Source organism: Tachyglossus aculeatus, chromosome 17 (genome assembly GCF_015852505.1).
Source record: "Tachyglossus aculeatus isolate mTacAcu1 chromosome 17, mTacAcu1.pri, whole genome shotgun sequence".
Classification (NCBI taxonomy): domain Eukaryota; kingdom Metazoa; phylum Chordata; class Mammalia; order Monotremata; family Tachyglossidae; genus Tachyglossus; species Tachyglossus aculeatus.
Genome location: NC_052082.1, coordinates 24070685 through 24214863, shown reverse-complemented (window position 1 = coordinate 24214863; position 144179 = coordinate 24070685).

The following is a 144179-nucleotide window of genomic DNA, read 5'->3' as shown; positions in this document are numbered from 1 at the left end:
CCTTTTTGCTAGCTTGCATCACCACCACCACCATCATCATCATTAGTATTTCTTGAGGTTGCAGAGAAAAGATTTTTGAGACGCTCTGTAGACCGCTTAATTCAAAAAGAGGGTCTTTTGCAGTCTGAGGCGTCTCTTTGCCTACGCTTTGTGACAAACCCCAGGAACCTTTTCTATTAAAAATTCCAAGAAAGTGGAAACAATTCCATTTGGCCCAAGTGTGAACTAGAAAATCCTCCCATCAGATTTTTTTCTATAATTTACACATACTCACACATAAAATTGTTTCTTAATGCCCCAAGTCTATCTGTGAATATATCTGTGGGCCCCATTTGGCCCAGTCAGGCAAAACAGTTTAATTTCCCTGGCAAGACTTGTTTACCTGAAACTTTCCTCCTAATCATGGAAACTTATAGAAGGATTGCTTCAGTAATCACACCTAAAGCTGTTCCTCCATTCCATATAGCAGCCTGCCATCCACTAAAGCAATTTATAGTCTCCCAGCAATAGCATTCAGCCACACTAGCCATTTGATCAAATGAACGAATAACATAGTTTGCCACTAGAATGAAAATTTTGGGGTGAGAGCTGGTCTTCTGTTAGTTATCACTTTTATACCATTCGGTCCCAGTGCACATTTCTATTATTGATGTTCCAGCCATTACTCTGCCTATTTTCAATCATTTTTACATTACCCCACCAGAAAAGCTTGTTAGAATTAATTAATGTTTGTAAATAGCTTTCAAATCCATACATGAAAGGTGCTATGTAAGTGCAAAGTATTATTAATAATGATTACTATTTGTATTGTTATGACCTTGGGTTATTACTGGAATTTTCATTGGAACGCCTCTGCAGGAGTTGTGGTTCGATGTTCTCAGAATTTCATGAGAACAAAATCCATAGTTCTATTATCAGTCTTAGTTGATCTATAGCTTCACCTTACATGCTTCACAACTAGTAGAGTTGTGGAGATTAACTAATTCTAGCACGGTTGGAGGGTTTATAATATCAGCTTTTAAATAAGATGTGAGATCATCCTCAAACTTGTACTTCCCATGCGCTTGGTACAGTGCTCTGCACACCGTAAGCGCTCAATAAATATGATTGAATGAATGAATAAATGAATCCTCAAAGAGGATTAAGTGCTCCTCGTTTCTACCTTTGCAGGCATTCTAGATTGTAAGCCAATTAAATCCAGCTAGCCTAGAAGGAAAATAATCTGCACTTTCCCTCCTTCTAATTCTCTGTCTTCACCACATTTTTCCTAGTTTAGGGCCCTCCATCCACCCTCTTTAGGAGAGATTTTCTTTGAAGAACAGAGTCAATTGGGATTTAAGTGCTGTGAAAGATTTCCTAAACACGATTTCAAATCACCAGTATATTAGAACAGATTAATCATCCCAAAATTTCTTCTTTGCTTATACAGTAGACCAATTAAAAATTGCCAATTTTTGACCCCAAAAAGCATAAGACCATCAACAGTGCTATTTTTGGGTCATGTCAGTGGCCCATCTAGCCTCAGATTCTGTCTCTCCCAGTGGCATCAGGATGGTTGGGTGTATGATGAAATGGATGCCCTACTTGACATCCTTCCTAATGTCTATGTTTCCCTCTAGAAACCCATTTTGGATCATCTGTCCATGAATCTACCCAAAACCTTATACAATTTCCAGTGGTATAGCTGCTCTATGTTTGCCATCCCTAGTGCTATGGGTTAGATCTTCTGCATATTTAATGCTACCAATAACGATTTTTTTCACTCTGGTGCTTTTCTAACTGAATTTCATAAACTGGTTATTTTTCATAAGGAGTTTCAAAAGCTGCACAAAACAGGATTGACCAGGTTTCTAATAACTTAATATGTTAAATGGCTTTTTTCCCTCTTTCTAGAAAAATCTAGTTCCAGTTTGACAGTTGATTTGAAAAGAGCAATAGAAAAAATTGTAACAGAAAATCTCAGACATAATTAACAGTTACCTGGCCCACATTCTATGCTTAGAAACAAAACTACCACTGCAAAAAGGTGGAGTTGCCCAATAGTATCTGGGGCCAGAATCTAATCTTGTGGTAAATACCTATTTCTGTCAAACATTTCATTGACACAAGCACATTGGAAGTAGAGAATCTGGGCAACAAGCCAGAAAAGAAGAGGCAAATTATTTGACACAGGTGACTTATGCAATATGGGTAAGGAGGAAAGAAAAGCATTATTAAACAGAAAGGAAATCCAAGATGCTAAAGTGAGCTTTTGAGTGAATTGTTCACTTAGCCTTAACAAACTGGAAGATATGCATGTGTTCCAGGTTTGAAACTAGGAAAGCAAAGAGGCAGAGTTGGTAGACTGATTACTATTACATGAAACTTCACAATAGCTGAGGATTGTATAGACACAAGAGCATTTTCTGTGTTTGTTGTCCAGCTGCCTATTCATTCCCTTGTTGTTTGCCTCCACCCCTATTAGATTGCAAACTCCTTGAGGGCAGGGAATGTGTGCCTTGCTGCTGTTGTACTCTCCTAAGCACTTAATACAGTGCTTACACTGTAAGCAGTGCTCTAGACTGTAAGCTTGTTGTAGGCAGGATTTGTGTCTGTTATATTGTTATGTGGTACTATCTCAAGCACTTAGTACAGTGCTCTGCACTCAATAAATACTATATAAATACTATTAAATCCCTTCAAGGCCCTACTGAGAGCCCTACTGAGAGCTCACCTCCTCCAGGAGGCCTTCCCAGACTGAGCCCCTTCCTTCCTCTCCCCCTCGTCCCCCTCTCCATCCCCCCATCTTACCTCCTTCCCTTCCCCACAGCACCTGTATATATGTATATGTTTGTACATATTTATTACTCTATTTATTTATTTATTTATTTTACTTGTACATATCCTATTTATTTTATTTTGTTAGTATGTTTGGTTTTGTTCTCTGTCTCCCCCTTTTAGACTGTGAGCCCACTGTTGGGTAGGGACTGTCTCTATATGTTGCCAATTTGTACTTCCCAAGCGCTTAGTACAGTGGTCTGCACACAGTAAGTGCTCAATAAATACGATTGATGATGATAAGAAATACTATTTGCTGACTGACTGCTTTGCGCTCAGTAGATGCACCATAAATGCCTCAAATGATGATGAACTATCCGCTCAGTTAAGAACAGTTTCCCTTGTCTTCTTTTTATGGATGGTCAGTTCTCCAACAGAGAAAGAGTCCCTGACACCTCTCAACATTTGGCAGTACATATATATTTTGTCAGCATCCTTCAGGCAGCATCATGGAAGGCAATACAATGGCAGTCAAGAGTTCTGAATGAATCTTCAATTAAAAGGATTTCCAGTAAACCTGGCTCTTTGACTCCTAAAACAGGCACATACATACATACACTTTGAGATTATCTTTAAGCATCAGTCTAATCTCAGCCAGAGCTGGGTCCATAAGCGCCTATAGGTGAGGTTCTAAACGAAAAGTTTCAGCTGCTCTTCCTTCCATTTTCTTTTTCTTTGGTGAAAGCAACAGATTTGGGAGTAGCTGAGCTCTAAATAAAAGGTTAATGCCAATACTCCTCTCTATAAACACTAATACAGTAGGGCATCAACAAACTGTCAGTCATCATAAACTGTCACTTTAGTTTTGTTGGTGGTATCTGGCTCAAAAGCTCTTACCTGAATTTTTTTTTTGCTCAGATGCAGTATTTTTCCTTACATGGAATGCATTTGTCTTTTGCCTGTCTTTGGTTTTAATGAAAGTTTGACTCTATAGTAACAAATGGCATTTGTGTTCTTCTGAGACTGGGCTCTACAAACTATAATTAGAAATACTTTAGTTGACCTTTTATAAAATACGATATGCCTCCCTTCCTCCTTCCCCCGCAACAAAGTTGTGCAGAATCACATTTAAAAAAAATGTTCTTACATCTTTTGTGGGTAAAGACAAGATTACAGGATACTTTTATTTTAGAATAATTACACAGTGACCTTCAGAGTAATTCGCAAAGGTCATATTCTCTTCACATACCCATGAGTTCCTTTCAGTTTTTCCTTTTGTCCCACCAGATATAAATTTAGCAAAAGAAGAAGAAAGAAAGACTACTTTTTTTTTCTGTGGTTGAAAACTGAAGATAGTTCAAAGTCCCCAAAGGCACTCAGAAGGCTGTGGGCTATGATAGGCTATTTTCTACCATTTAGCTCCCGCATTATCACTACTTCTTTTTCTTCATTATTCTCCACTTATCACACGCAGCATCACCACTGAGCCCAAATAGAGAGTTGTAATTACCCAGCTGCCACCTGATAGCTCCTTCTATCATCTTTATCTCACTAGGCCTTGCTGTTTCATCATTGGATAAAACTTGCCCAAGGCAAAGCCTGTGATAGTACATCTCAGAGATCCATTTAAAGTTTACTCATTTATCGCAGAAAAATGCTGAACTCAGGAAATTATTAGATACACTTGCCAGTTTATTTGTTCTGTAAGGTTACTTTAACTCTTTTCAATCAGCTGTTTTTTCTGGTCTCAAAAACATTAGGCCACCAATGGGCCCTGAGGTGAATAAGGAATATTTCAATGGGTCCAACAATAAGAATGCAAGAACACCAAGACTATGATTGTGTGTGTGTGTGTATTCATTCAATCGTATTTATTGAGCACTTACTGTGTGCAGAGCACCGTACTAAGCGCTTGAGAAGTACAAGTTGGCAACATATAGAGGCAGTCCCTACCCAACAGTGAGCTCAGTCTAGAAGAGAGAGACAGATAACAAAACAAAACATATTAACAAAATAAAAAAAAGAATAGTAAATATGTACAAGTAAAATAGAGTAATAAATATGTACAAATATATATACAGGTGCTGTGGAGAGGGGAAGGAGGTAAGGCGGGGGTGTGGGGAGGGGGACGAGGGGAAGAGGAAGGAGGGGGCTCCGTCTGGGAAGGCCTTCTGGAGGAGGTGAGCTCTTAGTAGGGCTTTGAAGGGAGGAAGAGAGCTAGCTTGGCGAATGTGCGGAGGGAGGGCATTCTAGGCCGGGGGAGGACGTGGGCCGGGGGTCGATGGCGGTACAGGCGAGAACGAGGTATGGTGAGGAGGTTAGCGGCAGAGGAGTGGAGGGTGCGGGCTGGGCTGTAGAAGGAAAGATGGGAGGTGAGGTAGGAGGGGGCGAGATGATGGAGAGTGTGTATGTGTGTGTACTTTCTCCTAGAATAATATGCAGAATATACAAATCAACTACACAGGATGACCAGATGTAGCCTGCATAAACGATACAGTGATCTGAAGTGGTCTCATGCACAGGGAAAAAAATACACCCAGAACTCAAAATGGGTTATATTTAGTAAAGAACTCACCTGCTGATGAATGTGACATTGGAACATAAAAAGGCCAATAGTAACTCTTCACCCTTTGATTGATTGTCTCTGCTTCAAAATCACTAGCCAAGCTAATATTACCCCATGATGAATAAAATATGATATAGAGTTAAAGAACTTTCAAAAGAATATAGATGAATAGAGTGATAAATATAGACATCTATCTACCTTTATATGTCATCTACATGTTCATTCATTCATTCATTCAATCGTATTTATTGAGCGCTTACTGTGTGCAGAGCACTGTACTAAGCGCTTGGGAAGTACAAGTTGGACTGCTGGAGAAAAGGAAATATGTATTACATGGAGTATATGAAACTAACAAAAGGTATACAATGCTTGCTTTATAGACATGGTTTAAAGATTTTAGCCCACATGACAATTTAATAGGACTTGACTAATTTACTCTAAGATGACACACTTAACACATTTGAAATGCACCCCATGTAATGCTTGAAGAGATTATGCTGTCTAGGTCGTACTTAGTGGAAGCATTGCCAGTCCAGTACATTCTTTTCACCTTAATGCAGCCTTCCCTTACTCCATGACTTCAGATGAGGCTCAAAATTTCAGAAAAATACCAGTAAATTCCTGCAAAACAAATACTCCCCCACTTTTATGCAATCCTGTCATGTGGTGTGCCCTACGGTTTTGGCTGCTTCTCTTACACAGCCCCCAGTGTCACTGTACTGATAGAGAAAGAGGCCGCAAGGCTTTGGAAAGAGAATGAAAATCTCATTAATTAAGAGTAACAGGAAAAACAGCTTCTCAAGACCTACCAAGCCCCATTTAACCCCATGTTTCAGGGGGAGAAAACTAAAATTAAGGTTTTCCTCCAGGAATACAACTTAGAAAATTTGGAATATTTCAAGGGAATTTTAACCTGTGCCATTCTGCCTCATTTACTCTCTGATGATTCTTTTCACTGGCTCTCCTGGCCTCTCTAAAGTAACTCCTTGGCAACTTGAAAAAAACCCAACAAAAACAACCTGGCCAGTTTACTAGTGGTACAAAAGCTAGCAAACTTATTTGGATTTCATAATAACAATAACCCCAGTAGGCTGCCACTTTGGACAGAATATCAAATGCACCCAATTAGGTTCCCATGAGACACATTAGCTAGGTGTGGTATTTATTAAGCATTTAATATATGTCAGGCACTTCCCTAAACACTGGGCTAACTCTACAATATAGGTTGAGGAGATGCAGAGAAAGCAGGAATCAGCTACTGACAATGGGATCATTTTTTAAAGGGACAACCATTGAAGGTTTTAGAGAGTGGGGAGACATGTCCAGCCAGATATTTAGAAAATTGATCAGAACTGTACAGTGAAGTATGGACAGGAGAGGGGAGAGATTGGAGAGAAAGAGACCTGTGAGGAGGCTGATGGAATAGTCAAGCTGGAGTTCAATAAGGTCATGGACCAGTCTGAGGGACATTTGGATGGGGAGAAGGGGGCCAATATTGGAAATGTAGGAGCAAGATTTAATGATGGATTGAATATGGGGGCTGTAAAAAAAAAAGGAGTCAGAGATAACACCAAATTGCAGACTTAGGAGGCAGGGAGGATGGCAGTATTGTCAATTGTGATGGAAAATTTAGGCAAAGGAGAGGAATTGGTAGGGAAGGTGAAGATTCCTGAAAAAGATTTCAACCTGACATTAGGTTGGTCCTATGCAGATACATCCTCTAAATCGCATAAGAAACAGACACCATCAGAAGCTAATTTTAGGTCCTAAAATTTTGTTTTGCATAAATATGGACTGAAACCACTCAATGGTATTCATTGAGCACTTACTATGTGCGGAATATTGCACTAGGAGTTTGGGAAAATATAATACAATAGAATTGGTAGGCACAATCCCTGCTCTCAAGGAGTTTACCATCTAGTTGGGGGGACAGACATTAAAATAAAAGACAGATAGGGCAAGAGGCAGAGTTTAGGGATATAAATATAAGTGCTGTGGGGTAAGTTTCAAAGTGAAAACCCTATTTAAATGGGCCACTCTGACCCTGTACCTCTGGAGTTCTGCACTTCTCCAACTGCATAGTAAGCACTTGGGAGAGTATAGAGTTGGTAGAAGTGTTCCTGCCACCAACGAATCACGGTCTTCAACTCTTCTGAAGTTTGAGATTGGGAGATAACAGATGCCTTGGCATGAAGGTGACTTGTGTTAAATGGTGGAGTAAAAGCTGGGATATATTGGTGCCGGGATCTAGACCACTTTAGTCAGTCATTTACGTGACTGCAGTTAATGGGGGAATTTGTTGAAAAGGGCTACAATGTGCTTAAGAGGATGAGGTAAAACTTGGTGTATACTTTCTGTGTTGATTCACAGGGTCAGTTTATCTAAGGTGTGGTTACCCATATACAACTGATAAGAGTTGAACCCAAGCACTACCTAAAAGAAATAGCCAGCAAAACTGCACATCTGTAAGGACAGGAAGCCCTTATTTGTCCTTAACTAACATTCACCCCTTATCAAAAGGTAGGATTTTAGCAAAGGATTTCCATTCATTCATTCATTCATTCATTCATTCATATTTATTGAGCACTTACTTTGTGCAGAGCACTGTACTAAGCGCTTGGGAAGTACAAGTTGGCAACATATAGACACGGTTACTACCCAACAATGGGCTCACAGTCTAGAAGGGGGAGACAGACAACAAAACAAAACATGTGGACAGGTGTCAAGTCATCAGAATAAATAGAAATAAAGCTAGATGCACAACATTAACAAAATAAATAGAATAGTAAATATGTACAAGTAAAATAAATACAGTAATAAATCTGTACAAACATATATACAGGTGCTGTGGGGAGGAGAAGGAGGTAGGGCAGGGGGGATGGGGAGGAGGAGAGGAAAAAGGGGGCTCAGTCTGGGAAGACCTCCTGGAGGAGGTGAGCTCTCAGTAGGGCTCTGAAGGGAGGAAGAGAGCTAGCTTGGCAGATGTGCAGAGGGAGGGCATTCCAGGCCAGGGGAAGGACGTGGGCCAGGGGTTGACGGCGGGACAGGAGACCCCTGTACAGGAGGTACAGGGAGGATGTCATTATGTGTATGATTATTACTACTACTAATATTTACTAAGTGCATTCACTGTGCTAAATGGTGGGGTAAATCCAAGATTATCATATCAGACACGGCTCCTGCTCACACGGGGCAGCATGACCTAGTGGAGAGAGCACAGGTCTGGTAATCAGGGGACCTGGGTTCTAATGCCACTTTCACCACCTGTTTGCTATGTGACTCAGGCAAGTTACTTTTGTGTCTCAGCTTCCTCACCTGCAAAAGTGGAGTTCAATATTTGTTCTTCATGAAGCAGCGTGGCATAGTGTAGAGCACGGGCCTGGGTGTCAGAAGGTCATGGGTTCTAATTACGGCTCCACCACTTGTCTGCTGTGTGACCTTACTCAAGTCACTTCACTCCTCTGGGCCTCAATTATCTCATCTGTAAAATGGGGATTGAGACTGTGACCCCCATGTGGGACAGGGACTAAGTCCAACCTGATCTGCTTGTATCCACCCCAGCTCTTAGTACAGTGCCCGGCCCATTGCTAAAAGCTTAACAAATAGCATTATTATTAAAAGGGATGGTGTCTACCCCAGTTTTTAATACAGTACTTGGCACATAGTAAGCACACAATGATAATAATGATTACTAGGCACATAGAATGATAATATAATCCAATAAACAGTACAACCAAGCTAAAATTCAACAACAAAAAGTATTAAGAAAAGGAATATCAGTGAAACTGTATGAAGGCACAGTCTTTGGGCTGCTCTCTGCTCTGGGCCAAACAGTCCTTAGTGAGAACCTGCCACAAATTATCAATGTTCTAACTGCAGTGAAGGTGACTTCTACTGACTGCACACTTCTACACTTGATCAGTTTTCACTACTCAGAAGTAGGTGAGAGGAGGCTGTAAACTCGTCATAAGGAGGGAAAGTGCCTACTAATTCTGTTTGTTGTACTCTCCCAAGCACTTAGCACAGTGCTCTGCACACAGTAAGTGTTCAATAAATACGACTGATAGTCCAGGGTAACCTGGGAGTCCAAGAGACAGTACAATAGAAACTGGCAAAATAAAACTGAAGGATTACCAAATACCTTCTCCAGATAAAAAAGGGTTTTCAGTCAAGTTACTATGAGCCTACCATCAAAGACCAGGACTTTTCCTTTTACACATTCGATAAGGGCAAAAACAAGAAGATTGCAAGTTATTCTGCACTATTTCCGCAGTCCACCCATACACTTAAGACCAAAGTGAACATAATCTTAGCCTGTATTGCCCAAATCTCATCAGAATACCTAAATTGTGGGCCAATCTTTCAAATCACTGTGCCTGCTAATTCTGTTGTATTGCACTCTTCCAAGCACTTAGTACAGTGCTCTGTGCATAATAAGCGTTCAATAAATGTGATTGATTGATTGATTGATTGACCGGTGTAAATCCAACAGCCCTTTGTAATTCCGACACATTATTCCCTTCTTTCTTGCCTGAGGTCCCAAGGGTTCTTTATCTCTTTGTGGGAGAAAGGGCTTAAAAGAAAAGGAGAAAGTGAAGGGTGGAGGGAAAGGAAGGAGGAGTCAACAAAGACCCATCTACATGCTCCTCTGCTCCTTGTTTTGACTTGATCCTACTGAACTAGATAATAATAATGATGGCATTTCTTAAGTGCTTACTATGTGCCAGGCACTGTACTAAGCGCTGGAGTGGATACAAGCAAATCGAGTTGAACATAGGCCCTGTCCCATGTGCGGCTCACAGTTTCAATTCCCATTTTACAGATGAGGTAACTGAGGTCCAGAGAAGTAAAGTGACTTGCCCAAGCTCACACAGCAGACAAATGGCCGAGCCAGGATTAGAACCCATGACCTTCTGACTGCCAGGCCTGTGCTCTATACACTATACCATGCTGCCTCTCAGATCTTTGGATCTTTTCCAAATTATTCGGCAGGAATTCAGGAGTTTGAAAACCCAGGGTGTTCACCAGTTCAGAAGCAGCATGAAAAGATTTCACCTAAATGTCCACCCACTTGGGAAAATGAATGTCAGGTCATTAGTTTAAATTGGCATAGAATATCGACTCAAACTTTTCTTTCTGTTTCTTAAGGTATGATTTGGATTACTGGCATCCTGACATCAAATATCATGTTAGGTCAGGCAAATGTTAACTACTGATTGATTGACTAATTGATTACACTTCTTTGAGCAGGCATGTGTTATCACTTTTGCCTACCTTTTAGCCCTTCGTATAAAAGTATAGGTGTTATTATGGCAGTTCTTAAAAACAAATCTATTGATCCATTAAGAGTACTTTTACTTAAACAATGAGTGGTTGAAAGAGAATGCCATGCAGAAAATGTTTAGAAATGACAACCAGGAGCTGAAGCATCTTACAAGATTTGAAAACTCTTTGTGGTGACCTCTCATTCTCTCTCATCAATAAGGAAATGGTAATACATCAATTTGTTTAAGTAGCATGGATTATCACTGATATTTATTGAGTGCTTACTATGTGCAGAGCACAGTACTAAGTGCTTGGGAGAATACAAGGGAGTTGGTAGACACCTTTCCTGCCTTGACCCCGTGACTCCTTCCAGTTACCTCCCCATCTCCCTCCTATCATACATACTTAGACATACTGAACTTAAAATGCCACCAGACCTCTCTGTTGAGATATCTGGAGGCAAGAAGAAATGAGAGACTGCAGAGGAGGCAAAAGGGTAGAGTTGGCAACAGAGTTGGGAATCTTCCACAAAAAAGTGGTAATTGAAGTAATAGGAGCTGATGTGATATCCAAGTGAGTGTAAAGAGAGATGAGAAGGGAACCCAGAACAAACACTTGAGGGACACCCACGGTGAGGGGACAGGAGGTGGAGGAAATGTCAGAGAAAAAGATAAAAAAGGCTACAGAGGTAAAAAGGGAAGCAGGAAAGAACTGTGTCAGTAAATAGTATGCCTGTCACTTGACTTTCACCAATCACTTATTTACTAAGTGCCCTAATGTGTCTAGGATAGCACTGTGTGCCATCCTGGCTTAGCTTTACTCTTTCTCCATTTCAGTTCAGAGGTTGTATCAAAATCCAAAAGAGACTGCTGTCAGGTTAATGATGCCCCAGGGAAAAAGCCTTTAGCAATAATGGACAGTGATTGATTATCTTTCCAACGAGTTATGTTATCTGGACAGTCTCTGGACTTTTGTCCTCAGATGCATACATAAGTATCACTTTAAGCAGTTCCTCGTCCTTAACTATCTTTGAGCTTGGATTATAGGATTGGAAAGCTGAATAGTGGCAGCCTACTACTGCTCAGGAAATGTGCCAACTATTTCTGTGAGATTCTGTGAGTGGTTGATGTCCTACAGTTTATCAAATAGCACTGAGACACCTGGTTTCTGATACTTGGAAGCTTGAAGTCCCAGAATTTTCTTCAAAAATTTGATCAAATAATCAATTTTGTATTTGTTGAGCACTTACTGTGTGCAGAGCACTGTACTAAATGCTTGGGAGAGTACAACAGAGTTGGTGACATTCCCTGTCCATGATGAGTTTACAGTCTAGAGCTTGTTACTCATCTATGTCTTTCAAAGCCAGTTGGTGTCTCAGTAGCAAATTTGGCCTGTATAGATCCACAGAATGGTAGCTTGGCATATATAAGCTCACATCACCTTCACCTGAGCTCATGCCTTAACCAACACCAGGTGACTTGCAGCACCAAGGTGTCAGGGTGGAGCAGGAAGACACCCCTCTGTGGTTGTCTGAATGATGAATGATGGGTCCTGATGGGGAGAGAGAGTGCTAAAATAGATGAAAATGATTGAAGGTTTTGTGTTTCCAGCTTGGTGATACTCAGGAGTCTGGATTGATGGGCTGGGAAGGAATGTGGGTGTGATTGAAAAGTGCTGAGTGCAAAGCTCAACCTCTAATGACAGGAAAATTGAGATTTGGGTGTCAAGAACGGCAATACGAGAAACCACAAAGGTCTCACGCCTCATAAAAATGAAGAACATGTCACGGAGACAGTGTTGAGACAGCTACTTTTGGATCTCTGCATTGGAGGATTTTTCTGTCCAGAAACTTCCTAAACAAAAGAAGTATGCAGTAACAAAAATAGTATAAATTTAATGTTCTTATTGGTAAAGTAATGGAAGTGTTCTTTTTGGTAAAGTAATGGAAGTAAACCATCAGTTTATACTGGGGACCCAGGATCTCTCAGCCATCATGTTAGGACCTGGGAATGGACCTAATACCCAAGAAAATAGAAATATAAAACAACATTCTGGTTTGCACTTGGATCTGTGACCTCTGGGCATTTGATATTTGCCAGATCCTCAACTCCACAGCACTTATGTGCATACCTTTAAATTATATATTATAAATTACTTATTTATGTATTTTAATGTCTATCTCCTCCTCTAGACTGTAAGCTCATTACGGACTGGAAACATGTCTACTAATTCTGTTGTATTGTTCTCTCCTAAGTGCTTAGTACAGGGCTCTGCATATAGTAAGCACTCAAATACAATTGACTGATTGATTGAGCTCATCGTGGGCAGGGGACATGTCTGCCAACTCTGTTGTACTTTCCCAAGAGCTTAGTACAGTGCTCTGCACATAGTAAGTGCTCAGTAAATACCACTGATTTATTAATTGATTGATTGAATGAGCTGGATGGATCCCAGGAGGCATCCCAGCCTAGTGGAAAGAACACTAGATGGGGAAATCAGGAGATGTAGGTTCTCATCCCTGCTTTGCTGCTGGTTTGGTGCAGGACCTTAGGAAAGTCACTTGAACTCTGTGGGCCTCAGTTTCCTCATCTGTGAAATGGAGATATAATTACACCTGCCTCTCACATCCTCACAAGGATGTTAAGAGGGGAAAATGATATAGGATGTGGGCATTTCAGGGACTGGCCTTCTGGGGAATATTATTATACTCCCTTTGTGTCCCTCCTCTTTCTCTCCCCATCTCTCCCCAACCCCCAAGTTTCTTCATTTGCTTGTTTTGCAGAGCCCTTTGGGGGATGATGATGATGATGATGATAGCATTTGTTAAGTGCTTACTATGTGCCAAGAACTGTTCTAAGTGCTGGGGGAGATAGAAGGTAATCAGGTTGTCCCATATGGGGCTCACTGTCTTAATACCCATTTCACAGATGAGGTAACTGAGGCACAGAGAAGTTAAGTGACTTGCCCAAAGTGACACAGCTGACTAGTGGTGGAGCTGGGATGAGAACCCATGACCTCTAACTCCCAAGCCCATGCTCTTTCCACTAAGCCAGGCTGGAGAGCACTGTGGTTCTCCTCCATTCAATTCTCCGGGTCCTCTCCATCTCTCTTGAACCTGAATGTCAGCCAGTCACTTAATCACATTAATTGAGTGCTTACTGTGTGTAGGATAATGGAAGAATTGTTAGAAAAGTTACAGATTATGGCAGAAGACAGGATGTTCTGGAGAAAATATATCCATAGAGACGTTACGAATCGGAAACGCCTCGATGGCGCTTGATAACAATAGTGTGTGTAGAGTACTGTACTAAGCGCTTGAAAGAGTACAGCACAGCAATATAACAGACATGTTCCATCCACCAAGATACTGGCCAGAAAAGGATCTGGGACCTGCTTCAGCCACATGGTTGAGAGGACCCAGGAAGTCTGGCAGGAGGTGAGCTTCCAGGTGGGGGACAACAGGAAGTAGACCCTCACTAGTAGCTCTACTCTTGGGTGGCCCCCATCCAGCTACAAAGGACAAAGCAGTGATGGCTAGGTTTCCCCCTCTAAATTGTATATGCCAGGAAGGCAGAAATCATGTCTTCTACCTGCATTCTATTCTCCCAATTGCTTAGTACAATTCTAATTCTAATCCAAAAGACACTCAATAAATAGTTTTGATTGGTAGTCTGTACTGTGGCTCCTCCTCCTACTCAAAAAGGTGTGGGAGAGAAGCTAAAGATGTCTAAGTCCAGTCCCTTCCTGTCGAGTGCCTGGGTTTGGGTACTATAGGGTGCCTGTTTAGAGGGGGAGGTGGGTGGCTAAATACAATATTTCAATTTTTCTAATTCCTTCTTTCCCACTTCTAATCTCCTTTTGGAACCAATTCTCTGTCCTTTCCATCCTCAGACTATGGCTATCCACGGGAGTTGTGAGCAAAGTTTATAATCAAACCTTCCCTAGAATGTCTGGAAATGATATGGTATACTTCAGCCTATGCTTATATAGTCTGTGCAGTAATACAAGGCAAAATATGTAGGGTGTAGCAATTACACTGGATAATTTTAGAATTAAAATACTTGATAAATTCCACTGATGACTGATTTTGGAATTAACAACTCTATTTTTCATTACTTTTGAGCTTTCAAATTATAACCTAAGAGATTGGGCAAAGTATACTTACAAAATTACTACCAATACCTGCATGTGCATGTATGCACATGTGTGTGTGGCTGTGCAGTAGTGATATGTATTTTGTAATCATTTTAAAGAGACTAAAAAGAGACAAGTCAAATTTAAGGGCCTTGGCAAAGAAGCTTGATTTCTACACAAAAGCACTTCGTAATCTGACATATTGCTTTTATGAACTTTTCAAAATCCTTCAACCAGTCTGACAAAAAGGCAATTGGGTAACAGTTCTTTTATTTGAGGATCTGCTCACTAAATTTGGATTTTAAATAAAATGAAGCTATTTCAAGATGTCATGTCTGGCACAAAAATTAGAAAACGTACCATCAGCCAATTCCATGGCCATAGCTTTTCCACCACTGTGGCTATGTCAGGGGCAGGGGCAGGAACCAATGAAGGGCTGTATGAAGCCTCCTTCTTTCTCTTCGGCTAGCATTTTGCATGGTATGTGAGTATGAGTACATGACTTCACTGTTTATCCTTCATGGGCTGATAACATCTGATTGGCAGGTATTAGGCATGTAAACAAACAATGCACTGTTCCCAATGCAAAATGAAGCAAGTCTAGTGAATGTGATTGATAAGAAACATCATTCTGGATCATTCAACCCTCCCCACCCCTTTTCCTTAATAGCAGGATTTTTCTCTTCAATTATCCAGAAAATTGTCTCAACTCTCCACTTCAGTTGACAGTTCCTTAGTTACACAAACTATTTTTATTAGGATTGTCATTTACCTAAGTGGCTTTTAGATTGAAATATTTCTTCAAATTTTGATGTTTGATTTTCATTCACTTTACCTTTCTGATCTTCTCATTCATACATTTGTTCTCCTTATTTCATATCATGTTCGTTGAGCAATGCATCATTTCTCTAGTCCTTTTTGATCGTTATATGTGAGATATACACCTGGTTCTATGGATGCCTTGGGTGGGTCTACAAATTTTCCAAAAGTGTACTTAATTTGATCCAAATGTTTCTAATTTCTCCATATTTTGAGACAGAGTTGAAGGATTCTGATGCTTTTCCATCACCATTTGACTAAAGCAGATAATTTTAGTCTCACAGATGTATAGAAGTTGAGCAACACATAATAATGATAATAATGTTTGTTAAGCACTTACTATGTGTCAAGCCTTGTTCTAAGCATGGGGTAGATCCAACCTAAGCAGGTTGGACCTAGTCTCTGTCCTCACATGGGGCTCACAGTCTAAGTGGGAGGGAGAATAGAGATTGAATCCCCATTTCACAGTGGAGGAAACTGAAGCACAGAGGAGTAACTTGCCCAGGGTCACACAGAAGCAAGTGTTAGAACCAGGATTAGAACCCAGATCCTCTGACGCTCAGGCCTGTGCTCTTTCCACTAGGGCCCACTTTTTGCCAATTGGTCCAAATCTATTCAAGCCTATAGTAGGTCCAATCCTATTCCACCTCTTCCATGCCACCTTGTTTCAGGATAAGACAAAGCATTTCAAAGCTAGGCTTAATATGTTCTTCAGATCCAATGGGAAACATTCAATCATATTTACTGAGCACTTAGTTTGTGCATAGCACTGTACTAAGTGCTTGGGAGATACCATATGATGGAGCGTGCAGCCTAGTGGAGGAGCTGACAATTACCACCTCATCTCTGCAATAATCAATCAATCAATCAATCGTATTTATTGAGCGCTTACTATGTGCAGAGCACTGTACTAAGCGCTTGGGAAGTACAAATTGGCATCACATAGAGACAGTCCCTACCCAACAGTGGGCTCACAGTCTAAAAGGGGGAGACAGAGAACAGAACCAAACATACCAACAAAATAAAATAAGTAGGATAGAAATGTACAAGTAAAATAAATAAATAAATAAATAAATAGAGTAATAAATATGTACAACCATATATACATATATACAGGTGCTGTGGGGAAGGGAAGGAGGTAAGATGGGGGGATGGAGAGGGGGACGAGGGGGAGAGGAAAGAAGGGCTCAGTCTGGGAAGGCCTCCTGGAGGAGGTGAGCTCTCAGCAGGGCCTTGAAGGGAGGAAGAGAGCTAGCTTGGCGGATGGGCAGAGGGAGGGCATTCCAGGCCCGGGGGATGACGTGGGCCGGGGGTCGATGGCGGGACAGGCGAGAGCGAGGTACAGTGAGGAGATTAGTGGTGGAGGAGCGGAGGGTGCGGGCTGGGCAGTAGAAGGAGAGAAGGGAGGTGAGGTAGGAGGGGGCGAGGTGATGGACAGCCTTGAAGCCCAGGGTGAGGAGTTTCTGCCTGATGCGCAGATTGATTGGTAGCCATTGGAGGTTTTTGAGGAGGGGAGTAATATGTCCAGAGCGTTTCTGGACAAAGATAATCCGGGCAGCAGCATGAAGTATGGATTGAAGTGGAGAGAGACACGAGGATGGGAGATCAGAGAGAAGGCTAGTGCAGTAGTCCAGACGGGATAGGATGAGAGCTTGAATGAGCAGGGTAGCAGTTTGGATGGAGAGGAAAGGGCGGATCCTGGCAATGTTGCGGAGCTGAGACTGGCAGGTTTTGGTGACGGCTTGGATGTGAGGGGTGAATGAGAGAGCAGAGTCGAGGATGACACCAAGGTTGCGGGCTTGTGAGACGGGAAGGATGGTAGTAATCAGACTTTCCAGCCCTTGATGTTGGTGTCTCCCAAAGGCATGCACTATGGGAATTCATTCATTCAATCATATTTATTAAGCACTTACTGTGTGCAGAACTCGGTACTAAGCACTTGGGAAGTACAAGTCGGTAACATATAGAGACAGTCCCTACCCAACAATGGGGTCACATGAGATTGGGCAGGTGGTGGAGTGGAGAGGGAAAATAATTTAGTAGAAAAGGTGGGTGTGGTGACCCCTCCATATGTGGCAGGCTACCACTCTCCCCATTTTCAAAGTCTTACTAAAATAACATCTCTTCAGGAAGTCTCCCCTAATACCTCATCTCCTTTCCCTACTCTCTCATCTTTGCACTTGAGTCCACACCCCTGAGCACCTAAGTGCTTTCCCCACTCCTACAGCACATCTATAAAATCTTTACACTCAGTTGTTTCCCCTACCTGTAATATATTTTAACGTCTCTCTCCCCTGCTGGATTGTAAACTCTTTGCGGGCATGAATTGTGTCTACTTACTCTATTGTGCTCTCCTAAGTGCTTATTATAGTGTGCTTCACACAATAAGCACTCAGTTAATACCTTTGATTGACTGAAGGGAAGGGAAGAGAGGACATATGAACACAAGTTTAAGGAGAGTGGAGAGAGCAAAGACAAGGGGCTACAGTGAGAAAGGGGTGGAAAGGGCGAGGAAAGTAAAAAATAAAAATAATGTTAATGGATTTACTCAGTGACATCTGGCAGCATTGGAGAAATTTCTATTGTGCTGGCCAGGGAAGGACCATCAGTGACTCAGAGGCAATTCAAACACGCTTAACCTCCTTCTTGATGCATGGGAGGTGTGGATAATCTCCACCAGCTTTTTCTACAATTCACCTGGATCAACTGCAAACCTTTTGCATGCAACCTTACATACAGGTTTACTTTGGTGGGGAAAGGGTGTTCTGGGGGGAGGGAGGGAAGAGCCCTGATTGGCATTTCAAATCTGTCTTCTACTCCTTGCCTTTCCCTCTTTAGAAAAGAGAATGTAACAAAACTGGAACTGTGTTTGTTTTGTTCTTTGTACATCCAGAATAATGTAACTATTTTGTTACAAGGAGCCTCTGTAGTCATTGTTCACTTAGAATAGAGCTTAAAGCACAGTATTAAGTTTCCAATGGAGCCCTAAGTGGGGTGGTTGGCCCTGCCCTTTGGAATAAGCAGACTGGGCTAATCTCTCATTAGCTTTCTAGATAACTATTGTTGTTTTAATGACAGATCACACAGCACCAGTTAAGAAACATGTGTGACACCCAAGATGAAGAGATATGACAAACTAAGAACTTTTACCCATCCCTAAAGAAGTGCTGTGGCCCCCTACACACTGCCATTAAACTGCTGAAGATTAGAGAGGATCCACCCTCATAGTCAGGGAGAGAAATATACACCGATGACAAAACTACCACAGTGGACTCAGGACATGCCTTTTACCACTGAGGAGGGAAAGAAGGAAAAAGAGGAGGTACTTTGAGGCCAAAATGTAAAGTTGTGGCCTCAGCCCTGCCTTGAGAAAAGTCAAAGCCAGGTGGAAAGTTCATAGAGCCATGAACAATGGAAATGTAGCTAGGTCTGATGGCATTCCTGCGAAACTTCCAAATAAGGAAGGAGCCTTAGTTTCTGCGCAACATACAAATCATTGATAAAATACCACAAAATTTCCAAGATGCCACATAATCATCAACTTAGAAAAGAAAGGAGAGAGAGCTGGCAGAAAACTACTGGGGCATCTCACTGATTTCTACTGCCAGTAGAATCTAGTCAGAATCTACCTGAGGAACATCACAGGCATGCACTACTTGAACCACATCGTGGCTTCGGACTAAAATGCAGCAAACAGGTATGATCCTTTTCAAATGGCATTTGTTTAGTGCTTACTCAGTTTCAGGCTGCTGGAGTGCTGGAGAAGATACAAGCTAGTCAGGATGGACACAGTTCATGCCCCAGGTGGGGCTCGCAGTCTTAATTTCCATTTTACAGATGAGGTAACTGAGGCACAGAGAAGTGAAGTGACCTACCCAAGGTCACAGAGCAAATAAGTGGCAGAGCCAGGATCAGAACCAGATCCTTCCGACTCCAAGGCCTGTGCTCTATCCACTAGACGAAGTTGCTTCTCTTTGTGATGCAGGGAGTGCAGAGATGAACCCTGTCTTCTAAACCATGTTCACTGGATTTTCTAAAACATTTGAACCCATCTACATGCCCAGGCTCCTGCAATTGCTAAGAAAATTTGCTGTATTGAGAAAATCACTGAGATTCTTAGGCTGTCACACACCAGTATGTTGAACGAGTCAGGGTTAAAGGTATCCTGTTCAAACTGTTCTCTGTCTAAGCTTTTGTAGGGCAGGGTTGATTTCTTTTACTTTACTGTATGCTCGCAAATACCTAGTACTGTGCTCTGAGAACAATAGTTCCTTAATAAATACTGATAATGATGCTTCCATGCTTGAAGATACAACAAAGAATCTGGGAGCTTCAAGCCAGCCTGAAATTCTTCCAGCTCAATAAGGCATAAACACAGTCCAAAACTTTTGAGACAGTCATTCTGGAACTGCTTTATTCAGACAACTGTGCTCAAGACACTTATCCAAAAAGACATATAAATCATACTGCACATTCAGAAAAGCATTATGGACTGATAATATAGCTAAAGAAAAATGAATTATATTTACCTGTCCACACAGAGGAAGAAAGTGTCAGTCATGCAGCAATTTTTTTTCAGTCACAATTGCATGCATGGACAGGACTTCAGTAATGTCATGTTTGAAAATAAAGAACAATTTTCTCTCTGACCCTCCATTTATATGCACTTGTGTGCAGTGGTATGCATACCTCTTATAGTATTCAAACATCAAGAATTAGATTCAAAACAGAGAAAAGGTACTGTATGGACATGTATGAAAAACGCCTGTGGAAATGACATGGGTTTAGAAGTCACAGGACCTGGATTCTAATCCTGAACCCACCACTTTCCTGTTGTGTGACCTCCGGGAAGTCAATTAACTTTTCTCTACCTCAGTTTGCTCATCTGTAAAAGGGGGATAAGATTGATCAGTCGTATTTTTTGACTGCTTACCGTGTGCAGAGCACTGTACTAAGCTCTTGTAAGAGTACAATATAATAGAATTGGTAGACACGAAGATTCTCCCTCTCTCTCTCCTACTCAGACTGTGAGCCTATGGGAACAGGGACTGTCATCATCATCATCATCAATCGTATTTATTGAGCGCTTACTATGTGCAGAGCACTGTACTAAGCACTTGGGAAGTACAAATTGGCAACAAATAGAGACAATCCCTACCCGACAGTGGGCTCACAGTCTAAAAGGGGGAGACAGAGAACAAAACCAAACATACTAACAAAATAAAATAAATAGAATAGATATGTACAAATAAAATAAATAGAGTAAAAAATATGTACAAACATATATACATATATACAGGTGCTGTGGGGAAGGGAAGGAGGTAAGATGGGGGGGATGGAGAGGGGGACGAGGGGGAGAGGAAGGAAGGGGCTCAGTCTGGGAAGGCCTCCTGGAGGAGGTGAGCTCTCAGCAGGGCCTTGAAGGGAGGAAGAGAGCTAGCTTGGCGGATGGGCAGAGGGAGGGCATTCCAGGCCCGGGGGATGACGTGGGCCGGGGGTCGATGGCGGGACAGGCGAGAGCGAGGTACGGTGAGGAGATCAGCAGTGGAGGAGCAGAGGGTGCGGGCTGGGCTGTAGAAGGAGAGAAGGGAGGTGAGGTAGGAGGGGGCGAGGTGATGGAGAGCCTTGAAGCCCAGGGTGAGGAGTTTCTGCCTGATGCACAGATTGATTGGTAGCCACTGGAGATTTTTGAGGAGGGGAGTGATATGCCCAGAGCGTTTCTGGACAAAGATAATCCGGGCAGCAGCCTGTCCAGTCTGATTCTCTTGTATCTACCTCAGCACTTTGTACAGTACTTTACACATAATAAGCACTTAGCATATACTACGATTATAATTATTATCATTATGGGATAAAGTCATTAGTTCATCAGGGATCTAGCCTACCAAGCAAAGGACGTATCAATCACACATCTGTCTTTTCAGTCACATTCTTTACCTCACAAGTCCGTAACCTTGGCATTGTTCCAGACTCATCTGTCTCATTCCACCCCCACATTCAATCTGACACCAAATCCTGTAGGTTTTACATAGTAATGTTGCTAAAATCCTACCTTTCCTCACCATCAAAACAACTCCCATGCTGATCCGAGCACTAATCCTATCCTACCTTAACTACTGCATCTTCCTTCTTGCTAAACTCCCAGCCTCCTGTCTCTCCCCACTCCAATCCATACTTCACTCTGATGTTATCAACAAAAACAAAACAACAAAACATTTAATCCATGTCCCCCCACTCCTCATGAACCTCCAATAGCTGCCCATCCACCTCTGCATGTAGCAGAAACTCCTTACCATTGACTTTAAAGCACTAAATCAGCTTGCCCCATCCTATCTCACCTCACTAATCTACTACGGCCCATCCCTCACACTCTACTACTCTAGCACCAGCTGACTCAAAGTGCTCCGATCTTGTCTATCTCACTGCCGGCCCCTTACCCATATCCCCTCTCTAGCCTAGAACTTCCTCCCCCTCCATATATGCCAGGCCACCACCCTCTCTACCTTCAAAATATTATTAAGGTCACATCTTCTCCAAGAGGCCTTCCCCAGTTAAGCCTTCTTTTCCCCAGCTAGCACTCCCTTCTGAGTCATTTATGCAGTTGGATCTGTGAGCTTTGGACTTTCATTCATTCATTCATTCAGTTGTATTTATTGAGCGCTTACTGTGTGCAGAGCACTGTACTAAGTGCTTGGGAAGTACAAGTTGGCAACATATAGAGACGGTTCCTACCCAACAATGGGCTCACAGTCTAGAATTTGATATTTGCCCCACTCCAGTCCCACAGCACTTATGTACATATCTTTAAATTATACATTATAAATTATTTATTTATTCATATGAATGCCTGTCTCCCCCTCTAGTCCGTAAACTCATTATGGGCAGGAAACATGACTGCTAATTCTGTTGTATTGTACTTCTCAAGCACTTAGTACCGTGCTCTGCACATAGTAAGCACTCAATAAGTACAATTGATTGATTGACTGACTTGCACACAAAGATAAGAACTCACTGTCAAAAAACATCATCTTTGAAATGGATACTTTGATAACTCATGCATGATATAAGCCAAGTTATGGAACAGATTGCCCAGGCAATTCGTGACATGCTCAATTCTATACTCCAGTTACTACATTTACTCAAGTAAACATACACACCCACCTACCCACATCCACACCACCCCCACATGAGTCTGTTATGATTCCCCACCCATTGAGAGGGTCTGTTGCAACAGTCATTGGAACTGAACAGAAACTACAGTGTCTTTCAGCCATCATAAGTTAGGTAAACTCTACCAGAGTGTCAGTCAAATCAAGAGGCCAACAGTCATCAATGGCAGGAAACTGAGTAGAACTCAGCAGCAGGAACAAGCTGAGAGGTGAAGCTATGAAAGATGAATGAAGTTACCTCTTTGTATTTGGGAATCTAGAAGAGGAAGACTAACAATCCAACATAAAATAAAGTTGTCACATCAGAATACATTTCCCATTCCAACTGGTAGAGTTCATGAGTGCCTATTGATCCAGAAGCTTTTCATAGTTCTGTAAGATCATTTTTTCACCTCCAATAGTGAAGAGCCTGACGTGAGAAATGTGATTGCAATCACATTAGGAAAATGTGTCCAACGGTAAAAAACCCATCATTTCCTTTAGTGACTTTAGGAAGTGTATGATTCTCAGGGTGATTATAGGACATAGTGCTGATTAGAATGAAGGAAGCCAACTATAGTAAATCTCAGGGGGAAATGTCTGGGGAGTTAATAATTTTAAGAAAAAAATACAGAACTGCCCAGGGCAATTCAGCAGCAGAAAAGGCATGTCATTCCTCAGTGCTCCCACACCAAAGTCCTATCAATCTGCCCTTGCCCCATGCACCCACCTGCTCTTGATTGTGATAGTTAATAGTAATAATGGCATTTATTAAGCACTTACTATGTGCAAAGCACTGTTCTAAGCACTGGGGAGGTTACTGGTGATCAGGTTGTCCAATGTGGGGTTCACTGTCTTAATCCCCATTTTACAGATGAGGTAACTGAGCCACAGAGAAGCTAAGTGACTTGCCCAAAGTCACACAGCTGACAAGTGGCGGAGCCAGGATTTGAACCTATGACCTCTGACTCCAAAGCCCGTGTTCTTTTCACTGAGCCACATTTTCCAAATATCCAGAAAATAAGAATGATCCATTTTTTTTCAGAATCAGCAAAATACACTGACCTAATAATTAGCTTATAGAAGACCATCATCATTTACAAGTCTGTACTGGAAATCCCCATACATAGCCAAGGACATTCATCTGTGATTGAGAGTTGAACACATTGAATTCTGCTACCCAGATGGCACATTGTCTAATATAGCAATGGTAGGTAAAGAGGTTGAAAACAAAGTGAAATAGATTATTAGATCTTTGGGAAATTTAATAGAGTGTGGCATCAGCATGGCAGATGATGATGATAATAATAATAATCGTATTTGTTAAGCACTTTCTATGTGTCAAGCACTAGTCTAAGTGCTGGGGTGGTACAATTGGACAAAGGTCCCTGTCCCGCATGGGACTCACAGTTTTAATCCTCATTCATTCATTCATTTGTGTTTATTGAGCGCTTACTATGTGCACAGCACTGCATTAAGCACTTGGGAGAATACAACAATAAACAGACACATTTCCTGACCACAACTAGCTTACAGACTAGAGGGGGAGACAGACATTAATAGAAAATAAATTAGAGATATGTAAAGAAATGCTGGGGGCTGGGAAGGAGGAATAAATAAAGGGAGCTCATTTTATAGATGAGGTAACAGACACAGAGAAATTACGGGACTTGCCCGAGTTCACACAGTGGACAAGTGGTGGAGCTGGGATTAGAACCCAGTTCTTTTTAACTCCCAGGACCATGCTCTATCCACTACACCACAATGCCTCTCAACTTGAAGGTCTATACTGTAGTTGCAGTTTCCAATTTGTTATAATGTTGTGAAAACTACACTTTATGAGAATGCCATAAATCCCTTATGCACCAAAATCAAATGGTAAAACAAGCATCACAAGCAATGAAGTCCTGGATCACAGGCAGTCCTCACAGAGAAGCAGCATGGCTCAGAGGAAAGAACATGGGCTTTGGAGTCCGAGGTCATGGGTTTGAATCCCGGCTCTGCCACATGTCTGCTGTGTGACCTTGGGCAAGTCACTTAACTTTTCTGAGTCTCAGTTACCTCATCTGTAAAATGGGGATTAAGACTGTGAGCCCCACGTGGGACAACTTGATCACCTTGTATCCCACCCAGCGCTTAGAACAGTGCTCTGCACATAGTAAGCACTTAACAAATGCCATTATCATTATTACCACAATTCATTCATTCATTCTTTCAGTCGTATTTATTGAGTGCTTACTGTGTGCAGAGCACTGTACTAAGCGCTAGGGATGTACAAATTGATAACATATAGAGACGGTCCCTACCCAACAATGTCCTAGAGGGCCCTTGGGATTGGCAGTTTTAGGTCATCATTCACTCAGAACCAGTTTAGAGAACGGCTTCACAGGGCCCCAATATTTGCCCCAAACTTTCTGCCCTTCCCTTAAAACTGGCTCATAGTGAGTAGGAATGAATTTACCTAATTTTCTGGTGCTTAACATGGCAGCCAGCTCTTTGTTCTCTCATGGACTTGGCATTCTCACTTGTTAAACAAGACATTAGTGGAGTGTGGATCCCTAAATCCCTCTCAGGAATAATAAGAGAATTAGATAAGGGAAAGATTCTAGTTTGCAGAGTTATTGCAATTTCTCAGAAATAATACTACTAATAAAAACCTGTTGCACTCCCATTCTCTTCTTTCCCCATTCCCAGCACCAGAGAATGGGAAAGAACCAGGCTTTGGAAAGAAAATATCTCTGTGCCCAGAGGAGACGCCTCCCCACCCCTGCCAACTATAGATCCCCAGGTAAAAGGGGGAGTGGGAGCAGAGCCGGATAGAACTACTCAATACCCCAGTGGTTACCAACTTTCTGGCTTCCCTGTTCCCTGGAAGCAGGTAATTGGCTAAATTCATCAGGAGAATTATGAAAAAAAATCACTGAAGTTCATCCTATCACGAGACTTTCTGAGTGATAAGGAAGAGATTTAGAAATGCTTGTTAAACTTCATTGTTTTGAAATGAGGCATCAGGCTTCTCTATTGAAAAGAGCACCCAGAGAGAATGACACAATGGGAAATATTTATGAACCACAATTACCTGCTCATGATAGAGGCATTTCCTTCTGTTGGCTGAATTTTTTTCCTTTTTTCCATTGTTTGTCAGATGATTTACCTGAACGTCACGGAATTTGAGAATTTTAAAATGTCTCTGGTTCAGCCAGTTCAGTTATGAAGGCAGTAGTGATGGTAGTAGTGTTGGCAGCAGGTGTTGCAGCTACTGAGGAGAAAGAGGAGAAGGTGGAGGAGGAGGGAAAGGAAGAGTTGATATCACTCCTCCACTCCTAACTTCCTGCCTCTGCACAGATTCATTGTGGTTTTTCAGGTTTCCTCCTGTTACATTAGCCAAAAGGGAACACTTATCAGTCCTATTATGATTTTACAACTAGATTGAAAAAACGCCACATCCCATTTCATTCTGACTAATGCAATATGCAGGTCTTTCACTCAAAAGCAGTCAATTCTACCTTTAACAGTTAACTGAGACATTTTATAGAGCCAAACAATGTTCACTCTAAATTTTGGCTAGATCACAACGGTGGAATTAGGGAATGTTCCTCCATCACCACACATCTGCCTGGATTAATCAATCAGTTGTATTTATTGAGGGATTACTGTGTGCAGGAGCACCGTTTAAAGCACTTGGGAGAATACAAGAAAACAGAGTTGGTAGACACATTCCCTGACCACAAGGAGTTTAGAGTCTAGAGGAGGAGCTTACAGCAGCAACGGTTGTGTGTGGTGTCAAACACAGGGTGAGCAATTCTAAGCAAGATTATCTTAATGTAGGGCTCTGCTAGAGTACAACCTCCTTGTCACAGAGACTGACTGTACTTGGGTCACTTAAACAAAGCCTGAATGAGTCACTGGACATTGGGAAACCATTTGAATGCTTTTTTTTATATGGAAATTTCAATCGGCCAGAGCAGAAACACATGAAGTCCATATTTAAAGCATCTCTCTGGCTCATGTCAGGTTTAAAAAAACCGATCAAGGAAAGACGAATGCTGTGATTGGGCTATAACCTGAATGAAAGTCTGGGCAATACTCTTTTCATATTTCCACCGGTTTGAAAAACAGAGGCAAAATGATGGTCAGATAAGAGCCCTCTAGGGCATAAATCCCTGTAGGCAAAGCCACGGAAACTTTACACAATGTCTTAATCTTTCCTCTCTCTAACTGTGGGTGATATAATGGGGCACTGTGTTCAAACAGCCATTTGCTGGAAAAACCACAAACACTCCAAAAACCCAGTACAATGAGAGCCGGGAAGTTGCTGAGGTGACACTCCCCATCTTCAGGAGGAGGGGTAATATAGAGAGGGCCATTCTCGAGCACTTCGCAGAGTGAGTAGTTTGAACAATAGACCCCGGGGACAGGCCCAACTCCAGGGTTTGTGTCTTGAAATGCCGGTGGGCTGACTAATGGTTTGGAAAAGAAAGCCCTAGGGCTACTTGAGATGGGTTCCATTCCTCAGCCTCAGGCTTGGGAAGGGATAGCCACTTGAACATGGGATGTTAGGAAGAACAATTGGATACTTAGCTGGGGCCAAAGGCACCAAAAGATAAACGGGGATGGGCTACTTTTTAACCCTATCACTGTTTTTGTTTTTCATTCATTCAATTGTATTTATAGAGCACTTACTGTGCACAGAGCACTGTACTAAGCCTGTTCTAACACTGAGCAGCCCCTTTTCCTCTCTTCCTCCTCCTCCCCCACATCACCCCCTCTCTTGCTCTGTCCTCCCCCCTTCCTCCCCAGAGCACTTGTGTATATTTGTACATATTTATCACTGTATTTATTTTACTAATGATGTGTATATAGCTAAAATTCTATTTATTCTGATGGTATTGACACCTGTCTATCTGTTTTGTTTTGTTTCCTCTCTCCCCCTTCTAGACTGTGAGCCCGTTGTTGGGTAGGTATCGTCTCTATATGTTGCCGATTTGTACTTCCCAAGCGCTTAGTACAGTGCTCTGCACACAGTAAGTGTTTAATAAATACGATTGAATGAATGCTAAGTGCTTGGGAGAGTACAGTTCAACAATAAACAGACAGAAGACAAATATTAATAATAATAATAATGATAATGCTAGTATTTGTTAAGCACTTACTATGTGCAAAGCACTGTTCTAAGTGCTGGGGAGGTTACAAGGTGATCAGGTTGTCACAATTTTAATCCAAATTTTACAGATGAGGTAACTGAGGCACAGAGAAGTTAAGTGACTTGCCCAAAGTCACACAGCTGACAGCGGAGCTAGGATTTGAAACCATGACCTCTGACTCCAAACCCCTGCTCTTTCCACGGAGCCACGCGTTAATATAAATAAGTAAATTACAGATATGTTCACAAGTGCTGTGGGACTGGGAGGGGGAAAGGACGAAGGGGGCAAATCAGGGTGACACAGAAGGGAGTGAGAGAAGAGGAAAGGGGAGCTTAGTGAGGGAAAGCCTCTCAACTTGTACTTCCCAAGCGCTTAGCACAGTGCTCTGCACACAGTAAGCGCTCAATAAATATGATTGAACGAATGAAGGAGAAGCGCCCTCATTTTTGTTTTTGAGTTTTATGGCATTTGTTAAGCGCCTGCTGTGTACAAGGCACTGTACTAAGCTCTGAGGTAGATACAAGCTAATCAGTTTGGACACATCCGTGTCTCACAAGGGGCTCACAGTCTTAATCCACACTTTACAGATGAGGTAACTGAGTCACAGAGAAGTTAAGTGACTTGCCTAAGTGGGCAAGAAAAGTGGTGGAGCTGGGATTAGAAACTTGGCCTTTCTGACTTGTACTTCCCAAGCACTTAGTACAGTGCTCTGCACACAGTAAGCGCTCAATAAATATGATTGAATAAATGAATGAATGACTCCCAAGCCCATGCTGTATGCTTTAGGCCAAGTTGCTTCACTGGTTTACCTCACATCTCCAGCAGAGCTGGGCTGGGCCTTTTTCATTGTTGGGAACTGGCAATTTCACAGCAATATAAAGTACAAGCTAAAACCTAAATCATAATTTTTCACACAAGCATTTCATGAAAAATTATGGTTTAGCTTTGGTTTACGGGCAGCAATTGCTTAATGCTCTTTTACGGGGGACAGACGGCCTTACAAATTGCATTTATTTTAATTATGCCTGGAATGATTTTCAAAAATGTATTTATGTATTCTAAATTAAATTTAAGATGTTTAGTGTCAGAGTTCACAGGAGCTATGAATTATTAATTGTTCAACACTTTATTAACCTCCTAGAGAAACTCCAGTGGGAAAATGTAATCCATGCATTGCATGCAAGGAGGCCTTCCCAGACTGAGCCCCCTCCTTCCTGTCCCCCTCCTCCCCCGCCACCTTGCCTCCTTCCCCTCCCCACAGCACCTGTATATATGTTTGTACATATTTATTACTCTTTATTTTACTTGTACACTTTTACTTTTCTATTTATTTTATTTCGTTAATATGTTTTGTTTTGTTGTCTGTCTCCCCCTTCTAGACTGTGAGCCCACTGTTGGGCAGGGACTGTCTCTGTATGTTGCCAACTTGTACTTCCCAAGCATTTAGTACAGTGCTCTGCACACAATAAATGCTCAATAAATATGAATGAATGAATGAAGAGGTACAGTTGAAAAATTAGTGCTCTTTCTTTCATTAAGAGGGTGAGTGGATGTGCTTTTGATTATGGCAAGCACCTGTCTTCCAATCACACTGGCAGAATTTTGCAGGGTACATAATATCATGAAATGCTGAATTATGAAATATTGTTTGTGCATTCATGGCCTCAAGTAACACCCTACTGTCTGCATCTGATTGTACTGTGTGAAGTGTAGATAATCAAAATGAAGTGAAAAAAAGATGCCTTGGCAAATCATGTGTTATGCTTGGCTCTTGTAGACATGGCATGCTGGCTTTTCCTCACTAGATTTCCTGGGTAATAATATAATAATAATTCTGGTATTTGTTAAGCACTTACTGTGTGCCTGGTGCTGGACACAGTTCCTATCCCACATGAGGCTTACAATCTCAATCCCTATTTAAAGATGAGGAAACAGGGGCAAAGAAAAGTGAAGTGACTCACCCAGGGTCACACAACAGACAAGTGGCAGAGCCAGGATTAGAACTCACAGCTTTCTGACTCCCAATCCCAGGGATTGACCCTGAGGCACCAGGGTCAATCGACCAGTGGTATTGTTTGGATGCTACTGTGTGCAGAATAGTGTATTAAAGCTTGGGATAGCACAATACAGTTGTTAGACACGATTCCTGTCCTCAATCTAGCAAGATAGACAGACATGAAAATAAATTACAGGTAGGGGAAGCAACAGAGTATAAAAATATGTACATATATTCTGTGGAGGTGGGCAGAATACCAGAATGCTTAGGGAGTAAGAAATCAAGTGCCTAAGAAACCCATTAGGGAGGGAAAATAAGGTGAGGAGCCGAGAAAAAAACAATAAGTGCCTCCCTCCTGGACCAGCCTCAGCCTCTGCTGACCTCTTCACATGGCTCACCTCAGCTTGATTCGGAATCTCGGGTTCTTTGCCCAGAGCTGAGAAGTAGGGGCTACTGGTATTTGATTTTTCATTTTCGTAGTGAGGAACAGCAACTGTCAGGAGTCAGATCAACACCTGAGGGAGATGGGGGTGTAGTTCAGGATCAGAGGGTCATATTTCCTAGCACAGTCACCTGTCCATCTCCCACTTTAGTCAAAGAATGGCAGAGCTAGTAATCTCTGTGGAGTTTTGTTTGCTTAGGAGTCAGAGGAGAAAAGGGTTTTTGTGAAGCCACCTAGACCCCAGCAAACAGGTAAAAATCTTCCCAACACTAGTCTTCAGGGAGGGTTGTTACAGATGAGTCTATTCTCCTAGTCATCACCTACCACTTCAAAAGATTCTCAGTCAGACACAGGCTTGAAAGTCGAAGGTTCTGGGGCACCTTTTTTTTGTAGGAAAAAGAAAACCTCACTATATAGGGGACAGAAACATAGTGAAAGTAGACCATGCCATTGAAAACTCAGGGACACAGAAATAAGAAATTGTTCCTTTTACAGAACAGTCAGGCTTCTATTTCCTTCCTAGACAACAGGACCAAGGAACAGAGAGCAAATTTGTGCCAAGAATGATTTTTAATTAGTTTTATTAATTACTGGCCTCAAGTCAGAAAGCAGTCTCTCTAAAAGTCAGAAGCAAATGGAGGTAGTTGCTCAGCTTAGTTGAATGGAACAGTGTGAATTCAATCCTGAAAGGTTAGTTTTCATAATTAAAATGAGAAAAATCTAACACGAATGGGCTGCAGATGAATTTCTCTGTTTGAAAAGAAGCACTGACTAAATTTTTCTATAAATTCTGAATGTCTCTAAGCCACAAAACTGACAATATTTCTGTGGGAAATGATCTGTAAATCAAACTGAACTACCTCATTTGTCCATTTAATACTAGAAGTGGCACATGGTACAGTATTTTGTCCTAAAATGATCTCACATCTCAGAAATGTCACTGCTTTGTTGGGAGGTTACCTTTTGAATGGGATCATCTTTAAGATGCTGATTCTCTAGCTGGTGGTGATGTGGAAAACTGGGCTGGGTAACCACTGGGGGTTAAGTAGGTGAATAAAGGGCATTGTTCTTTTACACTGAGTGTAAGCTCTTTGTGGGCAGAAAAAAATACCACTTCTGTTATGTTGTACTCTCCCAAGAGCTTAGAACACTGTTTCGCATACAGTAAGTGCTCAATAAATACCAATGATTGATTGGTCCTGTGCTGTGCTCTTCTCATTGGCTTCCAAGGCCAGGTTACCTGAGACGGAGGCAAGAAAGCAATGTGGCCTAATGGAACGAGTGGAAGATTCTGAGTCAGGAAACCAGGGTTGTAATTCCAGCTTCACCACTTACCAGCACTATGATCTGGGGGAAGTTATTTGATGCCTCTGAGCTACTTTCCCTCTCTCTTAGACTGTGAGCCCCATGTGGGACAGAGACTGTGTCCAATCTGATTACCTTGTATCTGCACCAGTTCTTGGCAGAGAGTAACTGCTTATTAAAAACATGGCTATTATTATTATTAGGAAGCATGGCCTTCGACAGAGCAGAGCTGACTATTGCAGCCTCTGCTCACAACCTTTTTCTTGCAACTAGCTGCTCCATGAGGCTGCTTGCCCTGTGATCACATCTTTTGTCAGCTCTCAGGAAGATCCCAGGAGTGAGTGGAAGGCTGGTGGCCAGTGCGGCCAATTGTTCTGGATCTTTTCTTCTGGTGTTTGTTGTGTGTTTATTTTTTAAATGGTATTTGTTTAGCACTTACTATGTGTCAAACACTGTTTCAAGTGCTAGGGCTAGGAATAATAATAATGGCATTTATTAAGTGCTTACTATGTGCAAAGCACTGTTCTAAGTGCTGATAATAATGATAGCATTTATTAAGCACTTACTGTGTGCAAAGCACCATTCTAAGCGCTGGGGAGGTTACAAGGTGATCAGGTTGTCCCACGGGGGGCTCACAGTCTTCATCCCCATTTTACAGATGAGGGAACTGAGGCCCAGAGAAGTGAAGTGACTTGTCCAAAGTCACACAGCTGGCAATTGGCAGAGCCGGGATTTGAACCCCTGACCTCGGACTCCAAAGCCTGTGCTCTTTCCACTGAGCCACGCTGCTTGACATAGTCCCTGTCCCACATGGGACTCACAATCTAAGCAGCAGGGAGAACAGGTATTCTCATTTTACACTTGAGGAAACTGAGGGACAGAAAAGTTAAGTGATCTGCCCAAGGTCACGTAGCAAGTAGTGGGCAGAGACAGGATTAGAACTCAGGTCCTCTGACTCCTGAACTCATGCTCTCTCAACTAGGCAATGCTATGTGCCAGGCAGACACTGTACTAAGCACTGCACTAAGTTGGACACACAGTCCCTGTCCCACAAGGTACTCACAGTCCTAATCCCCATTTTACAGATCACACAATAGGTCACACAATAGACAAATGGCAGAACTGGGATTAGAACCTCGATCCTTCAAACTCCCTGGCCTATGCTCTAACCATTAGACCATGGTCCTCAGTTGTGTGGGGGAGGGGGAATTTAAAGACAGAACATCTGCTTTTTGAGCCCCCTCTAGTTTCCCTTAACTAACAGGCCTCGCTCCCCACCCAGGAAAGAAATTCTCCCCTCTACATCTAAGAGCGTGAGTTGCTAGCCATTTGTCTCTTCAACATGAGAGTCAACCTTAGTGCACCTCGTAAATATCATCATTTGCTTATCAACCTGCCTCTTCCCTCTTGTTTGCCTAAGAGCCTATACATTTTCAGATGGGAAAAGTGAACACTCTACTTTAGGGCTTTATTTTCCCACAGAGTAGGCTGTAATTTCTTTAATGGTTTTGGAATTGTGTAGAATCCTCCCATTGACTTGCACAGGATGAAAATTTACCCTCTTATTTGAAACTACTTTGAGTTCATCAGATGAAAGGTGACAAACAGTATTATTATTTTTCTAGTTATTATTGTTATTCTCCTGTAGAGTTAAAGACGATGAGAATCTGGTCTATCTCTTCTTTAAAGCTCGTAACAAATCCGTGAGGAAGGGAGGGAGTAGATGTTCCTATTCCCACCATTTCCTCAGTGGCACTACAATTAATAGGACCTGCCCACTACCTGCCTGACAGGGATCTTAGTGAGGATTAATTAGATTAACATCTCTGAAATGACTTGACTTTCTCAGAGATACACGGTATGTAAATATAAGGTATTATTATTATGATGTTGTTATAATTGTGTGGAATTCTCCCATAAAGTTACACAAGATGAGATCCTGGACAATTATTTGTAAAGCACTTCGAGCTTCTTGCATGAAAGACATAACATATGCTGTTAACATCATTACTGTGTTTATTTCTAACATTTATTATTACTGGAGACTAAGCTTCCTTTCAAAACCCATCTCCAGATCTCCACACTTCTTTGACACTTCCCAATAGACCAGGTTTCTCAAAACATTTTTCCTGTTAAAAAGCAGAGCTGCTCTTGGCAGGGCATAAGATTGGATTTGGGAACCTTGGAATAACTATTATGAATACTGGAATGAAAGTCTTGAATTTGATTCAGTGTTGGGGCTAGATTTGGGGAGTTTGGGGGCTGTTCAGCTTTCTGGAACCATTGGATTGAGCTTCCATATCCTCCAATCTTGAAGATGGTTGAACACACAGCCAGAAATTCATGATAGCAACAGAGAACTGAACAAGGTCACATAATTCAAGTTACCCAGGCAGCCCCCCTGACCCAACGATGCAACAGCAGATGGAGTAGACCGTCAAATCAAGAAGACCAGCATGTTCTTTGAGGAACAGTCCAACAGAGAGTGATAGGAGTGTAGTAGGCTCTAGACCAAACAAAGTCCACAGATTTGTAGTGCTGTCCAACTGTCTCTCCAAGGATGAGACCTGGACTCCCCACATCTGACTCCTTGAACAGTTCCATCAGTCTCAAGCATAGACTTTACTCAACATTGAGTCTGGAAAGGGTTTTAAGTACAGAAAAACAAAGGCTCAGACAATGCCGCCTCCCAGCTGAAAATTGGAAGTCAACTGCTGAGAGTAGACCAGCGGGGCAACTACAGTGAAGAAAGAAAAACCTCTTTTGGATCAGAAACTTGGTAAGGATCATAAGACATGGAGGTGAGAGTGAAATAGCACCGGACATTGAAAACAAAAAAAATATGACAGCACAGCAAGGAACAATCTTTGTGTGCGCACAACTCAAGGGTGGCCCCATTCTGACCTTTTCAGCCAGTCACATCCGCATGAGGATCTCATTACTACTGGCATTTCCAAGTGTAAAGGACTCCTCAGATGAGGCATTATAGGAGGATATTCATGATCCTAAAGAATTGCACCTTTAGGAGGAAATGTCTTTTTTTGTGGATTTTTTTAAAATTGAAAATACCCCAAACTAACTTTTCTGCTTGATTTAACTGTCTCAGGCAGAGCTTCGCCCCCCACCCCATATTTTGTTGCAGAGTTCTGCTGTGGTATTAATGGGCTCTCAATGATGTTTGCAGCTGTAACCAAGGTTCTTTACTTTAAATACCCCTTCAAATATTTTGCTTTTTCTTCAGTTCCTTCCACCAAGGGGCAGATCAGGCTTTTACCCTCTTTCTTGCATCATTTAGGACTGTAACCCACTGATTATTTGCCTTTTTACCTTTCGGTAGTCATGGCTTTCTATTAAATAGAGCAGAACCCAGAGCTAGTTTAACAAAGTTCAAATTCTCATTTGATGAACCAACCATCCTGCAAACTTTTCCCACCTATTCAGTCTTTGGCCTAATCATCATCATCATAATGTGGTATTTATTAAGAGCTTACTATGTACCAGGCTGGGAAAGATACAAGATAATCAGGTTGCACAGAGTCCTCAGCCAAAAGGAATTCACAGTCTAAGTAGGAGGGAATCTTTATTTTACAGATGAGAAAACTGAGGCACAGAGAAGTTAAGTGTCTTGGCCAAGGGTGCATAGCAGGCAAGTGGTGGAGCCGGAATTAGAACCCACATCCTCTGACTGCCAAGTGTGTGCTCTTTCCACTGGGGCACACTGGTTCCCAAATGCATCAATTCACAATATTTACTGACAATGTACTGTGAGTAGAGAACTATACTAAGCACTTGGGTAAGTATAACAGAGTACACAGACACAGTCCCTGCCTTCAAGGAGCTGGCAATGGTTAAATAAACTTACAATGAGTAGAGTAGGTATCGTAACTCCTTCTTAATCTGTAGACTGTAAACTCTTTGTGAGCAAGGATCATGTCTTCAGGCTCAATTGTACTTTTCCAAGAACTCAGTACAGTGCCTGCACATAGTAAGTGCTCAATAAATATCACTGACTGATTTCCATGAAAGAGTTGGTTCCACATTAGGGCTTTGTGGGTGGGGCTGATCTGGTCCCATGAGTGTAAGCATCTGATCCTAATCTCCCTTTAAATCTCAGCCTGGCTCCATTTGTGGGAATGCAGTCCATAGGGCACAGACATGAGAGTCAGAAGGTCATGGGTTCTAATCCTCAATCCGCCACTTGTCTGCTGTGTGATCTTGGGCAAGTCACTTTTGGGATTCAGTTATCTCCTCTGTAAAATGGGAATTGAGATTGTGAACCTCACATGGGACAGGGACTGTGTCCAACCCCATTTGCTTGTATCCACCCCAGCTCTTAGTACAGTGCCTGGCACATAGTAAGAACTTAAATAGCACTATTATAATTATTATTACCATAGGACTGTAGAGTTAGATATTGCTTATCAAGAATCTCCCAGAAATTTGGCTGTAGCTGCAAATAATGGAGAAAATAAAAAGAAGGCATTCAGGGCTCAAATGGATATTTCCTGTAAAACGTGCAATGGTATTTCATTCGAAGCCACAGGTTGCAGCTGGTCTATCCCTTGCTGTATGCTGCTAAATGCTCAGACGTACTTTATTATCAGAATCGAACAAGCCTGGGCTAATGGGTGCAGTATAAAGAGACCTAGGGAGGCATAGTTCCTCATCCTCCAGCCTTTCTTTCCAGTTTTTCTGCTGTTGCTCTCTGGATAATTGCAGTTTAATTGGGTGACGTGAAATGAAAACTGTGTCCACATTATCCAGGATTATCTCTTTTTCCTGAAGTCTGCCACCCATTGAAAGGAAGCCATTTATCAGACCAAGGAGCTCTGCTCACTTGCTTTTACAACCGGGGAAGAGTATGAGAGCAGGCTAGAGAGGGGAGAATGGGGCCTGACAGATAAGAAAAATTATTTCAGTTGTTTATCGGGAGGAAAGTTTAGCTGATTCCCAACAAAATGATATGGAGGCTTGGAAGGGCAAGTCATGAGTAATGAACATTGACCAAGTTTACTTCCTCAACTTGATGAGTTCCAGCACTGCTTCCCTTTTGTGTGGGCACAGATCAACTTTAAAAGCTTCTTTCAGGCCCCCTGAATGCACTTCATTTTACCAAAAAGAACTCTGTATTAATAGCTACAGAAAAGGAAGGTTGTTTAAAAAGGAAGGGTAGACAATCAGGACAAAATGAAGAGCTTTCAGTTTCCATTATTTGCATGTCGCTCTATTCTTCTCATCTGTTTATACATTCTCAGCACAATGATGCCTCTTTGCAGTAATATGTTTCCCCTTTTACACTATTCATATTGAAAAAAGCCCTCACATCATGACCATGGCAATAAATACCATAGAAATGTGGGTATAATGTCAATTTGCATTCTGTGAGAAGATCAAGGTAAACCTAAAGGCCAAAAGAATATTCTGCTAATGCTCATTCATCATTCTCCAGATACAGGTAAAAGGAGGACCTTGTCACTACACTGCAAATCTTTTCTTTTGCTATTGCAGCCGTGTGAATATTTTAGCCTAATGCACTGATTGTTAAATAGAAAGAGCAGTCTTTGAAATTGTCTATAGCACTCAAATCCCTAGCTATACACGGCCTGGGCAGGAGTGGTTTCTATTCAGAAAGAAATAGAAGGCTTTAGTTCAGTAAGCACAATATGTATGAAGGTTACTGAGGATATTGTGTTTTTAAATGAAAGTTTGAGAAGAAAAAAACTCATTATTTGTAATAGCTACTGTAAATACAGAGTAAATACCTGGTTTGCAGGCTTGCACTGTGTCAGTAGTCTTCACACTCCGAGTTATTGAAGTGAGAATATCCTCAATGTGCAAGTTGAGAGATTAAAAGCTTTCCATATTGTCTATTTAAAAAAATTAATCACATATCTTAAATTATTCAAGGAACACACATATGCATTGCTTATGAGGGGCCATCAGACTTTTACTTCGATGTTGCTCTTAAGGAGAAGCAGTGTGGTCTGGTGGATAGAACACGGGCCTGGGGGTCAGAAGGACCTGGATTCTAATCCCATCTTTGCCACCTGCTATGTGACTTTAGGTAAGTCACTTCACTTCTCTGTGCCTCAGTTACCTCATCTGTAAAATAGGGGTTGAGACTGTGAGCCCCATTTGGGCCAGGGACTGTGTCTAACCTGATTATATTTTATCTAACTTAGTGCTTAGTACAGTGCCTTAACACAAAGTAAGCGCTTAACAAATACTGTAAGAAAAATGATAATAATAATAATGGCATTTATTGAGCGCTAACTTTGTGCAAAGCACTGTTCTAAGCCCTGGGGAGGTAAGAAGATGATCAGGTTGTCTCACGGGGGCTCACAGTCTTAATCCCCATTTTACAGATGAGGTAACTGAGTCACAGAGAAGTTAAGTGACTTGCCCAAAGTCACACAGCTGACAATTGGTGGAGACAGGATTTGAACCCATGACCTCTGACACCAAAGCCCAGGCTCTTTCCACTGAGACACACTGCTTCCCCATCACACTGCAATGAAGCTAAGCTTAGAAAAAAAAAAACACATTGTGTGTGTAAAGCATTTTACGGTTATATAGTGATCAGGGGTTTCCTACAAAAAAGGTCCACTTCCAGGAATCATGGCCCTCTCAAGATGTTTAGCAAAGTTGTTTTTACTTGATTAGCTAGCACTCATGACATACTAAGCCAGGAGAGCCTAACCCACTGTTGGAAGTAACCATCATGCTTCTAGGCTTAAATAAATTGAAGAGCAGCAGCCTACTGCACTTCACTCTTGCTGCCAATTTAAAAAAAAGGAACAGTAATAATAATAATAATGATGGCATTTATTAAGTGCTTACTATGTGCAAAACACTGTTCTAAGCTCTGGGGAGGTTACAAGGTCATCAGGTTGTCCCACGGGGTGCTCACAGTCTTCACCCCCATTTTACAGATGAGGTAACAGGCACAGAGAAGTTAAGTGACTTGCCCAAAATCACACAGCTGACAATTGGCAGAGTCGAGATTTGAACCCATGACCTCTGACTCCAAAGCCCAGGCTCTTTCCATTAAGCCACACAGCTTCTCTAATTAATCATATTTATTGTGTACTTACTTTGTATAGAGCACAGTACTAAGCAGTTAGGAAAGTACAGTATAACAAAGTTGATAGGCATTTTTCCTGCCCATATGAGCTTACAGTCTAGAGGAGCTTACTTTATAAAACAGCATCTTCCCAAAAGGCTCTTTTTCTAGCTTCAGTGTTTGCTTTCCTAGTGCAACTAGGCTGATCTAAGCACTTATCATATCCACCTTAACTACTCCCTCAGCTTCCTCACTGACCTGCCTGTCTCCTGTTTTTTCCCTTCTCTCCCCCACCAAACCTTACTTGGACTCTGCTGCCCAAATGGTTTTTCTAAAATTCAATCAATCCATGTCTCCTCTTGCCTCAAAAATCTCCAGTGGTTGCAGATCCACCTCCACATCAACCAGAAATTCCTTACTTAAAAACACTCAATGACCTTGCCCCCCTCCTCTCATACCTCACTGATCTCCTATTACAAGCCCACACACTTTGCTCCTCTAATGCCTACCTACTCACTGTATCTCGATCTCATCTCTCTTGCCACTGACCCCTTGCCCACATCCTGCCTGTGGTCTGGAACTCCCTCCCTCTTCATTTCTGACAGGGGATGACTCTCTCTATCTTCAAAACCTTATTAAAATCACATCTCCTCCAAGAGACACCTCGTTGTGGGCAGGGAATGTGTCTGTTTACTGTTATACTGTACTCTCCCAAGTGCTTAGTACAGTGCTCTGCACATAGTAAGTGCTCAATAAATGATTGAATACTAAGGCCTCATTTCCTGTACTCCCTTGCACATGTACTTGGATCTACCTTCAGCATTTGATATCCACCCAACCCTCAGCACTTGTGTATATATCCGTAATTTATATTAATATCGGTCTCTCCTTCTTGACTGGAAGCTCCCCTGATGGGCAGGGAACATGCCTTTCAACTCTGCTATATTATATTCTCCCAAGCACTTAGTACAGGGCTCTGTACACAGTAAGCACTCAGTACCATTCATTGATAGTACGTTTTGCATAGAGATCAATATGTGATTAGGTACTTCCCAAGTACTTAGTACAGTGCTCTGCACACAGTAAGCGCTCAAATATGATTGAATGAATGAACATGTTCAAACATTTACCATAAATTGACTAGGTCCTGTAAGTAAGAGGAAACTGAAGCATGGAAATTAGGAGAGTCTTTTGGGAGATCCATTAACCCTTTTAGTTTTCCGTTCCTCAAACTGAGCCTAATCTGATTATCCTGAATCCCTGCTGTTTTTTTTAGCACCATGCTGTGACATTTAATAGAATAATTATTAATATTACTGTTGAATGAGGTGCAGTTAGTCACTGGAGCTGTCACACAATGACCAAATGTGACAGAAATAGTGATCGAAATTTGCCTCCACCAATATGCCCATCAGTATGGAATTAAACACTGTTTCTTTGCTATTATTTTCATTCACTGCCTGCACAGAGTTACAATTTACTACTATTGGTTTCTAGTGCTAACAATATTTATTATGAGTCACTTTTGAAAGAAGAGTAACAGTATTGCCTAGAAGAAAGAGCACAGGTCTTGGAGTCAAAGGACGAGGTTCCAATCCCAGCTCTGCCACCTGTCTGCTGTGTGACCTAGAGAAAGTCACTTAACTTCTCTGTGCCTCAGTTACCTCATCTGGAAAATGAGGATTAAGATTGTGAGCCTCATGCGGGGCAGGGATTGTGTTCAAACTGACTAACTGTATGTACCCAAGAGCTTAGTACAATCCTGGCACATATTGAGCACTCAATACCATTAAAAAAAACCCGAAAACTTTATAAAGAAGAAAATTCACACATGATCTTTGCCAAAACAGCCAAACAAAATCATTAACTGTAATTTGGGCAAGATGACTTTGACAGAGAGCTATTCTGGAGGAATAAACAAAGAAGAACACACTAGGAAAGTATAATTTTAGCAATTCCATCTCTTTACATTACCAGGGAGTTTTCTCATCCCATTCCTAAGGTGGAGGGTGGGAGGACGATCTGAAGAGCCCAAATACCATATTTACAGTTTTGAAAGAGACACTTCATGAAACAAGTGAAGTGAAACTGAGTAAAAAGAGACCTATGGAAGACGGGTTGTGGGTGTAGGTGTTTTTGAAGGCATGTGTGGGTGTACATGGTTGTGTGTGGAAGTAAATTATGTATTAGTGTATACTGAAATGGCTAGGTTGTGGTGAGGAGCAGACAGGCATAAACTACTGTAGAGATATCAATACAAGCTCCAGGGAGAAGGAACCAGAAGCTCACTGGGCCTCAAGGCACTGGCTAGCAATAGCCGGAGCCTTGAATGACAACATAGTCCCCAGTTCTTGCCCATCCCCATAGTCTCATGCCCTGCCTGAGCAGCCAGATAGGTATCCCAACCCAGCACAGATGACCCTCATCCCAGCCTCCCTACCCAAGATATTCTGTCCCTTCCCCCAACACAGGATCCAGCTGGCTCACTCTCAGTGTTCAAGAGGGTATAGGGGACTAAGCATTTTTGAAACCCTCTGCCACCCCACCCAAGTCACATATAGTCAAATCCACACACTGAGGGACACATGCACACACTCTCAGCTCCCTATCCATCTATCTCAAGGCACCCACTGAAATGCACTTCTAGGATACTTCCCCCAAACACTTACCACAGTACATTGCACCCGGTAAGTGCTCAACAGATATTATTATTGCTACTTCTATAGCAAAAACCTGCATGAAAGAAAACTCAGGTTTTAATATTCATTGGACACTACACCTCTCATATTCTCTACACATAGAAAGTGTTCAATAAGTACCATTGAATGATTAACAAGCACAAACTTGCATAGCAATTAAATATTATCTAACATACTAGCCAAAATGCACAGTGAAAGCATTCTGGTAGACCTTAAGTATAGTCAAATTCCAGAAATGGAAACAAAGTATATTTTAAACCACCACTATTTCAATTTAACTTTCATCTAACTCAAAGCAAGAGCCTTATTTGACACTCACCTTTGTTTCAGAGGCTCCCACAGAGAATACAGTTCTTGCTCTCAGGGCCACTAGTAACCTTTCATTTAGAACTCTCTTGACTTAGTTCTAAGCTATCCCCCTTTTTTTCCCTCATTTGAGATTGGTTACAGCTGGGGGAAATTTATCCTTTCACAGGTTCCTTCTGTTATCTGTTCAACATCACCAGTCAAATGGCTATTAAAGAATCTCCCAGAAGAGCTGGAGAAGTAGAGCTCCAGTTATACTTTACTTTTGATGTGGAGGGCAGACCTTTTTTTGAGGGAGCTGTGGCCCTCAGTCAGCCTCACCTTCCCATCATGGAGTTTAGGACCCAGCTTTTTTTACTTCTGGGCTGGATGGGTGATATTAATAGAAGAGGAGAGGCTGGAGAAAACATGGCTGTTACCATGGAAACTGCTCTCTGAAGAGAAGCCCTACTTGGAGATAAGGTGTTCAAGAAAAATGGATCTTACAGTAATAGTATCCAAGTTCATTTAGTTCAGAATTTTAGTGTCTTCAGAGTTCACTTTTACTATCTTTGTGTCATTAAAATGGAAAGCACAAATGTGCAAATACTGTCTCTTTTGGTGTCATTTATTTTTACAGACTCTGTTTCCCTGAGAAATTCCAAGTGTGTGAGGACATCAACCAAACAACCCTTAAGAAGTGGATAAGAGATACTTTGTTGCTGCTCTTTTTCAGGTGATAGGACAGAGACAATAGGTCAAATGATTTGCCAAAAGTCACATGGTAGAGCCGAAACTAATCAGTCAACTGCTAATCCCACTGGTTCTTCCCCCAAAACACTTCCCAGATTCACCCTGTCCTCTCCACCCAATCAATTAATCAATCAATTTATTGAGCTCTTACTGTGTATGAAGCACTGTACTAAACACTTGGGAATATATAAAATATAGACACGTTCTATGCCCATAACAAGTAATCATAGTTTAAGTACTCATTAGTATCACTGTCACCCTATTGTCAGCTGCTTCATTCATCTCCCAGACTATGGCTAGCATCTCCCCAGCTCAGTCTATAATACATGCTGCTGCCTGGATTATCATCTTGAAACATCATTTAGTATGTAATTCTCCACAAGTGACTATATATCTTCCTGTGACTCAAGCAAACACTCCTTACAGTTGGTTTCAAGACTCTCTGCTAATTTTAGCCCGTGAGCCCCACATAGAATTTAGGATAATCAGCACACAATAAATGGAAGGAAAGGGACTGTGTCTAAACTGATTAGTCTCTATCCCAGCTCATTAGTTTGGGGACTTTTTTAATGGTATTTATTCAGCACTTACTATGTGCCAGACACTGTACTAAGCATTGGGATAGATGCAAGCTAATTAATTAATTAATTCTTTCATTCATTTATTCATTCAACAGTATTTATTAATACTAGCAATGATGGCATTTATGCTTGCTATGTGCAAAGCACTGTTCTAAGCACTGGCACTGTTCTAAGCGCTTAACAATAATAATAATAATAATGATGGCATTTATTAAACACTTACTATGTGCAAAGCACTGTTCTAAGCACTCGGGAGGTTACAAGGTGACCAGGTTGTCCCACGGCGGGGGCTCACAGTCTTAATCCCCATTTTGCAGATGAGGTAACTGAGGCACAGAGAAGTTAAGTGACTTGCCCAAAGTCACACAGCTGACAAGCGGCGGAGCCGGGATTTGAACCTCTGACCTCTGACTCCAAAGTCCATGCTCTTTCCACTGAGCCACACTGCTTCTCGAAAGCTTAAGCGCTTTCTGTGTGCAGGTCATTGTACTAAGCGCTTGGAAAGTATCAGGTTGGCCATAGTCCCTGTCCCTCACGGGGCTCAGAATCTTAATCCCCATTTTACAGATGATGTAAATTAGGCACAGAGAAGTGAAGTGACTTACCCAAGGACACACACAGCAGACAGGTGGTAGTGCCAGGATTAAAATCCAGATCCTTCTGACTCCCAGGCCTGTGCTTTATCCACTAGGCCACACTGGTTCTCGGTGTTTGGTTAGTAAAGTGTTTGACATAACTCCGCACCATTGGCCTTAAAGCTCTTAACCACCTTGCCCCCTCCTACTTCACCTTGCTGGTCTCCTACTACATCCCAGCCTGCACACTTCATTCCTCTGGTGCTAACCTTCTCACTGTACCTTGATCTCATCTATCTCGCCACCGACCTCTCGCCCAGATCGTACCTCTGGCCTGGAACACCCTCCCTCCTCATATCACACAGAGAATTGCTCTCCCCCACTTCAAAACCTTATTGAAGCCACATCTCCTCCAGGAAGGCTTCCCTGGCTGACCCCTCCTCTCCTCCCACTCTCTTCTGCACCACTCATCCTTCAGTGGTGCAGAAGCACTTGTGGAGTGGAGGTTGCGGGCTGGGCAGTAGAAGGAGAGAAGGGAGGTGAGGTAGGAGGGGGCGAGGTGATGGACAGCCTTGAAGCCCAGGGTGAGGAGTTTCTGCCTGATGCGCAGATTGATTGGTAGCCACTGGAGATTTTTGAGGAGGGGAGTAATATGCCCAGAGCGTTTCTGGACAAAGATAATCCGGGCAGCAGCATGAAGTATGGATTGAAGTGGAGAGAGACACGAGGATGGGAGATCAGAGAGAAGGCTGGTGCAGTAGTCCAGACGGGATAGGATGAGAGCTTGAATTAGCAGGGTAGCGGTTTGGATGGAGAGGAAAGGGCAGATCTTGGCAATGTTGCGGAGCTGAGACCGGCAGGTTTTGGTGACGGCTTGGATGTGAGGGGTGAATGAGAGAGCGGAGTCGAGGATGACACCAAGGTTGCGGGCTTGTGAGACGGGAAGGATGGTAGTGCCGTCAACAGAGATGGGAAAGTCAGGGAGAGGACAAGGTTTGGGAGGGAAGACAAGGAGCTCAGTCTTCGACATGTTGAGCTTTAGGTGGCGGGCGGACATCCAGATGGAGATGTCCTGAAGGCAGGAGGAGATGCGAGCCTGGAGGAGGGGGAGAGAGCAGGGGCAGAGATGTAGATCTGGGTGTCATCATTGGATTGTAAGCACCTTGAGGGCAGGAATCATGTGACCTTCTTCTATGATGCTCTCCCAAGTGCCTCAGTAGGTGGTCAGTACATACACTGATTGATTAATTGATAAAGGATTCCTAGATTACCCAAAATCCCAATCTATTGCTTGATCCAAAAAGCTGCACTGTCCCTCCAGTCACCATGGCTGAACTTTTGAAGTGGAGTCCTGAATATTTTAAGTGCTCATAGCACAGAGCCACATCAGAAATCATACTTCCTGGTCTTGGTCAACAAAGAAATAGTGGCAGCCTTTCCTCTTTTGTGAGAAGTTGTGTCATATAAATGTTAAGTAGAATTTCAATGGTAAACATTTGATTCAAAGTTGTCTGGATTCAATTTGTAATTTATACAGTGAAAGGGACCCATAAAAATAAATCTTTATTGATACGTGCCCATAAATCAAAATGTCTCCTTTAAGGGAAAACTCAAATCAAACAGTTTTTGCCACTGGGCAAATTCAGACAGAAGGATATGCTGACTAAATTCAGTGGTAAAACTGGGTAATGTTTGGCAGCACTATCAAATGTGAAAGTTCTGAGAGGTTGTCTTCTAGGTTCTCTTCATAAAGGCACATTTTCAAGAGGAAAGTATGAAGATCCACCAGAAACAGAGTGCTGCTTAGAAATCTAGACAGTGTCATAATGAGGAATATAAGAGAGTGGTAAAGGCCTCCACTGCTATTTCCTTAAAGGTGGAGGAAGGGCCAAGGAAAGTCATCTCCCTTCCCAAATGTCCCGAATGGTCACCTGAAACATCCAGGACCCCACTTCGATGCACCTTCCCATGAGTCCAAATTAGACAATAGAAGAAGTGAAGTGGTTGTTTGGATTAAGCATTAAACTGCCTAAGATTCGGAGGACCCAAAACAAATGGATTTGGGAGGAAAGAGCCCCATCATGTGAATCCTGGGAATACACTCTCTTCATTTCCAGGACTCCACCTTCACTGGCTCCAGGGGCTGATGATGATAATGATTTCCATCATCAACATCAATCAATCCACCAATCAATCATATTGATTGAGCAGTCACTGTAGAACACTGTACTAAGTGCTTGGGCGAGTGCTACATCAATCAATCAATTAATCATATTTATTGAGTGCTTATTGTGTGCAGAGCACTGTACTAAGTGTTTGGGAAAGTGTAATATAACCAATGTTCCCTGCCCACAAGGAATTCACAATCATGAATGATGTCACAACTGGCCTCCCAATTCCATGTTGGTCCTGGCTTCTCCAGGCATGAAGTACCAAACCTTTGCAAAGTATTCTGTGAAGTACCTCAAATACTTATCTATCTGGCTAAGAAGATCTGATAGATTCTCTCACTGTACAGAGTCTCTTTTAGGCTGTCTTCCAGAGATGCTCACTGAGTGCACACCCGAAAACATAATGCAGTCCAAGGGCTATTAAATTAATTACACCATTTATTATACACGGTACTGTTTACAAGGTAAAGTCATGAAACATGAAACATTAAAGAAACATAATTATACAGAAATAGATTGCATATATTTGGGTATCAACCAAGGGACACCTGATTAATAAGTTAGCTATAAATGGAAATGGGAAAGCTGTCATTGATACAGAAGTTAGATATGTTTATTCTTGAGGGGATAAGCTCCTGGAAGATAAACTTCTGAGCATCTCCTACTTGAAAAATGCTGAACCTATTAGAAGATGAGCCTGTTGGGTGATGTGAGAAAGTCACTTCACTTCTCTGTGCCTCATTTTCCTCATACATAAAATGGGAAATACCTTTTCTCCCTCCCGCTTAGATTGTGAGCCCCATGTGGGACAGAGATGTGTCTGATTTAATAGTATTGTATGTACCCCAAAGCTTAGCACAGTGCTTGGCACATCGAAAGCCCTTAACAAGCACCACAATTATCATTATTATTAAGAGTGAGCCTTCACTTGTCTTATCAGTGCTTCCATTTTCATTCTTGATTGTCTGTTCTGGGGGCGAGTAGGTGCCTTCAACCCACTGATGAATCACTCCAGTATATTTTTCATTTTTATGTGATCAAGTTCAGATGAAGGGACCTAATGAGGCAAATATAATCATGATCATATCATAATCATTACATAAAAGATTTACATGTCTTGTTATCCTTCTCATGGGATGATAGTTCTGTTGCTGATTAGAGTAAGGGAGGCATGCGTTCCTTATCCTTTGCCAAACTTCAATCAATCAATCAATGGTATTTATTGAGCACTGAGTGTGTACAGACCAATCAATGGTATTTATTGAGTGCTTACTCTGTGCAGAGCACTATACTAAGTGCTTGGGAGACACTAGTATAACAAAGTTGGTAGACAAAATAATGATAATAATGATAGCATTTATTAAGCACTTACTATGTGCAAAGCACTGTTCTAAGCATTGGAGAAGTTACAAGGTGATCAGGTTGTCCCACGGGGGGCTCACAGTCTTAATCCCCATCTTAGTGATGAGATAACTGAGGCACAGAGAAGTGAAGTGACTTGCCCAAAGTCACACAGCTGGCAATTGGCGGAGCCGGGATTTGAACCCATGACCTCTGACTCTAAAGCCCGTGCTCTTTCCACTAAGTCATGCGACATGTTCCCTACCCACAGTGAGCTAGGACTTGTGTGGATGACAGTAGCTGATTAACTTAATATTTAAGGGTTCACTTTCCCAGATTCCCAAAGCATACACCTCTTCTCCATTTTCAAAGAAACATTTTACACGTAGGCTTTCTCAAGCTAGCTGCCTGTGGCCTCTGTTCTTTAAAAATCCATTCAATCATATTTATTGAGTGCTTACTGTGTGCAGAGCACTGTACTAAGCGCTTGAAAAATGAATCTGGTCTCCAGTCAACCTTTGGTTGGGATCCCCTTCTCATTCCTCTAGACTGTCAGCTCGTTGTGGACAGGGATTATCACTCTTTATTGCTGTACTGTACTTTCCCAAGTGCTTAATAAAGTGCTCTGCACACAGTAAGCGCTTAATAAATATGATTGAATGAATGAATTAAATCAGTTTCTCCATCAAGACTCTAGGGGCCTCGTAGGAGATGGTGGACCTTCAATTATAGCCTGTGGAAAGGACATGAGGCCATGAAAACCTATGGAAAAACCCCAGGGATTTGTTCCCTTTCTCACCCAAAATAATCAAAAATCACTTGTCTCAACGAAATAGCTTGTATGGATTTTTGATGGATTTCATTTGTGTCCAATTTACAAATCTCCTAAATCATAGTAAAGGGTAAGATGCTCTACCAGACTGGAGAGCAACAAGGAGTCCTTCCTACTCTTCTTGAGAATTCACTGGCTCTTGTCTAAAACAATCAATCAGTGGTTTTTATTGAGCACTTACTGTGTGCAGAGGACTGTACTAAGTGGTTGGGAGAGTGCTTTATAACCAATATAACAGAGCTGGTAAACAAGTTGTCGGCCCACAAGGAGTCTACAGTCTAGAGGGGGAGACAGACATTAAAATAAAGTTCAAAAGCACTCTTCCCTGCTTACAGCAGCAGTTATGTGTCAACCTTCTCCTCTCTTATTGTGGGCAGGGAACATGTCTGCCAGTGCTGTTGTACTCTCCCAAGCGCTTAATACAATGCTCTGCACACATTAAGCGCTCAGCAAATACCACTGGTTGATTGACTGATTGATTCTGCACACAAAAAATGTTTAAATTTAAGACTTATATGGAGGCCCAGAGGCAGGCAATTGAGCCCGGTAAATTCTGGGATCCCTGCTCTCCAAATCTCCCTTACCATTCTAGCACAGAGCTGTAACGTCACAGCGTTAGGAAAGAGATTTCCTGTGCCCTAGTCTCCTCCAGGGTTACTGCCAGGAAAATTCAATAGACCGAGGGAAACCAGACCCCAAACTTGAGCTGACTCAGTCTGTGCAGAATTTTTTTTTTAAATGTTATTTGTTAAGTGTTTACTATGTGCCAGGTAAACCAAGCACTGGGGTAGAAACAAGCTAATCAGGTTGGACACATTCTATGCCCCACATGGGCTCATAGTTGAAGCAACTGAAGCAAAGAGAAGTAAAGGGACTTGTCCAAGGTCACACAGCAGACAAATGGAGAGCCGGGATTAGAACCCAGTTTCTTCTTACTCCAAAGCCCGTGCTCCATCCACTAGGCCACTTTGTTTTTCTTTGGAAGCAGGAAGTTGAAAGAGTATAGGTATTGTTCCTCCCCTAAAGTTGAGGACATGGGACCAACAGGACAGTGGGGAGCAGGATGCTGGGGTATATAATTTATGGGTGCCCAAAGCAGAATTATTATTATTATTATTATTAATGAAATTTGTAAAGCACTTTCTATGTTTCAAAAACTGTTCTAAGTGCTGAGATAGATACAAGTTATCTTATCTTATACAAGTTAAGTTGGACACAGTCTCTGTCCTGCATGGGGCTCACAGTCTAAGCAGGAGGGAGAGGAGTCCTTGTCCCTATTCCCCCATCATTTGTTCATATTAATGTCTGTCTCCCCTTCTGGACTGTGAGCTCATTTTGGCAGAGACTATGTATGTTTATTGGTGTATTGTGCTCTCCCAAGCACTTAATACAGTGCTCTGCACACAGTAAGTGCTCAATAATATGATTGAAAGATTGAACGAATTATTTTTTTCCATGGTATTTGTTAAGTGCTTACTATTCTAAGTGCTGGAGGCACTGTATTAAGCGCTCCCATTTCATTCCTCTACCGAGACTCTAGGAGCCTGGTTGGAGATGGTGGGCACTCAATGACAGCCTGTGGAAAACACATGAGGCCACAAAAACCTACAGAAAAATCCCAAGGATTTGCTCCGTTTTTCAATAGTTGCTCTCTCCACCTTGGAGGAGGGGAACCAGGTAATTCCTCTTCTGCCCGAAGTTTCTAGTCTGTTTACTCACTACGTGGAACCAAACCAAGGGAAAGAGGAAAATTTCATCCTCTTTGTCCTTTAAAACTGAAAAATGGAACCAGCATTCACTCTCAAAAGCAACACTTTTCCAGTAATTTGAAATTAGACGAGAAAGGTCAGGTTTCCCCCCACTTGGAATGGCTGTATAAGTTTCAGGGGGTATGGGTGGTTTTGTTTTTATAGTTTAGTCGTTTGGTTTCGGCTCGTAAGTTATATTATTAAAAATGTTTATAAATGTTTTGGGGGCCATAAAACTAGTAAAGTAATACCTGGTGTGGTTTTTCCCATAGGTTTGCCTTTGAAGTAGACTGCTGTGGTCTGGAGAATTGCAAGGTTATATTTATTCTATAATTTTAAAATATAAAAGTTAATAACTTAATAGTAGCAACTAGAACTATAATTTTAATTGTGAAACTGTTCTTCCTCTTGACATCACAATTCAATATCATTAGGGTTGAAAAATGAGGCCACAGAAAATGGGGCAGGTGCTGCAGTCATCTTTTCATGCTATTTTATAGCAAATTATTGGAGGCCCATTCCCTTTCTGTCCCCACAGCTCTCCTATCCCAAATGTTAGTGACCCACTGAAGCCAGGCAAAGAGTTTGGGATACAGAGTAACGTATCATTGGCATGTACTGTTGCTTGGCAAGAGCAGGATTCTTCTCCAGGAGTTGATGTCTTTTTATCCATCTCTAGCCTTGACAACTTCATTACCACAATCTGATCCCACCTTTCTCACCTTCATCTCCTCACCCCAGCAACTCTGTCTTCACCTCCCCACCTCACCCATCTTCACACCTTCACACCCCAGCAGGACTTCTCGATCTTCGACAAGACCAAAGTTATCATATTCCTTTTAATAATAATGATAATAATAATTGTGGTATTTGTTAAGCATTTACTATGAGCCAGACACTGGGGTAGAAACGAGGTAATTGGGTTGGACACAGTCTCTGTCCCACATAGGACTTCCAGTCTTAATCCCCATTTTACAGATGAGGTAACTGAGAAACAGACAAGTTAAGTGGCTTGCCCAAGGTCACACAGCAGACAAGTGGTGGAACAGGGATCTGTACCTTAAGAACCCCTTTTCTCACCAAGCTCTGACCCTCCATCATTCTCAATCCCCAAGCTATCCCTACCCACAAGGAATTTACAGTCTAGAGGGGGAAATAGATATTAAAATAAATTACAGATATGTACTTAAGTAATATTGTAAGCTCATTATAGGTAGGGAGCATGTTTACCAACTCTGTTGTACTCTCTCAAGTGCTTAGTACAGTCCTTTGCCTACAGCAACTACTTAGTATCATGGATGGCAATGATAAGTGTGGGCGTTGAGGATGCGGTGAATATCAAATGCTTAAGGGGTACGGAGCAGAATGCATGAGCGGCACAGAGGTCTTCAGTCTATAGCTTGTACAAAGGGTAATTAACTGTCCACTGATGGACTTTGGGTGGGTGTAGTCAAAAAGAAGACAGAGGCAGGGAGCAGAAATACCCTATGTGGACACATATGAAAATGTATCATTCTCGGAAGGGATATAGTCTCAGTAACCCATTCCTGATTCTCAATAACCCATCCCTCACCCTCCCTTCCAGAAAATGATTTCCAATCTGCACCCTCACATGCTGTAATGAAAGCATATTTCCTCTTGCTCTGTTCTCATTGGAATAAAAATCAACAAGTGACCGTTGTCTGGGGAAGATTCTCTCAGAGCAGCCTCCCTTTCCATTCCTGTTAGTCTCCAAGGGGTTCCTCCTCCCCAACCCACACTGCCCCAGCCTGGGAGGAAGGGGCCAGGGCCAGCCAGGAGAGGGATTCAGGAGTCTGAGCCACCATGCCACCATAAGTTGTTCAGAGCACCTGTTCAGACCACCTGTTCAGAGCACACACTCCATCCTTCCCACCAAGAACAGCCTCCCCACTCCTGCCTATCATGGTGGGGGGCCCGCTCTACATCACCCCAGCCACGATCTGGGAGTCATTAGTCACCAGCCCCTTAAAGCAGATAATTTTTGGTTAATAGCTATACATCCAGAGGAACTGGCAAGAGCGTAAAGGAGGGTGGGAAAGCAGCGGATATAAGGGTATAGTTCTGGATTGAACTAAAAAGAGTTAGGACACGAAGAGGGCTCTAAAAGTTCTCATTGCAGCATCAATTTTCTGACCATTTCTTGCTGCTTCCAAGGTTCTATTCCCTTTGTGGCAGTGGGAGCAGGAATAGGACCCAGAAACTTTGGGTTCTGATTTTGATTCTGACATAAATTCCCAATATGACTCTGGGAATTCACCCTTTTTTTCTGAAAAACTATGATACTGGTATACCGTGCCTATTTCCCTTGGGAAAGGCTTTAAAGGGAAGAAATGAAGACAAAGGGTTACTGAGCTCATGTCTCCAATTCAGGCTCCGAAGGACACAACAACACACCCTCCTGTGAGGTGGCAGATCGTATAGCTTCTCTTTGGCAACCCCTTGATACTCCCTGAAGACTAGGCTTTACTTCCACTTCCACTTCCACTTTCTAAGTCACCCAACCTGTGTGGCAGGGCAAAGACGCAGGTTCTTAAAATCCAGTGCAGGGAAGGCCAGCTCTGGGGCTTCCCAGAGAGCCAGTCAGGAAGCCTGCAGCGGGATCATGGCTGCTCCATTCTCCCTAATCCTTCTTTCCCCTCTCCTGGCTCCAGCTCAGCTCACACACCCTCAGGTGAGGAGACAGGATTCAAATTATGGACTGGTCGAGCCACTGTGGGCAGAGGTCACACTCTCCCTGCCCCCAGTAAAGCCGAGAACAACTCCAGAGATGATCACTCCCCAGCTTACTGACTGCCCGCTGCCATGGACTAGTTTTTACCATTACTGACGATGATGTGACATGCTGAAAAAAATAGCTTTCAATTCACCACTAGGCAGTTTGAACTCTGCTGTGGTGCTACATTTTGTAGTTCAATAAGAAATCCAAATTTACTGAACCCATGCTATAAGAGACTATTTTTTAAAAATGGTAAACTTGTCTACAGTGCTCTGCATACAGTAAGCACTCAATAAATTCAATTGACTGGCTGGCAGCCTATGTCTTTGGAGTCGAATGTGAAGCCACAACCCATCCCAGAGCCATAACCGCTGATGCAGGTCCTCTGAGCTCCATCTGGACCATCAGAGCATGAGGCATACAGGGAGGGAGGGAAGCCAGAGGAGTCAGTAGTTGGTATCCCATCTAGGATCCCCTGCCCATGGGAGCTCGTTCAGTGCTGGACCATTGCACTACTCTTTCCTTATCCTCTAATCCCCTCTCATTCATTCATTCATTCAATCATACTTATTGAGCGCTTACTGTGTGCAGAGCACTGGGAGAGTACCAAATACAAAATAGGACTCTCCTACGTATGCGTCATCTTTTCTCCCCTTTCTCTCTCTCTTCCCCTTTCTTTTCTCTCCTCTCTCTTTCTGTCTGCTTTCTCTTTCCCTCCCCTCTCCTTTCCCCACCATATGAATCAGTTGTTGCTATGCAGCAGCTGTTAGGTGCAAATGACATCATAACCTTGGGCCACAAGTAGAAAGATGTAAGACTGTCACATATCAGAAGAGTTCTTTGCACACCGGTTTCATCATTCGAGAAGCAGTGTGGCTCAATGGAAGGAGCCCAGGCTTTGGAGTCAGAGGTCATGAGTCCTAATCCCAGCTCTGCCACTTGTCAGCTGTGTGGCTTTGGGCAAAAGTCACTTATAAAAGTCACTTTGCTTCTCTTTGCCTCAGTTTACCTCATCTATAAAATGGGGATTAAGACTGTGAGCCCCACATGGGACAACCTGATCACCTTGTATCCCCCCCAGCACTTAGAACAGTGCTTTGCACATAGTAAGTGCTTAACAAATACCATTATTATTATTACTATGTTTGGCTCTTCTGCAGAAAAGTTTGCCAACCCCTGGTCTGGATATTTATTCATTCAATCATATTTATTGAGTGCTTATTGTGTGCAAAGCACTGTACTAAGTGCTTGGGAGAGTACAATATAACAACAAATGGACACATTCCTGCCCACAATGAGCTCACAGTCTAGAGAGGAGGTAATCAAATGACCTGGCTTCTCTTACAATAACCAGCCTCCTCAGTGGTCTTATTTCCAGCCTATCCTTCTTCATACTCCACACTGCTGCATGAATCATCTTCTTGCTGGGTCACCCAGTGCTTAGAACAGTGCTTGGCACATAGTAAGCACTTAACAAATGCCATCATTATTATTACTTACCTCTCAACTCCTCAGAAAACTCCAATGGCTACTTACCTCCCTTTGCATCAGGCAAAAAATTCTTAACCATTAGCTTTAAGGTTCTTTACCATCTCTCTCTATTCTAAATATCAGCTCTCTTCACCCGCTACTCACCAGTTCTGGCAGGGTTCTGTCCTGAAGTCCCATTGATGGGGTGTCTAGAAACACTGATTATCTGTGAGACCAAAGTGGTATTTTGGAAGTTGTCAAAAAAACACTAACTGAAAATGTTCCTCCGAGAGAAGCAGTGTGGCCTAGTGGATACAGCATGGGCCTAAGAGCCAGAAGAACCTAGGTTCTAATCCCAGCTCAGCCACTTCTCAGCTGTGTGACCTTGAACAAGTCACTTAATTTATCTGTGCCTCAGTTACCTCATCTGTAAAAAATGTAGACTAATACTGTGAGCCCCATGTGGGACATGGATAGCAGCTAGCCTGATTGGTTTGTCTTTATCCCAGCACAGTGCCTGACACTCAGTAAGTACTTAACAATTACCATTAAAAATGAAACAAAAATACCAATCTCCCACAAGCTCTTGGGACAGCGAATGCACATCCTACAACCATCTTGAAAAGGTGCAGTGGTGAATCTAGGATTGGCAGAGAGTAGCCCCCAGCCACTGAAAAGCTTTGGAAGAGCTACATCCCCTCCAAACCCTGGACAAATCCTTCCTCCATGATAAGGGCTCTGATTTAGGCATGATCTAAAGGAAAGATCACAGGACTGAGAGTCTGGTGACATAGATGCTAGTCCCAACTCCACCATTTGCCTACTCTGTGTTCTTCAGAAAAGTCATTTAGCTTCTTTGGGCCTCAGTTTCCTTATCTGTAAAATGGGGATGGAATAACCATACTCCCTCCCAGTTAGACTGCGAGTCCTATGTGGGACAGGGATTGCGTCCAATATGATTATGATAATTGTGATATTTATTAAGCAGTTACTAGTTGCCAGACACTGTACTAAGTGCTGGGGTGGATACAAGCAAACTTGGCTTGGGCACAGTCTGTCCCACATGGGACTCACAGTCTCATTTACATCTACCTAAATATGTAGATTAGTGTTTGGCTGTTATTCAGAATTTTCAAATATATAGTCTTCCTGGTGCCAAATCCAAATTTTCTATCTATTTTATTGAAGTTATCTTTAGATTTCTGGTCAGTCAAACCAATATCTAATGAGAATAAAAAAATCCAGAGTCCCACACATCCTACCTGTTTCTGCATTTGAAAGATGAGCTTTCATGTTTACTACTCTGGAAGTTTCGTGGCTAGGGGCAAAAAAACGGGGCCTGGAAGTGAAGTTTCCCAAAATCTGTAGACAGGCTGAATAGTTGAAATTCCTTGGGAGTAAATTTAATCATCGTTACCATGATTATGTGTGCAATACCATAAAATGATGTTTGGTTTGTTGACTCATATGCATATGTTCTGAAACCTGTGAAATATGATGCGATGGGAAAACAATTGATCGTAGTTTTTATAGGGCAATCTCATTTCACAGAGTTTCTTTATTGTTAAAAAAATTCTTAACACCTTCCATAATGGCTTAAGTGTTGAATCCCTGCAAATTAATGGTTTAAAGTATCAGTTCCTACCACAAACATAACTTGGCTGCACTACATATATTTTGGAAGTATAAATTTTACCATATTAAAGTTATGCAAGTTTTGATTGATGTTTGTGAAAGGGAAAGAGCATGTAGGAACCATAGATATGTTCCCTGCATCTTTGGAAATCGGATTCTCCATTCTGAGGTTATATAAATATGGTTTTCCCCCTTTACTTTTTCTGTCTAAATGCTTTCTTTCTCCATGTATTCAAACAAAATGCTTTGCTTGGAATATATCCAATTTATTTCACCTTTAAGTGGCAAATAAATCATTTATATGGCTGTTTATTGTCAATTTTTAAATCGTTATTTTCCAGTCTTGCTTTGCCAAATTTAATTGAATTTCCTGAATTGTGGCATTGTGGGGCTGAACAGTCACCCTACAATTCCCACACTGAATCAGCTCATTGTGGGCAGGGAATGTGCCTGTTTATTGTTATATTGTACTCTTTCAGGAGCTTAGTACAGTGCTCTGCACACAGTAAGCTCTCAATAAATGCAACTGACTGATTGACAGTCTGAGACCAGGTCTCCACAGCCAAAAACAAGGGGAAATTTTCCTGAGAGATATGTCCTACACTTTTGTTTCATTTTAGTTGTGGAGAGAGCTGGCTGCCATATGTATGGTTGCAATTAAATAACTCCTGTGTAAAATGATTTTTTTTCATTTTGGGGGTCTGATTTGAAATGTCCTCCTTAAAGTGGAGTATCACAACTAGCGAGAGGCTGACCTCACAGTCCAGCAAGAACAACTGATTCTTACGTTTCTTCGGGGCAGGTCTTTATTTCAACTCTCTACAACTGCCTTACAACCTGTAAGATGGGTTTGAGTCTTGATGCTATGTCAGTCCCATACCTGCCTCTTGCCACAGTTGGTTTTTTTTTATGGTATTTTTTAAATGGTCACTCTGTGCTAGGCATTGTACTAACTGCTGGGGTAGATACAAGATAATCAGGTTGGACGCAGACCCTGTACCACAGCGGGCTTACAGTCTCCCCATTTTATAGATGAGGTAACTGAGGCACAGAGATATGAAGTGACTTGCCCAAGGTCACACAGCAGGCAAGTGGAGTGAGGACTAGAACTCAGGTCTTTCTGCCTCCCGGTCCTATGCTCTATCCTCTAGGCAACACCACTTCTCACACTGTTAATGGAAGCAGGCAATGCTGGGGTTATCTTCAAGCCCAGCCCCAGATCTTTGACCTTACTAAAGAGGTTCTCAGACTGTTTCATCCCCTAGTCTTGTCCTCCTGCTTTCTCTACTCTGAATGAGCTTCAGGGCAGTGGTTATGGCTCCCGGCTTTAGTTCCTGTGCTCCTTCCTCCTACTCTCCTTTTCACTTTCCCTGCTCCTGCTCTATTTTCTGCCCCTTCTATGGTTCAGCCCTCAAGGCCAATCAGCATATAAATGTCAACTTTGAATCAACTGGAGTATTTGCCAAAAACAACTTCTACCACAGGAGTGACTACTTCCCAGAGGAGAATCTCTTGTTTTAATGGATTTTTTCCTCAAGGATGTAAGTAATAGGTCCAGGCAACCCTGTACTGATGATGGGGAGGTAATCAGGGGTGGAAATTTACCTAGTTACATGGGGAGGGTGTGTGTAGAGAATTGCTGGTCCCCTGCTCTAGTGTAACATTCCTGTGAGTAGCTGCTTCTTAAATGTTTCCCGAAAGGGAGTATGTATTGGAGCACTGTCAGTTGTATTCTCTCTACATTTCCTCTCCATCAACCTGCTTATCCAGTAGCTCAAGGAAGTCACTTTATGGGCAGAGGTAGAAGCCACCAGTTCCAGGGGAAACTATGAGGCGGGATGGAGGGAGAACTTGTTCTCCTTTATAAAGAGGAGAAGAGGGCTCACTCGCTATTTTGGTTTCCCACAGCAGTCTGAAAGATCCTGAGCAGCTTTCATTGCACTTTAGTTCAATTGTGTCTATCATTATCCATCATTTTCAGCAATAATAAAACCTGCTTGTTTGCAAACTCAGAGAAAATAGTTGTTTGGGGAATCAAAAAGCCTGAACTCTCCAATCCAACCCTTCTTCTGTCTAGCAGTGTGACCGATAGCAACCCACAGTAAGCTGGCTCTCCTTCTTCAAAAAAGGTAGTGGAAGTACATTGTATTTGCTCAGTTTGCAAGGGGATAGAGAGTGGACCCTGGTATTTTGTGCAGTGAGTAACAGCAAATTGGTTCTGCGAGAATGAAAAGGCATATCTTTCCTTTGCAGCACTGTGATGCCCAATATAGGTTTTGTTGTCTACAACCATTTCCCATTAGGAACATACAGGGGTTCATATAAGAGAATACCCCACAAAAGGAAAGAACCCAGCCATCACCCCAGTATAATTACCAATCCAAGAGGGAGATGGCATGTCAAATGGTCCACAACAACGCGATTGACTGGCTTGCCCATACACTGGTTTGGGGACTAGTGGATTCCGGAGCAAAGACCATGGTCTCCTGGGCCCTTTTGTTACCATTCCAACACTCATTGCCCCTCCCCAGTTCTGCCCTGAAGGTGGGCAAGGGTGTTCGGCGTGTTCCTGAGGTGTGTGTGCATATTTTAGGGAGTCTTCTGGTAGGAAATCTGCCCAGCTCTTGAAAAAGGGTCATGGCTGGGTCAGCTAATATGGCCTTCTTGGGCTGACTGGGGGATGTTTCCCTGCCCTTTCAATAAGGTCACTCTCACTGGCTTTCCTGGGGTTGATGGGATTATCTATTCATCATTGTTGTTGTTGTTGTTCCTGTTTTTGCACCACCTATTGTCCCTTCTCACATGTGCTGATAACTGCACAAACCCATCCTCTCTTCCCATTCTATTTTCTATTGTGTGACTCCTGGTACCTACTCAACTCATCTGTCCATTTCAGCCCACTAGCCCGGGACTCTTTATGGCTTTGTTCTGGCCTTAGTGACCTATCTCTTGCCACAACTCTTGGGAAACCATGAAGTCAGTTTTGGGCAGAATAGTTGGGAGACACTTAAAAGGAGGATAGAGCACAAAGGGAAAATAGGTGTGGTTGATGAAGAAAGATAAAATAGCTAAAAGTGCTAATCTTTGCTAAAAAAATGACTTTGGGGAATACTTGGAAAATATGCAGCCTGCATGCGCTCAATAGACATTTGTTGACTGACAATCTTCTAATAGTTGAAAATGACAAGAACTAAAGGAAGAAGGACAGAACCTCTGAAACAGTCAGGATCAGAGCTATTTAGGCTGTCAGAAAGCAGTGTGTCCCTACAGAAAGAACACAGGGCTTAGGAGTCAGGATGTGGGTTTTAATTCCATCTCTGCTACTTGTGGGGAAGAGTCACTTAACCTCTCTGTGCCTCGATTACCTCATTTGTAAAATGGGGATTAAATTCTCCTCCTTCCCACTTAGTCTGTGAGCCCCAAGTGGGATATGCACTGTGTTCAACCTGGTTATCTTGCATCAACCCCAGTGATGCCTGGCATATAGAATGCACTTAACAAGTACCATTAAAAAAAAAAATTGGTTCCCATCTCTGTCTCCCAATCTATTGCTCACATTCCTATTCCTGGCTGGAACTCTCTCCACATCCTCACGCCCGGCAAACTGCTTGCTCCATCTTTAAGGCCTCTGTGAAATCACAACTTTTCCAGGAGGACATCCCTGATTAATTTCACATCCTCTACTCTAATGCTAATTGATGATGATGATGGTATTTGTTAAGCGCTATGTGCCAAGCACTGTTCTAAGTGCTGGGGTAGATACAAGGTAATCAGGTTGTCCCATGTGGGGCTCACAGTCTCAATCCCCATTTTACAGATGAGTTAACTGAGGCACAGAGAAGTTAAGTGACTTGCCCAAGGTCACACAGCAGGCAAGCGGCAGAGCCAGGATTAGAACCCACGACTTCTCACTCTCAAGACCGTGCTCTTGCCACTAGGCCATGCTGCTTCTCACTTCAGCAATTCCATATCACCTAAGCACTTGGGAACTCACACACCCTCACAGTTCCTGTGTATACATCTTTATACCCTATTGCTTCCCTCTTTTATATAATTATCTCTCTCCACCAGATGATTATGCAACTCCTCCGGCTGCCTGAATCATCAGAGCTCCCAGATGCTTTCTCCTCTACAGGAGAACTACCCTGCATGCCTGATATCCTGTACCGGCTCTCCACTGCATCACTGAGGAGGTTTCATCCCGACGTGCCTTCCACATCCTGGTGAGAGAGGGAAAAGCAGTCTCAGCCTGGCACTGCCTCCACAAAACCTCAGGAAAACTGTGGCGGCTGCCACTGTAGCAGTCACTGTGACTGTGGAGTCTGAGCCCAGAAGAGCCTGACAATCTGTTCCCTACTGATCTGTGTTTTTTTCCTTTATGTTGTCTTGGTATTGTTGTTTCATCTCTCCTAATGTGTCTGTCCCCAGTACCCTTTCCCTTTTTATTTTAGATTGTAAGCCTTCCCCCTACAACCCTAGAGTCAGGAATCATGTCTAATTTCCACCTGTGTATTCATTTCCCATGCTTAGTACAGTGTTCTATGCACAGCAAACCCAGTAAGCCCTCAATAAATACTACTATTACTTATATTTCTATTACATACATGCACATAGTTTCTACCCGCATGGCAATGTGCTGAGTCTAAGGTATTTACTAAGGAATTTCTGTGTGCAGAGCACTGTACTGAGAGCTTGGGAGGGTACAATACATTAAAGTTGGTGACACTATCCCTGCCTTCATGGAGTTTGCAATCTAGTGAGTTTAGAGTCCTCCGGCTCCCACTATTTGTAAATAATTTTGATATGACTACATCCCCCATTGGACTGTAAGCTCCTTGAGAGGAGTGTGTCTTGCTTCTGTTGTACTCTCCCAAAACTTTCCCTCCACTGCAGCTCTGCTCACCAGGAGACCCCTACTCTCCCAACTAGAAAACCATGACTGCTGTGAAAACCTGAGTCAGCGGGGTTCAGTTTCTGACCCTCTGGGCCACCTAGTAATTTTTCAACGAATGCTCCCTTTGGATCAATCAAGCAGTAGCATTTATTGAGCTCTACTGAGTGTGGAACACTGTACTAAATGCTTGGGAGAGCACAGTAGAATTATTAGACATGATTCCTGCTCTCAAGGATCTTATAATCTAGCAAGGGAGGCATACGCTAAACTGTAACCTAGCTGAGGAATGAGTAACCAGCATGGCCCAAGAAGGAGCTGAGGCCCCAAACTGTTGGGGGCAATTCACTTAGACTCAGGCTCCTCTCTTCACAAAACCGTTCACTTCCAATTTGATGTTGAGGAAAATCTCAGATTTTGAGAAGGAGAAAGAAGAGGAGAAAATAGGAAGAGCAGGAGAAGAGGGAAGAGGAGAAAGAAAAGAAGCAGTGTGGTCTAATGGAAAGATCATGGGTTTAGGAGATAGAGGACCTGGGTTCTAATCCCAGTTCTGACAAGTGCTTGCTCTTTCTTGGGCAAGTCACTTAACTTCTCTGTGCCTCAGTTGCTTCAGCTATAAAATAGAAATTCAATCCTCCTCCCTCCTACATAGTCTGTGAGCCCAGTGTGGGACAGGGATGGTGGCCAACCTGATAAACTTGTATTTACCCTTGCACTTAGAACAGTGCTTGATATATAGTAAGCACTTGACAAATACCAAAAAAAATTTTTAAAAAATAGGAAGGATGAGGAAGAGGAAAAAGAGAAGGAGGGAAAGGTGCTTATTTGGAAGGAATTCACTGCTTTTCCCAAACTTCTAATGATAACTCCCAGCTTATGTCAAGTTCCTGGAGTCAGATTATTCAACTGACTGATCAATGACATTTCAAATTTTTCTAGAGTGCAGCCTGCTGCCATCTCCTACTCCCTTTCCAGAGCCTTAGAGACCAGGCAACCTGGCAGTGAGGCAGCTAGTAGCAGATCCAGGAAGCACCCAACTCTTGCCAAACTTCTAGATATCCTGGAACAAACAATGGGGATGCAGCAACTCAGAAAAACATCCAGTGGTCCAATCCAGTCCAGGCTTCAGAGTTCTATCTGGCTAAATCCCATAAAAGACAAGGGAATCAAACCTCCAACACCAGCTGATTAAGGCTTGATGGAACCTTAAGCCTTCAAGAAATTTATGTATTTTAAAATAATTTTTAGCCTGCCTATAGATTTGCTTCTTTTTAGGATGGCCAAGGTATCCCGGATCAGATGCATGAGGCCACAACATACAATTCTTCTCCATTTCCATTTCATCCTCCAGCTGCCTCATGCTATTAGTTCAAGAATTAGACATTTGTCAGTGAAGACATGCCAAAGAACACATCTGTCCATGCCCAGAATCTAAAAGGCCAGGCCCAAATAAACTGGCTTATGAGCCCAAAATCGGTATGATAGATATTGCCTGCCAGCCCAATTCCGTACTGTGTCCACTTGCCTGGTGATTGATATGTAGGGTGTTCTAAGGATCTGGGTTCTCTTTGCCTTAGGAATAGGGAAGAAGGAGGTATAAAGAGTGTCTGGGGGAGATGGGAAAGGCATGGGAAACATAAAATGGCCAGGGAAAAGTTTGTGAAAGGATCTTTAGACTGTATGCTTGTTGTGGGCAGGGACTGTGTCTATCGTTGCATTGTAGTCTCCCAAATGCTTAGTACACACTTATTGTTCACACAGTAAACTCTCAATAAATAAAGTTTGAATGAATGAATGAATAATCTATATTTATTACAAAAACTGGTCAGTTGTCCCAGCGGGTATCATAGGGAGATCACTGGTTGAGTACTCAGGTAATCTGGTCCCTGCAACCTCCTTTTTTTAATGGTATTTGTTTAGTGCTTACTACGTGCCAGGGACTGTTCTAAGTGCTGGAGTAGATAAAAGTTGATCAGCTTGGACGCAGTCCCTGTCCCACATAGGACTGACAGTCTTAATCCCCATTTTACAGATGAAGTAACTGAGGCATAGAGAGGTTAAGTACCTGCCCAAGGCCACACAGCAGACAAGGGTGGAGCTGGGATTAGAACCCAGGTCCTTCTGACTCCCAGGCTTGTGCTTTATCCACTAGGCCATGCTGTTTCCCTTTCTGCTGCTCATTCAGCACTGGTCACCTTTATTAATCAGTTAATCAATCAATGGTATTTACTGAACACTTGCTGCATGCAGGCCACTGTACTAAATGCTTGGGACATAGAGTACAATAGAGTTGGAAGACATATCCCTGACCATAAAGTTTGATGTTTTCAATTTATGACTAGCCAGAAACTATATAAGTTCTGTGAATTCCCAGAAAGAATCCTTACATATTTACCAACACGGAAAGTATATTACATCTGTTGTTTGCTCTTTGATTGCTACGAGAGTGGGTGACTTCTTAACAATTTCCAAAACAAACAAAAAACACCTAAAGTTGTAGCCAGGAACTAGTCGTTCCCCAAAGGTAAAAACATCCTGGTTTTAAAGTCTGAATCTTTCAAAAGTTATTTACTTAAAAAAAAACATGGTGTGGGTGGGGGATTGGCAAAGAAATACCTGGAATTCTTGAGTGTCATCAGGACCACCCTAAGGATAGATTTTACACAGGCTAAGGGAATGGGGAGAACAGGTACAATAATAATGATAATAATAATGATGGCATTTGTTAAGTGCTTACTCTGTGCGAAGCACTGTTTTAAGCGCTGGGGGGATACAAGGTGATCAGGTTGTCCCACATGGGGCTCAAAGTCTTAATCCCCATTTTACAGATGAGGGAACTGAGGCTCAGAGAAATTAGGTGACTTGCCCAAGGTCCCACAGCAGGCATGTGGCAGAACTGGGATTAGAACCCATGACCTCTGACTCCCAAGCCCGGGCGCTTTCCACTGAGCCATGCTGCTTCTCAATAACTATTATTATCATTATTATTATTATTATTATATTTGTTAAGTGCCTACTATGTGCCCAGCACTGTTCTAAGCACTGGGGTAGATGCAAAATAATCAGGTTGGATATGGTTCCTGTTTCACATGAGGCTCACAGTCTTAATCCCCATTTTACAGGTGAGGTAACAGAGGCCCAGAGAAGCTAAGTGACTTGCCCAAGGTCACATAGCAGACAAGTCACAGAGCTGGGATTAGAACCCAGATCCTCTGACTCCCAAGCCAATGCTCTTGCCACTAGGCCATGCTGCTTCTCCTATCTTATCCCCATTTTAAAGATGAAGGAACTGAGAGGCACTTGCCCAAGGTGATGCAAATAGTGGACTCAGGATTAGAACTCAGGTTTCCTTGACTCCCAGTCCTGTGTTCTTTCCACCAGGCCATACCGCTTTTCCTCCCTCAAAAATCCCCATGCAATCACCAGACTCGGGGAGTGATATACAAATCCATTGGCAGGGAGAGGAACTTTGATTTGAGAAAGTCTTTGCCAGGGATGGAAAACCAGAGCAGAGGAGCCAGGGCTGAAGGGCAATGACAATTTTGTGGCATGTGCCTGCTGTCACTCTCTTCTGCCTGTCCAAGGTCAGACTTCTGTCCCTTGCCTCAGCATCAAATGACAAAAATCTAATTTAAAATAAAGAGCTTAGTGTTTGCTAATATTGCAAATCATAAAGCTACAACTCAGCCATAGATGGTCCTGGGCTTATTATGAATTCTACATCTAACTTGAAAGTCAAATACTCTCTCCAACACAATATTTGAGAACACTCCGCTCACTCAAAGATTGCATTTTGGCCTGAGTGGCCAAGTAACTCCCTTAATTGTATCAGGAACTCCTGAGACAAGTGGGCTCTAATGAAACAAAGTGAAAAATCAAGTACATTTTTGCAAGAAAGAAAACTGATTCAGGATCTAGTTCCTGGCTTGACTTTTAACTTGCCTTACGGTCTTATCTCTGTGCCACTAATGAAAATCTTCAAGTGAAAATTTTTTCTAGACTTTACTTGGTAGCATAATATTCTTTATGCATAAAAATCATGAAGGGATACAAACTTTTAATTCTGAATCAAGGTAGGCTTTCATAACACAACAATTCCACAAATTCATTTTCTAAATGAATTCACATGGATCTGGGAGCCAAAATTACAAGTTGATTGGTGCAGAAATAGCTCAGAGAACAACTAAATGAGATTTAAACCCACACATATGAAGTCTGAGTGGGTACCCCAGTGGATTAAATGTGCGGTGGTGCCAAGCAAGAACTAGAGCTGTGGTGAAGCAAAGCCACAAAGAAACCATACAAAGACCATGTCTCCCACTTAAGAGTTAACAGAAGATCTATTGATGTCACTCCAAAGAATCCTTCAGTTTTGAAACATGTAAACAGAATTTCTCATGGGGGAACTCTCCGTGGCTTTCTTGACATCTATATTTAATTATACATAGTATGCAATAACACATAGTAAACATTACACAGTCTCAGTGTTACTGGGAAATGAGAAAGAAAAATGCTTGTTTTGAATAGCAATGATTGCAACTATATGCACTGTACAACAATAATAAGAAAATGCTTTTGTACTTCTGTCAGCATTTAAGTTGTTGTTTTTTCATTCATTTAAAGGCACTGACCTCTGGCATTTATGCGTGCTCCTATAATTTGTGTCTAAACAAGCTCTATGTAAAAAGAAAGTCAGAGAAATAACAAAGCTGAGCCACTCCTTGAAATTTCTTTATTTTTCTTAAATCTTCCAACATCAAAATAATTGCTAGTGATTGTCACTTTCTTTTGTTTCACTCATCTGCTTCTTTAGGAGGCTGAAATGGGTTAGTGAAATGGCTGTTTTGCCTGACAGCTTTCCTCCACACTGGGAAGCAGATGCTATGTACCTCAGGAGAGGCAGGGAACAATTTTCGGTCCCAAAAAAATCACTAGCAGGCCTATTTTGGCTCTGGGCAGACTAACAAGCACTGTGAAAATAATGAGGCCTAATGGAAAGAGCATAGTACTAGAACCTGGATTCTAATCCTAGCCTGCTGTATGATTTTTAACTTCTCTCACATGGGCAGGGAATGCATCTGTTATATTGTTATAGTGAACACTCCCAAGCACTTAGTACAGTGCTCTGCACACAGTACACAATAAATGTGATTGATTGAGACTACCTGAGTTTCTTCATTTGCAAAATGGGGATTCAAAACCCGTTCTCCTTCTTAGACTTTGAGCCCCAAAAGGGACATATACAGCGTTTGATCAGATTATCTTGAATCTAGTATAGTGCTTGGCACGTGGTAAGTGCTTAACAAATACCATTACTATTAAAAGCCACAACAAAGAGTGATGGAAACCAAACAATCCTTTTTGAGCAGTTTCTATGGTAGTTGTCATTGGGCCCTTCTTTGATGCCTTAACCAGGAAGTTCACTGGATCTCTAGGAGTATGTGGGAAACTGTCCATTCTCCAGGGGATCCCAGTCAACACAGAACCCAAGCTTCAGGCATACGAGAAGCAACATGGTCTAGTGGATAGTGAACAGGCCTGAGAGTCAGCCACTCGTCAGCTGTGTGACCTTGGGGCAGCTGCTTAACTGCTCTGTGCCTCAGTTACCTCATCTATAAAATGGGGATTAGGGTTCACAGTCTTAAGTGGGATAGCGGTACAGGAATTGTGTCCCACCTGATTATAATAATAATAGTGATTATCATTATTATGGCACTGTTAAGCACTTACGATGTGCCAAGCATTGTTCTAAGCACTGAACACTGTTCTATCTTGAATCTACCTGAGCACTCAGTACAATTCCTTGCCTGGGAGTCAGAAGGACCTGGATTCTAATTCCAGTTTCACCAAAGGTCTGCTGTATAACCTTGGGTAAGTCACTTTACTTTTCTGTACCTCAGTTACCTCATCTTTAAAATGGGGATAAGACTATGAACCCCATTTCAGGACAGGAACTGTGTCCACCCTGAGTAACGTGTATTTACCCCAGTGCTTTGAACAGTGCTTGGCACATAGTAAGTGCTTAAGTACTATTTTCATTATTATTATTATCAAATACCATTATTATTATCTTAAATAGTGATAGACGTTTATATTTACTGCTCCACTGGTGCTGATTCCAGGGTTAAACAGAGAGAGCACCTTCTAAATCTCAACATTAAAGAAAACAAAACAAAGGAGGCTTAAAGGAATAAAAAAATGTATGGAGCTTAAAAATTACTCCTTTTAAAATTAAAAAAAAATTCCGCTTTTCGAAGTTCGATAAAAAACACTTTCTGGAATAATGTAGAAAACATTTAAAAAATAGAATGTATTGATCAATTTTTGTGCTCTTTGAGCTGAAGCAGAAGGTATCACTGATATCTTTTTAAGTTTATTTAAATTTACAGTATTTTAAACATCACAGGTGATCTAGTCAACGTGCTTCAAAAATATATAAAACAAAGCATGGGGATTTTTCAATCTGGGACGTCACTGTAGCAGGAAAAAGGGTTTGCCTTCCACATACTTAAAAATGAAGATGATTTGTTGGAATTAGCGAAGTCTGGTGGTTAGGTAGTTTTAGAATTACCACCTTTAACATAACTATAAGTTTTCACTCCTGAAGCTGGAGAAATTAGAAGACAATTAAATCATCTTGTAAAAATATTCATGCCAAGCTTTGGAAAACAACAAGTTCCAATCTTTTAAAGTATCAGGAATAATTTTTCCAGAATCCTACTTTGCCTCAAATTATTTTCTTTGCTAGGATTTTTAGGTAAGGGAAAAGAAACCTTAGCTGAGAGCTCCTTGAAAAGTGAAACTGATTATTCAAAAGAGACTTGACAGGTGACTGACAATGTGTTTTTGGAGGGGAAAAAAACATACTAAAAAATTCCTTGTACTTCCTTCCTAAATATCACCTTCAGTATTCTCTCTTTTCTTTGATGTGTTTTGGTTAGCTTGAATACTCCAAGCCGGGGAATGCATGTGTGGCTTTTCTTGCGTGATTGCCAGACTTGGGACCTTGAATCCTTATTTCATACGGAGGGCAGGATTGCAAAATTAGAGTTTAGCATCGGGTACTGGCACCCAAATATCAAATCATCTTATTTAAAAAGACTCATTTTAATATGTTCAGCTACAGAGGAACCCTACACCTTCAGTGTTTGTCAATATGCTTTCTTGTCTTTCTTGCAAAAGACAAGGTTAGTGAAGCAATCTGTAATGAAAATTCCCCTATAGTAAAAGTGGGTTCTAAAATAACTGGGGATTGGCAAAGCAAGTGTAATTGCAGCAAGAGTTTGTGGTTGTTGTCTTTCACCTGTGTGCTTTTAGAGATTTTGTGTGGTTGGTCAGAAAAGGGGATTTGGAGAAACACCGCAGGCAGAATCTGTTCCAAATTTTTACTGTTTGGCTCCTTATTTTTCTTCAGTTCCACTAAACTTTACTTCTCTAGTGCTTTTATAATCTTTATAAATGGCAGTTCAGATTTTAGAACGTCTATCTGAATACCTTATTCCTGTCCAAATAGATCATTGCTGCAATGCAGGAGCATAAAATGAAGGGAAATTTTTCAACCATTTGCTATATTTAGCTGGGCAATTGTTCCTTAGCTTAGGAGAGTGAGAGGTAAAGGACACCAGATACAGTGCCACACAGCTCCCTGGCAAAATGCTGCCGAAACTCCGGCAGCAGAACTGTAAACCCTGTGCCAGCCACAGCGACGGACCCTGTAGATGCGGGATGCCTTCTATGTATTACGAGTGTTGTCAGTTCCAATGTCACTGCAAATTGCCTTCGTTTTATTCCACTGCATCTTCCTAACCTTGAGCAATAAAGATGGAATTTTCCAGCAGGACACAAAACTCGTAGGAAGTTGGTTCTTCCCATCAGCCAGCATGCCTTTCTCCATTCATTTGGATTTTACTCAAAAAGTTGTAGGAAAAAAAATTTGTAAAGATACCTCAAAATGGGCTTTCAGTACAATGTTTTCATTCCCCTGCCCCTGGAGACAATTAACCTGTACTGCCCTGACAGTTTTCAATTTGCCTAAAATAACTGTATGTATGAACACAGGCTTTAAGGGGTTAAGATGAAAATGTCTGAAGAAAATCAGCTTCAATATGGGGGCACAACAAAACCCACTATTGGTAGTATTTGAGCTAGACTTCGATGATGCATTTCAGGCTGAAATTTTTCCTTGACTGGCAGAAAAATATGCAAAGTGCCTACTACTGTCCACTTCAGCATTCAGCATATATTTAGTTACATTTCATTTCAAAAGCTAATTGTATAAGATGCTGTTTTCACATCCCCAAATCCTGCTACGTTGCCCCAGTTGACTGCTGGGAACTCAGAAGCCCTCTGCTGCTGATTATTTAAGGGAAAAAGGATTAGTTGTGGCAGAGCATATTAAGGCACTTTTTTGAAAGAAATGCAGGATGACTCCATGATTGATGTTGGGGCCCATACATCATAACCATCTAAGGTGAAGTGCTGCTTGTATATGGCTTGTTTCTAAGTACCTCAATAGGCTTTTTCAAGAGAATATGGAAATTTCTTCAGGGGTCTATAGGAGTTCTCTATTAGATCGTTAAGCAAGTCAATAACATTGAAGAATCAGACAGAAGGGGGAAAAAAACAACTCCCTATTAATCTGCTTATTCTGGATTGCCGATTTATTGTAATCATTCATCAGCAGAATCGGAGAGGTTACTTATAATTTTTAAAAAAATGGCTTTTGATGGTATGCATTGGTTAAATACTGCGTGGACTCCGAATGTGACAAACATAAGAAAAAGATGGGCAGACTGCCTGATAAACGATTACACTGGGAGTGAAAGGCTGACCTACAGTCAGCAAATGTTAATCATTTTTACACCAAAGTGAGTGTAACGTTTCTATAGGGAAATTACTTCAATCTGGTCAGTGCAAGGAGCAGTTTGTATAATCGGATTGCAAATAAGGTTTGATCACATTCCAGCTTAATCTACTCTCTGAACACCATTTACTGCACTAAATCAAACACTGGGAAGCTTGCAGGTGCTGCTTTACAGTCATTACACCCAAGGGGCAGGACTTGGTAATAAACAGCAAATAAATTGAAGCACTGACTTCCCTGCTACGGGGCATTTCTAATTATCCTCTAGTTTAGCTAGAAATTGTCATGCTCTCCTCGCTGCCTATTTAAACTGCTGCTGAATAAGAGTCACATTTTGAGATGGAATTAATTGAGAATATGAGGAAGTGCAGATTCTGCCTCTTTTTTATGATGATGATTATTCTTCCAGAGTAACTTATTGTCGGTATTTAAGTAGGCTCAAAGCAGGCCATTCAATGTTCATCTGTTTTCATCCTCTCGTGAAGAGAAATGTAACCACAGCATGCCTCATTTATTTCAATTATGGGCTGAACAAGCTCCAAAACGGACAGCACTAATGATGACAGTTTGCAACTGCCCCTATACGGCTCCTTCCACCAGTTTATGATGGCAGTTATCGGCGATACCCAGAAACTCCAGGCATCAAAAAATATGGAATTTTAGGTTGAACCAAATAAGCAATGAAGACAGAATGTGGAAAGAGAAGGAGTGAGAGAGAGAGAGAGAGAGAGAGAGAGAGAGGGAGAGAGAGAGAGAGAGGGAGAGAGAGAGAGAGGGAGAGAGAGAAGGAAAGGAATCAAGAGTAGAGATTTTCAGTTGTGTACAAAGAACTTCTCCTCTAATAATATTTCAGAAGGGTGATTTTAAGGTGTATGATACTAGAATGGAACTTTCTTCTAGAAACTACATAGGTTGCACAGGGAGTAAAGAACTTTCCTGGGAATGGACTTAGTAATTAGTTTTGTGAAACAGAGATGCAGAAAATCAAGCTAAAATTCAGGAGAAAGGCCAGGGCTGCAGCAAAGGGCACACATAACTGGAAGGGAGCAGAGTAACACAGATTTCAGGGAGACTGGATAAGAGAGTGAGGATGGCTGAGCCAAGCCATCACCACTCCTGGAAAAAAAGAAAAATTAAGTGCATGTCCCATTGAAGGCGAATTCCTCCCACCTTACCCTAAATGAAAATCTAGTACAAGTAACTGCATCAAAAGACTGATTGATCAATCACTAAAGGGGCAACACTGGCATTCAGTTGACACCCTGGTGTCTGAGCAGCCTTATTTAGGAATGCACTGCTCTCCCCAAAAGGGCAAGGGGTTAAAAAATGACCCACCAAACTCTAAATTGGGGAAATAATAATAATAACAATAATAATAATAATAATAATATTTATTAAGCACTTACTCTATGCCATGCACTGTGGTACTTACAAAGCAATGAAATCATGAGATCAGATGAAGTGCCTCTTCCATATAGGATTCACAAGCCATCTCAGTTCACTTTACAGAGGAAAATCCTGAGGCCAGAGAGGTTACATGACTTGCCCAAGTCCACGGCGCAGACCAATGGCAGATCTGGGACTTCAATCAGGGTCTCCTGGCTGCCAGTTCTGTGTTCTTTCCACTGGGCCACACTCCCGCCCAGTCTATGTCTGGTGAACTTTTATTAGTGAATAGAAAGAAACTAACCTTTGCATCAGGGAACATCAGGATGCTACACTACAATGATAACGACAGCCATCTCCCAAGGAGGACTGTGTTCGTTGCTTGGGAACTGGCCTGTTATGAAATCGAGCTCATTACACTGAATGAAACTAGGCTGCCTGATGGACAGCTCACAAAAACACGTACTAGGTTACAGGGGGTGATTGGCTTAAGAGGCATTTGATTGGATTACAGATGTGTCTGGGTCCTAACAAGTCTCCCAATACCTAGTCGAAGAGGTTGAACTACTACCCAACATGGTGCCGTGTCCCCTATGATTGACATCTGCCCATCATATGACACAATCTGATGTTGACCTGGCGACTGCCCCTGACAGGCATCTCCAGCAGATGTCCACTCCCCACTCCATACCAGAGTCTCTGGCCTCCCTACTCCTGCTGGAGTGGCCTCTCTGCCTCCTGGAAGGTCAACAGTCCCAAGGGCGCTGGAAGATGTAGGGAGAAATACCCCAGTTGGGCACGATATAATATTTATATTAATGTCTCTCTCCCCCTTTAGACCATAAGCTAATTGTGGGCAGGGAATGTATCTATTATATTGTTACATTGTACTCTCCCAAGCACTTAATGCAGTGCTCTGCACACAGTAAGCCCTCAATAAATATGACTGACTGACTGATTGACTGATCCCTCTTGAGGAGTGAGTACAGACCAGCTTCAGTTTGCACATGATCCCCAGACCAGCAGAGGAAGCCATAGATATGCATTCCAGCTGAAGGTCCGCTCCCCACCTGCACAGTTGCTCTTATCCCCTTCTACCTCCGCTCTCCCAGGAGTCAGGACAGAGCCATTCCGATTTTTCTCCTGCTTCCTCCCTGTTCAGAGTGGCTGCAGAAGCCCGGATGGGGGATTGTGATGCATACACGGCAGTGGCGGGAGTCTGTAACATTGTGTAGTGGTTAGAGCACAGGCCCTGGAGTCAGAAGGTCATGAGTTCTAATCCCAGCTCCACCACTTGTCTGCTGTGTGACCTTGGGTAAGTCACTTACCTTGGGCCTCAGCTACCTTATCTGTAAAATGGGAATTAAGACTGTGAACCCTAGGTGGCACAGGGACCATGTCCAACCTGATTACCTTCTATCTACACCAGCACTTAGAACAGTACCTGGCACATAGTAAGCACTTAACAAATGATAATAATAATAGCAATAATGGCATTTATTAAGCACTTACTATGTGCAAAGCACTGTTCTAAGCACTTATTACTATCCAAAGCTTTATTGAAGGCACATCTCCTTCAACAGGCCTTCCATGACTATGCCCCCCTTTCCTCTTATCTCACTCCCTTCTGCTTTGCCCTGATTTACTCTCTTTATTCACCTAGCCCCACAGGATTTATGTACATGCCTGTAACTTATTTACATTAAGGTCTGTCTCCTCCTTTACACTGTAAGCTTGTTGTGGGCAGGGAATGTATCTATTGTTGTATTGTAATCTCTCCAGCCCTTAGTACCATGCTCCACACACAGTAAATGCTCAATAAATACAATTGATTGACTGACTGACAGTGGCAGCTCTTCACATCCAGATGAGAGCCTCAGCTGCAGCAGCCCAGACAGGGGTCAGCTCTGGGGAACCACATGCCAAGGACTGGGTCCTCCCAACCCATGCCATGGGGGTCAGCTCCAGGGAAGAGGTCTCGGAGCCAGGCGCACATCCCGTGGCAGAGGATATTTAGGCAATTTTGAAAGAAATGCAGGCTGACTCCAGGATTGTTGTTGGGGGCCGTACATCATAACCAACTAAGATGAAAAGCCACTGATGTATGGCTTATTTCTAAGTACCCTCATGCTCCCTTCCCCAACAACCCACACGCATCCCCAGACAGACTCTGTCCCCCCACCCCTGCCGCAAGGGCCAGCTCCAGAAGAAAATACCGCTTCCCTTTGCCCTGACGCCATCCCCTGATTGCAAGACCGGGTGACTTTGCAATTTAAACTATGAAGACGATCCATCAGGAGAGCTATAAAACACTCATTTATCAAATCATCTTGAAGGATTTCACCTGATTAACTTGCCGTAGGGCAAAATGCGTCAATCTGTCGTGGAACCTAGGAACACCTTCTTCTGGAAAGGCCTTCTCCTTTCAGAGTGACAGCATGCAGATGCTGGATTTACAATCAAGCAGTCCCTAGCCTATAATCTCCAAATCTGTCAAGAGACTTCAGTGACTGGCTAATGTCTCTATGCCTGCCTCCAAAGCAAAAAACAGCACATGCACCACCAACACTGAGAAGCAGCGAGGGCTAGCAGATTGAGCCGGGCTGAGGAGTCAGAAAGATCTGAGTTCTAATCCCAGGTCCGCCACTTGTCTGCTGTATGAATTTAGGCAAGCCACTTAACCTCTCTGGGCCTCAGTTACCTCATCTGAAAAATGGGGAGTAAGACTGTGAGCCCCTCGTGGGACAGGGACTATGTTCAACCTGAATAGACTGTATCTACTCCAGTGCTTATTACAGAGCCTGGAACTTAGTAAGTGCTTAATAAATAGAATAAAAAAAATAACCCACTGACAAATAGTACGGAACAAAATGAGCATTCTACACAGATCTGTATAGGCTCATCTCATCGGCTCCAAAATCTGATAAACTGATGATCATGGGAAACTTCAGTGCACAGATGAGCAGTGATGCAGTAATATGGAAAAAAAGATCATTGTACCTTATTCACCTGGAGAATAAAGAAACTTGCCAAGTACTCTGGGCCAATATCACAACAATAATGCTAATAGCATTTATTGAGAGCTTACTGGGTGCAGAGCACTGTACTAAGCGCTGGAAAAGAACATAGTGAAAATTAGGTGAAGTCCCTGCCTCTCAACAGGCTCGTAATCACAGAGTAAAGGAGGAAAGAAGACTGGACATGGGCATGTGAGGAAAATAAAACGATCAGAACACAAAAACAACAAAAAAAGAGGGATAGGGAGGAATGCAAAAATATAATTAAATAAAAGTTGCATTGTACTGTGGCTCAAAGAGCAGAGCTTTGGGCTTCTCACTGCTCAGTCTAAATCAACGTGGCCACAGTGACTGTCATAGCATGCAGTCACTTCCCCAGTGTTCTTATTTTGTGGAGGTGCCTGATGCTGCTCCCCTGTCCTTCCCACCAGGATGAAGTGATTCAGGAGCTGGCCTATTGAGACTAGGAACCCCAGTCTAAGCATTGGCATGTACAGTGAATGGATGTTTCTTATAGGCTCTGGCTACCAGCTACGGACATTAAAACTCTATTCATTCATACAGTCAGTCATATTTATTGAGCACTTACTGTATGCAGAGCACTGTACTAAGCGCTTGGAAAGTGCAAATTGGCAACAGAGACAATCCCTACCCAACAACAGGCTCACAGTCTAATAGGGGGAGACAGACAACAAAACAAGACAAGTAGACAGGCAACAACACAAGTAGACAGGTGGTGTGGCAATGAGACTTCATCAGAACAGGTTCATTCAATCAATCCATCAATCAAGCAATCATATTTATTGAGCACTTACTGTATGACGAGCACTGTACTAAGCATTTGGGAGAATACAATTAAATGCAGTTGGTAGATATGATCCCTGCCCACAAAGAGCTTAAAGTCTGGAGGGGGAAACAGACATTAATGTAAATAAATTATGGATATGTACATAAGTGTTGTGGGGCTCAGGGAGGAGTGACTGTGAGCCTGTTGTTGGGTAGGGACCGTTTCTATACGTTGCCAATTTGTACTTCCCAAGCACTTAGTACAGTGCTCTGCACACAGTAAGTGCTCAATAAATATGATTGAATGAATGAATGAATGAATGAACAAAGGGTGCAAATCCAAGCGCAATGTGTGTTTTATGAAAATTCCTAAACATCATGCCAAGCACTGAGGTAAATACAGGATAACCACATCAGACACGAAAACCTTGGTTTCTTGAACCTTCCCCCTATAGAAGCCACCATTCCCCCGTTTCACTTTGACTCTCCCCAAAATTTGGTTACCTGATACCTTCTCCAGAACCAGTCTCAGCATGGCTTGTGCTCTGAGGAAAGAGCCCAGGAGTCCCCCACAATTATTATGACCTAGTGACATCATGCAGCATAAGGAGAGGGAGGAGGGTGGAAGGAACTCCCAAACCTCGGGCTTAGTGGGCAGGAGGTGTATGATGGGTGAGGTGCTTTAGGGGATGGCTTCACAAATGTGCAACATCAGAGGAAGTGAGCAAGAGCAGGGAGTCTATGCAGGTGTGGCAGCCATCTTGACAAGGTCTGGTCCATCTTGGCAGGAGAATTACAGGAAAGATGCAGAAACACAAACTATAAAACCCATAAGACAAAGGGGCTGTTTCTTCTATAATTCCCAGAGGTGTTTGGACCATTCTGAGAGGGGATTGGGTCTTCTACCAATAATAGAAAACTCCCATTTCCCTCTGGGTGGACCAAGGTCTTCTCAGGGAGAGCTTGGAGAGGAAGTGAACAAAATCCCTGAAGGAAATGAAAGAAGGGTGACTAGGACCTTACGTAAGTATTGCTCTTCTTGACACTATTCAGTTGCGGATCAGGGGCAGACTTAGTTAAAGGAGGAGACTGAGGATGGAGTATAAAGTTTTGTGGACACTTTCTAGACCTCCCCTATCTTGTCTCCAGTCAAGTAACAAACCCAAAGCAGTCAGTCAGTCAGTCAATTGCATTTATTGAGCACTTACTGTACTAGCACTTGAGAGAGTACAATATAACAATGAACAGTACCATACTCTGCACATAGTAAGGGCTCAACAAATACCATTGATTGACTGATTGTATGATAAATGTGTAATAAATACCATAATTATTATTTTGGTGAAAATTACAGTCCACCATCATGTCTTGCTTTTCCTTCTCCACTTCTCTTTCCAAGCCAGAGAGAGACTATTTAGTTTTCAGCAGTATTGGATTCGATTCATCTAGCTCTCCATGTGGATACAAGGTCATAGGAAAGCAAATTCTCTTCTCATTCTCTTGGGATGTTGACTTCATTTTAAGTATCCGAATTCAGAGGCAAAACTGCAGTGCAGAATTGACTTCAAGATTTTGTCGTGGAGCCTGAAAATGAATTTTCCTAAATTCTCTCTCGTCCTCTCGCCAACAAGCATTAAAAACGGGTTGTCCTCTTGACCAGTATAGGGATTATCTGATTTTAGCATTACTGGCAACTTTATTTTTTTCTTATGGAAATGCAAAGAATGTTCTTTTGTTAAATGTTGATTTGGTAGGGTATCTGCATTTAAAGTGTCTACATGTTGTAGATGAGCTGCGCTGTTTCACATTGTGTTCTTTCTTTTGGTGGTGAGGCAAATTAATTAACATGATACAGAAAAGGGAGAATACAAATGCTGCAGCCCTCACTTTAAGCCCTCATACTCTTTTGTTCTCCATTATTGCACCAAATTATTTAATTGGGTCTCTCTGATTGTGCACAGACACAGAAAAGAACACAGTCTATTGTGAGAAGCCCTACAGCCATAATGCAGTATCAAATTCAATTCCCATCAAAAGTGCTTGCTGCTAAAAGCCTGTACTGTGGCTGCAGATTAATGAAGATCTGCATTGAGCAAAGTGGTGGTCGTAGAGACATTATTTTTCTCCAATAGAAGGCCTGTTCTTGAAGAACAATAAAAGCATAGAAAAGCGTTAGTCTACTTATGGACAGAAATAAATCAAAATGAATAAGAGGGTTGATGGAAATAGTCTGAAAGCAGCAGAGTGGAATTCTGAAAATACTGTTTTTGTTTTGTTTTGTGAGGACATTTTCTTTCCTTTTTCCCACTCCTTCAGAAAAGCTTCTTGAAGGAGAATCAGGCAGTGGACTGAAGGACAAATTGGAAAAATCAGAAACCAACAGTAGACAATCAGCCAGTTCATAAATCCATTTTATTCCAGAAATACTGCGTAGACTCGAAATGGGAACGAAAACGTAGAGGAATGTATGTAATATTTTGGTGCAGGTTGGGGCAGAGAGGTCACAAAAGGTGCACACCAACATAATTCCCACCAACTGGCCCTGGGCTTCTTCTAGCTCTTCTCTTTCCTGTCTCACTGTAACTAAAAAAATCCAGATGAGTTTCAATTTGTGGAATAAATCCTGCAATTCAGTACTTTGAGGGTGTTCCTTTTCTCGGACCCCCACCAAAGACTGTTCTAGCCAGAAATGCAGAATTTTTAGCGAGTTCTGCTGGGAAAAGTCCATTATTGCTGCTTGCTTGGAATGAGCAGAAATTCCTTTGAAATGGACAAGAAAAGAAGTAGGGGTTAGTTAATAAAATACAGAGCTTTAAGCTCAAATACAGCCATGAGACCACTTGATCCAGCAGGCACCAGGAAGTGATTGAACTGATATTTTGATCTTCATACAAGAACCAAGAATGAGTCTATTATTAGCCCATGGTGCAATGGTCCCAGAGCTTATATATGTCTTGCATCTAGAATGGCCATTGACAGCCCTTACAGATATCAAGGGAACTGATGCATGAAACTTCTCATGGGCTACACTGGGCATGGGTGAAATGTAATGATTCCACATGACGATTTTATAGAAATCTCTTTGAGGCCATCCTTCCCCATCATTCCCTATTTTTTCCCAGGGATTTTGCATCTTTTTTCAGAAAGCATGAACACCACTTTCAAGCAGTGGAACTAGATGTCAAGTGCCTAGGCTGAAGGAAGCTGGGTGCTTAAATAAAATCAATCAATCAACGGTAGTTATTGCGTGCTTATTGTGTGCAGAGCACTGTCCTAAGCATTTGGGAGAGTACAATACAGCAGAGTTGATACACATGATCCCTGCCATAAAAATACCTGACATACGAAATGTATGGTGATGAATCTTCCAGACAGATGAGACACCAGCTGAAAATCAGGCTGTCCAGTATAAATCCAGACCAACAGCCACTCTACTTATAATTCATTTCTCAGAGTGGTTGATGGGCAGTTCTACTGTAAAGCTGCAGTGACATTTAGGGGATCTGTTCCAGGGGGAAATGCAAACAAATTTGACCAATACAGATACTGAATCAAGTTCATTTTGATCTGCTAAAGGAGAAAGAAGATTTAGTCTTTTGATTTTTTCTAGAAAACTTGTTTATACTTCTGGATTTTAAAACCAGAGCTGATATTGAGGACTGTTTATAAAACTAAAAATATAAATATTTTACCAGTTTTGGAAACTTGTATCACTACTGTCAATCAGAGGATAAATTTTACCCATTTAGTTAAGAAACCAGACCTGTCTATAAAAATAGCTCCTTTCTGACTTAAAGGCCTCTAAACTGGCTTGCATAGGTAAGACTTGGGTACCCTTTGGAAAATGCCTTGTTCATCCAAGTTCTGTAGCTGAACAAAACCACAAGGAAACTTTACTGAATAGGAAGAACAAATCGGTTAAGATTAATAAGCAGACTAGTTATAATGAATAGTGGCTGCAGCAGGCAAAATTAATTAATTAATTAATAATGACATTTGTTAAGCGTTTACAATGTGCAAAGCACTGTTCTAAAATCTTGTCTAAGGAAATAGCAAACCACATAAAAAGCACCTCTGCAAGTAATTGGGTTTCCTGGAGTCTCCTGACCCACCCTAGGCCTCGATTTCAGAAGAAACCTTTCCTCAGAAGTGACCATCATCATCATCATCGTCACCATCATCATCATCATCATCAAGGGCATTTATTTTGAGCGCTTACTGGGCGCAGAACACTGTACTAAGATCTTGGGAGAGTTCAATACAAAAATGTTGTTAGCCACATTCTCTGCCTACAATGCTCCAGCAGAACCATTGTGAAGGTGATCATTCACCTAATTTTCAGATTAATTTCCCCAATTAATTTCCCAGCTATATTATTGAGCTATATTATCGTTTCAGTCAAACCTAGCATTTGTAAACCTCCTCAGCCCTCAGATTTAAATGGGGATTCAATTCCGTTCATGTTTCCCCACTCCTCAAGAATCTCCAGTGGTTGCCCATTCACCTCCTCATCAAATAGAAACTCCTTACCATTAGCTTTAAAGCATTAAATCAGCTTACCTCCTCCTACCTTACCTCTCTGATTTCCTACTTCAGCCTGAACTGCACCTTTCTAGTGCCAGTTTACTCACTGTGTCTCAATCTCATCTACTTTGCTGCCGGCCCCTTCTCCATGTCTTCCCTCTAGCCTGGAACTTCCCTCCTCTCCATATATGCCAGATCTCTATACTCCCCGCCTTCAAAACCTTATTAAAATCACATCTCCTCTAATACGCCTTCAACTAGGTCCTCATTTCCCCTACTCCATCTCCCTTTGCATCACTCTTGCACTTAGATTTTACCCTTTAAGCCCTTGTTATTTGCCACTTCCCCACTCAACCCGCATAATTTATGCACATATCCGTAATTTATTTGAATGTCCATCTCCCCATCTAGATTGTAAGCTTCTTTTGGGCAGGAAATGCATCTATCAACTCTGTTGTATTGTACTCTCCTAAGTGTATCTACCAACTCTGTTGTATTGTACTCTCCTAAGCACTTAGTGCAGTGCTGTGTATGTAGTAAGTGCTTGACATAATGCCATAATTTCTCTTGCATCTATGTGTCCAGTATCCCCAAGGGCTGTCACTGTCCCCATATTTACTGCTCGTCGCCAAGCCTTCGTTCAGACCAACTGCCACCTGTGAGGAAGTGTGGACAGGAAACAGAACATGGGGTCTGATTCAAGACACCATCTCAGTTATCTCCCAGAAAAACAGGTTCTCCAAGGTTGGCTCTTTGAAATAGTATTATTATCAAGTGCTGTAGAGTCGTTTCTGATTCATAGTGACTCTATAGATATAATTTCCCCAGAATGTCCTGTCTTCTGCCATAGAAATAAATAGAGTCCCCTAGAAAAGACTTCTTTAAGGGGTCTTGAGTACCATGGCTCCTCCGTGATACCGGGGTAAGGATGAGACAGTACAAGTTCGAGATTTGGCTTTTCCTATCCCTCTTCAGATTTTACCACCACTCCACAAAGAGGCCAAGGAAATTACTTAACAGGGAAATCTGGTTACAACTAAAATTTCCAGGTTAAACAGGAACCAAATCTATCCCTTCTATTGTAGTCTCTCAGCTGTTAAAACATAGCCCTGACCCCATTTAGTCACTTAGGAAGCATCACTGACTGATTGGGCCTACAGATGTAGCACTCAAATTATCCATGCAATTTGTCCATGTAAATCTAACCACTGACAGTAATAATAATAATGATGGTATTTATTAAGCACTTACTATGTGCGAAGCACTGGGGGGGGATACAAGATGATCAGGTTGTCCCACGTGGGGCTCACAGTCTTAATCCCCATTTTACAGATGAGGTAACTGAGGCTCAGAGAAGTTAAGTGACTTGCCTGAGGTCACACAACAGACATGTGGCAGAGCCAGGATTAGAACCCATGACCTCTGACTCCCAAGCCCGTGCTCTTGCCACTGAGCCAAGCTGCTTCTCTACTAGACAGTAGAGTCCAGTGGGCACTGCTCTATTTTTTATGGCATTTGTTAAGTGCTTACTATGTGTCAGGAACTGTACTAAGCTCTGGGGTAGGTAAAAGCTAATCAGGATGGACAAAGTCCATGTCCCACATGGGGCTCAGAGTCTTAATCCCCATTTTACAGATAAGGTAACTGAGGCACAGAGAAGTTAAGTGACTTGCCCAAGATGACACAGCAGACAAATGTGTAGCCAGGATTAGAACACAGGTCCTTCTGGCTCCCAGGTCTGTGATCTAGCCACTAGGCTATGCACTTCTTTATTTATTATTGTCAGTCTTTGGCTATCCAAAAGGACAGGTAAAAATCCTGTTGAAGGCTGACCAGGGAACTGTAGGGCAGAATAGGGGAAAAACTACATTTCCCAGGAAGCAAAGGAGCTTGACATTTGACTTTTTTTAGAGGGTGGTCCTTTATGGGGCCAAACCCTTGCCTGGTGTTGGTAAAGGTGTTAGAATGTCTGCCCTCTGACTTTTTCCCTCCTGATACTGGGTGAATGAGGAAGTTCCAGTTCAGAAATCAGTCTGGTAAAGCTATAGAAATGAATGCATTGCAAGTATTTTAATTTTCAGCACTGTGACCTCCTTCTGCCATGGCTTCTCGCACCAAGTTCCACACCAAGACACAACTCCCAAATTCGCTTGAACCCGTGAGGGAGTCAGTAGAAGCACTCTAGGTTCCATCTAACTAAGCCAGAATTAAGCCAGCTTCCACAAAAATGTTCTCCATATGATGCCACATCTACCTCAGGTCCAGTTTTTTGAATTCCTTCGCTGGCCTCCCCACTTTCTGCAGTCCTGGCCTTGTGAGGAACAGAATTTTCCTTCTGTAGGTAAACGACATTGGAGTGAGTTTTGCTTCTATACAAATTTGTTGTGTTGTCCTCTGCTGGCATCCTTGGTAGGGGTGGCCAGTGATGGCATATGTATACACCTGTGAGACATATAGCGTTAATGCGTCATGCCAAAATTGCAGTGGAACATAATAAGGTCATAAGGATTACTTTGCAGAAGTCCACTCAAACCCAGAACATTTCAACCTGTGAACTCCTGGACTCTACCCCTTGTTCCAGAGCCATTCCGATCCCATGTCCCTGTGAACCTGAGCGCCACTTCAGACTAGGGAGCAGGAGCCAAGGAGCCAAACTCTCCTAAAATCACATCCTTCAAGAGGCCTTCCTCGATTAAGTCCTCATTTTCCCTATCTGCCTCCCCCTGCATCACCTATGTACTTGACTGGGTAATCCTTAAGCATTTTGCTTAAGCACTCTGCTATTACAAACTACTGCAGCTACTATAGTAGCTCTGGCATAAACCACTTGGTTTCTGAGGGGAAGGTGGTTTCCCAGAGTGCAGAACTCCCTTCCTCGCTCCACACCTTTATTTACTCTTGCCACCGCTACCAAACCAAATTTTATTTTTTATTAATCCCACTCTGTCTCTGTGCACTCCTTTCATCCTCTGAATGTACTGATTGCATTTTTAAAACCCTTCATCCCCGCCCCTGCCCCATTCCACTCTCTGAGCAGTTCTTGGAGAAGAGTATAGCCTAGCGGGTAGAGCACAGGCCAGGGGGGGCAGAAGGACCTGGGTTCTAATCCCGACTCCACCACTTGTCTGGTGTGACCTTGGGCAAGTCGCTTAACTTCTCTGTGCCTCAGTTATCTCATTTGTAAAATAGGGATTTAGACTGTGAGCTCCATGTGGGATATAGACTATGTCCAATCTGATTAGCTTGTATCTACTCCAGAGCTTAGTAGTGCTTAACAAATACCTTAAAACCCAACAATAAACAAGAAAACAAAAAACTTCCTGTTCTCGCCTGATGATTTCACTGGTTATGTCTACTTCATAAAAGATTAAATAGCCTGAAATGGTAAGAAAAACCACAGTCAAGAAAGTGAACCCCTGACACTCCTGGCTGCCTGATGAATTACAGCCAGATTCCTGTCCCTCCAAGATGATGCTTCCAAAAATAATCATAGAATTTTAGATAAACACAAGGTACATAAAACGGTGGATTTTAACTTAATGGTTTGAGTAATCAGGCTTGCATAACTGCACAGTAACTAATTAATTCATTTGATGGCATTTGTTAAGTGCTTACTATGTGCAAAGCACTGTTCTAAGCACTGGGGTAGATACAAAGTGATCAGGGTGTCCCACATGGGACTCATGGGCTTCATCTGGCCCAGAGAAGAGAAGTGACCTGCACAAAGTCAAACAGCTGGCAAATGGCAGAAGTGGGATTAGAACCCATGACCTGTGACTTCCAAACCCAGGCCCTTTCCACTAAGCCATGCTGCTTCTCCATGAAAATACAGCATTCCAAACTGTGTTCAGTTGAGTATTCCTCACAACCAACCTTGCTTCCAAGTACTTCTCCTACCCCAAGAAGCCGCAGGACATTTTGATATCTGTCATGGATTGCTTGAACCATTGAATCCCCCCATCTTTGAGCTTGCATGCTTCAGAAGCCTTTGGTGGTCTGAATCAATCAATTGATGGTACTTATTGAGAGTTTACTGTGTGCAGAGCACTGAACTAAGTGCTTGGGAGAGTTACACTACAACAGAGTTGGTAGACAGGCACCCTGCTCACAAGAAACTTGAAGTCTAGAGAAGAAAAGAGACAGTAGTATAAATAAATTACAAATATGAACATGACTGCTGTGGGGCTGAGGGTGGGATGAATACTGAGTGCTAAGTGCGTACAGGATACAGATCCAGGTGCAAGAGTGACACATAAAGGAGAGGGTATAGGAGAAATGAGGGCTTAATCTGGGAATCCCTCTTGGAAAAAATTCATTCAAATATATTTATTGAGTGCTTACTGTGTGCAAAGCTCTGTACTAAGTGCTTAATGAGATGTGATTTTAATAAGGCTTTGAAGGTAGGCAGAGTGATGGTCTGTCATATAGGGCGGGGGATGTGGAAAAGGGGTCGATGGCAAGATAGATGAGATGGCAGCACAGTGAGAAAGCTGGCACTTTTAAGCATATTCATTTTGTTGTTGGGGACATTCAGGTAGAGATGTCTAATTCAGGGTAGTCCTGGGTTCAAAGGTTTGTGGACTGAGGATATAAAAGAAAAAAGATTTTCTTTTCCAGCCTTCACCTGAATGAAGCCATTCAGATACTGAAAGTCTCTATACCCAAGACCTTGCCTCACAGGAGAGGTTTTGGGCGCAAATCATTCTAACTAATGGTAATGTTCTAAATGGACCTACTTAAGTATATTTGTTCATCCTATAATTCAAATCTTCTAATGGGTTTGTATCGGTGTACAGATTAACTTCTCAGACCCCAAAAGTCAAAGTTGATTATCTGTGACAAATACCCTGGCCTTTTTTTTTTCATATTTCTGTAACTCCTGAGTATGATCATGTTACACTTTCCTCCTGACACTACAGGACTTTTTCCCAGAAAAAAAAAAAGGACCCGTCAGAAGTACAGTCTTAGGCTTCTCATGCTTTTCATTCTTTAAAATGTTTTTCCCCTACTAACAAAGGCACTCTAGCTACAGAAAGCTGTATACTGTGTTTTAAGTTTCATATTGCCCCTTGCCCAGCCATTTTACTTTGGCTACATGGTGTATATCATTCATTGCAAGTTTACTTCATTCCCTTGGATTCCTAGCCGATGCTCTCTGGACCATAAAATTTCAGCTGCCAAACCAGAACATCTCATTATTTCTGAAATATCAAGCTTGTATCTTCTTGATAAATAATTCCTACTAGTATAATGTATCAGACTAAAACATATTTTCTGAGGCCAGTGAGGTTAAAGCGGCAATCTCACCTTTTTTAATTTTTTTGCCCTGAAGACAGTGATTTCCATATATAGAGTGACCCCGGTTTGTGTTGAACATGGGGAATGAGGATGAAGCATGAAACGACATATATTGCTGTCAGAGATTTGAAATGAGGCCTGCTAACCTGTAGGCAGCCTTACAGGACTAATCAGCCCCTAACATTACCAATGGATTCAGATTGCTGCATACTGTAGGTGGCAATGGACGGGAAAGTTTTCCCTTATTTATCAGCACCATTGACAAACATTACATTTTAATGCAATTCTTCCCTCTCCTGCAAAAAAAAATAAATCCATTGACGCCATATCTCTGAGACACTGGTCTCATCTGGTTTCCTTGATGCTTGAAAAGTGGGTGCGGTGGTGTTGATTTGCTTTTGAATATACATCAGTCAGCAGTGCTTAAACAGGTGATAACATTTTTACTCCCACAGTTGACAGCATGCAGCCCTTTGGAATTCAGCTGCTTGCTCAACTTGGCTAGCCATTATTGCAGAGGAAGTTTTCAGAAAGCTGTGTAACATCTGCTGAGTTTTGTTTGTTGGGTATTATAGTGTAGCAGCACAGAGAAAGGGCAGATATTAAAAGCATATGTTACCATTTGCTTCATTTTTTTAAAAAACATTTTCTCGTGGTTCTTGAAAACCTTCTCACGTCTTTCCTAAAAACACAATAATAATTATGCTATTCTCTAAGCACTTATATTTGCCAAACATTGTGCCAAGCACTGTGGAAGATACAATTAACTCAGACATGTTCCCTGTCCCACATGGAGTTCATGGTCTAAAGTGGAGGGAGAACAGGTATTTAACCCTAATTTTACAAATGAGGAATTTGAGGTGCAGAGAAGTTAAGTGATTTGCTTAAAGTACTACAGTTGGCAAGTGGCACAGTCGGGACTAGAACCTAAGTCTCCTCACTCCCGGCCCTGTATTCTTTCCATTAGGCTATGCTGCTTCATAGCCGTAACAAATTATTTTGAGTTATTAAATTGTTTTGAGGTACTTGTGCCTAACAAAGGAGAAATAATGACAGAATGAGACAATTTTTGAGCCAGCTGGAGACAATTCAAAATGAAATAAGATAACCCAACATGGATCGGGCAAAAATGGACTATGGGGGCCAGCAGCACAGGGCAGTGGGAACCATGGCCTTGATGGCTTTTACAGCTGAGTAACACAGTCATTGTTACTGCTCTTACAACTCTTGGCCTGCACTCCTAAGCCTGCTCAGCCCATATCTCTAACGAGGCCAGAGAGCTTCTGAGTGGGCTTGAAAGACCCCATATTGGGTCTCTGACCTGTTAACTCCTGTAAGTCTACATCCTGCTGCTAAGTCCCATCCTGCCTATCTCCCCCTCAAAAGCCTGGCCCCATTTTCCCCCGGCAACCTAAATGAAAAGTGACACTGTGAAATGGGTCTCTGTCAATTGGATCTCCCTTTGCTGTTACCTGTGTTGTCAAACAGCTGTGGCTCAACTGGTCTTTCCAGAGGCTCTCAATCTATGATGAGTCTGATTGGAAAGAAAACTGGGACACCTGCCTCCCCCTATCCGCTCCCCCTTCCCAAACTAGACTGTAAGCTCCTTGAGGTCATGTCTAGCAACTCTATTGAATTCCCCCAGCACACAGCACAGTGCTCTGCACACAGTAAGCACTCAACAAATGTCACATTACTTAATGCAGGTCACATCATTGTGAAGAGGGCCAGGGACCCAAGGAAGTTGAGTACAGATGATCAATTACAGTAATAGCATTTATTGAGCTCCTTTGTTGCCATGCACTGTACTAGGTGCTTGGAAAGTACAAAAGTGACACATTTCCTGCCTAAAAGGAGCTTATCCTCTTAAGTTCATAAGTATGAGAGATGGCTGAATTGGCTGAATGTTGATATGGCTCAGGGTACTAGGAAATAAATTGGGGAAAGGTTGTTAGAGGGGTACAGTGCTTAGTACAGTGCATGGCACATAGTGCTTAATAAATACCATAATAATAATCTATTATTATTTTTATGTAGAGAAAACTGTGGTCTGTCTGATGTGGTGAGGGAGGGAGTTCCAAGCTAGGGCAACAGCATGAGCAAGGACACGGAGACAGAAGAGTTGAGAGTGAAATATAGCTAGAAGCTTTCCTTGGGAAGAATGAAGACAGTGAATGGGGGAATCATGGCTGAAGAGAGCAGATAGGTGAGGTGGTAAGGCAAAGATCAAAATATTTTCCCTAATTTCCCCACGTAGGCCACATGAACAGCATGTTTCTTCAGGTTAATTTCTTTGGTTTCATCTGTCACCCAATACAGAGCAGTATTTTGGTGGAGTGGGTTACTTAAGTTGAACACCCGAAATCAGTCATGGAAGCTTTAGGAGTGTCCTGACAAAATGTCTCCAAGATCCTGGATACAATACCAATAAATCAATGGTATTTATTGAGCACCTACTGTGGACAGAGCACTCTACTAAGCTCTTGGGAGAGTGCGCTATAACAGAGTTGGTAGGCACAGTCTTTATCCACAATCAGTTTACATTGGTAACCTTTAAATAGTCCATTACTGGGAATAAGATTAAAATTATTGCAGTTCTGTAGGCTGTAAACCCCTTGTGGCAGGGATCATGTCTACCCGGGCCTGGAATGCCCTCCCTCTGCCCCTCCGCCAACCTAGCTCTCTTCCTCCCTTCAAGGCCCTGCTGAGAGCTCACCTCCTCCAGGAGGCCTTCCCAGACTGAGCCCCTTCCTTCCTCTCCCCCTCGTCCCCCTCTCCATCCCCCCATCTTACCTCCTTCCCTTCCCCACAGCACCTGTATATATGTATATATGGTTGTACATATTTATTACTCTATTTATTTATTTATTTATTTATTTTACTTGTACATTTCTATCCTATTTATTTTATTTTGTTGGTATGTTTGGTTCTGTTCTCTGTCTCCCCCTTTTAGACTGTGAGCCCACTGTTGGGTAGGGACTGTCTCTATGTGTTGCCAATTTGTACTTCCCAAGCGCTTAGTACAGTGCTCTGCACATAGTATGCACTCAATAAATACGATTGATTGATTGATACCCACTCTATTGTACTGTAGTTTCCCAAGCTCTTAATACAGTGCTCTGCACACAGTAAGTGCTCAATGAATGCCTTTGATTAATGATTTAATATTATCCAGATTTAGCCACACATTTTAAAAAAATAAATTAAAGCAAATCAATAATAAAAGGGAGAAAACAGACATTAAGGATCAGATAATTTTATTTTTTTCAGCATGTAATGGTTATAGTATTTTTTGATGGCTTCAAACAGCTTTGTCTCAAGTGGGTCAATTTGTTATTTTACTTCAAGAACTCTCTAATTCTCAGTTGCGATAATTTTGATGTGAACTTCTTAGAAAAATGCCCTCATATTGCCTCCTCGTAAATTCCTAATATAATTTTCCCCCTCGAATTAAAAGAGACTTCTCATAATGTCTTCCATTGAAACTCCATATCCCGACATTTTGAGTCACCTTGAGAGTCTGCCAGGGGTGGAACCAGTTATTGGTCAACAGAGGGGAGGGCTCTCAGGATCAAAGTGTACTGTGACATGAATGAAAACCAGGAGGGGTACCAGAGATTTACATTTTCATTGTTTTCAGATTCCTAAAATGTTTTGCTACCCAGTTCTGTGTAAGCTGCAGTACCATTATGCATGTGTTATTGCGTAACACTGTTGAAAATGTCTTAGCCTTTAAATCTGCATTTGATTTTCCGCAGGGGAAATTTTTTATGTTTTGGACAATATTCTGTCCTACTGCCAGGAACGTGTGAGAACGTCTGACTGCAATGTGTCAGCCCTAAAAGAATTTGTCCTTCTCTGCCCTGAAGGTTTTCAGTGCATTTCATGCAATGAGCTGTCCTAAGGGAAGGGCAGATTCAGGACTTGCTACAGAGATAGAAGTGCTGCCGTCCTGAGAAGTTTTGTGTTTTCTTGTGGGAACTATCTAGTGGATTGTTTCGAGTTTCTATTATGTTTTTACTCTTTAATCTGAGTACAACCTGAACCTCCTTAAAAAATACAAAAAAACCCTCCTCCAGAAATCTCTTCCCGATTAAATTCCAACACTCCAGGTTGTGTCTTCCTAACAACTACTCTTAGCATTGTTCAATCTAGGTACATAATATTATTGTTTCTATATGATTTACATATTTAATAAAATGTGCCTAGTCCACCTATTTATTTATTCATTTTCCGTATCACATCAATCAATGGTATTTATTGAGAGCTTACTGTGTGCAGAGCAGTGTACTAAACACTTGGAAGAGTTCAGTAGAATAGAGTTGGGGACATAATCCCGTTCCACAAGGAGATTATTTACTCTGATTATTACCAATTATAGCTATATTTTTACCTTTGTTCCCACTTTTTATGAAGAATTAGTAATAATAATCATTGTGGTATTTGTTAAACACTTCCTATGTGCCAGGCACTGTACTAAACACTGGGATGTATGTAAGCAAATTGGGTTGGACACAGACCTTGTCTGCTTTGGGACTCACAATCTCAATCCCCATTTTACAGATGAGGTAACGGAGGCACAGAGAATTGAAGTGACTTGCCCAGGGTCACACAGCAGACAACTGGTGGAGCTGGGATCAGGACCCATGACCTTCGTACTCCCAGGACCGTGCTCCACCTGCTCCACCATGCTGCATGTCTACCTGCTGCCCCCACAAAATTGTTAAATCCTAGAGAACAGGGACTGTGCCTTTAACTTCTTCCGTATTTTCCCAAGCACTTCCATAGATTCATAGTAAAATGCACACATGGCAGGGCCTTCCAAGGGAAAAGGGACTCCTCTCTTAGCCTCTCAGAGGTAGAGTCCACACTCACTACTGTCCAAAACACACAGTCAGCAGCTGGACATAGATTTCATTTTTTAAATGATAATCATAATGATTTCATTACTGATCCTTTTCCCTTCTAAATTAATCTCGCTTTCTATTTCAAATGCTGTGGATAGTGATTATTTCCATTTGTCCCATTTCTGAATGGAATTTCTCAGCTCTCCTTTGTTATCTTTCATTTTCATTTTGATTTCCTTTAGCTCCTTGTGGGCAGGAAACATGCCTACCAACGCTGCTATATTGTACTCTCCCAAGCATGTAGTGCAATACTCTGTACCCACTAGGCACTCAATAAATATAATTGATTGATTAATTTGGGTTTGTTTGTTTTTTAATTAGGTCTCAGATACAATGAGCAGCATGGCTCTGTGGAAAGAGCACGGGCTTTGGTGTCAGAGGTCATGGGTTTGAATCCCAGCTCTGCCACATGTCTGCTGTGTGACCTTGAGCAAGTCACTTAACTTCTTTGAGCCTCAGTTACCTCATCTGTAAAATGGGGATTACGACTGTGAGACCCACATGAGACAACCTGATCACCTTGTATCCCTCCCAGCGCTTAGAACAGTGCTTTGCACATAGTAAGCGCTTAACAAATGCCATTATTATTAGTATTATTATTAGGAGTCAGATACGTTCCCTGTCCACAATAAGCTTACAGTCTGGAGGGATCTTACAGCTATTCTAAACAAATATAAAAGTATCTTATCCATTGCAAGAGTCACAGATGTTTCCCAAATTTTTCAATTTGATTAATTCAGTAGTATTTATTGGGCAATTCTGTGTGTGCTAGAATCTTGGGAGAATACAACCAGAAGATACAGTCCCTGCTCTCGAGGAGCTTATGATTTTCATGTTCTTTCCATTCTGCCCCAGCCATATTAGTAATACCATTTATTGAACTTCCACTCAGTACAATAGACTGCACTTAGGAAATACAAAACAAACAAGTGGCACATTCCCTGCCCACAATGAGTTTACATTCTAATGAAGGATTTATAAATATGGTAATCTAAGTAGTTGTCAGAATAAATAATTGAATGTATAAATGAAAAATCTACTGGCAAAACTGCTGGTTAGCCATTCTTCTCAGTAGTACCTCAAGAGAAAATCTCCTTTCTCCTAATTCTCCTTTACCTCTCAACTGCCTCAGACACCAAAGACCACACCCTTGGCCTTACTGACACCGCCTTTCATTCATTCATTCAGTCGTATTTACTGAGTGCTAACTCTGTGCAGACACTGTACTAGCACTTGGGAGAGTTCAATATAACAATAAACTGATACATTCCCTGCCCATAACAAGCTTACTATCTTCTTCTGGTTCTCATCTTATCTCTCTGGCCACTCCTTCGCAGTCTGTTTCGCAGCTCAGTTCTGTGTTCCCTTCTATTCTCCATCTACCCCTACTCTCTTGAAGAATTCATTCACCCTCACAGCTTCAAACCCGCTTTACTGCCTCTTCAAACTCGCTCTACTGCCTCTCCAGCCCTAACCTTATTCCTTTTCTGCAGTCTCACATTTTCTCCTGCCTTCAGAAGCTGAGGCCTCAACACCCCCAAATAAAGACAGCATAAGCAGAAAAAAGTTTATTGTTCATTATTCATTCATTACATGAAGTGCTTTGCATATAGTAAGTGCTTAACAAATACCACCATTATTATTATTATTATACACAAAACACATGAAGTGAATGAATGAAAGAATGAAACCAATCCGAATGGCATATGTTGGATTCAGTACATTCTCTCCCAGCATTTTTTTTTTCACTTGGGCATGAGGGAACCAAGGAGGAGCTAGCCAAGGGGATATGAATGTTTTACAGGTTATTTGTAGGATCTCTGGAGGAAAACAAATGTAATGCTAGGTGTGTCCTAGATTTCTACATTTAACATAGTATCCATTTTTTAGAGCGGAAGAGAAAAAAGGGAAATTGGCCAAGCAGTTGAATCTAGAACAGATTCTCCTAGAGTGGACAAAGACTAAACCACAAAGGATATGTCAAACAGGACAACAGCCTGTTTTAGGGAACAGTTGTGTTCTGGCCCTGGGGGATGGTCCAGTGAGGTTCTTGAATTTCTAATCCCCCAGCAAAGAAGGAAAAGACAATGAGTTCACATTGTTCCTGAAAATCATCAGAGGCTCTTTAAAAGAAGGTTGATTCACTCTGATCAATGACTGCCCTTTTTGTGCAGCCAGGACAGAATTGTTAACAAATTCATTTAAATGATCTCTTTAAGAAAGTGAAAGTAGAATTTAGTTTTGAAGGTGTTTGAAGTCTTGAATTGGCCTCACGCATTGAAATTGAATGTCTAATTATTTTACCTTCATTAATCCAGTCCTCAAGTAGTATGAATTATTCTTAACCTTTTATTTTGGTAATTTCATTTTGTATTTTGCATTATATGCCAAATATGAATGACCAAATATCTATAGTGTGGATGAAAATGAATGTGCATCATCTCCAAGAGGTTTTAATTGTAGAGAAAAGGGATACAGTTTAAGAAGAAGGAGTGAGGCCTAATGAAAAGAGCACAGGATTGGGAGTCAGTAGACCTGAGGTCTAATCCCAGATTCCCCACTTGCCTGCTGTGTAACCTTGGGTAAATCACTTAACTTTCCTATGCCTAAGTTTCTTTTTCTGTAAAAAGGGACTCAAATACCCATTCTCCCTCTCATTTAGATAATGAGACCCAGATAGGACAGGGATTGGGTCTGTGATTGTAGTGTAGCTTTTCTAGGGCTTGGTACATAGTAAGTGCTTAACAAATATCATTATTATTATTAATATACAAGAACAATGTAAAGAATCCTTAGAAGGCTACTGGACACCTTATTAGATACATTACACACATGCAGTGTAAGGTGATGCCACCCTATGTAATCTATTTTGGGTGGGGGAATGATCAAGTTTGTCCAAACTGAGAGCATTTCTCCGGGAGGACTTCTGCCTTCTTCCAACTTCACCCCAATTTTTCTTAATAACTACTTGAGTAAATCCATGAAGAAACTGTTAGCTCATCTTTCAGGAACTCAAGTTCTCTTAAGCATGGTGATGGTAAAGGATTTAAAGGACTGTAAAACATAGTCAGTACTGGAGCTGAATTTTATATACACAACAGTGATGGATATTCAGCTGTCTTTTTAAGGTTAAAAACCAAGTTAAGTCTACAAAAAGGGTGTTGTAAGGAAGTGTAAGAATTCTTTCTTCATTGTAAGGAATCTAATGGACAACCTCCTGTGGGATTTCAATGGTGAAGCCCTCTGCTAACCTACCACACCTTATCCTGGACGGAGAACATTGTGGGTAGGAAATGTGTCTATTTATTGCTATATTGTACTCTCCCAAGCACTTTGTACAGTGCTCTGTCCACAGTGAGTACTCAGTAAATATAATTGAATGACTGAATGAATGATTACTTGATTTTTTCAGGCTGGTACACAAGATAATTGAATTCATTATTCATTTCTGGGCCTGCAACAACTGCCTGGGTCCAGGGGGACTCTGCCAGCTCTGATATCTAACACTGCCCACCCACCTGCCTGGCAGATCTGGTGGGAACAGCTGCTGGGCCCAAGACTATCCAGTCCAGACTATCACCCTGTTTGCTTTCCACTTGCAGCTTCCCTTCCTCTGGCCCTGACTCTTTTATAGACATCAGCCAACTTCGATTGGTGAGTAGGTTATTTCCTGCTTGTCACTTTGATCGGATTCTTCATGGTGGGTGGCAAGTTGTCCCGTTCTATAGTGAACATTCAGCTGGTTTGCCCATACAAAAATGGTGCCAATTGTTTTTCAGTACCTATCCTCCCTGCACCTCAGCTCCTGCTCCCTAGTTCTGTGACTTGGTAGTGGCACCTGTGACCTGAGAAGGGAACATAGGAGCTCTGGAGCAAGTGGGAAGAAGGCACTGGAGAAATGCTCCAAATCTGGAAAAACTCAATCCTTTTCTCCCTGAAGAAAGGTACTTAAGATGTCATCACCCTACACTGCATGTGCATGACATATGTATCTGGGTATCCGGTAGCCTCAAGAGCTCCCAGTTGCCACTCTGCTTTTGATGTAACTGGTAATTTTCCCTCAACCAAGATCTTTCACAAAGTGAAGTAAATATCATCACATGGTCTGCATGTGAAAAGCGGCTGTGGATATTAAATAGCACATCTTTGGCCATTATTTGGGTCGATGACTGCTTTCAGACACCCACTGGAGTAAGATCATCATTCCCATTTTGCAGCATCAGCACCTGAGCCTCAGAGAAGTCAAGTGACTTACTCAAGGTCACAAGCACAGCATTGAGGGAAGCAGCGTGGATCAGTGGAAAGAGCATGGGCTTTGTAGTCAGAGGTCATGGGTTCAAATCCTAGCTCTGCTAATTGTCAGCCGTGTGACTTTGGGCAAGTCACTTCACTTCTCTGGGCCTCAGTTTCCTCATCTGTAAAATGGGGATTAAGACTGTGAGCCCCCCGTGAGACAACCTGATCACCTTATATCCTCCCCAGTGCTTAGAACAGTGCTTTGCACGTAGTAAGTGCTTAATAAATGCTATTATTATTATTAAGAACATTTAGCATCCTACTCAGTTTTCCCCGATTAAGTAAAACTTCAAATTTCAGAATTTGGTTGTGACCTGTGTTCTATAAGCAGGATTCCTCTCTCAACTTTCTAAAATGATTCTTTTGAGGAAATATTCTGAGGAAATTGCAAATTCCGTGGTCTGCAAATGAGAAGGAGTTTTTCCCAGTTTCATTCTTCTCATAACCAAATTTCATTCTGAGTTCCTTAACTCTGGAAATAAACTCCTCTAACTGAAGAAAGCAAATAGGATACTAGGCTCCAATCAAGAAATGAATGCCTGGGGAAACACAAGAACACTATGGCCCTTCACAAATAGCTTGTGAGGCCTTAGTCTGAAACATTATCTTGAATTCTAAGTAAAGCGGGAGAGATGTTGGTGAATTGGAAGGTGCCTAGGATAACCAAGGGCCTCAGGCTTTACTAAAACCAAGAAGTTAGGAAAATGAGATTTATACATTCTGAAAAAGAAGAAATGAAGGAAGAAAGGAAGTTTAAAAAGGAGCAAATGGGATGGAGAGGAGAACTAGTAGTTGTTGTCAGGGCACATGTCTAGCAACTCTGGTATGTTGTACTCTTCCAATCAATTAGTACAGAGCTCTGCACACAGTAAACACTCAACCAATACCATTGATTCGTTGATCACTCTTCTAAGTGCTTAGTACAGTGCTCTACACCTGGTAAGTGTTCAATAAATGCCACTGATTCATTGATTGATAGTAGTAGTGATAATAACACTTACTGAGCACACACAGGAATCAATGCACTGTACTGAACACCTTAATTCAACTTCATTCACTCAGAAGCATTTACTGAGCAATGCTGGATGGACCAGAAACTTGGGGGAGTAAAAGAAAAAGTTTCTGCCATCAAAGAGGTTGCAATCTTAATGACATTTCATTCTGGTCAAATTGTTCTTGCAATAATAGCATTTGTTGAACCTAAACTGAACCATACTCTGCACTTGAAAAGTACAAAACAAAGAAGAGATATGTTCCCTGCCGACAAGGAGCTTATACTTGAATAGGGAAGCCAAGCATAAAAGTATTTACAGACAGAGCAATCAAAATAAATAATGATAACAGTTATTGTTATTAGCACTGTTCTAAGCACTGGGATAGATACAAGTTAATCAAGTGGAACACAGTCCCTTTCCCACATGGGGCTCACAGTCTAAGTAGGAGGGGTAACAAGTATTGAATCCCATTGTACAGATGAGGTAAATGAGGCCCAGGCACTTTAGGTAACTTGCCCAAGGTTACCAGCAGGAAAGTGGCAGAGCCAGGATTAGAACCCAGGTCCTCTAACTCCCATGTCTTTACTCTTTCCACTAGGACATGCTGCTCCACCTGGTTGGGCAAATGAATCTTTAGCAGCTCAATCTTCATTGACTATTCAATTGAATAAACATATGTACATAAGTGCTGAGGATTGATTATAAGTACGTACGTAAGTGCTAGAGATAGCAGGTGAGTTTCTATGATTTGGGACTTTTTATGGTATTTGTTAAGCACTTACTATGTACCACGCACTGTTCTAAGCACTGAACTCCTTTCTAAGCTGGGATGCTGGCCATTAATTGGAGAAAGCTTGTATTGGGATGTGGGATTTCAGGGGGACTTTGAAAATGTGAAGAGAGGTGTCAGATTTGGGTAGGAGAGAGTTCCAAGCTCAAGGAACAGTGCGAGGGAGGGGACAAAGGTGGGAGAATCAAGATCAGGGTGCAGTTAGAAAGTGAGCTTGAGGAAAATGAAGAGAGTGGTTGGGTGAACAAAAAGTGAAGAAAACAGAAAGGTAAAGCGGGGCAAGTTAGTGGAGTGGCTTAAAGGCATTGTGGAGTTTTTGCTTAATACAGAGGAACTCGAGGAGCCTGTGGAGGGTTCTGAAGAGGGGAGAGATGTGTGCCAAGCTTCAAGAAGATGTCTGGGCAGCAGTGAGCACCATAACTTGAAATGGGAAGAGGCTGGAGGCAGGGAGATCAGTAGCCTTTCCGATACAACAGTCTATCTGCGATGTGACCAGAGCTTGTAACAAACCGATAGCTGTTTGGGTGGATCTCTGAAATGTGTACAGCCTAGGAAGTGGCTTGAGGGAATGAAATTGTAAAGGACTCAAATTTACAGAGACTTAACACTGTTGACAATCAAGTTAGCAGTGCCGAGCCTATGGTCAGGAAGGTATTCATTTTCCAGCATATACCGGGGCATAGACCTTCTAGACTGCAAGCCTGTTATGGGCAGGAAACGTGTCTACCAACTCTGTTATGTTGTGCTCCCCCAAGTAACTATTCAATAAACATGATTGACTGATTGATTGAGAGGGGTGAGTTTGAGAAGAGAGAAGGTGCACCCCAACTGGAGGAAGACATAGGTCCTCACGGCCTCCAGCACTGCCATCACCAAATCAGCTAGAAGAACCCAGAAGGAAAGCAGTGGAAGGGTGGGCAGACAAAACGTGAGTTGAGATGACCGATGAGCCCAGGGGGTGTAGAGGGAAGCGAGTGTGCGGGAGTCATTCCTCTTATTCGACACTTCCCCAGCCAGCACTGTCTGTGCAACTGCTTCGGCCACTCAACTGAGCAATGAAAAAAAAGATCCATAATCAATGCAGATAAAATGAGAATGCGTGTGAACCCCTGTAAGGGAGTGGGCCTACGAAAGAATAAGGAAAGACAAGAAGTGGGACAGAGCGAGAGAATGAGAAGGAAAATGGAAGAGAGGAAGAAAGAGAGAAAAGAGTGATAGCTAAAAAAAAAATTATTAGAAACACCATCTTAGTAGCAAGATAGAATATGTGCCCCAATGCCAAAAACAAACTACAAAACCAAATAAAAACCCTGCATGGCTAATCGGCAAAATGAAAGAGGTCAACAGAGGAAAAAAATCATCCTTTCAAAATTGGAAATCTCAATTTAGTGAGAACAGAGAAGTCTAAAAGAGTAAGCATGCAACTGCCATGGCACAACCATCCTTCCCATCTCACAAGCCTGCAACCTTGGTGTCATCCGTTGACTCCGCTCTCTCGTTCACTGCACATATCCAATCCATCACCCAATCCTGCCGGTCACACCTTCAAAACATTGCCAAGATCCACCCTTTCCTCTCCATCCAAACTGCTACCACATTAGTACAATCATCCTATCCTGACTGTATTACTGCACAAGCCTCCTTTCTGACCTCCCATCCTCCTGCCTCTCCCCACTTCAGTCAATCAATCAATCAATCATATTTATTGAGTGCTTACTGTGTGCAGAGCACTGTACTAAGCGCTTGGGAAGTACAGGCTGGCAACATATTGAGACAGTCCCTACCCAACAGTGGGCTCACAGTCTAGAAGGGGGAGACAGAGAACAAAACCAAACATACTAACAAAATAAAATAGATAGGTACAAGTAAAATAAATAAATAAATAGAGTAATAAATATGTACAAACATATATACATATATACAGGTGCTGTGGGGAAGGGAAGGAGGTAAGATGTGGGGGATGGAGAGGGGGACGAGGGGGAGAGGAAGGAAGGGGCTCAGTCTGGGAAGGCCTCCTGGAGGAGATGAGCTTTCAGTAGGGACTTGAAGGGAGGAAGAGAGCTAGCTTGGAGGATGGGCAGAGGGAGGGCATTCCAGGCCCGGGGGAGGACGTGGGCCGGGGGTCGATGGCGGGACAGGAAGGCTGAGTAGGTGCGAACGAGGTTGTCATTAATGTCACTTGGTGATAACAAGGGCCTTTTTCCCGGGGTGGGGGTGGGGGGAGTCAGTCAGGACTGGACTGGGAAGGGGGGTTGGGGGGCACTATAAGGAAGGTCGCTTAAGTGGGTGGGGGTGGAAGCAGGGGTGGGGGAGACAGACAACAAAACAAAACAAGTAGACAGGTGTCAATAGCACCAGAATAAATAGAATTATAGCTATATACACATCATTAAAAAATGAATGGAGTAATAAATATGTACAAATACACAAGTGCTGTGGGGAGGGGAAGCGGGTAAGACAGAGTGGCGGGGGTGAAGGGGAAGGGAGGAGGAGGAGAGGAAAAGGGGATCTCAGTCTGGGAAGGCCTCCTGGAGGAGGTGAGCTCTCAGGAGGGCTTTGAAGGGAGGAAGAGAGCTAGTCAGGCAGATGTATGGAGAGAGGACATTCCAGGCCAGAGGCAGGATGTGGGCCAGGGGTCGACGGCGGGACAGGCGAGAATGAGGCACAGTGAGGAGGTTAGCGGCAGAGGAGCGGAGTGTGAGGGCTGGGCTGTAGAAGGAGAGAAGGGAAGTGAGGTAGGAGGGGGCGAGGTGATGGAGAACTTTGAAGCCAAGAGTGAGGATTTTATTTCTGTATTGTACTTTCCCAAAGCTTAAGTACAGTGCTCTGCACACAGTAAGAGCTCAATAAATATGATTGAATGAATGAATGCAACTGGAAATTAATCAGGCCAAAAAATAGTTTGAAGAGCATCCTGTAAGAGATGCCCACGGTAATAACAACAGTTTCTTCAAACATTGCAAAAACCTGAAGGTCAGCAAGAGAAATTTGAGGGTCACATTGATCGTACTCTCCCAAGCACTTAGCACTGTATTCAGCAGAGTAAGGCCTCAATAAATACAATTGATTTATTGATCCTATCCCCAAAGCAGCACATCTGGTCACCTTGGGATAGGGACCATGACATAGGCCCCCAAATGCCCAAATATCTACTAGTCTTCCTCTGGATTCTGCACAGTAGCCTCTCTGATCCCAGCATGGCTACCAGAAACATTTCTGGGGAGGCTCTGAAGCCTTCAACTCCACACCAACTTGAGTCTTGCTCTTTCCTTGGCAATCATTCCCCTGCTACATACCACAATATGGCTGACTTCCCTTCATCATTTGTGGCTGCAAATACACCCATTTGCTTGAGCCTGCCTCAATATGACTTGGTCTTCTCTTTGAGGACAAGTTTAGGTTACCTAATTTTAAAATGAAACTCATTTCTCCATTCAACCATCTGGGCTAAGTAGAATTTCATTTATTCTAGGAGGAGTCTCTGCGGCCTACTAAAGCCTCCAAATGCTTAGCCTGAAACAGTGACAATTCATGAAATAAAGCCAAGAGCAAAAAATAAAGTGGTCTGGGAATGATTGCTCTGAATATTGGTCAAATCGGTTCTGGTATTTATTTAGATCTCTGGCAATAGGGGGCTGGGTTCCAATTGAGAAGTCTCCCCCTCTCACTCATTGCCTTTGCCCCCCTGATCCAAGAGCCAGGCAGTGGGAGAGAAGGGCCTTCTGTCAATTTGCCTCAATTTGCAAGCTAAAGCCGTAAACCCTCCCAATCTGTTTGAGGTCAGCTCTGGCTAGATATTTGGGAAATGTTGGACGATTAGCATTTAAAGCCTCAGATGTGCCCATCTCCATTCCCCACAACCCGATCCTCCCCAGATAGCTCCCTCCTTTAATTTCCCTGCAGGCTTTGGAAAGGATGCATTAAATTAAAATCACTAGCTGTTTTGTGAGCAGCCTTTTGTGACCAATAATGAATGTAATGAGTGAAAAGGAAAGGAAAAATGGAATGGTTAAAGCACACTGGGCTGCCTTTGCTAGGCAGTTTGTGTGCAGCCCAAAAGGGCCACTGGGTCCCTTCTCTCTTTAGCTTGAAATGTATTTTTCCCGGTCGCCGCAGGAGAGGGCTGCGTATCGAAGCATCGGCAAGGCAATAGAGCTGGGCCTTGCTCAAACTAAAGCAGGATTCCCGAGGCGGTCCTTCATTATCTCTATTTCATACAGCCTCAATTTTGTAACCTGTCCCAGCTGCTAATTCACTAGGGGCACACCTTCCTATAAAGGCTCATTTCCAGTGGCTTGGACAGATTTTAGGAGTAAAAACAAATTTCCAGAATGAATGTCTACCCCTCTGAGCTCCCAGATTTCCTTGCTCTCCTTGAACCTCCTTCAGTCTTTGGAGTTTCAATAATCCAATATTCCAGAAACAGAGCCAGGCTTACCCTCTGGTTCCTACTAGTTGCCCACTGAAATGGAGCTAAACTGGCATGCTTCCCTACAATTGTGTTGATTTGCTAAAGAATTCTACCATCAGTTATAAAATTAAATTGTCTCATTGACCTGGGACTAAGGAGTTGAGTTCAATTGTTTCATGTGACCTGAAATTAGGGCCCACAGCTGTAATTTATTTATTTATGTTAATGTCTGTCTCCCCTCCTCTAGACTGTAAACTTGCTGTGGGCAGGGAACATGTCTGTTTATTGTTGTATTGTACTCTCCTATAGCTTAGTACAGTGCTCTGCCCACAGTAAGCGCTCAATAAATACAACTGAATGAATAATTTTCAAATTCCCTCTCTGGCAGGACCCTTGGCTGTTCACCTGGATGTGCTACATCTCCAAACCGAAGGCAAACTCTATTCTGCTACAAAACAGCCTATAAGTACAATCTCCCTAACCTCATGTGGGGACAGACAGGGTAACAATAATAATTATGGTATTTGTTAAACACTTACTATATGCCAGGTGCTGAACTAAGCAGCTGGGGTGGATACAAGTAAATCAGGTTGGACACAGCCCCTGTCCCATGTGGAGCTCACAGTCTTAATCCCCATTTTATAAATGAGGTAACTGAAACAAAGAGAAATGAAGTGCCTTGCCCAAGGTCACACAGCCGACAAGTAGGATTAGAACCCATGACCTTCTGACTCCCAAGCCTGTGCTATATCCACTATACCTTGCTGTGTCTCACAATAATAATAATTGCGTTATTTGTTAAGCACTTACTTTGTGCCAAGCACTGCATAAAGTACTTATTTTCAGAAGCAGCAGGGTAGAGTCAGAATAATTATTTTGGACAGAGTCGCTATCTCACACAGGGATCACAGTCTAGGTAGGAGGGAGGAGAGATATTGAATCCCAATTTAACAGATGAGGAAACGGAGGCATACACAAGGTCCCAAAGCAGGTAAGTGACAGAGGCAGAATTAAAACCCAAGACCTCTGACTCCCTTGCCACACCAAAGACCAATAAACACACCGTTTCATGCAATGTGGAGAAGGATAATTTCTCCCCTCACTCATGCTCGCCTCACTCATTTGCTGGCCGCCCCATATAGTCCCATAGCTTTGGAAGCAGAAACCCCAGATGTGAGCCTTGTTTTTTTAATGGTATTTCAATCAATCAATCAATCGTATTTATTGGGCGCTTACTGTGTGCAGAGCACTGTACTAAGCACTTAGGAAGTACAAATTGGCAACATATAGAGACGGTCCCTACCCAACAGTGGGCGTATTTGTTAAACTCTTACTGTGTGCCAGGCACTATACTAAGCTCGGGGGTAGATACAAGCTAATCAGGTTGGACACAGTCCAGATCCCACGTGGGGGTCAACAGCATTAATCCCCATTTTACAGTTGAGGTAACTGAGGCACAGAGAAGTGAAGTGACTTGCCTAAGGTCACACAGAAGTCACATGGTGGAGCTAGGATTAGAACATAGGTCCTTCTAACTCCTAGGCCCATGCTCTAACCACTAGACCATGCTGCTTCTCCATGCAGGAGCAGAGCCATCAGCCTCTCCCCTCCTTTATGATAATTCTGCAGTTAATCCTACTATCAATTCTCCCCAAAGTTGAGGGAAGAGATTCAGAGAGAATAAGTAGAAAGGGAATAAATGGAGATAGTCTCCCTTTCACGCAGCCCTAATATCTGAGGCAATACAGAATTGCTCAGATGTGCTTGTTCAGAGATTTAGCATTTATTCTGATCAGCTGGGGCTGTCTGTACATTCCCTTAACTAAATCCTAGGATAATAACTTCTCCAGCAATTTAAACAGATGGTTGCCACTACTTTTTCAACTACAATACTTCACCTCTTGTGAAGTTTATTTAGAGTAAATCTTCAGCTGAGGCAAAGTTTCAGTTCACCCCTTTGTTCGGAGATTATATCTGGCAAATCCAGCTCCACCCTCAACTCCTTGCTGTTAACATAAATGGGTGGATAGAACACTGCTGTCATTTCTAAGACAGGTCATTGCGTCTAGAATAAGTTCACCAGATTTTTTTTTCCACAAAAACAAGGGGGAGGCCAATTTGTTATATATTTGCATAAATGCGCAAAGGAGATCCCAAGAGGCCCTAACTACAGTGGTTTCCTAACCTGATAGTAGAACTAGAACTCCTAGAGAACATGGCCCTAACAGATGAAACCTTTGTCCGCCAGATTTCCAGGAGCTGAATTATGTCAGAGGGCCCCAAGGCTATTGTAGCCATAGGCTTCCATGTGGCTGCTCTCCCTCTGTCTGTTATTCTGGAAATAAAGGTGACTGGGGACAGAATTAGCTGCCTCTGTAACAGTGCAGCATCTAGAGGAGGTCAGAGCCATTTTCAAAGGGAATGCAGTCATTCAAGGTCCCAACAAAATCCTTTAAGTCCCCCAGAACACCTCCCATGAGATTATGGTCTAGTTAAAAGAGAACATGAGTAGGTTTCAGGAAACCTGGGTTCTAATCCCAGACCAGCCACTTGCCTGCTCTGAGACTTTGGGCAAGTCATTCAACTTCTTTGAGCCTCAGTTTCCTTATCTGTAAAATGGGAATTACATTCCTGTTCCCCCTCATATTTAGTCTGTGAGCCCCAATTTTGCATCTACTCCAGCACTCAGTACAGTGCTTGGCATATAGTAAGTGCTTAACAATTACTACAATTATTATTATTAAACATACTAATGGGCAGAGTCTCATGACTATCATGGCCCATCAAAGTGTTGGCTGCAGCTCATTCGTTCATTCAATCGGAAGGAAGGAGAAGGAAAATGGGGAAAACACTGTGTTCAGCTCATGCAACGAACCTCAAAAGAGCTAGAGATCCAGGTAATCTTTGATTTGCCCGGAGAGTTCTTTTCTTCATGTCACCCATACCCACCTCTCTTTTCTTTTTGTTCTCTCTTGTCCATTTCCCTGGCCCTTCCATTCCCTTCCTCCTCTTGTCCTAGGGATGGTTTGCAACTCCTCCAGAGATGAGTCATCAGAATGGAACAGGTCCAATAGGCAACACAATCTTTTGCTGAAAGAAGAAGTGCCGTAGTGATGAGTTGGACTTTCTAAATCTGAGATTTCCCAACCACCTTGCCTTAGAGACTTTCACTGAATGGACTAGCTTACTTGAAACACTAATCCAAACTGCTTTGCCAGAACATACAACTGTATGTGTCTACCAACTTTGTTGTATTGTTATACTCTCCCGAGCACTTAGTACAGTGCTCTGCACAGAGTAGGCACTCAGTAAATACGATTGAAAGATTGATATGTGCTGATCTATAGCTCAAAAGCTAAGTGGGGTGTGCTTAATCTATAGACATGATTTATGTTGATTTGAGAAACAGCATGACCTAGTGGAAAGAGCTCGGGCCTGGGAGCCAGAAGACCTGGGTTCTAATGTGGACTCCACAACTTGCCTTCTGTGTAATCTTGGGCTGGTCACTTAACTTCTTTCGGTGCCTCAGCTTCCTCATCTGTAAAATGGGTATTGAATCCTATTCCCTCCTACTTAGACTGTGGAACACAGACTGTGTTTAACCTGATTATCTCATATCTACCAGAGTGCAGTGCTTGGCTTAATAAGTACCATAAATTATTATTAGGCAGCCTGGGGTACATCTATCAGTTCTTCTGTGTCCTTGTTTCACAAGATCCTACTTAAGTGGCCATTATGTGGTCAGTGATGCCAATGGCAAGTCTTCCCCAAGGATATGAGTCCTACAGAAGAGCAATATTCATTCATTCATTCAATCAATCATATTTCTTGAGCACTTACTGTGTGCAGAGTACTATACTAAGCTCTTGGGAAGTACAAATCAGCAACATATAGAGACGGTCCCTACCCAACAATGGACTCACAGTCTAGAAGGGGGAGACAGACAACAAAACAAGCAGGTGTCAATACCATCAGAATAAATAGAATTATAGCTATATACATTCATTCATTCGTATTTATTGAGTGCTTACTGTGTGCAGAGCACTGTACTAAGCGCTTGGGAAGTACAAGTTTGCAACATATAGAGACGGTCCCTACGCAACAGCAGGCTCACAGTCTAGAAGATACACAGATCATCATGATATACCTGATTATCATGATATACATATCATTAATAAAGTATAGTAAATATGTACAAATAAAATAAATAAATAAGTATGTAAAAATATATACAAGTGCTGTGAGGAGGGGAAGGGGATAGGGCAGGGATGGGGGAGGCGATGGGGAGTGGAGGAGGAGGAGAAGAGGAAAAACCTTGCCAGTATAACAGTAACAGGCATTCATGGTGGGCCCAGAGCTTTGGATGATAATGTGATTTGGGTGAGAATACTGACCTTCGGAACACCTGGGGCTTCTAATTTAAAGAAATTCTCTCCAATGGTTTGCCAAAGACCCATGGCTACATCTGTTTACCCTCCCTATATAGCAAAGTTCTGTCATTTTCTACTGTAATCTTCAACCAATTTGTTTTCCAATTGTATGATGAATACTAACGACTCATTAAAATTCACATGATCATTTTACAATTATTTTTTACAATACTGTTTATTTTGTTAAACCCATCATGGACTGATAAAAAATATTTTCTAAATATTGATGGTTCTTAGACTCAGTATTGCAAAGAAATGTTTCTTAGGACACAAACAAAGAGTAGTTTTGACATTATGATTTTCTCCAACTAAATTTCTTTTTGTTCTTGAAAGAAAACAAATTCTGTTACAATATGGCAACAACAGTAAATACTTTCCTTTGTTTTTACCAACAGGCAAAAACAAACTTTAATTTGAATGCTAAACCATCCAGAATATCTAGCTGCAAACATGTTTTTATTATTTGCATTCTTAGTTTGGCTTGTTATGCTTTTGGCATATCTACTGATATCTCTTGCAATATTTTTTCATTTCATATATTAATATTTAATATTCTTTATACATTGTTCAACCTTAATGGTTGTCTAATTTCTGTTTTTCATCCACAGAGAAGCTATTAATTTATGAGCATATAGGGCAGTAAGTAATAATTTGCATGAATGCCTTGAGCAGATATGCTTCCATAGGCCTCCCATAGCATAGACTCTGGAAAGAATGATACCATCTATTGGCTAAGCTTCAGTGAACAGTGCTTTACAAGACAGAGAAAAAAAGTTTTTAATCCATAGAGAAGTCTACTAAGTGAAAAATCAGCAGAGATGACAAACTGGTTTGTTTCTATTCCTCTTTTGTGTGTGCTTTATATTTCCCTGCTGGGAAAGATTTTCAAAATGGCCAATGCTAGAAGCAAGAGCAGCTGAGGGAAGCAAGAGAGTTCAAGCACCTTACTTTTCTCTCAAACCAGTTTTCCTGAACACTTCTCTAGACTTGGTGGAAAGAGTCCAGGAGTCAGGTGATCTGGGTTCTAGTCCTGGTTTCACTACTTGTCTGCTGTGTGACTTTGGGCAAATCACTTAAGTTCTCTGTGCCTCAGTTTCCCCATCTATAAAATGGGGATTAAATACCTGTTCTCCCTCCCATAAACTCCATAAATCCCATGAGGGATAGGGACCAGGACTGAGCTGATTAGTGTTTACTGCAGTGCTTGACACAAAGTAAGCACAATAATTAATATTTTTCAACATTTAAGAAGAACAATTTTCTGGTAACTATTAGGGTCTGTTGGCATGGTTGCCAGGTGACAATATCCCTGCTTGGGACAATCATCTGGCATTAAAACAGTATGTGTTGGCTGGGATCACTGCAGTTTGATTCGATGACTGAGTTCCCTGTAACTTCAGTCAGAATTTACCTTGTTTCTTCTTCAGAAAACTGTACCAAGCAGTATACGATTGTTCATGCAAACACAGTCACAAGAAGTTCTAACCTTGAGTTGGCACAAGAGCCAGAAAGACATTTTGTATTCCAACTCAGGTGATATTGGTCATTTTGAGTTCTAAAAATGATACAAATTAACATTCACTAAGGCCCTGCCCCAGAATACATATGCTTGTTTGGAATGCATGCTCTTTCTGCATGTTCTTCTGAGAACATTCTCACGAAGACTTCCAATGACCTTGACTTCTTGGCTGCCTTTTACATGATCAGCCACTATTAAACTCAATATGGTAAACTGAAATCCTCACCTTTCTGTTCCTTCTCCAAAGCTTCCTCTCCTCTAGTTCCCATCATGGTCAACAACAATACCAACCTCTTCTGACCTGGCAGGAGGGAAGGTGTGAGCAAGAGATCAGTGGCAAGAGAAATAAAAATGAGGCACAGTGAGTTTTTATATCGCATTTATTGAGTGCTTACTGTGCGCAGAGCACTGTACTAAGCACTTGGGAAGTACAAGTTGACTGGCTTCAGAGGAATGATGAATGCCAGTGGGTATGTAGTGGGAGGGAGGTGAGGCTAAATAGAGTAGGAAGCTGATCGAGTGCCTTGAAGCCAACGGTCAGGAGTTTCTGCTTGATATGGAGAGGAATGGGAAACTACTGGAGGTTTTAGAGGAGGTAGAAACAAGAACAAAATGATACTTTAGAAAAATGATCGGGGCATAAGAACGAAGTATGGAAGGGAAAAGTGATGGAGGCAGGGATGTCAGCAAGGAAGTTACTGCTGGAACATCAGTGATTGAACCAGTGAGGTAACCACACCATCCATCCACCATCCACACCAATCCATTACCATTTCATTTCCATTCCATTTCTCTCTGCTTAGAACAGTCTTCCAACTCAGCAATCCTAAGGTATGTGCCATTGTTTCATTAAAATCCTCCAAAAAATTCACCTCCTCCCAAAAGGATCCCTGATCATTCTGCTCACCTTCCCAATCATGCCATTCCTTCAGCCAATTTAGCAGTCTTGCACTTATCAATCAATGTTGTTCATTGAGCTCTGCTGCATGCAGAGCACTGTACTAAGCACTTGCAAGAGTATAACACATCTGAGTTGGTAGACACATTCCCTGCTCACAAGGATGAGAAGCACCACGGCCTAGTGGAAAGAGCATGGGGCTGGGAGTACAAGGACCTGTGTTCTAATCCCAGCTCTGCCAATTGCATGCTGTGTGACCTTAGGCAAGTCACTTAAATTCTCTGGGCCTCAGGTTTCTCTTTTGTAAAATGGGAATTCAATACCTGTTCTCCTGCCCCTTCAGCATGTGAGCCCCATATGGGAAAGGGACTGTATCCAACCTGATAAACTCATATCTAAGAGAGAACTTAAATTACTGCTTGATACCCAGTAAGTGCTTAACAAATACCGTGGTAGGTAAAGAAAAGGATCTGTTTATTTGTTATTCATCCTTAAATATCATGCAAGCATAAATGTATGTATGTCACTGATCCTGAAGACTAGGGATCACATCTTTGATTTCTTTGAGTTCCCCCAAGATCTATACACAGTAGGTGCCAAGAAGTCAAGAGCTATAAAATTGAGCTCTTTCTACTGATTTATCATAGACCAGTTAAACATAGACCAGGGAAATTCAATCACTTCAACTCCTCAGCAAACAATGAACACAATTCTCCCCATTGCATGAAGAAAGCAGGAAGGGGCAGACACAATGAACACCTAGTTCATATTTATATGCAATGAGGAAAATCAAGCCATCATCTGCACCTGTACACATTGGCCCATGGCTATTTGTTTTCCAGAGAAAAGCTCCTTGAGGAGGCAGGGCTTATGGAAGCAGGTCAGATTTGGGGGTGTTGACCCCTCTGCAAATATTCTCAACACATCTTTTCACTTCCAAACTCTTGAGTTTGCCACTACTCAGAGATCGTTCCCTGGGCAACAATCTGTCACAGTCCTTTCCCCTCCATGTCTTTCTCCCTAACTTCTTTCAGGGCATAATGTAGACCTGAAAAGAATCCTCTAGGAAACATGAAACTCTTTTTCTCAATTACCCATAAAATTATTTAAATTCTTTTTGCTAGTGTAGTCCCAGCCTATAAATAATAGTTTCATTGTAAGTAATGGTGTAAGGGTTGTTGTAATTATCGTAAAATCACCACCCATCATTAAGTGCCTTTACATCTAAATCACATATTTTTCAGGAGTAATTGTAGCTCTTTCTGAAGTGTTAACAACTTCTTCTAGTCTCAGCAGAATCCATCCATGTTAGAAAATATATGCCCCTGAATATTCTTGGGCTGGACTGAATTTCAATCACAGCTTCAGAACTTCTAAATGGGTTTCACCCACTTCTGCTACCAGAGGGAATAGTGAAAAAACAATAAAATGAGCATCTACCTTAATAGCAATTCTTTCTTTTTCTCACAAGGAAACAGGAATCATATTCTGCTCATAATTTGCCAGTGTAATTGTCCTCTTTGTACTTGGTAGAATGAAAAATCTGTCAGCTTGCTTTTCTAACTCATCATTAATGTATACATGAATAACTTTTACCATTTTGCACCATGAGCTTAATTTTGCATAGTGAGCTTGAGTTAAGGCTTGTTAAAGATTTAGGGTTCCATAGTAAAAACTATTTTATTAACAGACAATAGTAATTTAGTATAATTGGTGGGAAAACACTGTTTCTCTCTCCACAAACAATAGTAGTATAACAATCACCTTTAGCCTTAACTGTATAGGACAACAGCAACATGAAACCATAAAATGAGGTCATCTCAGCCACAAAGGGAATGATGCAAAGAGCCTAAGGGGTTGACAAAATGGGCTTATTCATCCTGAAGCCACTGGTTCAAATCCAACCCAAGTCCGTAAAGCTTAGTCATAACATCAAGGGTTTGAGTGAAAGGTGCCAGGTGTTTGGAGGACAGCAATACATCATTTTTATAATATTTAAGTCCATTAGATTATTAGCTCCTTGAAGCCCATGAATGCATGTCTTGCTTCCACTGTACTCTCCAAGAGTATAGAGCTTTGCCTATACCATACCACTGAACCAAGCACTCATTTATATTCTCCTTGACTTGACTCACAAGAAGTATCCTTTATTCCTCTCTCATTCAACCACATATTCAATCTATCACTAAATCCTGTTGGTTCAACCTTCACAACGTCACTAAAATCCATCCTTTCCTCTCTATCTAAATGGCTACCAGGTTAATCTAAGCACTTATCCTATCCCACCTTGATTACTGTATCAGCCTCCTTGATGACCTCTCTGCCTCTTGTCTCTCCCTTGGCCAGTCCATACTTCACTCTGCTGCCTGAATCAGTTTTCTACAAATCCATTCAGACTACATTTCCCCATGCCTCAAGAACCTCCATTGGTTGCCCTGCCACCGCCACATCAAACAGAAACCCCTTATTATCAACTTAAAAGCACCCAATCACCTTGCCTCCTCCTACCTCACCTCGCTACTCTCCTACTATAACCCAGCCCACATACTTTACTCCTCTAATGCCAACCTACTCACTGTACCTGGTTCTTGTCTATCTCACCACAGACCTCTCACCCATGTCCTGCCTCTGGCCTGGAATTCACGCCCTCCCCTTCCCCCCGCCACCACAATTTCTGACAGACGATCACTCTACCCACCTTCAAAACATTATTAAAACCACATCTCCCCCAAGAAGCCTTCCCTGACTAACCCCTCATTTTTCCTTCTACCACTCTCTTCCACATCTCTCTGGTACTTAGATTTGCATCTTTTATTCACTCCTCCCTCAGCCCCATAGCACTCATGTACATACCATAATTTATTTATTTATATTAATGTCTATCTCCCCCTCTAGACTGTAAGCTCACTGTGGGCAGGGAATGTGTCTATCAACTCTAATTTCTGTTTAATATCTATTATGGAGGCTATGTCAATGTAGCTTTTGCAATCTGCCATTTTCCTCCATTTTAACCTCTCTGAAGAGCAGAATGATATGTTATTCACATGGAGCCTTTTTTGGGGAACTTCAATAGATGAGATTGAGGTACAGTGAGTAGGTTGGCATTAGAGGAGGAAAGTGTGGAAGGCTGGGTTGTAGCAAGAAAGCAGAGAGGTAAGGTGTGAGGGGGCAAGGTGATGAGTGCTTTAAAGCCTATAGTAAGGAGTTTCTGATAAGGAGTTGAATGGTCCTGGAGATTCCTGAGAAGTGGAAAAACATGAACTGAATGGTTTTGAATAAAATTATGTTAGCGCTCGAAGTAGTTTTCCCCACTGGGAGCTTTAGCCCCAAAATATACTTTTCTACTGAAAACTTTTCTTCCAAAAACATAGGCAGAGCAGCCTAAAATCAACTTTTATAAAATAAAGCTATTTCCAAATGGGATAAGCCTCAAACTCTCAGGTAAAGTCACAATTCCAAATCAAAATGTAAACTTTATTCTGGAACTGTTACTTGCCCGCGATGTGACCTTGGTCAACTAAGTTGCTTCTTTCTGCTGCTGTTTTCTCACCTGTAAACCCTGTAAGATGATACTAGTTTTAGGGGTTGTTATATCCCTTTAAATCTAGCCAATGAAGAGGAAAGCAATCTAGAGTCATTGCAAACAATCATTAGCATTAATTGAGAGTGCTTACTCTGTTTAGAGCACTATACAATGCACTTGGGAGAATCAATACAACAGAGTCGGTAGACACGGTCCCTACCCACGAAGCTCTTACAATCTACTGGGGAAGAATTTTCTAATGAGGATCTCTGGAAAAAGTATCTGTTAGTAGAAGTGCATAGAGCCCACTTTGAAACCAGGGTTTTGTGACAGACCAACATCAGTCATTACCTGAGCTGTCATAATTAATTTATTGGCAGTCAATGCCCGAAGAAAAAAGTTACTGAGAATTAGACAAGCACACAGAACCCTATATCAATATGGAAAACATAGTTTATTAAAGCCTCTGGGGAGACCCAGATTAAGCCTGGCATTATGACACTCTGTAGTTTATTGACCTTAAGGAATGAAATTATTGAGGTAATGAGAATGGAATTGAAATGAACAATGGCAAGATAACCCTTTCTCTGTACTAGCAGTTAATGCAAGTCAATAATGGCAAGATAACCCTTTCTCTGTACTAGCAGTTAATGGCAAGTCAATGTACTGTCATAACTTGAAAATCAGGTTGGAGAACTCCAGCATTTTAGAGCCAATCAAAGGTGTGGCCAGAGGAAGTTTTCCTTTCTTCCTGGTTATTATAAATGAGTGACCTTCACTTATTATTAGTATTCGATGCCTTTTTTTCCCCAAAAGATATTTTTCCTATAAAGCAGCATAACCCAAGTGATTTATCCTGTTAATTACAATAATGACATACTTAGTAACTTTGATATAAAAACTACTGGTGTCAGAGCAGCAGTACTGTCTAATCAATGGCAACAATCATTTTCTCATGTATTTAATGATTCTTTCAAGAGGGTAAATCTGTGAAAACAGTAGAGTCAATCAATGAAGAAGTTGTATACATTGTCTCTCATCTGTAGAGTTGAAAACTCTAGTTTCTTTTATTGTTTAACTTTCAGCTGTTGGAAATCAATTCAGGAACACAAATGAATAGGGAGAAATATTCACAGCCCCAAAATTGATATCAGCAGTATCTCAGGGTTTCTGATACTTGTTCAATCTTATCAGATAAAATAGTTTTAAAATTATTATTTCTTACAAAAATTTTACAAAAGCATAAACCTAGGCTGTGAATTGGAAACAAACTATCAATTGGAAACAAACTATTAGTTTAATTCTCTACAACAGCTTGCTAATTGGACTGCTCCAAAACGCTTTTACAGAAACTTTTCACACAAGAAATCTCTTTCAATGGTCTTTCCAACCCAGCCATTTTGAAGTTCCTGACCCCGGGATTCAGGTAGCTCCCTGTAAAAGTGTGAACGGTATGGTGCAAACGACCATTATCACAATCAAGATTAAATATTCACAGCAGTAGAAAAGCTTGCCCAGCAAATAACACTGGAAGCTGCAGTGACTTTGATTATGAAGGACAATTTTATCCAATTTCCAATGTGGCTAGTCAAATTGCACACTGTCTTCTTCAGTTGACAAGATGTAGTGAGATCTTTATGAGCAATATGCAGAGAATACCCAGATTTTGATAAAATGATATTGCCCAAAGGAGTGTTTTCATAAATTTTTGATTTAATAATAATTATGATATTTGTTAAGCATTTACTATGTGTCCAGCACTGTACTAAGTGCTGGGGTAGATACACAATAATCGGATTGGACACACTAGAAATATTGGAATTTTCCATCAATACTTCCCTGAGACCTTCTGATTATCTCCCTTTTTTTCTTTTTTTTGCTTATTTGCAGGTTTCTATTCTCACTTTTATCTCCTCATTTAAGACTGGAGGCAAGATGATGAAATTCTCAATTTAAAACTATAATCTAATTTATCATTTTAAAAATGCGAATCGAACTAGTGCTTAGTACAGTGCCCAGTGCATAATCGGTACTTAACAAATACCGTTAAAGAATTAAATTTGCCATTTTCAACAATTTCTTCTACTCAGCACTTCATCCCTAACTGCCTTAATTCCTGGGTTTTGTTTTTTCTTTTTCTTTTGGGATTTTTACTGTCTCAACCTTTATGACAGTGAAAAGACTGAGAAAAATCACTCTTCGTCATTCTGCACGTTTTCAGCGCAGAAGCACATAAAGCATCAGCTAACAACCAACTTTTTCCCTTTCTCTGTGTGTGACCCTTTGTCTACTCTTCCCAGGATAAAAATAAACTAAAACATAAGCCAGCATTAGGGGTATGAAAAATATTTAAGATAGCTGGAAAGGGGCTTATGTTGTGCAACGGGATGAAATAACCATAGTACCCGAAGCCAGGATGTCTAAGGATCATTTACACACTGAGCCTGTAATGATCTTCTTATATCAAAAGCCCTTTCAGAGCATTGCAACCCAATTGCCCCGCAAAGATTCCTGAAATCTTCAATACAATATCTTTTCACTTTTTTGAATACTTTAGAAAACAAACAGCATGAACAGTGACTAGTGTTCAGTGTCACTCTAAACAGTGTTTTTGAACCCTAATGCAATCTTCCTCATAAAATGGAGAATGTTGGCTGCTATCGTTTTTTATACCTGGGCACATGTGGTTGTTGCTTCAAGAAATTCTGTATTTTTCTTTTTATTTGCTCACCCGATACTTGGGGCCTGAATAAGTTGCAAATCCGTTGAACTTACCCTTTCCTTTTTGTTTTTTCACGGTCTGTCTCTTATTTGTTTGTGTTTTATCTCCCCCTACCTCTTAATAGAAAGAGTAAACTACTCTGCCAGTGAGTGTATTGACTGTGCTAAGAATGCTGGATTGTATTGCAAAGGAGTTCGGGCCTGCAATGTTATCACTCAGCAGGAATGGATCCCATCAGAAGGCACATAGTGTGCCATGACGTAGCCAGTCTTCGACCACAAAAGCAGACTTTTCTCTGTGAATTAGACAAACCACACAAAAGGCAACAATAGCTAGCATAAACACCATTTAATACTATTCACAAGCTATTGAAGAGATGGGCGTTGACTAAGAATTGCAGCAAAGCCAGTACATTGTAGTCAGATGAAAGGAGGCCTAATGAACAGGAAGCATCATTTGAGCAGACTGACAGTAACCATATAACTGCAGGATTGTGGGACTGGCATTTACCCCATGGGTCTTTACAGTCACAAAAATAAAGAGAAATTAAAGCATAAGGAATCCTCTTTGTGGGACCTTAAAGCCCATGAAGCAACACAAGAAACTATACAACTGTCCTTTCAAGATTTGTCTGTGGTTTAGATCATTATGAAAAGGAAACATTAGGAGTGTGCTTATTCTATAGCTTCTGTGTTGCCCTCTGGGAAAAATATATCTACGCTTGCAGAAGAATTTTCACTACCACTATTAACAGTTTTATTAGTACAGTATAATTTTTAATTCCAAAAGTGTTCTAGGTTAGACAGAGCACAACATTTATAACACTTTACCATTCTGGCCTTTCATTATCTAAGGGCCTAAGAGCAATCCATGGCATAACAGCAATACTCACTAGATATGGAAAGAAATAACACTTTTCCTACTCTGGAACACATAAGTATTTTGTCACTGTTGACCTTCAAATTCTTAATAGGATGAAAGAAAAATAATGAAGGCCAAAATGCCTATTTAATGGAGCTGCACTTGATCAGAAATGAGTTTTTCAGAAATCAGTCAATTAACGGTACCTATGAGCACTTACTGTGTGCAGAACACTGTACTAGTGACTTGAGAGAGTATAATACCAAGTAGCTGGTAGACTGGTTCCCTGCCCACCAGGAGTTTACAGTCTATTGGGGGAGACATACATTAAAAGAAATTATGGATGGACTCACAGTCTTAATCCCCATTTTACAGATGAGGTAACTGAGGCAACAGAGAGGTAACAGAGAAGTTAAGTGGCTTGCCCAAGATCACACATCAAACAAGTGGTGGAGCTGGGATTAGAACCCACATCCTTTGATTTCCAAGCCCGTGTCCTTTTTACTAAGCTATACTGCTTCTCGTTGAGTTGAAGATAATACCAAACTTACAGGCATGTGAGATAGCGAGGATAGCAGTATTGTCTACAGTAATGGGAAAGGCATTGGGTGGAAAGGGTTTGGGTGGGTAAATGATGAATTCTGTTTTGAACAAATGAGCTTTGAGGTGTCTTTGGGACATCCAATAGAGATGTTTTGAAAGCAGGAGGAAATGCAAAACTGCAGAAAAAGAAAGAAGTTAGGGCTGGAAAGGTAAATTTGGGGATCATCTATGTAGAGATGGTAGTAAAAGCTATCAGAATGAGTGAGTTCTCTAATGGAGTGGGAGTAGATGGAGAATAGAAAAGGACCTAGAACTGACCCTTGAAGGACTCCCATAGGGTGGGAGACAGAGAAGGAGCTTGTGAAAAAGAATGAAAAGGAGCAGATAGGAGGGAACCAGTAAAGGACAGAGTCAGTGAAGCCAAGGGAGTGGTCCCACATTGTTGAGGTAGTTTAGGATGAGGTAGTTTAGGATGGAGTAGATGCTGTTGGATTTGGCAAGATAGAGGGCAATTTCCATGGAGTGAAGGGGATGGGAGCCAGATTGAAAGGGTCAAGGAGAGATATGGAAGAGAGGATGTGGAGGCAGCAGGTGTAGACAACTCACTCAAGGTGTTCAGATAGGAATGGTTAGAGGGAGATGGGGCTATAACTGAAGGAAGCCATGGGGTCAAGGGAGGGTTTGTGTAGGATAGGGGTTACACCAGCATGTTTGAAAGCAGTGAAGAAGAAGCCATTGGAAAGTGAACAGTTGAAGATGACAGTAAGGGAGGGAAGAATGGAGGGTGCAAGTGTTTTGACAAGGTTTGAAGATCTGGGTTCAGAACTCCAGTGTCAGAGGAAGATTTGGAAACTGAAAATTTCCAATTATTATTATTCGTTTTACAGGTGAGGAAACGGAGGCACAGAGAAGTTAACTGACTTGGCTAAAGTCAGCACAGCAAGCATGTAGTGGAGTTGGGATTAGAGCCCAGTTCCTCACACTCCCGGGCCCATGCTCTTGCTAATAAGCCATGCTGTTTCATAAATTAAAGTGAAGGGACTTGTATAAATGGCATTTATAGAGCACTTACTGAATGCTACTTCTGTTGTACTCTCCCAAGTCCTTACTGCATTAAGAAATATGAATTTAAAAGTAAAGCAGTGAGGCCTAATGGAAAGCCCATGGGGCTGAGAGTCAGAAGACTTCAGTTCTAATGATAATGATAATAAGTAATAATAATAATTGTATTTAAGCACTTACTATGTGCCAAGCACTGTTTTAAGTGCTGGGGTAGATACAAGGTTATCAGGTTGTCCGACATGGGGCTCACAGTCTTAGTCCCCATTTTACGGATGAGGTAACAGCCACAGAGAAGTTGAGTGACTTGCCCAAAGTCACACAGCTGACAAGTGGTAGAGCTAGGATTAGAACCCACGACCTTTGACTCACAAGCCCATGCTCTTTCCACTGAGCCACGCAGCTTCTAATCCTAGCTCCACCACTTACCTGATGTGTGACCTTGGACAACTCACTTAACCTCTCTGTGTCTCAGTTCCCTCATCTGCTAAATAGTGATTCAATATCTGCTCTTCCTCCTACTTAGACTGTGAGCCCCATGTGGGACTTGCTTATCCCAGTGCTTAGTACAATGCTTTGCATATAAGTGCTTAACAAATATTATTGCTTTTATTATCATCACTGCTAAGTCCTTATTTGCTAAACATTCCAATTCTTCATCCACAGTTTTCATGCTACCACCCTGGTCCAACTTCTTGTCACATCATGATTACACTAGTTACCTAGTGCCCACTTGGTGCAGTGCACTGCACTAAGCACTTGGGAAATGCCAAAGAGGTGCATTTTCCTATAATATATTTCCATTCTAAACAGCGGAGACAGACATAAACATATTTACAATAGAGTAATCAAAATAAATCATTGAATATACAATCCAATAACTATATACAAAAGTGATGAGGAGGCATATAAATAAATAGTTCTGGAGGTGACTGAAGGGCTTATATAACTTCTGTTACTAGAAAGTACTCACGGAAGTCTTGTTTGAGGAGGTGGAGTTTGGGGAAGGCTTTCAAAATGAGGGAAGTTGTAGTATGTCAGATTTCGAGTTGTAGGATTACAAACTGAAGGAACAGTGATAATTAGGCGATAGAGGTGGGAGAGTTGAGAGCTAAGTATGTAAACATTGGTTTAGGAAGAACGAATAACTTGGATTAGGGAATAGCAATTTAAGAGAGAAAGTGGATCAACATGGAAAGGAAGGGAGTAGCTGGAGAACCTTGATGCCGACTGTGAGGAGTTTTTGTTTAATGCGGAAGGACACAGGAAGCCAGTGGAAGGTTTTGAGGAGTGGAGACTGGAGTGGGGAGTGGAGATGATCCTTACAGCAGCCTGAAGTACAGATTGGGCAAGGGAGAAGTTGGGGAAGTAAGAAGAGGAGAAGCCTCTTCTTTCCAGCTTCTCCTCAGCTCCCATCCTCTGTCTTGGTCTAACATTCCAGCCAGTAGAAGACTGATACAGCGAGGGTTCGAGGAGAGACCTGCAGACTTGCAATTTTCCCAACCCAGGTAAATAGGGGTGTAGGTCAGGTGCAGGGAAGAGGGATCACTGGGGAGTGTGGCCAGCAAGACACTTATGTTAAGTCCTAGAGAGGACCAGACCATTGTCCATTCTGACACCACCCCACCCCTCCCCTCCTTTTTCCCCCTCAGAGCACAACCCTTCCCGCATCAGCCTGGCCTGCACCACTTTACCCCAAATGGAGGATGACACCTGTGAACAGATTAGAAGTACATAGGTGACCTCCTTACCAGTCCTGCCAAAGAAACTTATAGCAACTATAATACACCAATCCATCTTGTGGCACCTGCAGCAAAGTTGTGCTGCTCTATTACTGCAACCCAACCCAAACACTTCACACTTCTAATTCATTCATTCATTCAATCGTATTTATTGAGCACTTACTGTGTGCAGAGCACTGTACTAGGCGCTTGGGAAGTACAAGTCGGCAACATATAGAGACGTTCCTTACCCAAAAAGGGCTCACAGTCTAGAAGGGGGAGACAGAAAACAAAGCAAAACTTGGAGAGAGGTGTCAAAATCGTCAGAACAAATAGAATTAAAGCTATATGCAAATCATTATGCTAACCTTCTCACTGTACCTCGATCTTATCTGTCTCACCACTGACCTCTCTCACCCATCCTTGCCTCTGCCCTGGAACACCTTCCCTCCTCCTATCTGACACACAATTACTCTCCCTCCTTCAAAGTCTTACTGAGGATCTCCTCCAAGGCACCTTCCCTGACTAAGCCCTTATTTCATCTTCTCCCACTCTCTTCTGCATCACCTTGATTTGCTCCCTTTATTCATTCCGCACTTCCAGCCCCACAGCACTTAAGTACATATCTGTAATTTATTTCTTTATATTAATGTCTGTCTCCCCCTCTAGACTGTAAACTTGCTGTGGGAAGGAAATGTGTCTGTCTATTATTGTATCATACTCCGCACACAGTAAGCACTCAGTAAATAAGACTGAATTAATTGAATAAATGGATTAAATAAGTGAGCACTTATCTAATAAGTGAGCTGTGGGTACTGGTGAGTGTGGGTGGATAGTCCATGGATACCGGCTAGTAAAATACAATTTCTGTGTAAATCTCTAGATACGACTGGGGGCAGTAATGGAAGAAGAGAAGCATTCAGTGTTCTGGAACATTCCTTTGTATAAATTAAGGGCTGTGCAGTTTGTTCCCTACTTCTCCCCATCTCAGTAGATGGGAGCAAGTCTCAGGCTTTCCCTATATGAATCAGAACCTCCTAGGTTTAGATGGTTTAGCTGCCTCTTCATTGAATAATTTGATTTTAAGAGTGGGTACTGGAAGAAGAACAGAAATATGTCAGGGGAGGCTGTGCCTTTCAGCATTGTATTGGGTTCCTGGGGCTTGGTTTCCCTCACTTCCTACCCAAATCCCCACCACGGTCAGGGACTCCATCAGGGTCACATGCCCTGGCAGGGAGAGTCGCTCCTAAACAAGGATGTAAGCTTGTTGTGTGCAGGAAACTTGTCTTCCAAGTTTGTTGTATTGTACTCTACCAAGCACTTAGTATAGTGCTCTGCACACAACAAGGGCACAATAAATAGAATTGAATGAATGTTCTGCACTTACTGCTCAAAAAATACTATTGATTGATTGATTTAAGTAGTGCTAAGTAGAATTCTCTGAACATGATGGATTCTCAATAAGTACTGTGTTGACTCTCAAATGATAGAAAGTTTTAGGAATCTGATAATACTGCTGTTTCTGCAGCATGCATTTTGTGCAGTGACTTATCTAGGATAATTTTGGTTGACAACGCAAAGAGCAACATAGGCAGAAGTATTGGGAAAATGCCAAGGATCTCTCAGTTAAAGGCATTTCATGTATTAGTTTAAGCTTCTAGAAAGTGCTTAATGAATGCAATAACAGTAATTATCACTAATATTAATAATAATGTACTCATGAATGATCAAAGACATGGAAGGCCTTACCATCTTTCTCACTGTCCCTTTATTCAGTTTTTTATTTGGTAGCTTGGAATCTCCTCTGAGCTGGTCATTGATTTACAAGGAACACAGAAATCATAACCTTAAGTTTAGCCAACTAATGGGTCAGTTGTACACTTTGTTTGAGTTCCATATTAATAGTCAAAGAGGCCAAATGGTCTGATGATGTCTTGTAAAATAAAGATGGGCATTGGCAAAGGCTGTCAGAGCAGCAATCTGCAATTGGGATGAAGGTGAGACAGACTACCAACTCCTTTGGTGACTTTCCCTATTGAATTGGGGTCTGTGCATAGAGCAGAGGGAGCAGTTCTCTGTCAGTTGTAATTTTTACATTTGGGACTACAGTTAGAGGCTGCCATTGCAGTGCACAGCTGATTCTTGCTCCCACTCCTTTGATGTGTATAAATGGAAAATGAGGATCATCCCACCCAAATCCTCTCCTCCACTTTACTTTCTTATCTCTGTAGACCCTATCACCATCATCATAATCTTGGCATCTTTGATTTTTTTTCTCTCATTCAACCCGCATACCCAGTGGGTCACAAATCCTGTTGGTCTACTGTCAAAAAATCTTTAGAATCTGCTCCTCCCTCTCTGTCCAACCTGTTACCACATTGGCCTAGCACTTGTCATATTCCAACTAGACTACTGCATCAGCCTCCTCACTAACCTCCCTGCCTCCAGTCCATATTTCACTCTGCTGCCTGGATCATTTTTCTGAAAAAAATAACTATGTTCACCTCCCTATTCTTCAAAGCCTCTAATGGTTGTTCATTCATTTCTGCATCAAGCAGAAACTCCTCCATCACCGTTAAAGCATTCATTCATTCAATCATATTTATTGAGCGCTGACTGTGTGCAGAGCACTGTACTAAGCACTTGGGAAGTAAAGCACTCAATCGATTCCCCGCAACCCAGCTAATCTCACTTCTTTCCCACTACAATTCAGTCCACATATTTCACTCTTCTAACAAGAACAGACTCACTGTACCTTATCTCATTTCTCAGCTCTGATCCCTTACAGCCTCCCTCCTGCCTGGAACGCTCTCCCCTTCATATCCAAATCCCTATCTTCAAGCCTTACTGAAATAGTATCTCCTCCATGAAACTTTCCCTTACTAAACTCTCATTTCCCCATCCTATTCACCCTCTGTTCTGCACCACCTGTCAATCAATCAATGGTATTTATTGAGTACTTACCTTGTGCAGAGCAGTGTACTATGTGCTTTTGGGAATACAACAGAGTTGGCAGACATGTTCCCTGCCCACAAGTAGCTTACAGTCTAGAAATTTGGGTCTTTAAGTACTTTGATACCCACCTGGCCCCCATAGCACTGATGTAAATATCCTTATGCTCTGCTTCTTCCCTTACCTGTAATTTATTTTAATCTCTTCCTCTCCATTTAAGATTGTAAGGTCCTTGAGGGCAGGGATTATGTTTATTACCTCTATTGTATTGTACATTCAGAAGGGCTATAGTGGTCTGCAAATAGTAATTGAGCAGTAAGTACTACTGATTAATTTGTTAATAATTATCATCATTCTTTGGATTGGCCAGTACATGTTAAAGCTCACTTTCAGATTAAGCTTTTATTTTTAGCATTTCTATTTAAACTTTCCAAAGGAGGGATAACATTTTTGTCTTAACTTCTTTTTCCCATTTCTTCTTTCAAAGACACTGCACAGACCAATAGCTTCTGTGAGTTGTGCATGTACAGCATTCTCACTAGCTGAACAAGAGTCCCCCTCTGATGGTTTTATTAGGAGAAAAATAGTTCAGTTCTTTAAAAAATGCATTTATCAGATGCTCCTGCTCCCTAAAATGCACCACACTTCTGAAACAAAAAAGAGGTAAGACTTTGAGAAAAATACTGAAACTTTTCCTGCCTGTCAAAAAAGCAGCCCTAGTACTAAATTTTCCACTTCCTGAGTTTTTCATGGTGAAAGCTTTCACGATCAGTCAGCCACACAAGCAACATTCAAGGAGGGAAACTATTAAGAATATTAGGATGAGTTTATATATTTTATAGTGTTGCACTCTGAGAATCTGAAGTACTTTTCTAATTCATTTTCTAATTTACCTTAAAATTCCTCAGGAATGAAAGAGTAGCAAATAGTTAAAAAATGGGGACATTGAGGTTCGAAGAGGCTTAAGTGATTCAGCCTCAGATTGTTGCTGATTCCAGTGCTGCCTTGGGACCAGTCAAATAACCAGTATCCTCAGCCACCTACAGATGTAGGACAGTTGGATAGAGGTGGTGATGGCTGTGCTGTGCCATCTGCACTCTCTTGCCCAGTCTCCGGTAGGTACTACAAGATGGCTGATAGGATTTCAGGGTACTGTCTATGGCTGTGGGGCAGAATATCTCTTCGTAATAACATGTGTAACTGATCCCTCAATCGCTTTTTGCACCATTGTCAAATGTGACATTCAGATCTGCCATTCAAACCATTGGAGTCTCTACAAATTTCTTTCAACACTATCTTTTTACTACTACTATTTTTACTACTCACCAGGAGGTCATCACAATATGGATGAGAAAGGAGCCTGTTATGTTCACCAGCAGAATTGGACAGTGGAAGGGTTGTGAGCTTATTGGAATGGGGAAGGGAAAAAACAGCAATAGGACATTTGAAGGTATGGAAATTATGGAAATTTAGGGGTTTGTGTGGGCTTACCAGAAAGAATTCTTCAACTCTGCCACTGAAAGTTCACATTTTAGCTCTTCCCTGAGACCCAAGGGGAATAATTTAGGAATATAGATGTAGGGGTGTCATATCCTCTCCCAAAACCAAGGCTGGGACTCTTCAGTCAGCCCCCTACTCTACTCCCCAAAGCCCAGATCATGGACCAGAGAGCTGAATCAGTGTAATCTGTTAATTAAACTATGCCCCCTGGACAACTTTTAGGTAAGAGCATAGGAACATTGTATACAGATTTAACTTACCTTTCATTTATTGCCTCAATTTGTGTTTGAATCTATGACATATCACAACAAAAGTCTGTAAATCCTGTACCAGATAAAAAAGATGCATACCTAAAAGATAAAACTGGAAAGAGCATTTCAGTACCAGTAACTGTATTAAATTATTAATCAATTAGAATTAGAGAATAATTAATTACTAATTAAATAGCTGGTCTGTTTAAATTGTCTCACTGATGTGGTAAAATCACAAGGTCAGTATGAAAGAAAAAAGCATGAATAGTTTTTGTGTATATATAGGTATTTTTTGTATTTGAACAGAGCTCAGTGCAGCAAAATGTCAGAGACCTGCTTTGGAGTTGTAGTTTTTGCTATTTGCAAATATGGCTGTCCCAACAAATATTAAATAAGAAGAGTCAGGATGATGTAATAATTAAGCACTTAGTACAGTGCTCTGCACACAGTAAGTGCTCAATAAATATGATTGAATGAATGAATAATAATAATAATTATTATAGTAGTATTTGTTAGGCTCCTACTATCTGCAAACCACTGTACTAAGTGCTGGAGTACATATAAGATAATCAGATCCCACAGTGTGGCTCACAAGCTAAGAAGGAGACTTAAAACTTGTCATGGGCTGGGAATGTGTCTACGAACTCTTTCAAGCACTAAGTACAGTACTCTGCACCCTGTAATTGCTCAATAAATACCATTGATTGATTGATTGTAGGAGAGATAAGAGGTATTGAATCCCCGTTTTGCAGATGAGGGGACCAAAACACAGAGAAGTTACATGACTTGCCCAAGGTCATACAGCAGGTGAGCGGCAGAACTGTAGAACCAGGTACTCTGATTCCCAGGCCTGTACTCTTTCCACTAGGCCACATGGCTTCTCAGCTGGATAAGACATAAGGTTTAAACTGCCAAAAAGGTTTTCTCTGTAACCTTAGCCAATCATTAACCTTTTTTGTTTTGGTCTATCTTTAATATCGAGACAGGGACATTTGGTATAAATAAAAGAAAACAAAGAACAAGGGCCTTAGGTGTTAAGAAAAGAATGGGTAGGAGTGATGTGCTACAATCAATCAATTGTATTCACTGAGTGCTTACAGGGAGTACTCTACTAAGTGCTTGGGGGAGTACAACACAACAATATAACAGGTACATTACCTGCCCACAATGAGTTTACAATCGAGAGGAAAAGACAGTGAGATCATTCTTCTTAGATGATTTAGCCTGGACTCTTCCCTCTTAATATCCTACAGACCACCATTTCACCCATCTTTGAAGCCTCACGAAAATCACATTTCCTCCAAGAGACCTTTCCTGACTAATTCCTCATTTCCCCTACAGTATGCTCCCTCTTTTCCACACTGTCTTTACATTTGGGTCTCTACCCCTTCAACATTTTAATTCTTTCCCCAACCTACAACAACTTTAAGCACTTTGGTAATCATTCTACCCCAGCCCCTCAGCATTTATGTTAAATCCTTACCCTCTGCCATTTCCTCTATTTGTAATTTATTTTATTACCCACTTCAGAGGGGTCCAGCTCACAACCCTTCCACTGTTGATTCTGCTGGTGAACCACATGGGCAGCAGCAGCAGCAAAAGCAGGACCGTAACAATTGCAGCCTTCCAGAAGAAAACTTATTTTGGAAAATATGCTTCAACTTTGCAAAACTGACTCCCTTAATCATTCAGTGAATTTTTAGCATCTCTCTAGCTTTTAAACCAAGTAAACAAAATAAATAGATTCCCACGGGAAAACAAAGTTCTGAGTGGGGAAGTTTTCTCTGATTTCTGTGGACAGGCGGTTTTTCCTTTGAAGAGGAAAGATAAATGAGTATGTGCTCTTTATTTGGTGGACCTTAGGAAAACCCCAGAAATGGGTGTCCATTGGATAAGATAGAAGGTAGTGTTTGCATGTAGTGTTGCTTTCCTTTTCTCTTTCCATTTCCTTTGATTCAAATCACTCTTGTGATTGTGGACAGAACACTAGCAATCATAGACCCAGCAGTTTGTGAAAGAAATAAATCACACTTCAAAGTGCTAGCAATCTTTGCCACCCTTCTTTTGCCCATTATCCCAAAGTTTGTACTAACCATACCCAAAGCCAACCCTATTGCAGCTGAGAATTTACTTATCAAATTGCCTGTTTTGAATCCTAACTAGAAAAATCCAAGCACTGAGGGAATCCCATGAAGAGCCTTTCCCTGGTTGATCCAGAAAAAAACAAAACAATTCTGGGTATGTATTTTTTTAAGGTCAATAATATATTTTATTCTTGAGAACCTGATGAAATCCAAAATAAATATCTTAGAACCCAGTCTTAGAACCCAAAGTTATAAGGAATTTTCCTCTAAAACATTAGGTCAACTGAAGTTCTCGAGATCAGATGTGGAAAGATTGGAAGTCAGGACTGGATTAAAGTGATACTGGGCTTGGGGCAGAGGGAACTGGATGGATTTCACCACACCAGTCCATATTTCGCTTCCTCCTGACACTAAGGTTTTTTGCAACTAGAGTCTCCTGAAAGTAGCGAGATCTGGAATAATTGCCCCTTCTCTCCGGTGGCTAAAGTATCCTGATGGTAAGGGTGATCCACAGTCTCTGAAGTTTCTACATTAAGCATAGTTATGTATTTGTAGTTGTTGGGAAAAAAAGCCTTCTTTTACTTCTGCAGAAATTGATGCTGAATCAATTGGATAGTAAAAAAGCTTTGGGAGAGGGATTGCTGAGATCATTTTCACCTGTGAAAATCCTTCCTGCAGAATTCAAAAATTTCTAGTTCATGATTATAGTCAGTCATTCAGAAGTAATTTATTGGTAACTAAATAAATTGGAATTTATTATTCAGAAGGAATTTATTGCCATGTTCATTTATAAAATTTGCTCTCCCTACCTCTAGACTGTGAGTCCCATGTGGGAAAAAGACTATGTCTGATTTAATTCTCTTGTACCTACCCCAGAATTTATCACAGGGCTAGACACCCTAGTAAGCCCTGTGAAAATGTCATAATAATAATAACAATAATAATAATAATAATAATGATAATAATCATTATCAATCTGGCTGCAACTGAGCTGCAATCAGGTTCATAGATAAACCCTTTGAACAGGACTGGTTTCTCATTAGCTAGCATCTTCTTCTACAAGGACAACTTGGGGTAAAAGCTCCAGAGAGCTTTCTGTCAAATGTGGGATGATGTGAAACCAGGAGGGGAAATAGGAAAACCCTCTCAAACCTAAACCACTCTAATTTCTGGTACATTTCAATAGCTGATGATTTCAAAAATTGAGCCATCCTCTGACAATTACATTATTATAATATGTATTCGGGCTAAATTACGTTAAGGGCCAATTATATGGTTAGTGTTGGAGCTATGTAATTTTAGATTAGGGCAGAATTAGAATTAAGGCTACATAGGAGTTGGTCCTCTGGTAAGGAGTTGAGTAAGGAGATAGTGGATAGGTGATCAATAATTGCTTTTGTCTGAGATTAGACCATCTATGTCTGAAAATCATACAATTTATTTGTAAATGACTGATATGTAGGTATTTGGATTTTGTTTGCCTTCTCAACCATATATCAAACAAATTAGGCCTATGGTAATGAAATGTTTCTCTGATAACAAATACCTCAACCTTCCTTTTGTTGGGGTGAGGTGTATGATGGTGATAGAGGAGAGTGGCTATTTTGCCTGGACAGAGTTAACTTAGTAGATGGAGTTGCTCTTGTTGGCTACAGTTACTTGTCAATTTTTTACTCAGAGTGTAGTTGTATTGAAGGAGGCTGAGGCATTCCTATGACCAACTTCAGAAAAAGAAATAATGTTGCAATGGCCACAAATAGACTCTAGCAAGAGGATTTGAAAAATGTGTTTTCCATAAAAGATTTGCTTTTATAATATTGAAATTATAAAAAAACACTTCAAATACTTATTTCCTGCAACATAAACATTAAAATAAGTAGACGTATGGTCTACATCCGTGTAATGGTGTCTTGGGCTTCTAATATATTTAATATGATTGTGTTGGCACACACGTAGTTTATTTTAAATCCTCCATAAAGTGGTCCCATAAATAGCCAATCAAAGACATAGCCAATCGCATTTATAAAGTGTTCATAATGTGCAAAGCACTTGACTAAAGCTGTAGGAAGAATACCTGGCATTATTCAGGCACAGTCCCAGTCCCAACAGAGGCTCACAACTGAAGAGGGGCATGTGTGAGAAGGGAGAGAAGAGAGGAGATTCACCAGGAAAGAAAAAACAATTAAAATGATTCAGAACAGGAAAAAATAGATAAGATTGGACAAGTTTACAGTGAACAGCAACAATCTAACAATACCTTCGTGCACAGTCCTCAGGCACCTCACAGTGTGAAAAGGTTTCAAGATCTTTAAGATTCTGAATATCAGAGCTGAAGCTTCTGCCCTGCCCTCTACTCTTCCCAGGGAAGCTGGGAGGCGGCAGAAGGGAGTTGTCACCTTCGGGCTGATGGCAGGGAGAGATTAGTCTACCTAGGTCCCGGACATGGGGTGATCCAGCCTTATGGCAATGACTTCAGCCTGCCCTCCACTAAACAAACTGTATGTTGTCACCATCACTGAACAAGTATCTGACCTATAATCTTTCCCGGTTAAAAGATAATTCTTTAGAAATGGCTGCTCATTGCTGACCTTTAAGGTTAAGATTTTTCTAGCCTAAACTACATTCAGTTGCAAATGCATTCCCTTTTTAATATCAAATAATATGTGTCCAAGGTATTCATATTTATTGCTTCAGCTTATCTGTACTAAATCGGGCAAATTATTGTGCCCAAAAAAACCATGTTTCAAAGGAGCCCAGTTTAAAGCCAAGAGAAGCTTGGGTACCAGTGTGTGATTTGGCTGTGGAAGCATGGCTCTCCTTCCATCATAGTAGAGGGGAAACAGAGAGCAGAAAAAGGGTAAAGAATAATTTTTTTAAATGGTAGTTATTAAATGTTTATTATATGCCAGGCACTGTACTAAATTCTGGGATAGAGACAAAATAATCATCTTAGACACAGTTCATGTCCTACATGGAGCTCTCGGTCTAAGTAGGAGGAAGTAGGATTTAATCACCACTTTTTACAGATGAGGTAACAGAGCCACAGAGAAATTATGTAACTTGCCCAAGGTCACACAGCAGGCAATTGGTGGAGCTGGAATTAGAACCCAGGTCCCCTAACTCCCAGGCCTGTGCTCTTTTCACTTGGCCATGCTGCTTCCCTGTTGCTCAAACCCACCTCCTCTAAGCCCAGAAGGCACAGCTATGTTTCTTCCATCCTCCCCAAGCATTTCCCAGGTAGGGCCACGCAGTTTAGAGATTTGACCCAGGACTTTGGGGTAGCTGGAAGTCTTGCAGGGGAGGAGTAGGAGTGCTTGAAGCAAGAAACACAGAGCTCTGACCATTCTGCTGTAGCTCACCTGCATGTTCTATTAGAACATTAAGCTTAAATGTCTAGATGATTTTTCAGCAGTACAGAGTCTAAGTTTGTTGACCAAGCATTTCTCTGATCTCTAAGCTCAACTTCTTTGGAGAATTAAAAAATAAAAGAGGTGGAAGGCAGGTCTTCTCTCTTTCACACCTGGAAGGACACTCTGCTTACAAGTTTCTGAATTTGGAGAGGAGGATCATACTGAACATGCATATTCAGGATGATTCCTGATATGTTTACCAGATATTTTAAATGGAAATGATCTGAAAAATACCCATTTTTTTTCATCTTGACTGTTGCCCTTTTATTGTTAGCATCTTATTCAGCTTGGAAAAATGAAAACGGAATTGTGAGTTTCACTTTTGCTTCTAGTTAGTTTCCTTTTCTGGTTCTCATCCAGAAGAGTCTTCTGTAATGCTTCAGCGAAAAAAATATTTATTTTAACCCTGTTCTCCACCCTTCTCCCTTTCCTTCTTCTATTCCCTCTTCCCATCAAAATATAAATAAATAGGAAGAAGAAAATACCTTGAGACTGCTTTATAGGAAGGGTTAGTAAATACCCATCCCAGTTCATTGTTATCTTCATGTTCTAAAGCTACAGTTTAAGGAAAAGCTTAAAGATATCCTAAATGACCACTGTCCTCTTGGATGGCTTGTCCACCCACCCACCCCACCTCTGAAGCAGTTGAGCTGTGCCTTACCTTTTCTTAAAGGACTAAGCAGAATTGATATTGTTAAGATTTTTTTCCTTTGACAAAGTTCCACTAAAAACTCTTATTTTTAAATTAGGTGAAGTCCTTAGATCATTAACAGAAATCAATGGACACCCTTTTCCCCCACTGAATACTAGGTTTTGTAGCCCAACTCCAATTTAATTTTTGGGTTTTTCTGTTTTTAACAGTTCGGACTCCAGTGAACAGCACATCAATCAGGAGAAAAGGAGCCAAGCCATTGTTTTCCATTAATACTTCTTCCTCAAGAGCCTACAGTGGCAACATTTCGGTTTTGCTGGCTTTTGGAGGCTCCGGTCTCACCAAACGTGCCACACATTTAAGAGATATATGAGTAGAATAGATTAGAGGTGTCAATTTTTTCCTCACACCTCCTACAGAGCTCATGTTTTCAGAAGGTGACATCATTGTGAAACTTTACCCTTTTCAAGCTTTGAACAACATGTCTCCCCATTTAAAGATTAGATTAACCATCTTCCATTGTTTTGCATTAGATTTTGTTTCTTTCTCCTTTTTGGGGAAGCTCACTCTTTATTAAAGGTGATGGACCATGTCAGAATTTAGAAAGTGAAAGGAAGGAGATTGGTTTGGATTTTCTTCCTTTTCTTTGTGTGCTTTAAAAGCTCAATAAAATTAGTATGGTGACTGCAGGTAAAGGGGCAAGGAAAGGCTTTTGTGTTCATGTAGAACCAAGTTTCATTTGGGTTATAGAGGTAGTCATAAGGTAGGAAAAAAGTTCAAACAGCCCTTTACTTACTATGTCAATGAAGACTTAGTAAACATATTTTGGTGTTATTAGAATCAGCTATTTAAAGAAAATGATAGAAAGTGGGGAAAACATGTACATAACACAATCTGAGAGGTAGCAACAACATAGATGAACCTATTTTAATGAAAGCAGGACTTTACCTAGCTGATCTGCAAGGTGTATGGATTTTCTGAATACTGAATACATTACCAATGGGTTTAGGCATATGGGAGAATCAGTCAAAACTGTAACTCGACTGATGGATTGTTATGTTATTTTTTGCCTCTAACAAATGTGTGGAGTTCAATTCATTCACAGAGATCCATTAGGGTTATATTATTTTCTTACACTCTTTGGTTCCATAGAGCAATTTCCAAAGAATAAAATTGCTATAAATGGAGTTTCAAATCAGATCCGTATCAGGTAGTAAAAATAAGACCGTGGAGCCTATCATTCAGCGTTTATTTCAAATCATTCAAAAAGATGAAGGAAAAGGAACCTGTTCATAACTTGTAAAACTAAGCAAGAATGTACGCCCATGTGTCAGCAACATATCATCGAACATGCAGAGCACATGTGCCTTCAAGTATCTGGAAATATTAGAGTCCACACCTTCAGATAAAGATCAAAATGTCATTCAAGAGGCCTACTGAAAACATAGAATATTGTGTCAAGGGCATTATTTTGTGCCTATAGGTGTTGACATTGTCTCATTTGCAGCTCTGGTTAAGATTTATTGACATTTGTCATAAAGACTTTACTCCTCTTTGGAGAATCTCTGTTTAAGGCTTCACCCCAAGCATGTTTTATTTGCTCTTTGAAATAAAACGTATTTTAGAAAACAACTTCTTAAACCCCAAGAGGAACATTAGACACTTCATAAGCCATTTTCACTCTACAAAGGAAATCACCACAGTGGCAACAGGCTACCAGAGCATTTCAAAGAGTTAAAATGTTTTCCTTCGGAAACCTTGAAACTCCAGCAAGTTTATCAATTGGGCATCCTGAGGATTAGTGCTAGGGATGGCAATATGCGTTCAGGGGGTTGGTTAATCTACTTCAGTTCATAGCAGTCTGACATTCCTTTCTTCTCATTCAGAAAGTTATTTTGGGCTACTCATTTCTGTGAATTTAAGTTAGGGGTTCCATTTCCTATGCCACAGGGTTGAGTGTATAAGAAATGGTGAGGGAAAAAAACGTTATTAGGTGTGTTCAGAAACAGAATACATCAATTTCAAGGGTGGAATATTACCTTTATCTGAGATTATTAAGGAATGATTGAATAAGGCATGACTGCACCACTTGTGCATTGTGTATTCATCAACTTGTGGAAATAAATACCAATATTAATCCACTATTGGATACACCGTATTTTCTGTTTTCCTTTTTCTTCATGTCCTTTTATTTTTGCCTCAAGGTTTACTTATAAAAGTAAATGAATTAACCATCTGCAATTGAAGGCCTCCCGAGAACTGTTTGGTGCTCTAATCACGACACAAGCAAAAGCTACAGTGTAGCTAGATGCTTGTTAATATAGGTGGTAGGTGGGCTTAATCTATTTTCCACAGCTTAAATGATGCCTTCAAATTCAGATGATGCAACTTTGATTTTTACTTTTCTATTAGAAAGCACTGTAAATACTAATTTTCCATGGTGTAAAATAATACTGGGCTGAAAACCCAACTCAGTTCTTAAATTATTCAAATCAAAATGATAGTATTGTGGATGTTGGGCATTTTAGGACCTAGACACTGGGGTATGCCATTGATTTTATTCAAAAGAAATTTGCATTGCCTCAGTTTGTTACAAAACAGGGTCTCTGTTTTGTATTGGTTTTTATCCAAATTTGATTGAATTCTTTTATGCATGGAATTTGTACCCCAATCTCTCTTTTTACCTCCATTTCCCTTTGTATTTTAAAAATCCTCTTCTGCTCTGCAATTTGCATTTTATTAAAATCACTTGGACCTCTGGTTCATTCATTTATTCATTCATTCAATCAATCATATTTATTGAGCGCTTACTGTGTGCAGCGCACTGTACTAAGCGCTTGGGAAGTACAAGTTGGCAACATATAGAGACGGTCCCTACTTTTCTGGGAGTTGGTAAAGCTGTACCGTGGCTCGCTCTTCTACATCTACTACCAGAAAGATAAGACTTTTCTTGCAAACTTTCCCAAATGTAATTGCTCCCTACTCCTCACATTCGCCTGTAACTTGGAAGTTTGCTAGCTCATTAATACGGTGCTTACAGAGAAGGTTCACTACATATTGATCTAATTAAATGTTTTTGAATCGGGACAACAATAATAATGGGATTAATTATTGTAATTTGTGCAGCAGAAGTATATACATAAATGGGTAATCTTTATTTTTCAATATAGCTGGTGGAAAATGAATTTCAGACATTAGGACCTGAGAGACCCCCACAGCTACAGCTGCTGAGTGAGTGTCCCTCCCATAGTTCTGGCCAGAAGCCCTGACATCCCTGCACAAAGTAATCACAGATCACAGCATTTAATCACTGAAAACAAGCACTCCAGAGGACAGCAGTGTCAATATCCCACTCTCTCATTATCTGTTTGGATTGCACATCCACACTGTCAGATAAACAGAGTGGAAAATTAAGATTAAAAATATGGTAATTTCATTTCAGGCAGCAGGCACCACTCACTGCCCCTATTATGCTATTGATTACCTCTGAATTCAATTTTTCTTTCAATGCAAACTTTAATCTGTTTGCTACCCAGCAATTCAACTCCCCAAGGGCTATTTGAGAGTAAGTAACCATTTAATCTGATGCTAACTGAAAAATCACCGTCCTTAATGAATTGTGTAAATCATTCAGCTCTAAAGCACCTTTGACTTCTATTTCATTTTTTATTTTCTACTCAATATAGGAGAGGATCGGCGTGTGAATAATTACAAAGTAGCAAATATTTTTACATAGAGCAAATATGATAAAAACCCTATTATAGCGGGGCATGTGTAATGAACAGTACTTTTTAATTTCAAAATAGCTATTCATTAAAAAAGAATGGAAGATGAAAAAGAGAGGCTCAAAGCTCAAGGTAAAAGTTGATAGACATTGTAATTACATGGTTAATTTCAAAGATTTATATGCTGCTATGATTTAAAAGGAATTTTTTTATTACCTGACGTTTTCATTGGAGAAGATTTTTTATTTAAAATTAATCTTCCAGCTCCTATTCTTAATTATTTCTTGGCAGGCGATAAATGGGAATACAAAAAAAAAGAAAGAGTCCTAGATCAAATTTTTAAGCGGAAGAAATGCCTGTGAATTTGCGAACGGCAATAAAGTGGTCCCCACTCCCTTGAATTGCCTGCCACTGAAATCCCCGCTGAAAGGAATTTCTTTGTGAGCGATGGAAATTATCGGCCCGTTTAGAAAGGCGGTAATCTTGCTGCAATGCAGGGGTTTATGGTGATTTTAAAACGCGATATTGGGGACGGCTCTGCCTTGCCTCTCGGATGGTCCAGCCGTCTGGGAGGGAGGGAGAGGTTTTCAACAGGTCCTGGTTCTTCGGCCCTGACCCTGGACAGATATCCCCTGATCCCCCAAATTGGTGGGCGAGGAGGGTCTGCACTGGAGGGTGGAGGGAGGGAGAAGGAGCTCCGTTTCCCAGCTTTCACTCATTCTTTCAATCGTATTTATTCAGCGCTTACTGTGTGCAGAGCACTGGACTAAGCGCTTGGGAAGGCCAAGCCGGCAACATCTAGAGGCGGTCCCTAGCTTCTCCCGCATCCCGGTGCACCACAGAAAAGGATAAAACGGGCGAGTGGGGTGAGAAAGCCCCAAGGGGCCCATAATAATAATAAAAGTAGCATTTGTAAAGCACTTACTATGTGCCAAGCACCGTTCTAAGCGCTGGGGGCTGGGGAGGGGGGATACAAGGTGATCAGGTGGTCCCACGTGGGGCTCACAGTCTTCATCCCCATTGTACAGATGAGGTCATTGAGGCCCAGGGAAGTGAAGTGACTTGCCCAAAGTCACCCAGCTGACAAGTGGCGGAGCCGGGATTAGAACCCATGATCTCTGACTCCCAAGCCCGGGCTCTTTCCACTGAGCCACGCTGCTTCTCATCATCATAGTAGTAATGGCATTGTTAAGCGCTTACTATGTGCAAACACCGTTCTAAGCATTGGGGAGGATACAAGGTGATCAGGTTGTCCCACGTGGGGCTCACAGTCTTCATCCCCATTGTACAGATGAGGTCATTGAGGCCCAGAGAAGTGAAGTGACTTGCACAAAGTCACCCAGCTGACAAGTGGTGGAGCCGGGATTAGAACCCATGATCTCTGACTCCCAAGCCCGGGCTCTTTCCACTGAGCCACGCTGCTTCTCATCATCATAGTAGTAATGGCATTGTTAAGCGCTTACTATGTGCAAAGCACCGTTCTAAGCGTTGGGGAGGATACAAGGTGATCAGGTTGTCCCACGTGGGGCTCACAGTCTTCATCCCCATTTTACAGATGAGGGAACTGAGGCCCAGAGAAGTTTAGTGACTTGCCCAAAGTCACCCAGCTGACAAGTGGTGGAGCTGGGATTAGAAACCATGACCTCAGACTCCCAAACCCGGGCTCTTTCCACTGAGCCATGCTGCTTCTAGTCATAATAACAATAATAATGGCATTTGCTTACTATGTACAAAGCACCGTTCTAAGCGCTGGGTGGGGGGGATACAAGGTGATCAGGTTGTCCCACGTGGGGCTCACAGTCTTCATCCCCATTTTACAGATGAGGGAACTGAGGGCCAGAGAAGTTTAGAGAATTGCCCAAAGTCACCCAGCTGACAATTGGCAGAGCCGGGATTTCGTATCCAGCTGGGGTTTGCCCGCGGGCCCGGGGCCCGGCGTGGCTGGGTCGGCGGTGGCGAGTGGGGCTTCCCTACGGAGAGGAGGACAGGGAGGACGGGGAGGCGGGGGTCCACCCCGAGCCCCGGCCCAAGGGCCCAGAGGACCAACAAACCCACAGCGCCTCCTTCTCTCCTGCCCTGCTTCGTTCACTGCGGCCCACCGCCTTCCCAGCAGCCAGGACCCCAGACCATCAGCGTCCTGGACCCCCAAGCCCCAGCTCATCAGCCTCCGGACCTTCAAGCCCCAGCGCATATCAGTCTCCCAAGCCCCAACCCACCAGTCTCCCAGACTCCCAAACCCCAGCTTGTCAGCCTGCCAGACCCCCAAACCGCAGCCCAGACGCTCAAACTTCCCACCAGTCTCCCGGACCCTCGAGCCCCAGTCCATAACAGTCTCCCAAGCCCCAGCCCACCAGTGTCCCAGACCCCCAAGCCCCAGCCCACCAGTCTCCCAGACCCCAGTTCATCAGCCTCCCGGACCCCGAAGCCTCAGCTCATCAGCCTCCCAGACCCCCAAGCCCCAGCGCACCAGTCTCCCAGACTGCTGAACCCCAGCTCAATCAGCCTGCCAGACCCCCAGACCCCAGCCCACCAGCCTCTCAGACCCTCAAATCCCAGCTCATAACAGTCTCCCAAACCCCCAGTTCATCAGCCTCCCGGACCCCGAAGTCCCAGCTCATTAGCCTCTCAGACCCCTAAGCCCCAGCCCACCAGTCTCCCAGACTCCCAAACCCCAGCTCAATCGGCCAGCCAGACCCCCAAACCCCAGTCCATAAGAGTCTCCCAAGCCCCAGCCCGCCAGCCTCCCAAACCCCCGCCCACATCAGTCTCCCAAGCCCCAGCCCACTAGTGTCCCAGACCCCAGCTCATCAGCCACCCAGACCCCCAAGCCCCAGCTCATCAGTTTCCCAGACCCCCAAGCCCCAGCCCACCAGTTTCCAGACTCCCAAACCCCAGCTCATAAGCCTGCCAGACCCTCAAACCCCATCCCATCAGAATCCCAGACCCTCAAACCCCAGCCCATATCAGTCTCCCAAGCACTAGTATACCAGTCTCCCAGACCCCCAAGGCCCAGCCCATCAGTCTCCCAAGCACCAGCCCACCAGCGTCTCAGACCCCCAAAACCCAGCCCATCAAACTCCCAAACCCCAGCTCATCAGCCTCCCAGACGCCCCCAAATCCCAGCCCATCAATCTTCCAAGCACCAGCTCACTAGTGTCCCCAGACCCCCAAACCCCAGACCATCAGTCTCCCAAGCACCAGCCCACCAGCATCCCAGACCCCCAAACCTCAGCCCATCAAACTCCCAAACCCCAGCTCATCAGCCTCCCAGACTGCCCCAAACCCCAGCCCATCAAACTCCCAAACCCCAGCTCATCAGCCTCCCAGACTGCCTCAAACCCCACCCCATCAGTCTCCGAAGCACCAGCCCACCAGCGTCCCAGACCCCCAAACCCCAGACCATCAGTCTCCCAAGCACCAGTCCATCAGCCTCCTGGACCCCCAAGCCCCAGCCAGTTAGCCTCCCAAACACCAAACACCAATCCTTCAGCAACCAAGACCCCCAAACCCCAGCTCATCACCCTTCCAGACTCCCGCCCAAACCCCAGCCCATCATTCTCCCAAGCACCAGTCCCACAGCTTCTCAGCCCCTCAGACCCATAGCTTCCAGCATTCCCCAGCCCCCAAAACACACACACACACACACACACACACACACACACACACACACACACACACACACACACACACACACACCCACCCCCCCCCCCCCCCCCCCCAACAGGGCTTGTTGCCTCTCCCCTAAAAGGCCCCAAACCCATCTCCTTCTTCTTTTCTGTGCCTCGTGGGGCAGGAGCAGCCAGAGGCAGGGATGGGGCAAGGCAGGGGAAACAGTAGAAAGGGCCAGAGGCAGGGCTGGAACAGTCATAAGACAGAGGCATACGGAGGCAGGACCACGACGATATAGAGGGCAGACGCTTTCCGAGGGGGCATTCAAGTTTTCTGGGAGCTTCTGTTCTAAATTGAGAAGTGGGAAAGGGAAATGTCCTTTTTTACTCTTTTTCTGATGCTCCCTGGCAGCAGAAATGGCTTTGGACATCCTCGATTCTGTTCTCTGCTTCATCCCTGGTGGACTGGGATCAGGATGGGTGACTGTGATCCACACGAGGGTGTGTAATGCAGTACGGGGGCGTGTGTACGTGCGTGTGTATGTTTGTTTTAGGGAGGGCTATAGGAAAGGGTGTGAGGCGGTCGCTATGGACGGGCTGTAAACCGGTTATTATGTGTTCGTAGGGCGGCTATAGGCCCAGTGTTTTCTGCTGTACACGCCGGCTGTGAACTCTTGTGATTGTGTAGGGAGAGCAGGGGGAGGTAGAGAGAGGGGGAGAGGGGGAGAGAGGGACAGAGGGAGAGGGAGAGAGGGAGAGAGGGAGGGAGAGAGAGAGAGAGAGAAAGATTAGAGAGAAAAGAAAGAATAGAGAGAAAGAGAAAAAGAGAAAAAGAGAGAGAGAAGAAAAAGAGAGAAAGAGAGAAAGATGCTGTGCAGAGAGGCGGGAAGGTGGGCTGAGTTTCTTTCGGAGCAGAGGGAGAGCCTCTTCCCCCCAGAAAAGGCTGCAGGTGCCAGGGGAGCAGCTCGGCCCCACCAAGTTCCCGTCGCTTCCGCCCCCTCCCCATCCCTGGCACCTGCCCCCAAGCCCCCTCCCCTTTCTCTCCCAGACTCATTTACCCCCATCCCTCCTTCTCCCCCCGTTCCCTTTGCCCCCTCTCCCCTGTGGGCTCCGTTCCTCGCCCCGCCCCGCCGGAAAGATGGGGTTTGAAGCGGGGAGCCGGCCGGGCTGGGCACGGTGCCCCCTGGCCTGGCGGCGGCTCAACCGAAACAGTGGGGTCCGAGGGGTGGGGGTCGGTGCCGAGGCTCGCCTCTCCCTTCCTCTTCCGCCCACCCTGCATCTCCCTCTTTGTCCGGGCCCACCGAGCCCAAGAAGTCGTGCCCGGGAGTGGGCACAACCCCCTGCCAACCGTCCTCCCTCTGGCTCGGGGGGCTTCCCTCCCCACAACGGTGCCCCTGGCCACCGAACGCAGCGTGGAACCCAGTGCCAAACCCCGAGTAACCCCCCCTAACCCCCTCCCCGGAATTTTTACAGAAAGCAGATTTTCACGCGGGTCTTCTGATTTGTGTCAACTACAATTTAGGTCCTAGTGCGAAATAAGTAGAAATTACACCTTAATCTCTTCGCCCTCTACAATTTCTATTGGAGGACCAATTTGTTCACCAGGCACTTCGAAGTTAAAGAAATGAACAAATGCTAGAGCAAATATTTTTTTTAAAGCGCGGTTTATTTGGTTTTAAGATTTCGTCTAGTTTTTCCCATTGTCTGCGATCGTTTCGTTTGGACTGATATCGGGTTAATAAATTCTTAGGGCTCTGAAATTCATTTACCCAGTTGCTCATGAGAGAATTATTCTCCATTCATTTTAGAGCTCGGGTCTCCCAGATCCAAATTAAAAAAAAAATACATCCTTTATGTTCACGGTATTGAAAACTCAGTTGGATTTTTCTCTCAAAAGAAAGAAGATCTGGCTCAATGTACATCCACCAGCAAGCCCATTTTTTCTTTTTAAAATACTGAGGCATAGAAGAACCTCAAATCAGAAAAGAACATGCTTTCTTCCTGAAAATTGCCTGAACAGATTGTGAGTCCCCCAAGGACCAGGGACCATGTTTAATTCCCATTTGTATATTCTCTTCCCGCTCTTAGGATAGTGCTCTGCACACAGTATGAGCTTAATAAATACCATTACTATTCAGAGTGGACTTTTCCAAGTGAGTTCTTGCTGGAGAGCAAAGTGTTAAGACTGAGCACATTGCTGTTGCTTTTCACTTTTTGAAAATATATTCAAACTTCTGTAAATATTTACCTGTGATGGGCGGTTATAGGTGTTTGTTTTCATAATTTATAAGTTGCTAAGCACTCAGAGAAGCCAAAGGAAATAAAGAACAAAGGAAAACAAGGTTTTCTATAATATTTGGGCATAGTAAGTACACTTTCTCATCAATTCATTAGAACACTGTCATTTCTGCTCTAATCATTTTCAGTTCATTTGTAAATGAGCCCACCAATCAGCTGGTGAAATACTTTTGCCCCCTGCAGTCGGAAGAATCAGTTCTACACATCTGTCAACTGCATGGGCTGGGAGAGATTACTGGGGATCTCTATGAGAGAAGAATTGTGTCATTGACACCAAGCAAAAAGGGATTGAGACTTTGTCAGAAGTCCATATAGAGGAGATTAAGGGCGTATCAGGAACTCTGCAGAGGAACTCAGAGTACATTAAAACTCCCTAGAGAGCAAAGAAGCAGCAGCTCACTGATCACCCGTGTACAGCAAGGGTAGGAGTGTGATGCTAGCCTGTAGGGAGAAAGGACATAGAAACATTTTGAGAACCTTAAGAACTCTGGTGGTACAAATGAATTTCCCATTCTGCCTGTGAATGAATAACTTTGTTGAGGATGTCTACACAGGAACAATTCTACTTGGGTATGTTAATGAAGCACAATAATAATATTTGCAGCTCTCTACAGAATAAGATAGATTGCAAGTCAATAGTGGCAAAGGACCAAATGAAATGATATTCTGGACTTATAATAAGGGGAAGGTATCAGTGCAGTAGCTTCCTCTTGGGGAAGGATAGAGTAACTGGTAGTCTTGTTCTAATGTGCAGGCTTGCTTTATTTGGAAAACAACATCAATTAATAATATTTATTGAGCACATACTGACTGCAAAGCACTTAACTAAGCACTTGGGAAAGTATAATAAAATGAGTAGGTGATCTCTCCTCTCAAGGATCTTATAATAATAATAATAATGATAATGGTATTTGTTAAGTGCTTACTATGTGCCAAGCACTGTTCTAAGTACTGGAGTAGATACAAGATTAGCAGGTTGTCCCATATGGGTCTTAATCTCCATTTTACAGATGAGGTGATGGAGGCACAGAGAAGTTAAGTGACTTGCCCAAAGTCACACAGCTGACAAGTGGTGGAGCCTGGATTAGAACCTATGACCTCTGACTCCCAAGCCCCTGCTCTTTCCACTGAGCCATGCTGCTTCGCTAGCAGAAAACAATATAGCAGAAGAGATTGGTGGACACTAAAATAAATTACAGATGGGAGGAATGAATCGAGTATAAATATATGCTTTCATAAGCGGTATGGGGGGTGACTACACAAGTGCTTAGGTGGCACAGGTGTGCTAAAGTATCAGGTGAAGGGGATACAAGGTGGCGAGACAACCTTAATTAGGGAAGGCCTCCTGGAGCAGCTGTGATTTCATTCGTTCATTCATTCAGTATTTACTGAGCACTTACTGTGTGCAGAGCAGTGTACTAACCACTTGGGAGAGTACAATACAACAATAAGCAAACACATTCCCTGCCCACAACGATTTTACAGTCTAGGGAATTTTATAGGGCTTTGAAGATGGGAAGGACAGTGATCTACCAGAGAGAAAGAGGGAGAGATTTCCAGGCAGAAGGAAGACTGTGAGCAAGAGGATGGCATTGGAAGAGACAAGGGTTACCTAGATTCAATCATATTATTGAGTGCTTACTGTATGCAGAGCACTGTACTAAGCACTTGGGAGAGTCCAATGTAATGGAGTTGGTAGATATGTTCCCTGTCTATAATGAGCTTATGGGTAACATCATGAGACATTTAGCATGACTGTGGCAGGAAACAAAAGATGAATCCCTGAGTTAGAGACATTTTAAGTGCTCAGTATGTGTGAAGTGCAGCTCAAAGAAATGTAAAAGCTATAAATTTATACAGGGTCCCTGGTTCAAAGAGATATGGGGTAAGAAGGAGAATAAAGTGGCTCAGTGGAAAAAACACAGACCTGGAAATCAGAAGGTGTGGGTTTTAATCCCACCTCTGCCACTTATCTGCTGTCTGATCTTGGGCAAGTCATTTAACTTCTCTGTGTCTCAGTTACCTCATCTGTAAAATGGGGATTAAGACTGTGAGACCCATGTGGGAAATGAACTTTGTCCAACTCAATTATCTTCCATCTACTGCAGTGCTTAGGTACAGTGTCTTGCAAATAGTAAACACATAAGTACCATTAAAATAAAAAGAAAATAATTTATAAGGTAAATACAGTAAATATTCAAAAGGACAAATTTCCGACATAAAATCTTGCTGTTTTGTGATTTCTTCCTTCAGTCTCCAATAGGCACTGAAGAGAAGAGAAACCCTCACTGAGCCAAATAATTCAATGCCTGACTCTCCTAGGGCCAAAGAAGTAGCTGCCCATTACCAGGATGATTTGACTGTCACTGGGCTTTCTGAAAGGAATCCATCAGTTTAGGGCATAAGGCTGCGTTTGAGCATATCCAAATTCAATATCAAAGAAAAAGATCTGAGCCATAGAAAATCTGTCAGATGTTAATTCTTTGTGCCCTAACAAAGGAGCTAATGGGGAGGAACATGATCTAGTGGAAAGAGCAGGAGTGGGGGTCAGAGGACCTATAATCTTACCCTAGTTCTGCCACATGCCTGCTTTGTGATCTCCTCTGTGCCTTAGTGTCCTCATCTGTGGAATGGGGATTAAATATCTGCTCTATCTCCTGCTTAGTCCATGAGTCTCACAAGGGGCAGTGACTGTATCCAACATGATTATATTGTATGTACCCCAGCACTAACTACCGTGTTTGGCACATTATTACCTCAAGTACAAAGATCATAGATTAATCAAGTAAGATATGACTCCCTCATCCTAAATTCATGAGGAGAAGATCATTCGGTGTGATTGTGAATCATTGCCAATCCATGCCTGCCATGTGTATGGATATATAGTAAAAAATCACAGGGGATTCAAGGACCATTCTACTGAAAGTGCAACAGAGGAAAAAATAAAAAGGCCCATGCCTCTTGAAAAAACTAGATAGGTAGCCTGAGAACAATATTTGCATGTGTTGTTTTCTTCTCAAGTGGATGTCTACTGTGTAGGGAAGAGCTGTTGGCTTGTCGGGATGCAGGGAAGATAATCTGGCATTCCTTACCATGAGCTTTAAAGCACTCAATCACCTCGCCCTCTCCTACCTTACCTTGCGGCTCTCCCACTACAACTTAGTTTGCACACTCGCTCCTCGTAATGCTAGCCTACTCACTGTACCTCAGCCTTGTCTAGGTCACCACCTCAGACCTCTTGTTGGCCTGGAACATCCTTCCTCTTCATATCTGACTGTCACTCTTCCCACTTTCAAATTCTTGTTGAAGGCACATCTTCTCCAGGAGGCCTTCCCGGACAAAGCCCTCATTTCCTCAGGGTCAGTGGCTTAGTGGAAAGTGCCCGAGCTTGGGAGTCAGAGGTCGTGGGTTCTAATTCCGGCTCCACCACTTATCAGCTGTGTGACTTTGGACAAGTCACTTCACTTCTCTGTTCCTCGGCTCCCCTATCTGTAAAATGGGGCTTAAGTCCTTGAGCCCCATGTGGGACAATTTGATTACTTTGCATTTACCCCAGCCTTAGAACAGTGTTTGGCATATAGTAAGTACTTAATACCTTTATTATTATTATTATTTCCTCCCTTTTTTCACCTTTCCCTCAGCCCCACAGCACTTATGTATATATATATATATATATAATTTATTTATTTATATTAGTGTTTGTTGCCCCTCTATTCTGTAAGCCTGTTGTTGGAAGGGAATGTGCCTACCAACACTGTTAAATTTTGCTCTCCCAAGGACTAGTACAGTGCTCTGAATACAGTAAGCACTCAATAAATGTGATTGATTGATTCCTAAGAATCAGGAGTCAGAGAAGGGTGCTGAACTCAGAAGAGATGGGGAACAAGGGAATAATATCATGACCATGGAAATGGGAAAACTCACACAGAGGAGATTAAGGGTGTATCAGGAACTCTGCAGAGGAACTTGGAATGCACTGAAACTCCTTAGAGGGCAAAGAAGAAGCATCTCACTGAACACCTGTGTACAGAAATGGTAGGAGTATGATGCAAGTCAGTCTGGAGAAGGAAAATAGCAACATACTGGGAATTTTTAGAGCTCTAGTGGTAAAAGTGAATTTCCCATTCTGCCTGTGAATGGATAACTGTGTTTCTCTCAAATGCAGCTTCCTATGAAAGCAAAAATATCTGGGATTCCAAGAGTTGATAGAGTTGTCAAACTTCCCTCCCTTTCTTCTAACATTTTGTTCTCATGAAGACAAAGTTGAAACCAGGCCATCTTGCCATGTTGCCTCAGGTTGAGGAGCCTTTCAGACTGAGAAGGTGGGACAGAGAAGGCATATGCCAAGCCATCATAGCAGTGTTCAGTAGAGTGTTGTGCCCCTGCCTTGGAAAGCAGAAACTAAATTAAACAGCAGAACATGAACTTGAGGACTCTGGGTAATGATACTCATAATAAACCCAACTATAATTTAAAACATCAAAGTGCTCCCCCATTTTAAAAATAAATTGCTACTTTTGATACTCCCCAGTTTTTCCAGCAGCAAATTTCTGAATTCTTAACTGCCATTACTGTAACTATCTTGGATAGTTTTTACTCCTTTATGTGAAAAGAAAAATGAAGCAGCAGAACAGACTCTGGGCTTGGTAATAACACACTGCCAAACCAAAACAGTCCAAAGAGCCCACTCAGCCCCTTTCTTCTCCAATTGAGTCATTTGAATAGCGGAACCATTCTGAAAGCTTTCATATTTGCCAACTGGCTGCACTGGAGTGAAGGATCAAGCTCTGAGGGCAGGTTCTGGGGAGAACCAGTCACATGACATGCCTAAACAATACTAGGTCTGCACATTAATACCAGTACTGGTAGAAATGCCTGTTGATTACATGCCCAGATTCCTCAGCCTACTGATTCCAACTGGGATGTGTTTTCTTTGTCAACCTGCCTAGAATTTTTCTGTTTATCCAGTTCAATGGGCTCAAATCAGTTTTTGATGTTTTTAGTTTTCATTTTGCCATTACTAAACTCTGGGATTAGCATTTGAAGGCAGTGTGGTCTCGTGGAAAGAGCAGGCGGTTGGGAGTCAAGAGACCTGGATTGGAGCCCCAGCTCTGCAGCTGGCCTGCTGAATGACCCTAGGCTAGTCACTTAACTTCTCCAGGTCTCGGTTTCCTCGTCTGTGAAATGGGGTTGATTTCTGCTCTCCTTATCGCTTACATTGTGTCTGATCTTATGATCTTCTAGCTAGCTCAGCACTTATCACAGTGGTTGGTGTATAGTAAGGACTTAATGACTACCATAACTAAGATGTATCTGAAAGTTCTAAGTATCTCATCAATTCTGACACAAACTGGGCTAAAACACTTTCTTGAAAGGATAAAAAAACCCCACCAAATTATTTTGAATGAACTGACGCTTGCCTCCAGTCCATACCTCACGCTACTGCTTGGAACCAACTCTGTCAAATTGTACTTTCCCAAGAACTTAGTACAGTGCTTCTCACACAGTAAGTGCTCAATAAATACCACTGATTGATCGATTGGATCATTTTAGTAAAAAAAAAATCAATCTGCACGTCTCCCCACTCTTCAAAAACCCACAACGGTTACTCATCCATCTCTGTTAAAGAAACTAGTCTTGTTTGCACTGTTCATTTCAACTTGGTGCCTAAAACTAAGTTTGTCCCTTGAAGATTCAATTTAAAAGGGAATTTTCCACAAGAAAGTTCCCTTAAAAAAATACAACTAGCTCTGTGCTGAAGTGTCCACGATTTATGTCTGATGAACCTATTTGTGTTCATTTTCATTCAACACTAACTTCCTGCCTTTTTGTATTATCATTTCATCTGACTCACCCTTATTTATGTCTTTTTGAACTGCATCACTGACATACTGGTGTAGCTACCTCAAGCATATTGCTTCCATTTAATAATTACGGTATTTGATAAGCATTTACTAATTTAGTTCCTATTTCATTTGTTTTTGGTTGTGTTGTTATCTCCTCCATTTTTGTCTTCAGTCATCACCAGGATATTACATTTCTGAGAATGTAGGCCTAGTAGGAAGAACATGGACCTGAGGGGCATCATAAGACTTTGGTTCTACTTCTGTTTCCATCACTTTCTTGTTGTGTGACCTGAGACAAGTCATTTAATTTCTTGGTGCCTCAGTTTTCTCATCTGTAAAATGGGAATGAAATACCTGATCTCTCTCCTACTTAGACTGTAACGTCCTTGAGGGATAGGGGCTGTGTCTAATCTAATTAATTTGCATTTGTTCCATATCTTACAGTGTAAGTGCTAAACAAATACCATCATTACTATCAGCTTGCAGCACTTTTCACTTTTTGAACTCTCCATTTTTTCAGCCACTTTTCTCAACTTCATCTTTCACCTTCCCAGGCTTCTAAAATCATCCTCTGGGTATCCACACAAGGGATCTTTTGTTTGTCATCATTTAATCCTTTGGCTTTTATTCCTTCCCTCCTGGACATCATTTTCAGTGTCTTCTCCTTGAACCTTTGTTTTGTTCTTGGCACTCTTTTTACTTTTGCCTTGGTTTGCTGATGAGTTTCTTTGTGTAAGAAATACATCATAATTAGTTGATCCCCTGACAGAATTATATTCGACGTTTAATATGCTCAATTCCTATGTAAACACTTCTTTGCTAAACTGGGACTTTCAGTTAGCTTCTAAGAGCTTTTAAGTCTATCTTCAAAGGGCAGTGATGATTTCTTCCTTTCTCTGCAGCATGTATAGAGGGTGGGAATTTGGCAAAAGTGACCAGACACCTTG